Source organism: Palaemon carinicauda, chromosome 24 (assembly GCF_036898095.1).
Source record: "Palaemon carinicauda isolate YSFRI2023 chromosome 24, ASM3689809v2, whole genome shotgun sequence".
NCBI lineage: Eukaryota > Metazoa > Arthropoda > Malacostraca > Decapoda > Palaemonidae > Palaemon > Palaemon carinicauda.
This window is the reverse complement of record NC_090748.1, coordinates 5,009,486-5,144,485: the sequence shown is the minus strand read 5'-3', so window position 1 is coordinate 5,144,485 and position 135,000 is coordinate 5,009,486. Positions and strand designations below refer to the sequence as shown.

General features: G+C 41.0%; 2 protein-coding genes across 2 annotated transcripts; both read left to right on the top strand.

Annotated features, from left to right (window-relative positions):
- The first annotated feature begins 45,902 nt into the window (after positions 1-45,902).
- LOC137618054 (uncharacterized) lies at positions 45,903-66,467 on the top strand. Its single transcript, XM_068348003.1, has 6 exons — positions 45,903-46,160; positions 50,882-50,978; positions 56,568-56,736; positions 57,137-57,292; positions 58,526-58,734; positions 62,557-66,467. The coding sequence occupies exons 1-6, from the start codon at positions 46,003-46,005 to the stop codon at positions 62,977-62,979; spliced, it is 1,212 nt and encodes a 403-aa protein (XP_068204104.1). The 5' UTR covers positions 45,903-46,002; the 3' UTR covers positions 62,980-66,467.
- Positions 66,468-70,904: 4,437 nt separating this feature from the next.
- Positions 70,905-111,286, top strand: ND-B12 (NADH dehydrogenase [ubiquinone] 1 beta subcomplex subunit 3). The gene is made up of 3 exons (XM_068348002.1): positions 70,905-71,045; positions 84,728-84,852; positions 110,853-111,286. Exons 2-3 carry the CDS (start codon positions 84,728-84,730, stop codon positions 111,022-111,024), a joined length of 297 nt encoding a protein of 98 aa, XP_068204103.1. The 5' UTR covers positions 70,905-71,045; the 3' UTR covers positions 111,025-111,286.
- The last annotated feature ends 23,714 nt before the right edge of the window (positions 111,287-135,000 follow it).

Genomic DNA, 135,000 nt, shown 5'->3' with positions numbered 1-135,000 from the left:
GAAAAAATGAGAGAAGAGATTATTGAGTAAGACCAAGAAATGGTAAAGTATTATAATGCTATGGTGAGTAGCTCTATTAGGAGGACACTCCCATATCTAACCATTGTTCTCTAGTCTTGAGTCGTGCCATAGCCTCTGTAGTCTTCCACTGTCTTGGAGTAGAGTTCTCTTGCTTAAGGGTACACTTAGGCACACTACTCTATCAGTTTCCTTTCTTCACTGGGCTATTTTTCCTGTTGGAGCCTTTGGGCTTATAGCATCTTGCTTTTCCCGTTAGGGTTGTAGATTAGCTAATAATAATAATAATAATAATAATAATAATAATAATAATAATAATATAATAATATTGCTTTTTTATCTCTCGCTCTCTCCCGCACTGATAACAGAAAACCTGTTCAAGTTTGCCATCTCATGTTTCACATTGTTTAAATTTTTGTGACATTCTTGCTCTCAATTGTTTGTATATAAGCTCGTCATCTTCTTGAATAAACATCACTTATATTCACCTCGCCTCTCTGTCAGTTTCTAACAGCTCCGTAGTTATTATCATAATAGCTTGCTAAGCTGCAACCCTAGTCGAAAAAGCAGGATTCTATAAGTTCAAGAGCTTAACACTGAGGATAGCCCAGTGAGGAAAGGAAATAAGGAAAAAACTACAAGAGAAGTTTAAGAACAATAACATTAAAATAAATCTTTCATATATAAACTATGAAATGTTCAAAATAACAAGAGGAAGAGAAATAAGATTGAATATTATGCCTGAGTGTGCCCTCAAGCAAGAGAACTCTAACCCAAGACAGTGGAAGACCATGGTACAGATGCTATGGCACTACCCAAGACTAGAGAATAATGGTTTGATTTTGGAGTGTCCTCCTCCTAGAAGAGCTGCCTTGCTACAGTATCTTTAATAGAAAGGACATATCCTTGAAAGAATGAGGTCGGACTATAAGGAAAATAACAATATGTTTTGTTCCTTTCGAATCGAGGTAGATATGAAATGAGACAAAAGAGGTATGAAAAAAAAACTATCAAGAAATAAAAGGCTGAAGAAAAGATAAGAGAAAAATGGTGATAAAGAGACTAGATAATGTGAAGCTCAAAAACAGTTTGTTAGAGAGAAAATCTTTGCAAGATAAGAATGAAGTAAACGTATGGGAAAGGAAAAAATAGAATGTTAAGGGCAACAGGGAAAAATAGCCCAGTAAAGAAAGGAAACAAAGAAATAAATAAACTACAGGAGAAGTAATGAACAATTAGCATAAACTATTTTAAGAACAGTCGAACCATTAAAAAAATCTTTCATAAAAATTCAAAAAACAAAAGACAGAGAGATAAGATAGAATAAGATAGAATAGTGTGCCCGAGTGCACCCTCAAGCAAGAGAACTCTACCCCAAGACTGGAAAACCATGACACAGAGGCTATGGCACTTCCTAAGACTAGAGAACAATGGTTTGAATTAGGAGTGTCCTTCTCCTACCATAGTTAAAGCCTCTTCTACCCTAACCAAGAGGAAAGTAGCCACTGAACAATTTCAGTGTAGTAATTAACCTCTTGAGCGTAGAGGAATTGTTTTCAGATGTGTGAGGATAGCGAAGAATGTGGAAAGAATATGCCGTACTATTCGGTGTATGTGTAGGCAAACGATTTTAAGGTGTAACAAGAGAAATGATCCAATGTAGTACTGTCTAGCCACTCAAAGTACTCAATAGGTTATTAAAGCGGGAAATGCAATATAGAAAAGAAAATGGATAGAAAGTAATAAAACTGCATCAAACGTAAGAGATAGGTATGATGTTTACGATGTTATAAGCGATTAAGATAAAGATAGAATCTATAAATAAGCTCTTGTCGGAGAAGTCTTGCAAACGTAATGAAGCTGTATGAACGAAATCCGCGTAGAGTGAACATCTCAATTAATTTCTGTGGGAAAATAAGTTACGCAATAGAGCCATAGGACTAGGACAACGAAACGTAAACAAGCCGTACAGTGTGAATCGACCTAAGAGTCCATGGATGTTCTTCGGCTGCAGCAGGATCCACTCTATTTGGGTCACGGCTGCATTGTGAAGGATATGCAGCTCAAACTTCCAGGGAAACAAACTTCATCATGACGATGTAGGTCAGCTTCGTTCATTATGATCAGCATCACGCCAAAGAGCGGATAAGAAGCCTCGAGGAGTGTAGTGCTTCTAACCATCTAGCCAATAGTGCCAAATTTCATTACTATTTTAATGGGATTTTTATATAATTTTCCCAAAATTTGCTATATATTAACTTAGATTATTCAGATTTTGAACTGGAAACCCTATCTTAGGTAGTGCCATAGCCTCTGTACCATATTCTTCCACTGTCTTGGGTTAGAGTTCTCTTGCTTGAGGTACACTCGGGCACACTATTCTTATCTTATTTCTCTTCCTCTTGTTTTGTTAAAGTTTTTATAGTTTAAATAGGAGATATTTATCTTAACTTTGTTACTCTTCTTAAAATATTTTATCTTTCCTTTGTTACTCTTCTTAAAATATTTTATCTTTCCTTGTTGCCTTTCCTCACTGGGCTATTTTCCCTGTTGGAGCACCTGGGTTTATAATATCCTGCTTTTCCAACTATGATTGTAGCTTAGTAAGTAATAATAATAATAATAATAATAATAAATATAAATATAATAATAATACAACCCGTGAAAAGACAAAATTTTTACATATTAAATATTGATGTACAAATAAAAACATTGAAATCATTTGTAGCTCAAAGACGTAACTTCTGGATGTGTGTATGTGCATATCTATAATAACATCCAAAAAAAAAAAAAAACGCTAAATCTATCATTCTCTCGTTAAAAGGAGACAAGTTTGGTAAAAAAAAATAATAATAATAATAATAATCTAGTCAGTATGGCACAGCGCATCCAGCCATGGAAGTTGGGTCTAAGGAAAATGGTAAGAATCAACAGGACTAAAGTATGTGATGTCCTGATTAAACTTAAATTCCACCGGATAAAATTAATGGCTAAGGGAGAGGTAAATTCCACCAGATAAAATTAATGGAAAAAAGAGAGTAGAGAGCACATGAATCGAAACAAAAGACAGACGAAGAAAAGGGATAAGCAAATAGCAGAAGTCCAGCGAAACAAGGAAGAAATATAAAGGGTAAAGCCAGATGTTATGGAACTAAAAGGATGGAATTAACGCAACGAATCGAAAGAAAAATGAGAATAGGGATAACGGAAAGTGTTGTTAAAAGGATAAGATAAGATAGAGTTAAGAGAATAGGGATAAAAAGGAAAGATTTTGAAGAAGACGGGATTGGAAATGTGGATGAGAGAAAAGGAAATATAAAAATGGATGTTTGAAGGTGTCCGAGGCGAGGGAAAGTGACAACACCCTAGACAATAACCATATATAAATGCTCTCCATCATGCTAGGACCAAGGAGGGCCAGGCAATGGCTAATGATTAATTAGCATTTAGACCTACAGGCTTACAGCCGTTACAAGTAACTAATGAGCAGATCACCAGGCAAGGACGTTCCCAATATTATTATTATTATTATTATTATTTGCTAAGCTACAACCCTAGTTGGAAAAGCAAGATGCTATAAGCCCAGGGGCACCTACAGGGAAAATAGCTCAGTGAGGAAAGGAAACGAAGGAAAATAAAATATCTTAAGAAGATCAACAACATTTAAATAAATATCTCCTATATAAACTATAAAAACTTCAACAAAACAAGCGGAAGAGAATTTAGATAGAATAGTGTGCCCGAGTGTACCCTCAAGCAAGAGAACTCTAACCCAAGACAGTGAAAGACCATGGTAGAGAGGCTATGGCACTACCCAAAACTAGAGAACAATAGTTTGATTTTGGAGTGTCCTTCTCCTAGAAGAGCTGCTTACCGTAGCTAAAGAGTCTCTTCTACCCTTACCAAGAGGAAAGTAGCCACTGAACTATTTACAAAGTGCCAAAAATTGCAATAAGATGAAATTGATGAATATTACTAGAAGCGACGGAAAGAAATGGACAATACTTATAAGGTTTAAATGTTTTAAAGGCCGCTCATGAATGGCAGAGGCAAGGGACATTGACATTGCCCTAGCAAGCAGGACAATGCCCTAGAGACTGATCAGCGCCCAAGCCACCTCTCTACCCAAGCTACGACCTAGGAGGGCCAAGGAATGGCTGCTGATGACTCAGAAGATAGACCTATGAGTTCCCAGAAAACCCCCATCCTTAGCTCACAAGGACAGTAAGGTTGCAACGACCAAAGGAACTAACGAGTCTGAGCGGGACTCGAACCCCAACCAAGGACGATATCACCAGGCCACCACAACCCGTAATTATTATTATTATCATTATTATTATTAATATTACTTGCTAAGCTACGACCCTAGTTGGAAAAGCAGGATGCTGTAAACCCAGGGGCTCAAACAGGGAAAATAGCCCAGTGAGGAGAGGAAAACGTGAAAAATAAAATATTTTAAGAAGAGTAACATCATTAAAATAAATACCTCCTATATAAACTATAACAAAACAAAGCACAACAAAATGAGAGGAACAAGAGGTGACTGGATAACAGTTAGGTCTAAGATAGCGCAGCGTGGATAGGAGAGAACAAGAGGCAAGAGGCGCCGGTCATTCACAGGCTCACACGGTGATAAGGGACCAGGTGTAATGGGAGACAAGAGGTGATCATTAACTATGAGATCCCTGAAGTAGGCCTAGTTGTTTGAAGGGGCAACTAATCGCTGATAGTTAGTTGGAAGGGAATGAAGGTGTGTTAGAAGGGGTATGAAGTGGTTTAGTTCGAAAGAAATTAATTTGGGATTGAGAACTTCAAATGTGACTAAATAATGGTAAATTTTACAGGAAATGTCGTACAAAATGGTAACAGGAGATCAAGGATCTAGTAATAGGATACGAGAGAGAGAGAGAGAGAGAGAGAGAGAGAGAGAGAGAGAGCATACCTTTGAGGAGGAAATATTGGGTTACAAGATACAAGTATTAATCATGGAAGAATAGATTTACTAAAGAAAAAAAAGATAGAAAGAATTGTGATAATTAATGCATGATCAAACGATATTATTATTATTATTATTATTATTATTATTATTATTATTATTATTAGCCAAGCTACAACCCTAGTTGGAAAAGCAAGATGCTATAAGCCTAAGGGCTCCAATAGGGAAAATAACCCAATGAGGAAAGGAAATAAGGAGATAAATAAATGATGAGAACAAATTAACAATAAATCATTCTAAAAACAGTAACAACGTCAAAACAGATATGTCATATATAAACTATAAAAAGACTCACGTTAGCCTGGTTAACATAAAATATAAAAGACCGAGAAGTTTTATGGAAGAGAGAGAGAGAGAGAGAGAGAGAGAGAGAGAGAGAGAGAGAGAAAGAGAGAGAGAGAGAGAGAGAGGAGGAAGAGAATGATTTATAAGGGAAGATGAAATAAGCAAAGAAAGGTGTGAAATGATTGATGGATGATTAAGAGATGGGAGATAAGAGAAGATGAGAGGGAAGGACAGAAGAGAAAGATAAGAAAATTATTATTATTATTATTATTATTACTTGCTAAGCTACAACCTAAGTTGGAAAAGCAAGATGCTCTAAGCCCAAGGGCTCCAACAGGGGAAAAATAGCCCGGCGAGGAAAGGAAACAAAGAAATAAACTACAATGAATAAAAATGAAATATTTTAAGAACAGTAACATTAAATTAGATCTTTCAAATATATAGATTATAAAAACTTAGAAAAAAAGAGGAAGAGAAATATAGAAAAGGTAAAGGAGTTTGGGCAATGAGTGGCTGGTGAAGATCACAACAAATACAGATAAAATCATTGATAATCAAAGACAAACAAATTGGAAGGTGATAAAGAAGTCATTAACAGGTAAGAAATGGGAGGGAAAATTATCAACGACTAATTTGAAGTTGTTGGCGAGGCTCCGCACTTGAAGGAAAGAAGAAGAAATGTCAGTGAGAACTGAGAAGCAATCTGAGGAAACATGAGCGACTCCTCCCTTTTTACTGGTAGCCAGTCTTTGGATTTCTCTCCCTGCTTCCGTTTTCCTTTCTTATGACTTTTCATGTTTCAAAAGGATATTGTAATTTTCGATTGAGAGTGAATTTAACTCTTTCGGCTTCTCCATTATTATCATTATTATTATTATTATTATTATTATTACTATTATTATTATTATTTCCTAAGCTACAACTCTAGTTGGAAATGCAGGATGTTATCAAAGCCAATAGAATTCTATTGGCCTTGGATGCTATCAGCCCAGGGGCTCCAACGGCGAAAATAGCCCAGTGAGGAAAGGAAGCTAGGAAGAATTAAATATTTTAAGAACAGTTACAAAATTTAAATATATATCTCCTATTTAAACTAAAAAAAAACTTTAACAAAACAAGAGGAAGAGAAATAAGAGAGAAGGGTGTGCCAGAGTGTACCCTCAAACAAGAGAACTCTAATCCAAGACAGTGAAAAGGAACAAATATAAAGGGAATGAAAGAAAACACAAATTATCAAATAACTATAAAAGCATTCTGAGAGTGCAGACCTCCACCACGTCAGCTTATTTCTCGAAATCCGCTTGCCTTTCCCAGAATCACTTAAGACCGTAGGCGTATTTGAAGTCTGTGACAACCATGTGCGAACTTGGAGTTAAGGTTACGGTTAATTCGGTCAACCTTCTGCTCGAACTTGACCTTGACCTTTGACCTACGGCTTTCAAAATTGAATCATTTCCACGTCTCAACGTAACAATTAATCCCTGAAAGTTTCACTACTCTATGAGTAAAATTGTGGCCAGGAAGTTGTTCAATAATAATAATAATAATAAAGTTTATTGGACAAAACTATTTACAAACAAAGATTTACAAGAAAAAAAAAGACTCAGTCCAAGCCCATGTGGAGCAGGGCTCTTCGGGAAAAAATACAGCTAAAATAATATCATCAATTAAGTAAAAATAAAAAAATAAAGTAAATATGGTAATAGATATACAAAATGTATGCATACATATACATAAGTGTATATATATATATATATATATATATATATATATATATATATATATATATGTATACATATATATATATAATATATATATATATATATATATATATATATATATATATATATATATATATATATATATATATATATATATATAGATAGATAGATAGATAGATAGATAGATACATATAAATGAGATTCTTAACCTACAAAAACAAATGGAAATGTATATTTATATGATAAAGAAGGATGGTATATGCAAACTAAGGGTATATACATTAAAAAACTGTAGATATTAAGCAATAAATTCAGTAAAAGAATTAGTCAAACAGACACAGTGGCGAAAACATAACCTCCTTCTAACTTCGTTGGCGGAGGTAATAAAAGAGACACATGTAAACTTACATATTGTATTTTATTATAAAGGAAAGAGAGACCTTCGCTGACTGTGTAACCGAGTGCAATAGGATACAGCATGGAGAGAGAGAGAGAGAGAGAGAGAGAGAGAGAGAGAGAGAGAGAGAGAGAGAGAGAGAGAATGATTTCAAGTTCACAATAAACACTTCAAAGTAAGTAAATTAATGTAAGAATATGATAAAAAAAAAAATAAGATATCATTGTTTGAGAAAATTACAAGCAGATGTTAACGTAAAATTACGTTATGGAAATTAAATTGAAATTATTTTCCCTGCTGGGGCCCCTAGGCTTATAACATCCTGCTTTTCCAACTAGGGTTGTAGCTTAGCAAGTAATAATAATAATAATAATAATAATAATAATAATAATAATAATAATAATAATAATAATAATGCTGAAATTATTACAATTATTATTAGTTAAAATATTTATTAGGCCTATTACTGAAATTAAGATAATTATTATTGAAATTATTAAAATCACTATTATCATATATATATATATATATATATATATATATATATATATATATATATATATATATATATATATATATATAATTTTTATAATTATTGAAAGAGGAAGGTAATAATATCATATTCGTGTAAAAAGTTGTAGGCCGGAATAAAAAAAAAAAATGGACGGAGGAATATGTAAACTGAATGAACAAATACATATATATAAAAACATTATTTCATTGCAATACACATGGAGTAACAAAAAAAAATATATTTTTTTTATCAGAATTGTAAGTAAATATTTATTTTTCATTTAGAAAAGCGGGATGGTAACTGAGAAAATAAATGAGAATAATAAATGGAGGAAGAGATGGTAGGGGGAGAAGTGATGCGGGCTGGAAGAGAGAGAGAGAGAGAGAGAGAGAGAGAGAGAGAGAGAGAGAGAGAGAGAGAGAGAGAGAGAGAGAGGTGGAAGTTGGGGGAGACTGAGCTGAGTTATGGCGGGATGGAAAACAAAGCCAGCTAGCAGCATAAGACGGAAACAAGAAAATGAGAGGTAAAAGAGGCATTGATGGGGAAAAAACTATTTAAGATAATATACCGGTAATGGCAATGGCAGGGCATTTTCAAGGGATTACGCAGTAGAAAAGAAAGTAAAGTTACGTTCGGAATACAGTCGCCGGCTGGTCATATTCACAGAGGGCTGTAGAAAGTGGAAACACGAAGGTGAACGGAAAGTTACTAATGTAGAGGGATGGCAAGGGAGGAAGGGAAACACGGATAAAGAAATGTGGGAGAGAGCAAAGCATGCTGTGGGGTTGGTGAGGGTGAAGACCGCGGGCAGAAAAGACTCGGGAGGAGGGTAGAAGCAGCAACGGGGAGAGAGAGAGAGAGAGAGAGAGAGAGAGAGAGAGAGAGAGAGAGAGAGAGAGAGAGAGGGGATGGGGGAGAATGGGAGGGGGGTTGGCTAAAGTTGGGGGAGAAACGAAGACTGAGCCGCGATGAGTATTGCCGTAATAAAATCAAGTAATTATCATAGCGTCTTAAACGGGGCTACAATCCCATCAATATGACTTCGATGCAAAATAGCGACAAAACTCAAGTTTAGAATGTTTACCTGCGTTCTCACAGGTGAGCTTATGAAAGCGAACCGCTACAGCTTGCTTCCAATAAAGGATGTGAATTTGGAAAACGTTAATTTTCCTTCCAACGTATACATAAAAGGGCAAGCGACACGTTCGCGGGGTTCAGGGGCGTTCCAATAAAATGGAAATATCACTGCTTTTAAGACAGCATGTAAGACCAATGGAGTACTTGGCTTTGGTCCAGGAGAAAGCCATGAAATTTCGAACACCGTTAGCAAGTCATGTGCGTAAGGAATCGGTAATGAGATGTTGCCCCTGCTGAGATTGTTTTTCCGAATGCTATTGCAGTGAGATCCATCGGCTATGGAAAGCTTAGATCGTTTTCCAGATATAAATATATGTATAAAAAAGCTGACTTCCGGGTGGCTGCAGCTTTAATACTGCAACGTTCCTGTGAATGCGATTACCGGACATGCGGCCGACTATAAAAGGCAAAAATATTTATAAATGTATTTACTCACCCGGTAACGTACTGTACTATTTTGTGTACAGAAAATACAGTTCCCGATATAAACGAATTGTATATATAAATGACAACACTGGTGGGGAGGCTAAAATAGAAAATGATAAAGAGAAAATGTGATTCGAATATCAAGCTTTAGTTCAGCAACAGAATATCGGGGAGGCAACCGCTGACATTTAAACGATTACCTGTTAATAAGTTATACAAGAGTAGTAAGTTTCATTCATTCATTCATGTTTCACATTGTCGTTCCCGTTGCTAAAAATAGATTAGAATCTTGATGACACGAAGGTGCAACGCATGATCGCTTATTTCTAGTAAATGAAGGCGACGGATGACATCCGTATTGGATGCAACCATTAAAGCACGAGGAGAATGGAATTGCCGAGTTCTTTTGGATGAGTGGTATCATAATGATCATCCATTACGGGACAGGTGTTGTTAGACGAGCGGCTGTTCATATGATAGGCTTGGATGGGACAGGTATGGGTGGGGGGTGGGGGAACAGGGGCTCGGATGTACTGTGGGGGCTGCACCACACACGCTGCCACATCTTGTATTGATTTCCTCTCTGCTAGGGCGGTGCAGGGAACTCGGGCTTCGGGTAGGGGCTGCACTATGAATATATGATGACTCTGGACAGTGTGGGTGGTGTGGGTGTGCTGTGGGGCGTGTGGGTATTTAACATCATCATAAACACATCATCGTCACGTAAAAACTCAGGATGTTCTAGGTCATGCCATGGTGCCACATCTAACATGGAACGTAATTCAACACAATACTCAGGCAATCTTCTATACACACAAAAATTATCCCAACAATTAAAACAGAGTAAATGCCCTATCCCTTCAAAATACCGCTTATAGCTACGTTAATGGCGACGTCCATAACTTCATTTCATCCACCAGGGGCCCACCCTCCCACCCCATCCCACCCTCCTTTAACGCGGGTCTTCCTATCATCAGCTTCCTTAGATAAGGATATGCATCACGATGTCCGTGTGAACTACTTGTTGCACCAGCAATGCACTCACTCGCCTGATTGGTATTTTGGCAAATGTAAGGAAGGCGTGAGAGTGATGGGCGAATGTGTGTGCGTGTGTAAGCATGGACGTGTTACATTGTGTGTGTGCGTGGAGACGTGGCATCGCTGGCGCGGGTAAACGACTCTGCGCGAACGCCAAAACTTTTGAAGCGAAGGACTGCATGACATTCTTTTTTTCTTGTTTCACGCATCCATTGAACATCCTCAACAGTATCTTTCCCCGGTAGTGAGTCACCGAGCAATGTCTACGATCCTCCCCCACTCACAGTTAAAAGGATAGCCGATGCTGTATGACTTTACTTCGCGAAATTAAAACTCCGCATTCACACATTTCTCATTAAGGTTGACTACACGCTGGTTTGTAAAGAGATTCTCAACCTTATGGGAGAATTCCGGCCTCGCCCCGCTAATATTATAACAAACCAAAGGATGACTATTTGTAAGGCGCATTTATAGCTATATAATTCCACTATTATGCAATCAGTTGACAGAGGTTAGTGTGAAAGTAGTATAAATACTCAGAAAGTTACGTTAGAGCCGCAGGGAGGAAGGGTAAGTTAAATCTAGCTTTTCTCTTTGTTCGTCACATCTCAACGGAAAATTCTGTGACTAGCAAAGAAGCGTGACCTAATCCCTTTCCTAGGCAAACACGTGTTGTCCTGTGCATCCTTCACTTCCTGACTTGACCATTTTGACAGAATGGTCAACATGAAATCTCTAACATCACCCACACAGCAAACCTACGCCCACAAACACCGTCTTACCCCCCATCGCCCCACAGCCAAGAAGAGGTACCTCCGACCATGGCGCGCGCCCTTATTTGCCAAACAAGTCTAGAAATTTGTGTTTGAGGTCAGTCCAGGCCATGTGGGTTACGGCAAGGATTGGTGACCTTGGGACAAGTTTTGGCCAGGTGGTAAGACATGGGGGTGGTACAGGAGAGGAAGAGAGAAGAGAAGAGAAAGAGACAAAGGTGACGGGGGTTGGGGGATCCTATGACGTCACTATCATACCGTTATCTAAATACCTTTTATTGTCATTACGCATCACGCAGGGCCGAAATCTATCCATGCTTATAAATGTAAGCAAAATTTAATAAACATATTTAATGATCAGATTAGAAGCGAATATCGACTTTGGCAACTAGCCCTGCCGACAGACAAAGCTCGCTCAGAAAACATTGTGCACAGCATTGCCATCTCTGTTTTTTCCTTTCCTTTCTATTTTCCTTTCCTGGACATGCCAGGCGATAGTTAATTAATCTATGACACGTATCTAATATTCTATACCCGGGAGACTGAAAAGTTTAAGCTTAGAGAGTGAAATACCGCGTTGCATAATTCCACGACAGGAAAAACTCGCCGCTTCGCCTTGTACGTTTGTAGCCATTAGTGAACCCGGGGAGAGCCTGTTATTGTAACAAAGGCTGACAAGAATGTATTTATCTTTGTTCTGTCAAAATTAAGCATTCATTTCTTTTTTATCTTGTTATATTGGATGTTAATCATGTTTCACATGGATACATTAGAAATAATTACGTAATGCATATATATGTGTAGTTGCTTGTAAAATGAACTGATAGAAATATATTCCTGTCTCAAATTATACTGTCTATAAAACACGGGTGCGTTTCCGGCAACTTACACGTCGAGGAAAAAAAAGGATAATAGAGATCATTTTCAAATCATAATTGATTTAATACGTCTAATAACTTCTTTATGAGCTATATCGAAACCATGTTTGTATCAGGAGATTACTAATAATTCGACATTTCTCTCTGGGGAAATCATAGTAGATTCCTTTTGATCCAAGAATTTTTAATCTCTGCGGGACGATTTTAGCATTTTATACATTTCCTTTCATAGCCGGCGTACATTTCCTCCCCCCCCCCCCCTCCAGTCCCAACATACGCACGGTAGGATGAATGTGTAAGCTATACAAGCAGGCCTGCACATGATACGCAAATAGATGTGGCTAGTACCAGTTCTCCGGGCTTATGAGAATATTAACTTTCTGAACGGAAATTGTTTATTAATATGAAGAGAAAAATGTTAAAATATTCTTTCTTTACGTATGGTTCAAATGGGAGTTGAAATAGACGAATAGGTAGTGATGAATATATATATATATATATATATATATATATATATATATATATATATATATATATATATATATGTATATATATATATATATATATATATATATATATATATATATATATATATATATATATAAACAGACGCAAGGGGAAGGATATGTTTGAGGCTTTTGCGCTGCAGCGGACTAGTAATGGCTGATGATGATGATGATATATATATACATATATATATATATATATATATATATATATATATATATATATATATATATATATATGTGTGTGTGTGTGTGTGTGTGTGTGTGTATTTATCACATACAGTATCTAAAGATACAAGTGTCTACAAAAGTAGGAGAGAGAAAAAGTTATAAACACGTTCGCCCTCCTTACCTGAAAGACCGAGGTTGCTCGCATGTGGAGGGCGATTTTAACATCAGCTGCATTGATTGGTCTTAAATGTTACATGCAGACAGAAGAAGTGCAGTCTGCTTTTCCTTTTACTTTTTTTATATCATATTGATTAACATACTTTAGTTAAAAAAAAGCAATTGCATTTGTTTATGCAATCTGTAAACTACCGAGAAGTGATATTACAGCGATACTAGCTTTAAATGACGTCGTAGGCTATGGCCAGGGCGTTTGGTATTTGCCAAACGTACCCAAGGCACGGCTCGCTAGTCTCAGGGGCCCGCAGGGTGCATTGGATAACACCATCTCGACTCAATTTACTCTAACATTTTCTACATGAAATAGAATATATTAATCAAAATCGATATCCCATTTCAAAATGCTATGGTTTATCGAAGGAATAACAAGTGTTTTAATTAATATTGGCATTGTTATTTGCTCCTGAATGTTAAAACAAGTACAAATGATCGTTTAAATGTATATATTCCGAACGATAGGATACGAAAACGTGACCGTAACATTTCTTTGGTAAATTCACAGAAAATTGTTTATTGAATATTTCAAAGTTGCGAACAGTGCATTCCCTTTATATATATATATATATATATATATATATATATATATATATATATATATATATATATATATATATATATATATATATATATATATATATATATATATATATAATTCTGCGTAGTTTATGGAAATTGTAGGATTATTTCGCAAAAAAAGATTTATACTCGACTCAGCAATTAAAGGATGAACATTTCAGTCCCTGATATATATATATATATATATATATATATATATATATATATATATATATATATATATATATATATATATATATATTTATATATATATATATATATATATATAGAGAGAGAGAGAGAGAGAGAGAGAGAGAGAGAGAGAGAGAGAGAGAGAGAGAGTTGCTTCAACACATGGTTGTGACGGAAACCAAATTAGACAGACTGCAACATTCAAACTTTAAATACTGACGGTTCGTGGATGAAGCCTTTGTGCAGAAAATGTCTTTAGACATAGTTACTTTCCTACCTACACCTTCGCGGGTTCATCATCAGCTGTGCCCCAAACTTCGAGATTCACCTTTCACGTGCAATAGCAGCTTTAGTCCTACCTTTTTTTTTCAATACCTTCTTGCCACCTGTCCTTCCCTTTCTTGGTCTCCCTCTCCCCTTCTAACACCTGCTAATTTTACAAGGTCGAAATATCTTGAATATTTCCATTCAAACAAACCCCCTTTCCACGCTACTTATCTTCTGTAATCTTTTCATAGACTCATTATTCCATGTCTATTTTTACCCAGTATCTAATTTAATATTCTCATGTCTTCCTTATCGATTGCCCCTATCATTCAAATACATTTTTTACACCTTTATATATATTCAATATATTTCAAATAAGTCTAAGGTGATAGAGACAGATAAATATTATTTTCTAAGGGGGTGTGCTAACGGGTGCATAACATTACTTGACAGAAAGGAATCCACGTGGTAAGATTTTCATGAAGAATGTAAGACAGATGACAAAAAGGATTTGCAAGTGAATGATAGTCCATGTTTAAACAGGTAAAGGGGTTTTTGCATCAAGCAATTGCTTTAAACCAGTTTGTGAAAAGTTTGAAAATAAAGTGAAATTGCTCTTTGTTACACGCATGGACCTAAAGAACGCTCTGTTCATGATTTTGACGTTGGAAATATCTATTTTTGGGCTCGAGTCATGTCGTCCTGATGGAAGTTCCCTTCGGCAGCTTCCTACTGTATAATATTTCTGCGATTGATATTACAAGAGAATTACCGTCAGGTATCACGGGGTTCTAACCCCCGGAATGACTATCCTAAGATATCGTGTATAATCAGGGACGTATCCGAAGATAACCATAGATATCTGCACCCCCAATAGACTTTACCCAGTCTAATCAACTAAGGGGAAGGATAAGTGAGGAGCCGTTACATATCCTCTCACCTTACGGTGCCCTCGTACGTCTCTGGCGCTCCATTCCTTTGTTCGCAGCTTAGATCTACTGTTGGTGGAGGTGAAGCATATATTTGAATTTATAGACAGGAGAGTGACTGGTTTAGTGTAATATTTGCTCATAGATAAGGGGCGTAGTAAAGTTTACAGAGATGATAAGAGTGTCACGACTGATATGCCTTGGGCATGTGTTAAGGATGGGAGGGAGGGAGTGAGGAGGGCTTGGGAGGAACCTGTTCTACGGGGAGGATAGAGAGAGAGGCAGAGAATCAGATGGCAAGATAAGGTGAAGGATGATATGGAGAGAAGAGTTGGAGTGGTTGCATCAGGAAACCGACCTCTTAATGTAGGGATGACGATGGGAGAGAAGAAAGGGTGTCTCCTTAGATGATTTGGGAGGTCCAAGAATAGACATGGATGTGGGGGAAGGGTTGCTAGGTGATGAAATAAGCTTTAAAATTAGTTAAGAATGATTGGCCTTTATAGGTTGTACACAGCAGAACATATTTTTAAGAGAGCTTGATATCTTTATAAGAGGAGAAACTTGAGTGTGATGAGGAAGAGTAAAGTTGCAAGAGTAACTGGAAACTAGGAAGACGGATTAACGAATGTTGATATGGATTGTATGAGAATAGAAGTGGTTGACTCATATGAGTAGTAAATGTTATGAATGAAAATAGGATGGTGATCGTCAGACTGGAGTTTGAGTCCCGCCCAAACTCGTTAGTTCCTTTAGGGTCTGATACCTTACCCTCCTTGTGAGCTAAGGATGATGGTTTTGGGGGAGGTTATAGGTCTATTTGCTGAGTCATCAGCAACCATTGCCTGGCCCTCCTTGGTGCTTTGGGCGCTGATCATATGTATATATGGCCAGTCTTTAGGGCAATGTCCTGCTTGATAGGGCAATGTCACTGTCCCTTGCCTCTGTCATTCATAAGTGGCCTTTAAAACCTTCAAAAGTTAAAAGGGTAGTAGGGTGTGAATTGAAATGTAAGAAGATATTTAAATTGTTTATGGAAGCTTTCATATGAAGGATTTTTTTTAGGTAACTTTCTATTATGGAAGTGAATGGTAATGAAAAAAAAAGGCTGAAGAGACTGTTATGAATGACTTACATATTATATGTGTTTTGAGAAATAGAAAAGGAGAAATATGGAGTTATGTACAAAATACAAAAAGGCCAAAGTAGGGACAAAGATTAATCACACAATTTTGAGATGGTATGGTCCTGTGGAGAGATTGTAGTATGATAAACTGGTAAGAAGAATGTACGATATGAATTGCCATGTGAGCAAGAAAGAGAGGGTGACCTAGAAAGTGCTGGACAGGTGGACCGAAAATATAACTGGAAAGATATGGCAGACAGAGAGAGAGAGAGAGAGAGAGAGAGAGAGAGAGAGAGAGAGAGAGTATCATTGTGTGTGTTTAGGAGGTTCAATGTACTACACATGAACTTTCTGTATGAAATAGCTAATATGGAGGTTTTTTGCATAGATGAATCATTCACTATTAACCACCTGAAGTAGAAGGTATTATTACTTGCTAAGCTACAACCCTAGTTGGAAAAGCAGGATGCTATAAGCCCAGGGGTTCCAACAGGGAAAATAGCTCAGTGAGGAAAGGAAATAAGGAAATATATTGCAAGAGAAGTTTAAGAATAATAACATTGAAATATATCGTTCATAAATAAGCTATAAAAACTCCAGAATACCAAGAGGAAGAAAAATAAGATAGAATAGTGTGCCCGAGTGTACCCTCAAGCAAGAGAACTCTAGTCTAAGGCAGTGGACTTAAACATGTTATGGAAACTGCTATATAATAAAGAACAAGTATCTGGCTATATATACAGATATATTTCTTTCCCGTTACGCTGACCGCCAATGGGAAGAGGAATAGCCATACCCTGGTGAGAGGTGGTACTCAGAGAGGTACACTTGCAAACCACAATCTCCCACAAATTGCTTAACCAGCGGGTTGTAGGATAGGGAGAGAGGATTGGATGGGTTGAATCTGCGCGTATGTGTGTGCTTATCTATCTAAATCAGTGGTTCCCAAACTGGGGGGCGCGCCCCACTAGGGGGGCGTGAGGATGATAAAAGGGGGGCGTGAAGTCATCTGCTCGAAATTACTTGTTTAATAGAATAATGAAATCATTAAAAGAACAAATATCTGTCATCCATCTCACTAAATTTGACCAGAAATTATGCCTTAGTCTCATAAGTATTTCCAAATATATGCCATGTTTTCAAATTATCTATTCTTAAAATTGCAACTCAATTTTGCCAATTTGCTAATGTTCAAACTTTTTTTTCGCTCACTTTGAACCAAATGTTTAGCTTTTAGTTACTGGAATGAACTATTATTTGTTTGAGTGGCTTTCATTATTAAAATGTAATACAAACAGAAATCTGTTTTCCTGCTCAATGCTAAGTAATAAATGTAAGAATAATTTCATATAAAAAAAAGAGAGGAGTGGGGGTGTACGGGTCTACTGGAAGCGAAAAGGGGGCGTCAGGTAAGATAGTTTGGGAACCACTGATCTAAATACTTAGCCGTTATTTTTGACGGATCGTGTAAACTAGTAATGTATTGAAATGCAATGTATAGCCATATATTTCACACTGCTTAAGAACCCTAATCTAGAGCAATTAACTCAGTGTGATAGTCTCATATCAGCCTAGTCCCAGTGAAAGTAAGTAGACTGGAGGTCACTTTTTTAGAAGTTTCATGACAGATGACAACTTCTTGAGAATCGATACTGGACGTCTCGACTTCAGGCACACTAAACTCAATATCAATAGCTATTTGGGGCTCAATATTCGATATATATATATATATATATATATATATATATATATATATATATATATATATATATTCATAAATATTTATTTATATATATACATATATATATATATATATATATATATATATATATATATATATATTCATAAATATTTATTTATATATATACATATATATATATATATATATATATATATATATATATATATATATATATATATATCACGTGTACTTGTGATATATGTTCATATATATATATATATATATATATATATATATATATATATATATATGTGTGTGTGTGTGTGTGTGTGTATATGTATATATATATATATATATATATATATATATATATATATATATATTTATATATACATATATATATATATATATATATATATATATACATAACAACAATAACAACAAATACAGCCGTTTCTAGTCCACTACAGAATCAAGACCTCAAACATGTCAATTCGTGTCTGAGGGTTGGCTAGTTTTCATCACCACTGGTCAGTACGGCTTGGTGATGGTGGGATATTTTTAGTCTGATCGCTCAAAGCAAACCAACCTAGTATAAGTAGCCCTGAATAATACAGCTTTGCTGATCATGGTGGTACACAGTCTTTTCACCACGTTAAGGTATCCCCAGTCAGAAAGGAATATATACGTAAGAGTATGGACAACTGTATATTATTATTATTATTATTATTATTATTATTAGCCAAGCTACAATCCTAGTTGGAAAAGCAAGATGCTATAAGCCCAAGGGCTCCAATAGGGAAAAATAGCCCAGTGAGGAAAGGAAATAAGGAAATAAATAAATGATGGGAACAAATTAACAATAAATCATTCTAAAAACAGTAACAACGTCAAAAATAGATACGTCATATATAAACTATTAACAACGTCAAAAACAGATATGTCATACATAAACTATAAAAAGACTCATGTCAGCCTGATCAACATAAAAATATTTGCTCCAACTTTGAACTTTTGAAGTTCTACTGATTCAACTACCCGATTAGGAAGATCATTCCACTAGAAGGGACATTTGAATGAATTGCATTATAGTTATTTTGTAATTTACCGAAAAAGTAAAGAATATACATTCTTAGAGGCAGTAAGAACATGAATTCAAATTTATTAAAAAGCATTTATGTCAGGAAAAACAAGATATTCAAGGAGACGATATAAACTATAATTGACAGAAATTGGACACACCGGACCAAGAAAGACCAGAGAGGAAATCATTATTATTATTATTACTTGCTAAGCTACAACCCTAGATGGAAAAGAAGGATACTATAAGCCCAAGGGCTACAACAGGCAAAATAGTCCAGTGAGGAAAGGAAATAAACTACAAGAGATGTTCAAGAATAATAACATTGAAATAAATCTTTCATATATAAACTATAAAAACTTCAAATGAACAAGAGGAAAAGAAATAAGATAGAATAGTGTGCCCGAGTGTACACTCAAGCAAGAGAACTCTAACCCAAGACAGTGGAAGACCATAGAACAGAGGCTATGGCACTACCCAAGATTAGAGAACTATGGTTTGATTTTGGAGTGTCCATCTCCTACATAAAGGATGGCCATCACAGACTGTAAAGGTTTAAAGGCCGCTCGTGAATGGCAAAGGCAAGGGACAGTGACAATGCCATAAAGACTAACCATATATACATAAGTTCAGCTTTTAAGCACCTCTCCACCCAAGCTAAGACCAGGGAGGATCAGTCAATGGCTGCTGATGACCCAGTAGGTAGACCTCTAGGCTCCTCCGAACGCTAAATCCTTAACTCATAAGGATGGTGAGGTTGCAGACACTTCAAGAAACTATCGAGCTTGAGCGCGACTCGAACTTAAATCCAGCAGAACGCCTAACTCTTCTAGGAGAAGGACACTTCAAAATCAAACCATTGTTCTCTAGTCTTGGGTAGTGCCATAGCCTCTGTACCATGGTATTCCACTGTCTTGGGTTAGAATTCTCTTGCTTGAGTGTGCACTCTGGCACACTATTCTATCTAGTTTCTCTTCCTCTTGTTTTGTTAATTTTTTTATAGTTTATATAGGAAATGTTTATTCCAGTGTTTTTGCTGTTCTAAGAATATTTTATATTTCCTTGTTTCCTTTCCTCACTGGGCTATTTTTCCTGTTGGAGCCCCTGGGCTTATAGCATCGTGCTTTTCCAACTATGGTTGTAGCTTAGCATTTAATAATAATAATAATAATAATAATAATAATAATAATAAATAGCTTAACAAACATATAAGAAGAAATCTTAGTTTTAAATGACAATACAAACAATAAACTTGAAGTAAAATGAACCAGTTAACCCTCGTAAGAGCAAAGTATATTTCGCATTCAGCTTCGAGACACCATGTCTCCCCTTCAGTATTTCCCACACCGAGGAGGAGACGCAATGTCTCGAAACTGTTTGTCAAATTCGAGATGCGTTTCATATTAGCGGGAAGTTTATTCTGCGCGCCAAAAGTGGAGTTTATTCTGCGCGCCAAAACTGACAGACACATTCAACGGAACGTGTGTAAACAAAAGTACACTGGTGAATATGTCCTATTTCATGTTACGAGAGGGTAAAGGTTGACACTGAAGTGATAAAGGATAATAATAAAAATTTTGCGTGGTAAAGGGATAATGGTCTAGCGTTGAATGCTCAAAGATGATCCTAGTGTGATAAAGGTGACAACGGATAATTGCGGATTAGTGAATGATAAAGGATAACTTTGAAGAGTGAATACGAATGTTTTAGAGTAAGAAGTTTTAGAGGAGAATCAAGGAGTGCTTCTTGAGTGAAGGATAATCATGAAGCATTGAAAGATAACATGTATTCGAAAAGAGCAGAAGTATAAAGACGAATAATTGTGAATGGTAACAGGGACAAACTGTAGTAGTGATGATTCAAGGAAAATCACGGTTTGATAAAGGAATAATCATCGAAATAGCGATCGATAAACGATAATCTTGGATAGATATATGGCAACACTGTTTTAACTGCCTTCCCATATTCAAGCTTATTTTTCTTCTTCTTCTTCTTTTCATATCAATATTCTTCAGATATTCCGAGATACTACCGCTAGAGAGTTATGGGGTCCTCTGACTGGCCAGACAGTCCTACATTGGATCCTTCTCTCTGGTTACGGTTCACTTTCCCTTTGCCTACACATACACCGAATAGCCTGGCCTATTCATTACAGATTCTCTTCTGTCCTCATACACCTAACAACACTGAGATTACTAAAGAATTCTTCTTTCACCCAAGGGGTTAACTACTGCACTATGTTCAGTGGCTACTTTCCTCTTGGTTTACTGTTCATAAAATATTTTATTTTTCCTTGTTTCCTTTCCTCACTGGGCTATTTTCCCTGTTGGCGCCTCTGGGCTTATAGCATCCTGCTTTTCCAACTAGGGTTGTAGCTTAGCAAGTAATAATAATAATAATAATAATAATAATAATAAGGTAACTATGTTAAGCAGCTCTTCTAGGAGAAGGACACTCCAAAATAAAACCATTGTTCTCTGGTCTTGGGTAGTGCCAAAGCCTCTGTACCATGGTCTTCCACTGTCTTGGGTTAGAGTTCTCTTGCTTGAGGGTATACTCGGGCATACTAATCTATCTAATTTCTCTTCCTCTTGTTTTGTTCAAGTTTTTTATAGTTTATATAGGATATATTTATTCTAATGTCACGTTCTTAAAATATTTCATTTTTCCTTGTTTCCTTTCCTCACTGGGCTACTTTCCCTGTTGGAGGCCCTCTGGGCTTATAGCATCATGCTTTTCCAACTAGGGTTGTTGCTTAGCTAATGATAATAATAACTAATAATAATAATAATAATAATAATAATAGTAATAATAATAATAATATCAATCTTCTTCTTCTTCTCATATCAATCTTCTTTTTCTACTTTACATATCAATCTTGTTCTTCCTCTCATATCAATTTTCTTCTCATCTCAATCTCCTCGTCTTCCCATATCAATCTTCTTTTTTCTTCTCATATCAATCTTCTTTTTCTTCTTCTCATATTAATCTTCCTTTCCTTCTTCTCATATTAATCTTCTTCTTCTTCTTCTTCTTCTTCTTCTTCTTCTTTATATTAAACTTCTTTTTCTTTGGCCAGCTATGAATTATCATTAGTAGTCTTCGCATCGAGTCAGTTCTATCCCTTTTCTATTTAGGAATTATCATTATGTGAAAGATTGGAAGACATTTATGACGTTTACATTAATTTGCTTTATGAAACAAAATATATTTATGAAACAGAAAAATATGTTTAAACAACTAAGAAAGAGTGTTATTTTAAATTTCCATAGGCCTACCTAAGTTCCCTTGAAAATACTTGGAAACTCCAATGACTTTGAAACTTGATTCAGGCAGTCCGTTTTCATTAATAGTTCCTTTGATGGATTTAAACTTACTGCGCGTCGTATACCAAGCTGAAGCCTTTATCCATAATTACAAATCCTAAGACCAAGGTCTATCACATAGACCTTGACTAAGACCATAACGTCTTTGAGGTCATTGGCATTAGTCTATCAAAGTCCAAACTTTAAGCCTGGATAATTACGCTTGTTAAGATACAATATTCTACTTAGCAACGTTCCGCAAATTCATCATCATCATCATTATTATTATCATTATTGTTATTATTATTATTATTATTATTATTACTTGCTAAGCTACAACCTTAGTTGGAAAAACAGGATGCTATAAGCCCAAGGGCTCCAGCAGGGAAAATAGCCTAGTTAAGGAAATGAAATAAGCTAGAAGAGAATTTAAAGACAATAACAACATTAAAATAAATCTTTCATATATAAACTAAAAACTTCAAAATAACAAGAGGAAGAGAAACGAGACAGAATATATACTCTACTATTTTACGCGTCTATTTCATACAAGTTTGTTTTCTCGCTTGTGGAAAGGCCAGGAAATGTCTTATCGGAAAGATAACCGTCCACTCATTTCAGAACGTCACTATGAGAAACAACAACTTTGAAGTCAATGAGCTCACTTAACACGGGTACCGAAATAGCTTCCACTAAGGCCGGTATTTCCCTAAAACTGGGCTTTGAGACACCTGCTGATTCATTCCAGTGAAGCAAGTGAATAAACAGTTATTAAAATCAATCCCCAAGCCCCCCCCCCTCTCTCTCTCTCTCTCTCTCTCTCTCTCTCTCTCTCTCTCTCTCTGACACATTCATCTATCAATACCATTTATGAGAATCATTACAAAAAAGTACCGTAAAGAAAAACATTAGTAGGTACAGACTCTCTCTCTCTCTCTCTCTCTCTCTCTCTCTCTCTCTCTCTCTCTCTCTCTCTCGCTCTCTCTCTCACAACGACCCTTCCGTTGCAATGGGACACTTTCATCTATCAATATTCATCTATCAATACCATTTATGAGAATCATTACAGAAAAGTGCCGTAAAGAACATTAGTAGGTTCAGACTCTCTCTCTCTCTCTCTCTCTCTCTCTCTCTCTCTCTCTCTCTCTCTCTCTCTCTCTCTCTCTCAATGCATAATGATTTAAACTAAGGTACTAATTATTAGGTAAGCCAGCCTTAGTCGCTGTACGTCATGTACGAAGAATTGACGGTAAAACTTGCATTCCTCCGACGTGAGTGGCTCTCAAAATGTTAGAGTGGCTCTACAAAACAGCACACACGTCTATCAGCGGTTAAATATAACTCAGTTGGGCTTCGCTGTTCCACTTTTAAGTCAAGGCTCTCATTTCACTTTCTAAAACCCATTTATAGATAGCTATAAAATCATGTCTTTTACTGAAACAATGGATGTCAGTAACTTCATTTAGTAAACATAAGAAAGGAACTTTGACGAGATCTGGGCTGTTCCTTCACTTTTAACTTCGCTGAAATTGAAGTCTTGCCCGAGAGAGATAGACGTTAGGCAACACTCCATCGTGTAGCCTACAATTTTGATGGCAATGACATAATATAACTAGTAGCTTAGTACAAATGCAACGAGAGAGAGAGAGAGAGAGAGAGAGAGAGAGAGAGAGAGAGAGAGAGAGTTCTGTGCGCAAGTTTGCTATTTCATTGGACTTTTGATAATATCGTTAAACTGATCATTATGGGAATAGATTATTTCCAGATGAAAATAAAGGAAATATTTCTTGAGAAAAACAACCAAATAGACGCATATTTTACACATGGACACAGGAATTTCTGGTACACCTTGGTCTAAGGAAGTGCACCAAACTACACCCTTACTGCACGGCGAGTTTTTTGTGGTTAGCCCCATCCACCAACTCTGAAATCTCCCCCTACGCTATCTGTTTGGTTACTTGCCACGAAGCAAGGCTGTGAGAGGGTGCACTCATTTGAAGGGTGGTGCACCGGGAACTCAATCACTAATTACGTGTCAAAAGTATTCTTAAAGTTTTATTCCAGGGTTATAATAATAATAATAATAATAATAATTGTAATAATAATAATAGTTAAGTAAGACTAAATAAGAATGTTTTCATTATTTCAGAAGGGATATTTTGAGTTTTGTTAGAGAGAGAGAGAGAGAGAGAGAGAGAGAGAGAGAGAGAGAGAGAGAGAGTATTCATTATTTCAGCAAGGATAATTTGAGTTTTTGTTAGAGAGAGAGAGAGAGAGAGAGAGAGAGAGAGAGAGAGAGAGAGAGAGAGAGAGAGAGAGAGAGTATTCATTATTTCAGCAAGGATAATTTGAGTTTTTGTTAGAGAGAGAGAGAGAGAGAGAGAGAGAGAGAGAGAGAGAGAGAGAGAGAGTATTCATTATTTCAGCAAGGATAATTTGAGTTTTTGTTAGAGAGAGAGAGAGAGAGAGAGATTTGAATAGAAAATAACGTTCAACTTAACAACATAATGGCCATAAATTCTCATAATGAAAGAACTGAATAAAAAAAAAAAACCTGGTTTTGAAGATGATAAATTTTTCGGCAAAACGTAAAATGTAAAGCCGGCCATGAGCTCAGGCGAGAGTTGGTTGTGGGGTCGTGTTTTCCAGCCATTACTTACGCATAATTCATTACCGAATCCCAATTTAGTTCTTCTGCCCTTGTCATCATTTATGGCCAATGGCGTCAGGGATCTTCTGTGGTGCTGGTAGCTGGTTTCCTACTTTCCTTTGCTCTTGCCAAACTCTAGCTAGCAACAGCACTACTTCGTTGGGTGGGAATTTTCCGCAATGAGGAAATCGGACTGTTTGACTTCACACCATAGGCTTATGCCATCCTACTTTTCTATTAGAGTTCTAACTTAGCTAATACTACTACTACTACTACTAATAATAATAATAATGATAATAATAATAATAATAATAATAATAATAATAATAATAATAATAATAATAATAATATATCGGCCTAGAGGAGCTTTTGTTAACTCTAACTCATGAAGGGCTGCTATGAGCAGGAGTTCTCTCTCTCTCTCTCTCTCTCTCTCTCTCTCTCTCTCTCTCTCTCTCTCTCTCACTCTCTCTCTCTCTCCTCTCTCTTGCGATATACTATTACAAGCACGCATTTGATATTACTTTAAATATGTGTAAAACCACTGCTCTTTTCGAAATTATGATTTAAAATTGTTGCGTGTTAGTAAGAAATCACGTGAAATCCATTGTGTCCATCAAAGAAAAAGTTGAAGAAAAGAAAATCACGTAGAGCAGCTTATCAGATGAGTAAAATATCACGATCTGTTGTAAATTAATCTCTATAACAGTTAAGTACTTCGTGTTCAGCTGCACATTATCCTTTAAAATATTCTATTTCATGTACCGCGAAATGAGACCAACTTACTCGGGTAGTAGCCGTATTACTTGTGGTAGGTTGGCCAAGGCACCAGTCACCCGTTAAGATACTCCGCTAAAGAATTAATGAGTCCTTTGGCTGGCCAAACAGTTCTACATTAGATCCCTCTCTGGTTACGGCACATTTCGCTTTACCTACATATACACCTATTCTTTCCACATTCTCCTTGGACATCTTACGCCTGGTAACACTGGGATTACTTCTCTTGTAGTTTTTTTTTTCGTTGTTTCTTTTCCTCACTGGGGTATTTTTTAGAGACCTTTGGCTTATAGCATCCTGCTTTACCAACCTGAATTTTAGCGTAGCTAATAATGATAATAATAATAATGATAATAATATGTTAGGGACTGAGTCTTCATATTTCTTAAATTTCTTAAATGACACAATTCATAAAAGTGGTATGCAAATAATGCTACTCTTTTTTTTCCGTTTCTTTTTTCTTTTGCATCAATTCCAACTCCTGGCATTAGACTTATGGTTGCTGGATCTATTGATGTAAATATAATTAAACTTAGTACACCGTGCAAAACTTGAGGTATGACTGTAAGAAAGTCAAGGACATTGGCTTCTAATTATATATATATCAGCATCTTCTCCTACGCCTGTTGACGCAAAGGGCCTCAGTTAGATTTTGCAAGTCGTCTTTCTCTTGAGCTTTTACATCAATAATTCTCCCTTCATCATCTCCTACTTCACGTTTCATAGTCCTCAGCCATGTAGGCCTGGGTCTTCCAACTCTTCTAATACCTTGTGGAGCCCAATTGAAAGTTTGGTGAACTAATATCTCTTGGGGAGTGCGAAGAGCATGCCCAAACCGTCTCCATCTACCTCTCACCAATTCATCTAAATTTCTAGGAGTTATTTCTTTTTTATTACAAATTTACCATAGACAAACACAAGTCTGTTTCTTCTTCAATTGCATTCACAAAAAATAGCTTGTTAAGAAAGCATTATAAAATTTTCAGCGACTAGTCTATCCTGAATCAATGATTTAATTCTTCCACTCTACCATGTTTCGAGTTAGGTTTTCCTGTCAGGTCTCCACCTGCTGACCCTCATCTTAATTTGCCGTGTAGAAACTTGCCATACATTACATTCCTTATCCCTGACATGAGTATTAATGTCTGGCACCGTCGTTCAGTTAGTTCTTAATTCATGTTGCATAAGAATTTCCTTAATTCAAATAATCCATTGCATTCAGATCTTCCCACCCTGTACGTAGTACTAGGTATGCAGTTAATTCTAGCATTCATGCATTTTCCATCCCAAGATGCAGTACTAGACCGTGTTCTAAACCAATAACCAATAATAATAAGAATATGGAAGTGACGAATATGGGGGAAAGGAAGAGTACCCCTGGATACAATCCAGTTTATAGCCCGAAGGCAGGTACTCGGGATGGGAAAGATTAAGGAAATAGGGAGAAAGAGAAGTACAGGAGAAGAATTAAAGAGGGGCAGACCCTCTCGCGATATTAGGCAATTAGTATACCGTATTAGGTAAGAAGCTATTTTTTGTGTTTATGTCGCATTCTAAAAGTTTTAGAATTGTGGAAGGATCCTAAACGATTTTCTAAAACACCACGGGAAACAAACATATGTAATATCCCGGTCTTAGCTATCTTTAAAACATGGCTAATATGACTTTACCATCAATATATTTAATTAGGCTTTGACAATGAATGACAATTGATCTAATTGGATCACAACAACACCAGTTGCGATCACTTCTTTTCATAAGTTCTTAGTGATGGCCCTGTAACAGTTCTCCCTTGGTTCCAGGTATTAAATGCGCCGGTATTCTTGTTTAAAGTCTTTAAGTATCATTACCAAGTTTCTATTTTTCTCTCCATTTGATTTCAATTGTTATTTGAATCATTCTATTCCGCCGGTTGCCTTAGAGGCTTAGATTATCCAGTTTTCAGGATCCCGTTCCCATCGGACTAGGTCTATACCTACTGTAGACCGAGCCGTTCCCTAACCGGGTATTCCGCCAACGTATTGGGTATCTCGAGGTGTTAAGTTTCTCTCAGCTTAGCCAATCCAACCTTGTTCACATGTCATTGACTGAATTTGTTTGGTTTTTCTTTGTTAGCTTAAATTATCTGCCAAAGATATATTCAATTGACATCAAAATTATGAATGAAAGCAACGAAGGAAAGATAAAAACAACTTGTAACTACACACACACACACACACACACACACACACATATATATATATATATATATATATATATATATATATATATATATATATATATATATATATAAGAAAGAAAGCATGGGATGGAAAGCTTTGGTAAACAAAATTAAACTATGCAATATAACAAGCCACTTTCTCTAAAAAGAAAATGGTCCAACCAGTATTAACTTATGCATCAGAAACTTGTAACCTTGCTAAAGCCTTAGAACATAAGTTAGTTACAACTCAAAGAGTATGGAAAAAAATAATGATGGGAATAACAGTAAGAGACAGAAAAAGAGAAACAAGGATACAAGAGCAAACTAAAGTGGAGGAAATTCTAACAATATGTTAGAAAAAGAAATGGACATGGACAGGACATATAATGAGAATGACAAACAATCATCAGCGTCTCCTACGCCTATTGTCGCAAAGGGCCTCAGTTAGATTTCGCCAGTCGTCTTTATCTTGAGCTTCTAAATCAATACCTCTCCATTCATCTCCTACTTCACCTTCATAGTCCTCAGTCATGTAGGCCTGTGTCTTCCAACTCTTCTTGTACCTTGTGGAGCCCAGTAAAATGTTTGGTGAATTAATGTCTGTGGGGAGAGCGAAGATCATGCCAAAACCATCTCCATCTACCCGTCATCATGATCTCATCCACATATGGCACTTAAGTTATCTTTCTTATAATTTCATCTCTAATCCTGTCCTGCCATTTAACACCCAATATTCTCTGAGAGCTTTGTTCTCAATTCTACAAAATCTGTTTGACAGCAAATTATTAAGTGTATGAAGATTAAACTGTTAAATACATTTAATGTCAATATTATTGGATATAAGAATCATGTTAAAAATATTTTCACAAATCAGTATGTTTCTAACTTAAAAACATATTTAGAAAAATAATAAAATAAAAATTTAATTTTATCATATATTAGATGTTACAATGTATATACAAAAATGTAAAATATAATTTAAGGAAATATTTCTTTATAAAAGGAAAGAAAATGTATGTTAAGAAAATGTAATTGTATTTTCATAATAAAAGATAAAAAAACAAAATCTGTTGGACATTGTTTCATTGTCATACCACGACTCATGTCCATACAGTAACACCGATCTCACTAAACGGATATATAGCCTGATTTTTATGTTATATCAGGCGATTTGATTTCCAAATTTTACTTAACCTAGCCATTGTCTGATTTGCTTTTTTCAATCTTAGTAGGTTGGCCAGGGCACCAGCCGCCCGTTGAGATACTACCGCTAGAGAGTTATGGGGTCCATTGACTGGCCAGACAGTACTACTTTGGATCCTTCTCTCTGGTTACGGTTCATTTTCCCTTTTGCCTACACACACCGAATAGTCTGGCATATTCTTTACATATTCTCTGCTGTCCTCATACACCTGACAACACTTAAGATTACCAAACAATTCTTCACCCAAGGGGTTACTGCTCTGTAATTTTTCAGTGGCAACTTTCCTCTTTATAAGGGTAGAAGAGACTCTTTAGCTGTGGTAAGCAGCTCTTCTAGGAGAAGGACACTCCAAAATCAAACCATTGTTCTCTAGTCTTGGGTAGTTCCATAACCTCTGTACCATGGTCTTCCACTGCCTTGGGTTAGAGTTCTCTTGCTTGAGGGTACACTCGGGCACACTATTCTATCTTATTTCTCTTCATCTTGTTTTGTTAAAGTGTTTATAGTTTGTATAGGAGATATTTATTTTAATGTTGTTACTCTTCTTAAAAATTTAATTTTCCTTTTTTTTTCCTTTCCTCACTGAGCTATTTTCCCTGTTGGAGCCCCTGGGCTTATAGCATTGTGCTTTTCCAGCTAGGGTTGTAGCTTAGCAGTTAATAATAATAATAATAATAATTCTAAAGACCATGTATTAGAGGTCATAGTTTACCAAATGGTTCCACCTCATTAATCTTTTTCCTTCCAATGATATTTCATCTTCCATTGCATATTCCGTTCTCATCATCTCTGTCTTTCTTCTATTTATCTAGAGCCCAACCTCCTGTGATATTAAGTGGATTCTGGTAAGCAAGCTTCCCAAGTCCTGTGGCGTTATCAGCATACTCTAGGTCCGCTAATTTCCTGTTACCAATCCAGTCAAATACTTTTCCACCATCTCCAACTATTCTATGCATTACAAAATCCATGAGGAAGATAAACAACATAGGTGACAACACATTCGCTTGGAGTACTCCACTGCTCATTGGAAATTCATTTGATAGGACTCCATTAACCTTAACTTTACACTTGCTATGTTTATGAACATGCAAGTGTCTTCTATAACTTTAAAACGCACATTGTATAGAAACAAATTTGTCGAGAGAGAGAGAGAGAGAGAGAGAGAGAGAGAGAGAGAGAGAGATCTTATCGTAATCAAAATAAAAGCTTTTATCGAATTACGAGTGATTAGCGAGAGGCTCAGATATGAATAATCAATTATGACAATTTAATGAAGGCCAATATGTTGGCAACACGAGATTTATTCAAACGAATTTCCTGGTTGATATGAAATAGCCTTCCATAAACACGCAGTTTAGACGCAATCTTTTCATTGGCCTGAAATTATTATTATTGTCATTATTAGCTAAGCTATAACCCTAGTTGAAAAAGAAGGATGCTATAACCCCAATGGTTCCAGCCGGGAAAAATAGCCCAGTGAGGAAAGGAATTATTACATGGATGTAGAGCTTGGTGCGAGTAAGACTAATATAATTCCACCAGATCTCTGTATTTTGGAAACATTTCCAAAAATGTTATTTAAAGGAATTCCTTTTTGTATATATAGACTTTATATACAAATACTGAAGTGAAATTTGATCAATCCATTTACTGTGAAACTGAAAAGGATAACAAAATTCCCTTTCATTTACCCCTGAAACGGCATGATTGCATACCGATGCGGTGAGCTCTGGGACATTTCTCTCTCTATTTTTTTTTCTATTTCGTTACTGTACAAAATACTCTTTGAAAATCTAGCCACTAATGTTTTAAAGTGAAATTAATCAGAGAACGCCCGGAGAAATCTGTGACACTGTCAAAACTATTTGCGGGACTTCAGAGAGAAAATAAAAAAGGTTGCAAATGAAAAAAGAGAACTTAATTTTGCTTTGTGCAAACGCCACGCGGCTCTTTCATTGAGGCTTGGCTGTTGCGGGTTCAATGTTCCTCATGCAGGCGCTGTTGACAGTTGACTGGAGCATAGACACACCACACCAGTCCTCTCTCTCTCTCTCTCTCTCTCTCTCTCTCTCTCTCTCTCTCTCTCTCTCTCTCTCTCTCTCTCTTCCAGCCTCATGTATGTACTCCCTAACCTACCTCCTCCCATACGCACACACCAGATACACATCCCAGCAACGCCATTCGTAATTCTAAACCCGCTAAACTACGTTACTGTTCACGTGTTTATGTGGATAATATATCATTCAAAGACGTTTCCATTGACTAATACGTGTTTTCATGCTTATAGATAACTGCTCATCGTAAAAATAAGCATCTCTATGATTCAATTAAGTACAACCATTACAGAGTTGTCTTATTTGTTTTCTTTTTTTTAAAGTTCATATCGTTATATATGAAATATTTATTTTGTAACTGTTCTTAAAAATACTTTATTCTAATAGTTCATTACTCCTAAAGTTTATTTATTCCCTTGTTTCCTTTCCACATTGGACTATTTTTCCCTGTTGGAGCCCTTTGGCTTATAGCATCCTGCTTTTCCAACGAGGGTTATAGCTTATATAATAATAATAATGATAATAATAATAATAATAATAATAATAATAATAATAATAATATGCGCGTTATAAGCAATATAGAGACTACTGTTTTTCACATAGCGCAGCCAGTCATCATAATTCTAGCAGGTTATTTATACCATTTTCAGCTGCGTCCGCTGCTGCCTACACCGTGCGGTAAGACTCGGCCTGCCAATTCTAACATTTTAGCCAATTCAGACGTCGTTGCAAGGTCGCCTAATATGCGCACCGGATAATTGAATCAATCGACTTGCATTGCGAGGTAAACATCTACTGATCAATTACATAATGAGCTTGCCTTTACCAAATTTATACCCTCTGTGCCTAGAATTTACTGTTGATGTGTGAACAATGGAATAAACAAGAGAGATATGCATTATAAGCGGGGTTTTAACGATTCGGAAGGGAAAGAAAGACATTGCCATTAATTGGTTCTCAATGGTGAGAAAGATAGGGACCGTGTGACCCCTACCTACTCCGTGCACTGGGATTATGTAAGCATTCTTTGTTGCTTAAGATAAACGAACCCGGTTGAGAGTGGCTGTGGGGAAGAGTAATCTCTAGGAACTAGATTCTAGGTGTTATATGAATTTAATAGGTAGCTGGGTCTAGTGCAATACGTCTATTTCTATAACAAATTCACAGTGTCAGTTTAAACACGAGACTTTAACCCTGAACTGACAGATTGTTTGTAGAGAATGTAAAGGTAATTTGGGTTTACCCAGAACGGATTATATGGATACCAAGAATTTTCTTCGTCTCTTTGTGGTTGAGTTGTTCATTAATCAACACCTATTACTTATTAACAATCGTATTGAAAACCTGATATAGCGAGGATAAGTTAGTCGTACGTCAGGAAATCATGGTAAAATGAAAACCCGTTAAACTCGAAAAGCTAACACAAGCTCATCCAGCCTGGATGGTGAAATAGAATACGTTGTTCACAACGTACATGCTGCTACATAGAACATGACATTACTACAGAGAGAGAGAGAGAGAGAGAGAGAGAGAGAGAGAGAGAGAGAGAGATCACTATGAGTCTACAGATTTACCTGTCTTACTCATTGAGACAATTTGAATGTGGGTTGACGTGGTATCTCATGGCTAAACTTATCGTAGACAATTAATTACTATACTCTAATTTCTATTGAAATAATATCTAATGGCATAATACTGCGTGGTTGGTAACACCAATTATAAATTCGCTAACAATGGACATTTACTGTTCTTAAAATATTTTATATCAATAGTCCATTACTTCTCATGTAGTTTATTTGTTTCCTTATTTCCTTTCCTCACTGGGCTATTTCACCCAGTGGGGCCCTTGAGCTTATAGCATCCTACTTTTCCAATTAGGGTTGTAGCTTAGATAATAATGACGATTAATAATAATGTGTAAAGCCCCATCTGGTAATATAAGACGTGCCACGTACATAAGCCCCAAACAGAGAGACACACACTCGGACTGCATCATTTCACCCTTCTCCTATCTCCTAATTCTTCTCCTATCTCCTAATTCTTCTCCTATCTTCTAATTCTTCTCCTTCGCCTTGTGTTCGATGAGATGCCTTCCCTTGCAGTGTATTTCCCCTCTTTCCTTTGTTTGTTCCCCTATTCCCTTCCAATATAGAAAATAAATCTGCGTTCTTTCGGTCTTTCTCTCTTATGAAGTGCTTCAGTCATCTCCCACGTGACTCTCTCTCTCTCTCTCTCTCTCTCTCTCTCTCTCTCTCTCTCTCTCTCTCTCTCTAATGATTTATCTGTCAATGCCGCTACAAGCGTAGAGTGCAGCCAGACATGCGTACATGCATTTACAGGGCAAGCGTGTTGACATATCTCGGCACACACATATGAGCGTGCATGTGAATAAGTATATGGCGCTTGCGTGCAGTGCAAGATACAGCCCATTAAAAGCATATTGGTAATTCTCTCTCTCTCTCTCTCTCTCTCTCTCTCTCTCTCTCTCTCTCTCTCTCTCTCTCTCTCTCTGAAGTTAAGTCTAACATAATCATGTCTCCCTTATTCCCGGCGCTTTTGAGAGAAAGATGCTAGCGATTAGGATAATGCGTGGAATCCTGTTGAGAGTTTTGTCTCGATGCAAACTTGAATATATTACAGCTTAAACTCTCTCTCTCTCTCTCTCTCTCTCTCTCTCTCTCTCTCTGCGTGTGGGGGTCATATAAATACCCTTTCTGAGTGGGGATACCTTAATGTGGTGAAAGGGTTTACGTATCGACATGATCAGCAAAGCTGTACTAGTCCGAGCCACCAATACTGGGTTGGTTTGCTGTGAGTGATCAGACAAAAATCTCCCACCATCACCAATCCACAGTGGCCAGCGTAGTGATGAAAACTGGCCAAACCCCGGACACGAATTGACACATATGAGGCCTTTGTCCAGCAGTAGATTAGAATGCATTTGTTGTTGTTGTTGCTGTCGTTGTTGTTGTTGTACCTAAATTAAGATAAAACACTTTTAACGATACTGTACTCTGTTTTTTTTATTTCTTGACACAGTAAATAGGATTTTTATGAGAATTAAGAAATATTTCAATGTATTTAAAACTTTATCAAGATAATTTTCTGAACCTTTATAACATAATCTATCATAATCAATTTAATAAATCTTGGGTTTGACAAATATATCACGCAGATATATTAAATAATAAATTAAAGTGTATTAATATTACAATACCAACAAATCAACTGAAATAAAAGCTACGCTACCAGACCACAACTTCGACCACCTAAACAATTGTTTAACACAGTATCGTAAGTATTAGACGATACAAGGTCGAACAGCTGCTCTGTAAATGTTGAACATTAATCGATGTAATAATTTTTTAAGTTTTTATAGTTTATTTCATGATCTATTTTAATGTTGCTACTATTCTTAATATATTCTATTTTAATTGTTCATTACTTTTCTTGTAATTTATTTATTTCCTTGTTTCTTTTCCTCACTGGGATACTTTTGCCAGTTGGAGCCCATGGGGTAATAATAATAATAATAATAATAATAATAATAATAATAATATACAGAAAAGATAGAAAAAGTTTACTGATGTGTTGGTGAGTAACTGAGTTAGAGAGTTAGCTATAGATTAAGGAAATCGTTATTTGGTTGAAGCGAAATTTAGGATAAATAGGCCTAGTAAAGAAAAATTGTGGAAATGGTAAATATTATATAGAAAATTGATTCGCATTAAAAAAAAGGGAATTAGGAAGAGTATATAACAAGAATTGAAAGAAAAGTTCTCTAAAATTAATGATAATGAGATAGAACGAGTAAACGTTGAGCACATTACAATGGAGCCATGATATTTTCAAATTTGACACTTGAATCGGAGTATATTATTATATTTAAGTACTAAAACTGTATATATTTATCTTTTCCCTTAAATCGATCAAGCAATAATTTGTACATTATAAATCAAAGATTGTTTTAATCTGTCAGTTTCAGTGGAAATATGCATAGACTCATGCTTATTTTCAACATTATTAATAAAAAAATAAGTGGTCCTTCATACAATAATTATATAATGCTAATGACTTTTCATGGAAAGCTAGCATACACGTGAAAAAAACTAGAAACAAGAGAAAGGCAACAAATAAAGATTAATGAAAAGGCAAGAAATGTTAAAAAAAAAATGCAATGCAATGGGGCACTAAGTCTATGCGCTTGCCTATTGGGTTCCCGATAGATTTGAGACTGCTAGAAATAACCTCTTTATTTTCTATAGTTCTTCAAAAAACTCCTTACTACTTGTTCATTTGGGCACTTGGAAAAGTGGTATGGTTGTTGAATCACGTGTGGTAGGTCGTGGATGGCTCCCGACCTGCTGTAAATGATGGATGTCCACATGCACATGGAGAGCGTTGGGCTTTTAACGGCACGCCCTTTTGTTGCCAACTGCTCTATATTGGATATTATTATTATTATTATTATTATTATTATCAGCTCAACTACAACCTTGGAAAAGCAGGATGCTATAAGCCCAGGGGACTCAACAGGGAAAAATACCTTAGAGTGGAAAGGAAATAAAGAAATAAACTGTATGAGAAATAATGAACAATTAAAATCAAATATTTTCAGAACAGCAGCAACATTAGGCCATGTATCCGTCTTGGGATAAAGGCATGTGGTGTGTGTGTGTGTGTGTGTGTGTGTGTGTGTGTAAGAGCTCTCTCCGTGTTTCCTGAAAGAATAATAGGGTTTTGATTAAGCCTAAATATTTAAACGATTTTTTAGTATAAAACTGAAGTCTATATCAATCATTTCTGGGGTTTAATTCTATGTAGTAAATCAAATTTGAGGTGTTTTACTTAAAGAATATATTTGCTGATGCATTAGTATTTCCCGCATCGTTTCCCCTTAGCTCAAAAAAAAAAAAAAATTAACTTGATATCTGTGTTCAGTGTGTGCGTACGTGCACGCGCGCATGTGTGAGCGAGTATATGTGCGTGTGCGCGCGCGCGCATGTATTGGCTTAACTGTAAAAGGCGAAGTGAGCATTTCGCCCACAGCAAACAATCTGTGGGTCGCTCTTTCCAGATATAACTGTTTCGTAGCTATATTAAAACCGCCACAGAATAGATGTTGAAGTGTTAATCATTTTAAGTAGAATCCACCAGGTAGGATTCATCATCAACGTTCAGAACAATGTGATGAAGCAGGCGGAAGCAGCCACGTCTCGCCACCACTCACTTCTCCCTCCTTCGCATTCTCCCTCTCCCCCCTCAATCTCCCTCTCCCCCTCTATCTCCCTCTGCCCCCTCTATCTCCCTCCCCCTTTCTCCCGCCATCCCGGGGGACCCCAACGAGCAACGGCGGCTCGGGGTGGAACAAAAGATGAGTGATGGTCATGGCATAGAGCTTTCCTTTTATTTAATGAATTCAGCGCAAAATAGAGACGAATTTTGAACAAAAATCGGTTAAACGAATACATGAAGAGTAATAGTAACCGCAACATGTATTCGTTGTGTTTATCGCAAACTGTGGAAAATTACTGTGAATATCAAGTTGATAAATTTGATTCATTATGAAATCACAGCCCGGACTTTGAAATTGTAAAAGTCTCGGAAAAGCACATTTATAAAAATTCTGTATCATTCTTTGATGTGTGAACTGCATTTGTATTCGTATCTGTGTACACATGTAAAACACACACACGCACACATATACAATATATATATATATATATATATATATATATGTGTGTGTGTGTGTGAGAGAGAGAGAGAGAGAGAGAGAGAGAGAGAGAGAGAGAGAGTTTACTGTACATGACTTAAGTCGTTTATTTTGATTTTTGATTGATTTTTAGCCTGGAAATCACTTATCAAAAAAGTGAACTTGCAATGGTTAATCTCTCTCTCTCTCTCTCTCTCTCTCTCTCTCTCTCTCTCTCTCTCTCTCTCTCTCTCTACTTAAGTGTAGATTTAGAATAACGGATTATTGAAAATATTAACCCTTTATATTGAGATATTTTAGAACCAAGATTTCAGAAGTAATTTCAGAGATTTATCGTTATTGAACTTAAATGGATTATGAAAATCCTGCTCATTGTTTAATTACCATTAAAGGTTTTAAAGGCCTCTCATGAATGGCAGAAGCAAGAAACAGTGACATTATCCGATCGTGCAGAACAATGCCCTAGAGACTGACCATATATGCATATGATCAGCGCCCAAGCCCCCTCTCCAACCAAGCTAGGACCGAGGAAAGCCAGGCAATTGCTGCTGATGACTCAGCAGATAGACCTATAGACTCCATCGAACCCCTCATCCTTAGCTCACAAGGATGGTGAGGTTGCAGTGACCAAAGAAATTAACGAGTTTGAGTGGGACTCGAACCCCAGTGTGGCGTTGACAAGTCAGGGACGTTACCACATCGGTCACCACAAAAGAAAAAAAGAATCCATGAAATTGTGGAATCAAATTTAAACTCTACTATAGTACCTTGAAGAAGTTCATGCAGCAAATTGCAAATTCAATATGTATTGGTAACAATGCTCTCGATTACCATTCCTCTAAAGGTTTTTATTTTCAAGGTTAAATTAATCTATTCAATTACTTCTTCAACACGCATCTGTGGTTAAGTTAAGGTGTCAGTACTACCGTTAGAGAGTTATCGGGTCCTTTCACCGGCCAAACAGTACTACATTAGATCCCCTTCTCTGGTTACGACTCATTTTCCCTTTACCTACACCGAATAGTCTGGCCTATTCTTTCCGCATTCTCCTATGTCCACCTTCATATGGGAACACCAAGATTACCAAACAATTCTTCTTCGCTCAATGGGTTAATTATTGCACTGTAATTGTTCAGTGGCTACTTTCCTCTTGATAGGGGTAGAAGAGACTTTAGTTGGTAAGCAGCTCTTCTTGGAGAAGGAGACTCCTAAGTCAAACCTTTGTTCTCTAGTCTTGGGTAGTGCCAATAGCCTCTGTACCATGGTCTTCTACTACCGTGGGGTAGAGTTCTCTTGCTTGAGGGTACACTCGGGCACACTATTCTATCTTATTTCTCTTCCTTGTTAAAGTTATTTTATATAGTTTATTAAGGAAATGTTTTTTTAAAGTTGTTACTGTTCTTAAAATATTTTTATTTTTCCTTGTTTCCTTTCCTCACTGGGCTATATTCCCTGTTGGAGCCCCTGAGCCTATAGCATCCTGCTTTTCCAACTAGGGTTGTAGCTTAGCAAGTAATAATAATAATAATAATAATAATAATCCATATACAACATCCTTTATTGCAAATAAAAATAAAAAACTTCGATTTCTTAGCTTTTTTACTCATATGAGTAATCTAATTCACTTTTTATGTTCTACATAACATATTATTCAAATGCGTTTTCAAACCACAAAAAAAAAAAAAAAATCTTAGTCTTGATTATATTACATTGTAAATGGCTGTAAGTGCATGTTGAAATATAAATAAATTTCTCCATTTTTGCTGAGAATCAATACTTAACATTATACGTGAAGTGGAGGTAGTACTAAGTGGATAGGAGAAGCCCGCCAAGGCTGGCTCCACTAAATCTATCTTTTGGAATACAGAGCCAAACAGGCTGTCTATATTATTATTATTATTATTATTATTATTATTATTATTATTAACTAAGCTACAACCTTAGTTTGAAAAGCAAGATGCTATAAGCTCAAGGGCTCCAACAGGGTAAAATAGCCCAGTGCGGGAAATAAATAAACTACATAAGTAATGAACTATCATGATAACACATTGTAATAAGAGTAACAACATTAAAATAGATCTTTCATAAATAAACTATAAAATAAGACTTATGTCAGCCTGTTCAACATCGAAACATTCGCTGCAAGTTTGAACTTTTGAAGTTCCACCGATTCAACTACCTGACTAGGAAGATCATTCCACAACTTGGTCACAGCTGGAATAAAACTTCTAGAATACTGTGAGGTATTGAGCCTCATGATGGAGAAGGCATAACTATTAGAATCAACTGCTTGCTTAGTATTGCGAACAGAAGAGTGCTGCCCAGGAAAATATGAATGAAGAGGATGGTCATTATTATAAAAAAAAATCTTATGCAACATCCACAAAGATCTAACTGAACGTCGGTGCCAGAGATTAATATCTAGATCAGGAATAAGAAACTATTGATGTTTGGCTTTAATCCAATGTTAGGCCTATTCACTGCATGCCCAGTATTACGAACAGAAGGGTGCGGTCACAGAAAATATGAATGGAGATGTTCAGAATTATATATATATATATATATATATATATATATATATATATATATATATATATATATATATATATATATATATATCTTATGCAACATCCACAAAGATCTAACTGAACGTCGGTGCCAGAGATTAATATCTAGATCACGAATAGGAAACTATTGGTGTTTGGCTTTAATCCAAGGATAGGTCTAACGGAAATTGATTGTCTCCTCTCTCAAAGATTCCACGGTGATGATGCTAATTATAATTAACGTTTTTAACGTTAGTGTTATTTCTAAGTTGTGAAAGAAGCTAGCTTTCTTCATTATTTCCCATTTGGGTATTAGATATAGTCTGTATTTGTGTATAGATTTATTTAAAGTAAGTTTCAGTAATTCTGTATGAATTACTTACTTGATGCATGGCAGTTCTGTATGCTGTGCCTTTCATTTTGTTTCATGTTTTTATGTTGACCAGGCTGACATGAGTCTTTTTATAGTTTATGTATGACATATCTGTTTTTGACGTTGTTAATAGTTTATATAGGACATATCTGTTTTGACGTTGTTACTGTTTTAGAATGATTTATTGTTAATTTATTCTCATCATTTATTTATTTCCTTATTTCTTTTCCTCACTGGGCTATTTTCCCTATTTTGGACCCTTGGGCTTATAGTACCTTGCTTTTCCAACTAGGGTCGAGCTTGGCTAATAATAATAATAATAATAATAATAATAATAATTAGTCTGCTTTCAATTTTTTTTCTATTTTCTGATTCATTTGCTTTAATTTCATTACCGTTCTGATAAATTGAGCTTTTGGGCGAAATTTTATTTTATATATTTTCAATATTATTTCTCTATGTTTGCTGTTTTTGTTATTTCAAATTCAAGAAGGTTAGATACTGTCACGGGCTCTTGCCGATAAAAAAGTGGAAATTCCAGTTAAGTGTTTAGTTAACATTACGTAATATTTTATAGCAATGATAACTACAGTGAATGTATGTGTTAACCACTTCGTTATTCAATCAGTGGACTAAAATAATAATATAGAGGGTACACTCGGGCACACTATTCTAATTTATCTTCCTCTTGTTTTGTTAAAGTTTTTATAGTTTATATAGGAAATATTTATTTTAATGTTGTTACTGTTCTTAAATTATTTTATTTTTCCTTGTTTCCTTTCCTCACTGGGCTATTTTCCCTGTTGGGGCCCCTGGGCTTATAGCATTCTGCTTTTCCAACTAGGGTTGTAGCTTAGCTTGTAATAATAATAATAATAATAATAATAATAATAATAATAATAATAATGGCAGCTTCTTGTTTTGGCTACACTCCTCATATCAGAGACCTCTTTCAACTCATTGGCAAATAGTTTAGTGGGAGGGATCGCCTCAAAATTCAAGCCATAAAATACATTTGTGACAGATCTTTGATTTTAAACCTGTCATCAGCTTTAGATCGCCTACCCAGGGGAGAAGGGATTACATCTCTGAAATGCCAACTATTCAGTGACAGATCTTCGCTGGATTATTCTGGGTGCGTCAGCCAATGTTACAGGCAGCAGAGGTGCCATCAAACACGTGTTGGTATCACAGGGGAGCTATGAATGAACAGGTAGCAGTGTGTTTACAAGGTTGCATACCTTAAATCGTTGGCCGGTGTGTATGTAGGTTTGTGTACGCGTAAGCGGTTGCATGGAATTTCTTGTCTGCTGTCCACACGTGAACAAAAGACGCTTGCCCGGCCGTAGTTTAGAAACTCTGGTTTAAGTCAACTTGCTGGTCACATATTCATATGTTCAGGGTGTCACTTTTCTGTTGAACTATGAATATTTGCGATAATGAATCTAGATATAGTGAGAGAGAGATGCTGATTTTAATATTTTATTATTTAAGCAGTGTTTTAAGTTGCATTAACTTTATCCTGCAGAAGTGAAAAAAAAAATGTTGATTATGAAACCGAGTTGATAATATTCCAGCGGTGGTGGATGGTTTGGATTAAGCCGGCCTTATGCCAACACATGCCACAGCCCAGAGTGTGGTTAAGTTGAACGTGACTATAACGTGAACCTCTTGACACAGGCTAAGCAACCGGAACGTGATGTTCAATAACTTGGTCATATGGCCAAAATTTATCAAACATCTTATGCTTAGTAAGCCAAGTTTCATTTACTTCCTGCATGACAACTTTAAAACATGCTGATACCATCCAAAACATTTTTCAACATTATATTAACTATTCGCCTCAAGTACTCCAGTTGAGATCGCTAGAGAGTTATTGGGTCCTTTGACTGACCAGACAGTAGTAGGCTACATTGGATGCCTCTCTCTGGTTACGGCTCATTCTGTCTTTGCCTACACACACCCAATAGTCTGGCATATTCTTCACAGATTCTCCTCTGTCCTTTTAAACCTGACAACAATGAGATTACCAAACAATTCTTCACTCAAGAAGTTATCTACTTCACTGTAATTGTTCAGTGGCTACTTTCCTCTTGGTAAAGGTAGAATACATTCTGATAAGCAGCTCTTCTAGGAGAAGGACACTCCGAAATCAAACCATTGTTCTCTAATCTTAGGTAGCGCCATAGCCTCTGTACCATGGCTTCCACTAACTTGGATTAGAGTTCTCGTCCTCTAGGATATACTCGGGCACGCTGTTCTATCTTACTCATCTTCCTCTTTTTTTAAGTTTTTATAATCTATATAAGAAAGATCTAATTCAATCTTGTTACTGTTCTTAAAATGTCTTATTTTGATTGTATTGCTTCTCTTGTAGTGTATTCAATTCCTTGTTTCCTTTCCGCACTGGCCTATTTTCCCCTGTTGGAGGTCCAGGGCTTATAGCATCTTGCTTTTCCAACTAGGGTGGTAGCTTAGTTTCTATTAATAATATTAATAATAAAGTCCCTAAATATAGGTGTCATTTAATCTAACCCTTGCCATTTACCGTGGGAACTGGATGTCGGGTAGAACTACATAACCACAAATTGACAAACTGGAATGACAGGTCAGTGGTTCTGAAATCACTCCAAGAATGATATTCGATCGACCGCGTGTCCAGAGTCATTAGTCTCTAAAGAATTCATCTCGCTGAAACTTTTCCGTTTTCTTCTTTAAATTGCTCAAATGTCTGAGCTGGTCCATGTGAAATGTCGATTGAGTGGGACCCCAAAGGAATTTCCATAGCCATCGAGTCCATCTGATGTGTCGATTTACTTTTCTCCGTTGAGGAAACAAGTCACGGCTTACGATTCGTAAATGTCACGAAGTTATTGGGGCCACGGTCTAGGTATACTATATACCTAGACCGTGGTTGGGGGTATACAATTATTATTACTTGATAAGCTACAATCCTAGTTGGAAAAAAACAGGATGCTATAAGCCCAGGTGCACCAAACAGGGAAAATAGCCCTTTGAGAAAAAGAAAAAAGGAAATATCTTAAGAACAGTAACATTAAGATAAATATTTCACAAATAAATCAAACCCTGTTGTAAATTTCCAATCAGTTTTCTCTCTAGTAAAAATTCATTCGATTACAGAATAAAAACTAAATAAAAGCATTAGGTTATTAGATAAAACGATTACAAAGGAAGGCTCCAAACAAAAAAATGATGTGAAACACATTCCCACTAAAAAATGGCAACAATTGTAAACCCAGAGTTCTGTTCCAATGAAGTAAAGAAATGGCTATTTCGCAACTTTTCTTCCTTTCACCCTAAATATTGCTTGATTTTGTTTGCTTGTTGCGTAGACTGAGGAATAAGACGGGTGAACTTAGTCTGGCTCGGCCAACTAGAGAGCAAGAAAATAGAATGACGTTATTCGTGAACATATTTAAGCGGGCGATGATAACGCCTCCAACAGCCCCTTTGTTTGGCGGAGAAATATCTTATTTTTTTCGGTTTAAAATAAGCTAGTAAACAAATATGGTCGCATATAATCATCTTTAAATAATAAATGGAGAAAAGTAAATGTATTTTTGTTATCATGAAAACTATCTGCAGGACTATCTGTCCGAGAATAAGCTGCCTTCGATTTTTTAACACCTCTAAGACGTTGTCTATATATATATATATATATATATATATATATATATATATATATATATATATATATATATATATATATATATATATATATATATGTATATATATGTGTGGGGCAAAGGAAATGTAAATTAGGAAGGCAGAACAATGTCCATGTGGCTTTTGGAAGTGACCGACTTCCATACTATAGGTACTGATGGAGGGGGGGGGTCAATTGTAATTGTTGATGGTAGGGTAAGAAAAGAAGATCTCAAGTTAGTAAACTGTGTGTAATAGATTGGTTAGTGACTTGACTTGGTTAAGGTTTGTGGACAACAAAGCCCCGCCTACAGAAGTCTGCCGAGAACAGGCTTTCTTCGAACTGTTCGACGAACGTGTTCGACAACCAAATACCCCGTTCACACGTTCGAACATCACTTCAGATACTTGTTTGTCGAACCACGTCCGACGAACCTTTAGACCACGTAAACCCACCTTAAGATAAAAGAGCATTAACCTCGGCTGACATTCTGATAAGTATCACGTGTTGGACAAACAGATTTGCTCAATTTCGTATTTGGGGAGTAGCAGTCATGGCTGCTTACTTGATGAAATGTCATTATTCTTAGCAGCGAATCTATTATCAACAACAATTACCAATACAAACAATGCGATGGAAAGGATTTCACGCGAATTCAAGTAGTCATTATTGAGAAAATACTTCGTTCCCAGTCAATATTCTCTTATCGGTCTAGAGATTATGTTAGCTGACACCAAGCGCAGATCTCGAAGTACAATGCTAATGCTTATCACAATATTTTGTCGGGTGCCCCTAAGGTAGATATTAAAATGATAAGGAAAGCATTGTAGAACAGGAGAAAATTCATCAATGTAATGATTTTTCATAGTAGATTCTATTATACAAATACAGTAACACATACATATGCTATTTATGCGAGTTGTGTGTTTAACACTAGTTAAAATGTGGGGCTTGGCTGCGAAGGATATATTAAAATGCCCTTCCAGAGAAGAAAGATTGTACCACTGGTAATAAAAAACGTTGAAATTTATAGCGAAAACAACTTGGCAAGGAAGATGACTCGTTAAGCCGAGTTTTACTGGTAATCGATTAAGGGCTAAGGTATGGTTGGAACTATATTTCTGGTCACACTCTCTCTCTCTCTCTCTCTCTCTCTATATATATATATATAGTTATCCGTATTCGTTGGTTAAACTCAAGGTATCATTGTAAATCCAACTACTATTATTACTTGCCAAGCTACAAGTCACAATCTGCGGGTCTGGTATCAGTCAATTATTCATCTTATAATGGATTGGATTAGATAGATACATATAGATTCAGGCCGTATGGTCGGTGTTACGATCAAGGAGACCCTGTAGATCCTACACCCCTGTTGCAATATGAAGTAAAAGTTAAGTGTTTTGACAGGTAGATAGAATGTGCATCATATGTATATAATATATATATATATATATATATATATATATATATATATATATATATATATATATATATATATATATAATTTTCAGCATAAGGCTGCTTATCCTAAAAAATATGTCCTATAGAAATATTAGGAAAATGGAAACCAACAATAGAATACTTTAAGCTATAAAAAACTGAAAGCGATGGACTGTAAAAACAAAGTCAAATGACATTTCTTCCGTCAAAGTGAAACCTTTGGAGAGAGAGAGAGAGAGAGAGAGAGAGAGAGAGAGAGAGAGAGAGAGAGAGAGAGAGAGAGAGAGAGAGAGAGTCAACAAGGCAAATGGGGGGGAGGGGGAGTGAGAGCGTCAATGCGGCCTCTTCCCCTACACCTCTGCCAAACGTTGTAATATCTGCCACAAATGTTCCTCTGCCTGTCCTTGAAGAAACGTTTGGCCTGCTTGCTGAGGCTGTAGCGTGGGAGGAGGGGCGGATCCCACATGGCTAAACCAATCTATTAACCTCAAAAGAAAATATTCAGTTGTATTAATGGACGGCGCCTTTGTTCTTTGTCCTCCGCGGGTGAGAGGAAATTCATGGACTCACAATGTTGTCTCGAATGGCTCAAGTTATTAATGTATATACATTGCATACATATAGTAAGAGGTGATCATAGATGTTGAGCAATGTTCCCCCTGCAATCTATCACTCCACATGCACGTTGAGAGACCGCCTTAACACGGGCAAAAATTTTTACCACAGATGTGCCTCAGCCTGGTGTGGCCCGGGACCGTCATTGGCTGGTGGTGAGAACAGCCGCTCTACCATTGGCTTAGGAAAAGGAAAGATGAGCTCCCATTGGCCGACTCTCGAACTGAGGTGACGCGTCGGCCAATCGGAAGATCGGCGTCCCCGGACTTCAGTATTACCACATCTGAACTGCTGAAATGATTAGAAATTATTGACTAAATCGTTAATTGAAATCGATTTAGGTCATTATAACTATTTTAGATGACGTAGTTAAAGTAAGCAAAGGATAGTATTAAACGTTGCGGCGAATTTCTAAAAGTGTTTTTAGAATATAAAATCTAAACTTGTTCTAAGAATCTGGTAGTATTGCTTGTGCCGGACTGGAGCGAAGGTCTGTGCTGTGACTGTTATTGAGAGTTTCCACGATGGCCGCCGCCACCGCGCTCAAAGATCCCAGGAATTTCTTTAAACAGGGCACAGCAGCGCAATTTACCTTCGTCATAGGCCTGTATGAAGAAGCGGTGAAGCTGAAAGCGGAGCAGAAGAACAAGAAGCCCGAAGAATTTCTGAAACTGGACAAATGGTAAGGCTGTGAAAAAAAAGTGGCGAGAACAGTGAAGTGGTGGAGTATGTCATTGAACCTTTATACTTTGTGACTAAACGTCACACGTTGTTTCTCTTTCTGCCAAACCATGTGTGCCGTTCGGAGTGCCGTCGGTGTGACCTGCTGCTCCTGCAGTTATATTAAATAATTAAAAGGTGAAGGGGAAAATCTCCCTTAAAATGCCTCGAATGCATCACAGCAAGACGCCCAAGCGAGACTTGGCAACGCCGCTGTTTCAATCCTCACGAAATTTCATTTATTTTATTATCTCTAACAATTCTTGTGTTGTTGATTATGTTATTGTTGACTGCAATGGATAGCTTGAGATATTTTTATCTTATTCTTTACAATTTTTAGACCATAGGACGTCACCAACATGCTGTATGTAGTGCACGCGTCCTCCCATGGTGTTGCCGGATGGGGGATCAGGATCGGTAGGGGGCCCTAGGGGTTAGTCCAAGGGGATTTGGGAAGGGGGGGGGGCGAACTTGAGGCTAAGCTAGAAATTTCCATTAAGGTCATGTGATGGTTAATAAATATATCTTTATTTTTCGTTTATTAAATACCTCGCACATGCCGCCATTTAATTTCAGTATGATTAGCTTGGCTTGTAAATTTTCGAGAAAATTTCTTTAACATTATGATTTATATTTAAGATACGCCTTTAAACTTTTATCATAAGGCAAGATTTTCATTAGTTTGCTGTCATTGTTAATTTAAAGTTTTTGAGTTTCGATAGAGAATTTTGTTTTGTCAGCCAACTGATTCATCTTATTCAAGTATTGTTTTTAATATTTCATGTTTAAGAAACATGTTTAATTGTTTGAAATATTATTTAATATCTGATTTTGATATCTTGATAGATTTATTATACTGTATATATAATGAAAGTTTTATTTATCTAATTTTAATATCAATTATTTTGGGCCATCTCCGTAAGGAATAAAATTTTAACTTGCTAATCTGTTAAATCTTCACCTTTTAATAATAATACATGCCTCAGTAAGATGACTGAACGACTCTTTGTTACGATAAATAACACTATTATAATAAGTAAATCGTGAAACTTGCTTCATAATGAAAATTTTCCCCGTGAATAAAATGTGTGGAAAGCAATAAGAAAGTTTATTCATGTCGCAAGTAACTACATTTTTATATAGTAATTAATTGGCTTTGTCGTTTATACAAGATATGAGCACAATGTTCATATGCCTACACTCATCGTTATGCAGTTACCTTATGTACATTACTGGTTGTTCATGTTGTGATTTTATGTGCACGATCACAAATTTCATATATTGGGTTCGCATTCATAAATCTTTTGACATTATCATTAAGACTTTAAGTACGAAAGGTATCTTATGACAACTCATATTATCAATGAAGTCACTTTTTTGGATATTGTGTTATTTTGTTTTCTAGTTAATTAGACTTTATAGAGTATGAATTAAAAAGGGATTTCCTACCTCACATCATTTCAAATATAAACATGTGAATAGCACTAGAGACATAGCACAGCCTTATCTCCGGTTTATGTATGATAGCGGCCTCCTGTATGTTATATTATGGTGTTGGGGGGGGGCGCAGGGGCATTACCCCCCCCCCCCCCCACCCTGCTAGGCAAGTGGGTAAGGACACGACTTGTAGGATAGTTTAGGGCCGGGGAGTTTAGGTTAGGTGTCCATTTTTAATCCACACGGGAGGAACTGGCCGCCCTATCTCACACCTGCTTGAATGCCAAACTAGTCACTTTCCTGCTTACAAACTAAACACAATCTGCTTCTTTTCCATTGTAACATTTGATTGCTCGGTACAGCTTGTCATCTATATCATACATATGTTATTCTACAAAGTTAACATCTGATTCTATCATAAGGTTTTCAAGGTCCATGTATGCTACACATAACATTCCCTGTACGCATAAGCTACTTTCAACATGATTGTGATCCACGTACCCACTTTGTGTAGACCCACACCGTTATAACCCTTGTCTTTCTCCTTGTCACCTGCCTTTCTTTACCCTATATATTTTTATCACAGCATAGTTTCCATTGTGAGAATGATTAATATTATAATTACAGTACGACCTAGGCTATAACCCTAGTTGAAAAAGCAAGATGCTATAAGCCCAAGGGTTCCAACAGGAAAAAATAGCAGCAAAGAAATATATATATATATATATATATATATATATATATATATATGTATATATATATATATATGTATATGAAATAAATGTTAAGTGGAGGTAGTTAGTCTTTATTTAGTGGTATGAAAAGAAAAGACAGGAGAGCTTAATGTAGTGGTAGATTTATTGCTGCCAGTCTATGAATTCACCCAAAGACTTTTAGATTTTAAGGTAGTGTGGCAAGGAAACTTATTCCTCAAGTGAATGTGTACTTTGAATTTTTCCTTTTCAATTACTTTTGAATTAAATTAGGATGATGCAGTTACATTTAAAGCCCGTTAGTTGAACATTTTTAATAATTTTAAGCCTACATGGCTGAGGACTACCGGTATGAAGTGCAAAGGGATGAGTATTGAATTAAAAGCTCAAGATAGAGATGACTGGCGAAATCTATCCGAGGCCCTTTGCGTCAATAGACGTAGGAGGAGATGATGATGTTTAAATTGCGTCCTTTGTACTGAATTTGTGGCGTATTAGTGATGATATTTCATTTACTGTATACAAGAATGCTGGAAGATTTATATGAATAGATAGTAACATTCATCCATATAGCATACACAAATCAATCCAGTTACAGTACTGTAATACGGATTGGTTTCGTACGACATACCTAGTGGATGTACCGGGAGTGATTCTGACTACTAAATCACTGTTACACTTTGGAGAAAATGTAACTAGAAATTTAATGGAAAGATGAGTAATGCTGCCAATGACATTGAACTCCTAGGTAGACATAGTTATTAGGCTATGATTGATGTCAGGATTGAGCTGCGATAATGTAGTAAGTGAAAAATAAACACAAATGGAAGCTTTTATCATTTTACGTGAATCGTAGGATGTCCAAAAGTCTGTCATTAGAAAGCGTATGTCGGAGTACTAGCCAAAACAAACTTGTTACCAAGTTTTTTTTTGAGATAGTACAACCATGAAGATAACATTTATGTAGGACAAAACCTAAAACTAACAGCCGATGCCATACTGTAAACATGTTCCTGTGTAGTTGTTTACCTGCCAATGTTGCCGTTCCTTCCCTGAACTACGAGCATTCGAACACGTTACTGAAGTTAATTTGCCCATTCTGCTTTTTGCTGTTGTCTTTTAGATTTTTGCTATGTGGATGTTAGCTAATGTATAGTGAGATGAGGGAAATATTAATAATACCATGAATTAATTGATCCTTTGTATAAGGTTAAAGCTGAAAGAATTTTAACCACAGTATCGTACGCTGATATCCTCCGCGTATTCACCAGCTGTTCCTTGCGAGACATTAATTTACCGTACACATTGAATGGGGTAAGTGCCATTAATAGCATACCTAATGAGTATTGATGTTCAGATCTGTGTTTTGCAGTTATTTGTCGCCGTAGGATTTTTTTTACTATATATATTATAAATTAATTTTTTTTATTTCTATGTACTATACAGTATTTCGAGAATTTCATATACAGTATTTCTATTTAGTATTGGGTGTGCGTTCGTATAGGCATGACGTTTGTCCACAATTTGTGTAACCAAACTTAGTCTTGGAACTAACCACACATTGGCTTAATCTACACCATTTGGTGCTATTATTGTGGAATATTGTTTATATTAGCTATGCAATATGTACACTGCGAGGTAAAAGAATTTTCATTGAGTAATTGAGGCATACAACTACATTTTCTTGAGGCTTAAAGCAGTTGGTTATATTGACAGGTTTTTATTTTGGTATTGAATATATAATTGTATGTGTACAGAATACTATTGTTGCCAAACATTTCTTGACTAAATTCACGTTGGTTAAGGAATATACAGTATACTACCTTGTAGAATTGATGCGTAGCTGTATAATGAAATGTTAGATGAAAAGATTAGATTGAGAAATTAATCTACATTATAATTATTCATCAAAAGTGGAGGTTGCAAGTTTTCAGGGTTTTATGCAAATTGGCTTTGCTATTTACTTAGTACCTACTGTACTGCGTGCGTAGTGTGTATAATTGCCATTAATGTATTTGATGATGTTGACTATTATACTTTTATTGTTGTGAAAGAATGAAATTCTCTTGACATTGCCCTTCTTGATTAAGTGAAGATGTTCTTCAGGTGGTCAGCATTACTGTGTTTTTATCACTAGTATAGGAAGTCTGAAAAATAAGTGCAGTACAACTTGAATGTACAGTATTTAGTTGTATTTTTAGGTAGGTGGAAACTAAACTTGTTTACCAGTATATATTACACAGCATTCTTCAAACGCATATTTGCATCAATCATAATTCTTTTTACTCGGTTGCTTTATAGAATATCTTACATATTGGCCGTTTGGCATATGAATCACCTTTCTGTATTTCATATGCTGACCTGTTTACATTTGATTTTTCAATGTTTACGATATTTTATTGGTAACTATATTTTTTTTTCTTAGGATTAAGGTAATTTTAAAGAAATAATCTTACATTTGATTCCTGACTATTTTTCTATGAACGTACTTAAGTTTTTGTCTTAATATTTTTTCCCCATTTTCTCATTGAAGGTACCAAACAGAACTTCCAAAAAGGATAAAGGCAAGAGGGAAGGATGCTCATTTAACTCATGAAGAACTTTGTCTCTGTATGAAATGGAAACTTTCTGTAAGTAGTTTTTTCTTTTATCAATTTTAATATACCGTACTGTACATTAGTTATTAATCGGGACTAAAAAGAGTGTTGACATTTGGATATGGCGATAGTTCAGATATACCGAGTACAGGTCATATTGGTGACACTAACAATTGTGTCCTAGAAGTTTATGTTGGTGTATAGGCATTACATACATAAGGGTCTCGGCAGCGTCCCTTCGGACACTTAATACATTCACAATTGTCTTATGCTTTCAACTTCCTTTCTTTCATCTTGCTGTCCAACCTCTTTAACTTCACCTTCCTATTGCTTCTAAAGGTTCCTTCCTCTGATGCACCGTGTCGCCTAATGGCTTCCCAGTGCCAGGTCTTACAGCCAAAATTTTTAAATCCAATTCATTCCAAAATATTCCTTGTAAATAAGATTAATCCATAATAAAAATGCTTGTAACTAAAATGAACCATTAAGGGAGCGGACAATTTGTTCCTATACACAGACAAACCATCGTTCTTATGGGTAGGTACTGTACTGTAGGTCTTTAATGGAAGCTGAAAGGGCCATTGAATCTTTTATTAGGTAAGTGCGGTAGTTATCGGGAGGTAGGTGAGGGTGACACCTGACGGTATCATGCATTTGTTTTTTTGTTAGCAAACCCTTTTGCTTAATACAGTAACAGAATTGTATAGAAAGGTGAGCATGTTGTAGAGGGATAATTGCTTCTTCAAATGGCACAAAAACCACATGTCACAGTTTACTTGACTTGTGGAAGGTGGAACTATGTGGTTCTCCTCGTGGAGAGTGAGACTGTATGCAGCACCCCTTTTAAAGGGATTGTGCTGTCGATCAGGGTGACTATAAACTTATTTTGTATAGTACCAGTTTGTTTGGAATTTCCCTTCTTCTGGAGGGGATTTTCCATTGTGACCCGAGTTTTTGGACTTTTCTTTCGGAAGGGTTTACGGTAGTCTGCCTAACTGGTACCTTCGGATTAGTCAAGTAGATCCGAGTACAGGGGCCTTGGGAATGGTGGGCTTTTTGGTCCCCTTTCCCATTTTCTGTAATAAGAAGAAGATTGTTCCTTGCCCTTAACATGCTGATTATTTTGAAGCTCGCAGCCAACTGGTACCTTTGTGGTCTGTTGGCATTTTAGAGCCTGTTGGGAGGGATAAGATATTGTAGGCTGAGAATTTTTTTCTCAATGATTGATGTTTGCACTGGTATAGGTGAATGGTCCAGCCTGGGTGGGATACCCACTCCTTAGACAATGGAAGGAGAGGCGTCCAGTATGACTTCATCGTCTCGAGGTGAGTTGTTGCTCATGGGGTCAAGAACCGATGTTTAAAGGATCCTGTCTGTTAAGGTGCTTCCTCCTCTGTGGCAAGGGGAAGAAGTGCGTCTTATTCCAGTTGTTCTTTAACTTATTCTAACACTGATGCTTTGTAGTCGAAGAAGTTCAGGAAATGTATTGACAAATTATCTCTCCTCGTACATGAGCGAGAGGGGGGGGGGCAGCGACGACATTTTCCCCTCAATATCCTTCTAGTGGTTGGCCTTTGGTAAAGAGTTTCCACCTTTTTACAATACTGGGAACAATCACTGGTCTCTCAATAGTTTGTGGGGCCAAGGAAGACATTCTTACGAGTACTTAAAAACAGAAGCCTTGTATCTGTCTTCATGTTCGTGAATAGTGAACCAGTGATCGGTGTCTGCATTCGGACGAGTGGTGACTCCCTCACATGCTAGCTATCTAGAATAAAATTCCCATACACTTGAACGCTAGAGGATACGATTACTGATCAGGTTTATTTTTTTTCTTCCATGCTCTCTAAGGAATACTCTCAACTCTTACATGAGTACAGTACTGGAATGTTCTGTATGTTTTTGCGAATCATCATCTAGTGACTGGCATTCACATGACAACCCTGCGCACTGCTTGGTACCGCTCTCCCAGTAATGCTCTTTCAGTTAGTAAGAGAGTGAGAGGGAAGTTTTGTATCTGATGTGGATTGTGGTAGCTGTGACTTGATTTGCCTTTTGGTTACATCCCCTCTTTCATTCTTGGGCCAGGGAATTATATTCAAATTGCAAGAGAATTCCTTCAAGCACCATGCTGTGTTTTATGCTTTTGAGGACTAGGCGGAGAAACTGTTCGCACCTTGGTCATTAGATAGTGTTATGGATTAGCTCACGGCGTAGAATAAAATTGCTGATGTCCCGATCCATTGTTTTCACATTTGCAAAACTTTTCTTGGATTTGTTCTGAAATTCAGGTGGGAGGAATGATCCTCAAAAGTTGAGTGGGTTAGGCAGCTTAGGTGCCCATGGCTCCTGTAGGTTCTTAACTATGTGCAAGATTCAGGATAACCGTTTTCTGTTTTGAACCGGACCGTTGTGGTCTGTCTTTTGCTGCCACTGCAAGTGTTCAGAATCATCTGAAATACTCACTTCTGTCTAGATGATGTAGGAGCCTTTGCTTTTCCCTTTTGATACAGGCTCCTAGTTGATTTTGAAGAGGCTTTGCTTAATCCAATTTTCAGCAAGTATCTCTAGCAACTTCTGAAAATGACAGAACCTTCTATGCTTTTTTACCTCTTTCCAGGCTCATTTCGGTCCAAGAAGTGGATTAGGAGGGAGGAGGGAGAAGAATTGGCATTGGCAGTTTTCTTATGACAGTAGGGGTTTGCTGCATGTATCATTTACTCTCCATTCTCTATCCAGATCCCATCTCTGGACATGGTAAAACGGTGGAACAATCGAGGCTCCTGTTAACTCTTTACGAGTTGTCACTCCATGAGCCAAAGTCCATTCTCTTCTCTGTTGAACGGGTACTATAAGGCCATGTTCAGTTGGAATTATAGTTTCGTGCTTGGCCTTAAAAGAGTTTGATCACTCCAAGGACGTGCATGCAAGCCTTTAGATATTACAAGCTGCCTCTTTTGTTCCTCAGGTGTTCACGTGTATCCACCTGAGTGGTGAATTTGGGCTGCATGAAATACATCTTTGAAGTCTTTCCAGGGCGGATCAAAAGTGCTACTTGATTTCTTTTCATTTGAAAAGTTGGATCACTCTCCCTAGCAAAAAATTAATATGGTACAGTACTTTGGTATGCCATTTAATTGGGAATTTCATTTCACATGTGTTTGGATGCGAAAAATTAAGTCCAACTTCATCAGTGGTAGACTACTCAATATCCAACCCTCAACAGTTTTCTATCAACTAATTAACTAGGCTAAGAATGCAATAAATTCCTTCGTTTAGATATCAACTCAATTAGAATTCCCTAATCTTTATCAAGAATTCCTACATCCTTGTGTTCTTGATATGTAGGATGCTTACAAGCAGTGATTAATTTGCACTACAGTTTGTTTCCCTATTACTTGAACTACCATTTAATTTGTTTTCTCACATTATGCATTCTTGCTGCATCCGTGTGTACTTTTGATGTGTAGGCCGTCTAGGTAAACCACTCTTCATGTATATGCGCTATCAAACTAATGAACAGTACTGATAAAGTATAAGGAAATGTCACTAGGAACCAAGCCTAGAAATAATGGAGATAAAATATCTTTTGAGTTAATTTTGATGCCTTTTTAAAGCATAATTTTGTGATATTTCAGTAGGTGCACTCCAAATGTTGATTGAATAGACTTTAATCTGTTCAAGTATGGTCTTTTAGCGGTGATTTTCCTCACCACTGGTGATCATAAGGACATGATCACCATATTTCAGGGGTATTTACTTACCAGTGGTGAGCCCCCTCCCACAAATCCAAAAATATTGCTTTACACACACACAAAGGCTACTTAAACCAAATTATTATTATTACTAGCTAACCTACAACCCCTGTTTGAAAGACATGATGGTACAAGCACAAAGGCTCCAACGGGGAAAAATAACCCAGTAAGGAAAGGAAACAAGGAAATAAACTACAAGCGTAGTAATAACCATCAAAAAATATTTTAGGATCATTATCAACATTAAATTTGATCTCATAAACTAAAAAAAAATCATAAAAGCAAGGAGAAACAAGATAGAATTGCGTGCCTGAGTGTACCCTCAAGCAAGAGAACTTTAACCCAAGACTGAAAGACCATGGTACAGAGAATTGCACTACCAAGGACTAGGGAACAAGGGTTTGCTTTTGGAGTGTCCTCCTATGAGGGCTTTTTACCATAGCTAAAGTAAATTCTACCCACTGAACAATTACATTGCAGTGTTTAACCTCTTGAGCAAAGAAGAATTGTTTGGTAATCTCAATGTTGTCAGGTGTATGAGGACATAGGAGAATGTGAAAAGAATAGGCCAAACTATTTGGTGTGTGTGTGTAGACATAGAGAAAATGAGCTGTAACCATACAGAGGGATCCAATGTAGTACTGTCTGGCCAGTCAAAGGATCCAATAACTCTAGCGGAGTATCTCAACGGGTGGCTATTGCCCTGACCAACCTACTACTTACACAAATGTGCACATATGAGAAAGACTGGCTAACATTTCTAGATTCTCTTTTTTGGGTAAATTTTATTCCATTGGCCAAATGATAACAGGAAATGGAAAATGTATAAGCTAGTAGACAAAGAAATGGTAACATACTTACAGAAACATACAGCAAACTTTATTTTACAAAATCTGTAGTTTTAAAAGATAGGTACAGTAATCTATTCCTCAGAAAAATTGAGACATTGGGAGAATCATATGGGGTATGAATATACTGTAAATAGCTTTCTCTTTAATGTTTTTAAGAAAAAGCAAATAGATAGGTACCCAGGTCAGAAAAATGTTGCGTGCAGCACTAGACGCACTCACATTAGTACTATACTGTATATATATAAAGGTTGTTTTAGTAATAAGATAAATTTTTATTAAACTATTTGTAAAGGGAAATATAGTCCTCCAAGACAAAAAGACAATATACTGTACTCTGAATTTTTGAAAATTCCAAACCTGAGTCTGTCAGCTGTTCCCTTTAAAATTAGAAGTTAGTAACTTCCTAAAAGATCTACATTTACAAGAGACAGCACATTATAGGTTTGAAAATAAGAAAGGGCCTGAGGTGTGACTGGGCAGTTGAGATAAGATCAGGTACTTGATACTACTACTATGCTCTGGAGGATTAGGAACTAGTGCAAGGACTGATCTTTGATGCCTCCCCCCCACCCTGTTCTGTGTGTGTGTGTGTGTTTTCACGCGCGCTTGAATAATTGTTCGAGAAACAGGAACAAAGCCATTACAGCCTTGTACGAGTACTATATTTTCTACTTTATAAAAATTCATTCTATATCCACATCATGTATGTATCAAGAACAATTGCTTTGTTTTGATTGGCAATAGATCCTGTTGTCTGCAGTGTCCGGTTAGCTTGAATGAGCTTTTTGAACTCAACGTAACCAGACATCTTGAACAGATGCAGTTATGTTTGGCTAGACAATAGGTTAATTTATGTATGCGTATCAATAGAATTAAATTTTTAGTAATTTTGACCAGCCTAGCCACCAAGATTTGCAAGGAAGGTGGTGTGAAAAACTTTCGTTTATAGACATCTGCACTTTATAATTTCATTGATTTATTAATGAAAGCTCAGGAAATTTATCTCTTTCTTTCAGCGTGGCAAGTTTTCTCCAAGACTAAAAGACCTCATTCAGATGAACACCCCTCGCTTGTGTATGACAGAGACGAAAAAAGCCTTCAGAGCACTGATGAAAAAAGATGACCTGGCCTCTGCCATCCAAGCTCTTTGTAATTTGAAGGGTGTTGGACCAGCCATGGCATCAAGTAAGCTCATCAACTGTTTCTTTGGTTTACTTTTGTAAGGATGATTAGTTTAAGGATGGCTACCTGTTGAGGTTGTTAGATTTATTTGTCTCGATGTTTTTTTTTTTTTTTTTTTTTTTTTAATGAAGCAAAATGGCAATATACATCATAATATTTGTTTTCAAATCTGTGGTGTAAAAGGATTACTTGAAACATGTAGAAAAACTACTCTCAAATCGGTGTTGGTTTCTCAAGAGTGAAGTTCATGGCAGTATTTTATTTTAATTAAAATGTTACTTTAATGATTTTATTGATCCATGAAGTGATTTGTAGAACTAATGATTTTTCCATAATTAGAGAATTAGCTGTGAACTTTCTTTGTAAGACCCTTTTTTAATAAGTTCCATTCTTTGCCGTACAGCGATTCTCACAGCCGGCAGTCCAGAACAGTGTGGCTTCATGGCTGACGAGTGCCTGTTGGCCATCCCAGAAATTGAAGGCATTGACTACACTACAAAAGAACTTTTGAATTTTGTGGAACAGCTGAAAATGGCAGCTAATAGATTAAACAAAGAAGGTACAGTGTTTGATTTTATGATTGTATTGGAGTGTATAGTAGACTGCTGTATATGACTTGAATTTTAGAACCTTTCCATTTTTTTGCTAGTCAATATAGATTGATATAGCTAGTTGTATCACTTTCTCTCTCATTCTATATTGATAGTAACGGGATGTTGAGGAAGGAGAAGACTAATTGGTAAGGTACCTCTGATAGTGGTTTTAACACGCCCCAGTTACTATACCGACACCCTATAAGGGTGAGCGAGCTGGGTATATTCCTGGCATTCCATGCAACTTTTTCCCTGGTATATCTAGCAGTATTTATACCTTAGAAATGGTGCTATAAAGAGCATTTCACTAGGCAACAGGTCCCTTGCCCAGAAATAGATTTTTCCTTCGTCAAAATCCCTTTTAGATGATAGATATTTATCTCCAAACCCTCAAGAATATGCTGTCTGGAGTTTTGTGAATTTTTATTCATCAGGATTTTTTTGCTGTCCATTAAATGTACAGTCAAGCCTTTTTCCAAAACAAATGTTATATTGGTGTGATAGTTTTTTTTATCACATAATGGAAAGGATGATACTATGTCATATCTTGGTGAAAAGGATTTTCGAATTGTGTAACCCTTGTCTAGTAATTAATCTGAAGTCAGTTCAAGCTCTTAATAACTTCTTGCAATTTTGTTTATCATCTTTTGTATGTGGAATGTTATAATTTGCATTGTGTGCCGTCTTTTTGTGTTGTGAAAGACACCCAGAAAGACAGACCAGGTATAGTGAACTACCTAAATACCTTACTGTACAAATGAGTAATGGCATTCTACTATTATCCCAGCTTTCTTCGATTTACTCGTTTTATTTGAGATTGAACATACCCTTGTCCCATAAAATGTCATTATGACTTTAATAAACTTAAATTTTTTATATGGTTGCTTTGTATATTTTTCATTATTTTAATGAATTAATTTGCCCTAAAGTTGACAAAAGTTTCCATTGGATCTATTAATTCAAAGACATTTCATAAGAGGACATGAATTGATTTTTCTCTTAAGCTGAAAATGGTTGTTAGTACATATACAGTACTGCAGTAATTTAAAGCATTGCATATGGGGTCATGATATCTACATTTTACATGCAATTTTAAGAATACCGCCCCGGGTAGTTTTTATTTTGTTAGGGTTCAATATCGCATACTCGGTAATTAGTGTTGAAATGTTATCGATTCATTTTGTAATTCTGGCTTTTAGGTAGTGGAGAGTGGAACCCTCATAAGGTGGAAATGGCCCTTTGGGCACATTTTGTGGTATCTGACTGCAAGAAAGATCTTCTGGATGACATGCCTGCTGGTGTGGCTCCTGATTCCACCACCACCACTCCAACCGGTCCATTAGGGCAGGCGCAGCAACCTACTGAAAATGGTGACACGGAAACAAATGTACAACAAAAAGAGAAAAATGTAAGTAATTCGTTGCATGATACATCACATTCTGATCATCCCAATGAAAGTGAATTACAGATATTTTAGATTTTCGTATATTATAAACTGATATGATAGTAAATGCATGTTGTTACTTACGAATGATGACTGCAACTCAATATTTATGAAAGTTGGTACATAACCATAATATATTTTGAAATCTGCCCCACTGGAGTTATAAATGATAAGGAAGTTTTACGTCATGTGCTTTTGGTTTTGTTCAAATCTTTTGTCTTGCCTTTAATTAAATTTAGGATAAGTTTTTCAATAGTGTTAGAAAAACCAGCTGACTGAATACACTGGAAGTTAGGCTATTCATGGATCTGAGCTGGAGACCTAAGTTAATCTGGTAGGATTTTGAACTTTTTTGACTTGAGAACACATCTCCACCATGTGTAGGGGGCATGCTGTATCTTATCGTCATTAAGGTTTACTCTATGGTTGCCAGTGAAGGGTTAAAGAATAATGAAAGCCATGGCAAGGAGCACAAGTTGGGATCGACTCTGGTCAAGTATGTCTTCGTACTGATTGAAGATGTCTGTAAATTATCAATGGAAGATGTTAAAGTAAAATTAAGAAAATGAGTACACTAAACCAACCATGAAATATAGACGGGATAATTAAGATTACGCGAGTGTGCAAGAGGAACATCTAAGTAGGGTTCATAACAAATAGATGTGAATTATTTTTTTGTTTTTCATCCAGGAGACTCCTATTTTCGCTCTCCTTCGTTATGATCCCATGGAGTGAGGGGATTGGCACCAAAAATTCATTTTCAGTTTAGAGGTCATCAAGTTGGCACTTGCAATTAATAGCCTTCTATTTTCAGAGAGAAGATCCATGTGAATGATAGGTTTTAGTTTTTTTGCTAGGCCGCAGACTCATTGCTCTTGAAGGTAGCCTAAAACCTTCACTGTAGATAAGAAATGTATATTAATTAGCTGTGGGGGGGGAAGTACTAGGAGAGAATGTATTTGAAGGCAAATAGCTACAAAATGAAAAGGCATATGTGGTATATTGGGCGAGGCATATTCTACCAATGGAGAACTGAGGTATGATGCAAAGGAAACTAAACTACAAGAATGATCTATGTACAATTTTGAAGCTAAGAATTTTTACAAAGCTCCAGAAAACTTCTTTAAAGATTAACGACTTAAGATCGTTTGGAAGGTTATAGACCCTTAGATTAAGTGGCATTTACACTGCAATTACTGTCTTGTGCAGTAGAATACCATGCAAGAATTCCTTTTATCAAGTTCAAATTTTCATCGTTACATGAAAGTGGTGTAAATGTTAAAGTATGTTGGATCCAAACCCAATTTATGAAGCAAAATAGGGCCAATTAACAAATACGATAACCAGATAAAAGGTAGCCACAATTCATGCTGTCTTATTAAGGCATGTGCTAAAGGCACGATTAGGGAAGAGACTAAATCTTCGCAGCACACTACCTGTCGGAGGTTATGCATATGTCTCTTGAGACCTTTTTCTCAGGGCTGGTTGTAGCCATCCAACAAGTAGTCTACAGTAGTCCTCATTCAGTTCACATCTGAATCCTGACAGTGAATGTGTATGAATGTTATACATGTATTTTCTTTTCCCACTTTACTCCTATTAAGGACACAGTCTTTCACCTAGCCAAGAAGCAGCATACCAGGTTAGTCTACAGAATTATAGGGAATGATTTAGGTAACTGTCTAGCCCTCGAGACGAATGAGGAAGTTAGACTGGGCGAACCTGTTACTTTGATTAACCTTAAGGGATGCCACCTTATATTTCCAAGGATTCCATGCTGAGGTAACCTTTGCAGAGCTACATCTAATTCTTGCTTCCTTCTTAAAAGGACTGAGAACAGATACTGAGAAAGTGGGTTAGTCTGAGAGGTTTTTATCACAGTCATCTCAGGTAGGGTTTCCCCACTTCTGAAAGAGAGTTCTTTTAGGTTTGTTTACTGCCTACCTCACCCCACAAACCCTATGGCTGGGGGTTCAAGAATGATGAATTGGACCATGTGGGAGAATGGTCCTCAAACTCCCATTAGCCTCCCATGCAATTTTTTTTTTTTTCCAACCGGTGAGGCATTGCTATTGCTTAACTTAGTTTAAAGGAATTTTGTTTTTGTAGCTAGGAAATATACAAATTACTAGAATTTGTGATTTTTCCATGGCCTCTAGCGCTTCACACAGGTCTGTCCTATTACGTCCATATCTCCTTTTTTGACTGAACAATTGAGTCTCGTACCACAGCAAGGAAAATTGCCATGTGGTTGACCCTATAGGCTATGTGTGTACTGCTAATGTTCCTCATGGAGTGCACTGTGGGTGTGTACTTTTAAATGTTTTTCAGCCTGGCCTTTAGTTGCTCAAAGATTTTGTCCTTCAGCTAGACACTTTTTTTGCAGCTTCCTTCCATCTTGAAGTCCATCCAAATTTTAACACTGATCTGTTTCCTCCTGATGTACAATGGCACTGAGTTATCTTTCTTAGCCTTCTGACAATGTCAAGTTTTAAGTAGTTGGAGTTGAAGGATAGTAGAGAGAAATGTGCCACATAGCCTCACAATATCTTTTATTTTAAAGATATCGCAAAGTTAGTTTGTTAATGGTTTACCCAGCAGATGCACTCTAGAATGAGAGAGGGGGAAATTGAGGTGATTGTGTATGAGTGTGTCTTTTGGAACATTGAAAAGTGAAATGCAAGGTACACTAGGCATTAAAGGGCCTTTGTAGTGTGCTTTCAGTTCTTATCTGCCTCTTTTTAGTTATATGTGCCTCTGTTCCAGCTTCCTATCTTTGACCTTGCTTTTTTCTTATTATTGAAAAGTTTAACACACACTTAGTAGAAATTATCAACTCTTAAAGGGCATTGTCTTTATTATTTATTATACCTTGTTTGATATTCTGTACAGTATTACAACTTAATAGAAATTTAATGATTTAAGTAAGTTGAAAGGTACACATTTAATGTTTTAAGACAAAATTGCTGCCAATTACTTTCATGACAGTTCAACAGCAAATTCTCTCTGACTATTCTTATTGACATTCATCTAATTTATGGTAGTTTAGTGTATTTTAGGTCCTGAGAAATGTTTGTCCACAATTTGTTAAATGAAAAAAGCCATTATTCATTAAACTAAAAACTGTCACAGTTTTGATTTTATCACAAATGCAGAAAGCTCTGAAATAATTTCACATTAAAAGCTACCATATTTTTTAATTGTATACATTAAATACTCTCTGGTTGGTAGAACAATTTTCTATAAGCCCATTTGTTATTTAGAAAAAGGAATGATTTATATAAAAATGGGTTTCATGTATTATCTATTTTGAACTTGATTAGAATTTTTTTTTTTTTTTAATATTTAATGTATCTTAATGTCTTTAAAGATATCTCGTTAGCAGGTTTCTTAGTTCGACCGTATCGACCTTAGTTGGTACTTCGATGCATCCACTTCTAGTGAATAGATTTTATTAATTTTTTTTAACAATTATTATTATAAAGGTTGCATACAGAAAATCCCTTTTATAGATATGTACTACCTGTACCATTGGTTACTATGGATAAGTTACCATTTTTTTCTATCATGCATAGATCTAACACATGACTATCATGAATCATCATTTTGTTGAATGTTGTATAAGCCTTTGCAGATAATGACAGGTAATTTTCAGAAGCAAGTAATGTCTAGCTATTCAGCGAGTTGTCTTTTGTAAGTTTTGAATTGTTCTCTGTAGTAGATAGTAATTTCAAAGAACTTAGGCCATTAGAACTTGATAATTGATTATTTCATTCTTTCTTTCAGGGTGGCCCTGTACCTGAGGAGAGCAATGATTCAATGGATTCTGCCTTTGCTAATAAAGAAAATCTTACTGCCAATACAAATGGCACTTCAGATGCTGAGAACAGTAGAGCCTCTATTATTTCAAACTGTGAGGATACAAATGATTCGATGGCAGTATCAGAAGCCCCAAGTGAAGCTCTCTCGGAAGCCCCGAGCGAGCCTGTCTCCGAGGTTCCGAGTGAGTCTGTTTCTGAAGTCCCCAGCGAGCCTGCGCCAGACACCCCAGATACCACTAGCCAAACAGCAGATAGATCACAAGATGCTTCACCTACCAAACCAAGTGCTCCAACAGTTGAGAAAGTTGCCACCTCAGTTGTGTCCTCCAACCCCACAGCAGACAGCACCGATGAGCCAGCGCAGAAGAAAGTCAAAGTGGATGAATAGTGTAACAAGGTGGCTGGCCAATTGTAGCAGCACCTTGTGGTGGCTTGCTAAGAATGCTACTGCCTATGTGTGTGTGTGTGTGGAGAGACTTACTCATTGCCCCTCTACGCTACCCATAACGGGTCCAGAAGCAGAAATTGTAGTGTCTTTGGGGGAATGTAACACTGTTGTGATGGATATATATGTCGCCCAGTAGCAGTGCCCCAACAAATCTTTATTCCCCACCTTCGCTCACTCTTGTTTAATGTACATTCCAAGAGGCTTTTATCATGGAGAGATATTTTGTTTGTGCATTTCTATTTTGCAGCTCAAGATAAAAAAATCATCATTTTCCTTATCCTCAGAAGAATCTTCTGTATCTTTGGATGGACTCTGTTCCCCATCCCTGATGCATCCATTAATAAGGGCCCATCCAGATTCATTTTGTTTAATTTTATTCAATTTTTGCATAAATATTTTTTATAAGTATTTTAGCCAGTTTTACCATTTTAGAATTTTGTGCAAATTTAACCTCTTGCACTCCGTGATCTCCATACTACTGAAGAAGCCCTTCCATAACCCTCACCCATCATATTCTAGCATTTTATTTCCACATGGATATCATTTATTTATGTTCCAAAATTCCACCTTGTGTTAGCCTGGGCTTTGAAAAAACTTTCTCTCTCTCTCTCTCTCTCTCTCTCTCTCTCTCTCTCTCTCTCTCTCTCTCTCTCTCTCTCTCTCTCTCTCTCTCTCTCTCTCTCTCTCTCTCTCTCTCTCTCTCTCTCGATGGTGAACAAGACTACCAATCAGTGGCCCTTAGTTCTTATTTTACATTGCATTTTGTTTTTGTGGGTTTATGACCTGAAGTCTGGTTGACTTATTACAGTAACGAGGTGTCACAACAGTGTTGCATACTTATCTGAGACCCACTGTCAAGTCGCCAGTGGTTGCATTGGCTGTTATCAATAGTCACCCTAAATATAATCATCATCATCAAAGATTGTGGGCTGTTCCAGGATTGGAATGAAGGAATTGCAAGAATCTATTGTAATAAGTGGGTACTGGTGCACTAGGTACTAATTCATGCCCTTCTTGTATTCTTGTATTATTAAACTGCATGATAGATTGTATAATTTAGAACATTACTTTGCCACAGCTGTTTAAAGAATAAGGTATGATTAAAGCAAAGGGTCATGATTTTTCCTATTTTGTTCTCACTTTTTATATATGTCTTGATTAGGTGTTTTTGGAATTACTATGTCAAGTTTGCTCCTGTGTTAACTAGAAGCTAGACTTCATTTGATTGATCATTATCTGGTGACAAAGTTTTGGACAACAGTGAAACTGCTGGGTGTTAAACTTACTATGGTGATAGAGAAATTAGATCCTATTTTATTACTGGAGGTTACCAGGGGAACCAGCAGGGAAAAAAAGCCCTTCTTTTCATTTGATCTAACTTATTGTGGTAAAGAATCCTTGGCAGTTAATATTAACCTTGTTAACTTGTTGAGATGTTATTCCAAGGAAAGTTTAGCCTACTCAAGTGCATCAGAGTGCTGTAGCGCTTGAAAGTCCATGAATGGGTGTAAAATTCACTGCAGTAAGACTTTGAGCTGTCTGATTGGCAGATGAATACCTCAGTATTTGTTCATGTCCCTGTGCCAGACACATGTTCTATACATATTGATGCGCATTACATAGTTGCTGTCATGATGCGAGTGAATATACGAAAATGGGGAATGTATGGTAACGTATGCACACATCTCACACACAGTTGCAGAATGTGAGGAATATATCCTCATTAGCATGCATGCCCCAGTACATGCAAACATGTCATCACACACTAATGGTGATGTGCATCAAGTGCTCTAACTACCTCCACCATGCTCCATCATTTTTTTCTTTTCAAATCACAAGGTAAATTTATCCTTGATTACGAAATGTTATGAACTTCAACAAATAGGATATGAAGGTTGACATATAAAATAATGCTTTTCAATTATTGTAGTTCTTTCCATCTGGTTGAGGTAGTTATTGATTTTATTAGTAAGCCCAGGAGCTTACAGATCATAATTTGCTGCAGGATTTTTAGCCATGATTACAGGCAACTGAGATACATAGTTTGTTGAATTTAGGTACGAGGGAAAAATTCACCGTTTCATCATTCACTTATTGATAGAGGGTCTTGAGCAAATCAAATTGGGTCGCTACTTGTGCAGTTGTCTGACATGGGTGACATCCTGCTAAGGATTTTTGAGCAGTTGATGCCATGCATTCCATAGTATCCCAACTCTTCTCCCATCATTCATATTTTCAGTAACTTAAAAGCATTCTGCCATGGAATTGTCAGGAGTTGAATATTGTCCACCTAATTCTGTCTGATTGCTAGACTTTATCCATGATTTTTTTTATATGTTAGATTTCAGATAATCAATTCTTTACCTTTTAAATTGTAGAACATTATAAAAGAGGAGTTTGATAAGATATTGAAATAATGACCAGCTTTATTTCTTAAATATATTCATTGGCTAATTACAACCCACTGTTGGGTAAATTTTTTATGAGGTTGAAAGAAATTATGCATTTTTTTCTGTGACATTTTTCAAAAAGGCTTGAGATTTTTATCCTCAGTTGGAAGAATCAGGTTTTACACAATTCGGTGTACGGTATAGATGTGTATCATGAAAACTATAACCCATTATTACCATTAGCGTACTTTTTTTTTTTTTTCTTTTAGTTGAAAGGTTGTATCTGGAAGAATGGCTACTGACGTTTCTAGGAAATACATGGGTGGTCTTGTTTTATGCTCTGTATTGTTTTATGTATTATAATGACGAACTTCAGCTGAGATGAAAGAATTGCAAACCTAAAGGTTTTGTGATTAATGTATATAACTTTTTGAGTTTTAAGGTAAAGGAAAAGCAACTCCCGAGTTCCATGGCGCTAAACTGACGCCACCCTCCACACCCCATTCTCCCACAACAATGTCCTGCCTTGTATAGTCCCATGAAAAATGCTTATTTTTCTATTATATAAAAAGATGAAAATAGGTGACAGCAGCAGCAGCAACAAAGAAAGGTCATCTTCACAACCCGAGCTGTCTCCCCACAACACCATCCTTGCTGCCCTCTCCACATACTGCTCCCACCTTAACCCTTAATTGCTGGGAGATCAACAACACCACGGGTGCAGAGATGATCATCGGCGTCATCATTATAAGTAGTTGTAGGTGTCATTATTATTATTATCATTATTATTATTTAATCTGTAGAATTTGCACACATTACCTGAGCTCGCGGATCAGGGGTGACTGGGAACGCCGCCCATGTCTCATTTCAAAGAATTATTAATGAACAATGAAAATATTATTAATGAATTTCTGAAAATACTGGAGTGAATACTGAACAGATATGGCCTTACACAACAGGAACATTTGGTGTTTTAGTATATTCTATTTCAGTTTGAATGTGATAGAATTAGTTCAAATAAAGGATTCACACCAGGAATGCTTCTGTAATTTTATTTTCCAGAAACCCAAGTACAGTTTACTACATGTATTCATATGGAGTCTATACCGTATATCATCTTTATTCACAAATATTGTTCCCCCTCTGAGCACAATTCTATTGAAGTAAATTATCTTTTCAACGAAATCGCCGTATGGATCCATTTGAGAGTTTAACCTGACACTATTTGAAAGTGTCATAATTTTATTGTTGATGTTTACAACGATGCTAACAAATGTAGAAGTAGTTTTAGCTTGTTTACTCAGAGAACTTAAGAGGAATTTTTTCTTGATACATTGTTACCTGTATTAATGTTTAATGGTGGGTTGGTTTCCAATTAGCTAATGCTGATAATGTGGTACCTGCTACATCCAAGCAGATAAGGCATCCACCAACAGTATTGGGTTTACAGTTACAAATTTGGCAGCGAGAAAAGTCTTAGGTTAAATTGATCTGTAGGAAATGGTCCTGATCATGACTGGAAGGTAGTGTAGTATTTGAGGACAACTGGTTAAATCGCTCCAGTTCAGACTTTATATAGAGAGTCGGCCTACCTTTTAGTGCAATATTACATTCTTAGTTATTAGGACTTGATCAAATTCATTGCTGCCTCCAAAACAGGACCTTCAAGTTCAAAGTTTTCAAATGCTTTTGAGATATCCATATTCTTGTTTTCCAATTTCATTGTTTAATTTATAGTTATAACACCAGTAGCTCTTCCAATGGGGGTGTATTTCTGTTGTCAAGATTTGGAAAACTTACAAGTAGATTTTTGGCCTAGGGGGAGAATAATTTCCATAGAAAAAGTGTGATCTATAGTGAATATTTGTTATAGGTGAAAAGATAGTCGTATGTATGGCTGGTGTGAGGAATTGCCGATCGGGGAAACATTGTTACCAGACCATAATTAATGGATGGTAATAACACCAAAGTGCAAAAACAAAGCTATTGATCTGGCAAGAAAATAATACCGTATGTAGCTTAGCCCCATGTTCTCTAATCCCTTAATTGTCTTTGATCAGTCACCAAAGTTGAAAACATGTCTAGTCGCAGGCATAATTCAACTTGAGGGGCAGATGTAAGTTTGTTTTAGTGCAGTTATAACATCGCCATGGTGAGCAGCAAGATTAAAACTAATATCAAGAAAGTGTTTCACTTTAATGGGAACACTTGTAACGATTTAACAAAAACTACATTATGGTTAGCATTCAGACTTTTAGACCTTTTTTTACCATCATTTTAAAGATGGTACGGTTGTTTATGACCGTGTACATACAGTGACCGTTTATGAGTGGCAAGACAAAAACATAACCTGTGAATGTATGCACACAATTGCAGACCATGAGGAATATCAAGATAAAATCTTCACATAAAAATGTTATCCCTTGTCATATCACGGCCACATATTCCCAGTAGGCTACTTTGCGGATTATGATCAAATATATTCCATTAAAGTCTATATCGCAGACACCTTGTAGTATCTGGTTTCTGTGAGTGTGTAAGTTTTATACAATATTCAGAATTTTTTTTTGAAGATAATTATTTTTTGGCCTAAAATTCATTAAAAGTACATACTCTTGTAACAATGGCGATCTCCCTTCATGTGCGAGCACAAAATTTTGACATAAGCAGTTCCATCTTTGGGTACCAAATTATAATAGATTAACCATTTTTTACCACTTAATCTCAACTTCTAGATATATAAATTGCAATAGCAAAAGTATACTTGGTAATGTGTACGGCAATAAATAACAACAAAAATGGGTTTGCTATGGACAGCCTAATTTAATACCAAGAGCTATTTTGCCTACATTTCAAATTTAGTATCAGGAACCAATTACTGTAGGTTTATGGATATATTAATGCGTTATACTTTTTTATGGAAAGGCAAACTTTTGCATAAGTACATAAAGTATTAGAAAAAGGTCAATAATTGGCTTATTTCTAAACTTCCATATGCTGTTAAAATTGGCAGTGAATAAAATGTGAAAGACATTTTTGCTAAAAGCTACATACTTTCATGTGATTAAAGAAATGATAGTTCATGTAATGATTGTCTGGAAAAAAAGAAAAGAAAATCTTTTTCCTTAATCAGCCGATTTGGAAAGCACAATACGATACTATGTGAAAACATTCATTTCCAACTTGACCATGGAAAATTTGAAAATCTTATGAATGTTTGAAATATAACTGAAAACCGTTTAAGAAATAAAGGTGTTAAAACCATCTTTAATTCAATGAAATGCAAAAGTAATTTTGTAACCATCTGTATGAGTTGATGTTTATGTAAGGCATCAAACTACAGTACTATTTTTTTGTATGTTGACGTATTGGCCCGATGGAGGATGATAGCCTAATCAGGAAGAGCCAAAGTGTTAGATTTGTTCAAAAGTATGGTTGATTAAAAAAAAAAAAAAAAAAAAAAACTTAACCACTTGTATGTGTAGTACTGTATTTATAAAGGCCTACTGATGGGGTGAAATAAAACTGTGTTCTTGTATAGTAACGTATGTTATTCACAATCTTGATTTTCAATGTAGTTTTCAGATTATACCTTATTTACATCTACAGTATTGTATTCTGTGTGCTGACTTATTTGCTGTAGCCAATACGAAAAATTGTAATGAACCAGTAGGTATAATTACATGTTCAGAGAGAATAATATTAGCATATTTAACTATACCTATTACAATGATAAAGCATAAAGACACAAGTTCAAAGCACCAGTGCATAGTATACAAAAGATGTTTATTACAATGAATAAGAGGTCATCATCATCATCTCCGCCTATTGAGGCAAAAGGCCTTTTGAATAAATGCTTCTCCATTCATTATATACTACTACGTTTCATAGTCCTCAGCCACATATGCTTGGGTTTTCCAACTCTGCGCCTTGTGGAGCAAAGTTGAGAGTTTGGTGAACTAAAAGCTCTCTTGGGGGAGTGTTAAGAATTAAAAGTAATTATGTAAAACTGGAACGAACTATTATTGCAGGTGCAACTGGAAAACAAGGAACGAATATTCACTTGCCAATCGGGGAGAAAAGGAAGAAACTACAATTAAAGAGTTGGTATTATGAATCTAGTAGATCTGGACATTTAAATCTACCGTAGAAGTATCAATAAGACTTAGGTTAAACATTCAACAATCTACTGTGAAACCACGTAGATACGGAAATACAGGCTGCTGTATCAGACCACTATACTGTATGGGCCTGAATCAAACATACTTCTAATTAAGTTCTATTACTTTTTTTTTTTTTTTACGGGTTTATTTCTCGCCCTCCACCAGACACTAAAGGTCTGTTCAGGCGGGCCTTGGTGTGTGAAAAAATAATTTCTTTCCAGTTAATATTTTGCTCTGTATCGTTATCAGTTATTTCGCTAGCATTTGTATTCAGGCTTAATAGTTTTCAGGTTACTATTATAACACTTTCTAAAAAGATAAGTCTTATTCACTATCTACACGCTTATAAATAATCGCATACATTTATTTATAAGAAAGTCATGAATTTTGCCTTCTAGCCTACATCAAAAATCAAACCTTACTTTATTGTTTATTTCATACAACGGATATTGTATCCTTATATCATTATTAATTTTATTAATAGGTTTGATCAAAAATAAAAAGGATCAATGGAAGTGAAAACATGGATATTGTTTGAATATGAGGTAATGATAAGCCTGATGTGGAAGGAACACTTTATTCATGCCATTTACTTTTTTTTTTATCATTGTATATCTTATTTACAGGCTAAGGCAATAACTTTATTGTCTCTGACTTACAACATAGCATTTGGAACAACAGCTCCAGTAATCTTGCAATATATTTTAGATTCGGTTTTATCTTTCTTTTTTTAGTATTATGTCTTTTCTCCACATTAAATATAACATTTCTTTCCTAAATATATTTTTCTATTAATAAAAACAGTTATACTATTTTTTTTTAGGTTTCATCCTGGTTCCTTATTGCTCACTCCGCAAAATAAGTTTGCGGGCCCTCTATCACTTTATAGATAGGTGCAAAGCTTCTAAGCTTATTCTTATTATTGTTATTAAGTTTATATCACCTGTGCCTTAAATAAATTAATACCGTAATGAGATTCTCAATCTTTCAGATCAGATTCACGTTGAGGATTCGCCTTTGCAACGGCGCCTCTGTGTCTGTTAGTTTTGTGTGTGCCTTATTATCATTAGTTTTTCTCTTTTTATCCACATTTTTTGTATTACACTTTTCTTACTTTCAAAATTTTATTCACAAAAAAGGAATTTTCCTACTGTTTGTGCCCCATCTTCTTCGTATACTTGTTGGAGCTCAATTGCTTTTATTCTTATATCACTGAACTGTGGACAATATAACATGAAGTGGTTAACATTTTCTTCTGCACCACAGAATACAAAGTTCATATTCCCATCTTGGTGTCTGTTTTTTAATATTATTTTTATATCTCTGATCTCCTACAAATAATAATAAGATTTAAGATTCCTACAAATAATAATAAGAAGAAGAACAGCGAAGATCAGCTGGTAAAGGTAAACCCACCATCTTCTAAACCTACCATCTTCTATTTACGTTAACGGTAAGATTTTTGTTTTCATTTTAGACAAAGGTGGCTCTGAGTCTGACTATTAAATTGGTATTTTTATTGTTAAAAGCTTCTCAAATCGTATATTTTCCTGAACATTAGAGAGGTTAACATGGTAGGTTAATATATCCACCTAAACATTACTTGCTGGACACATATCGACGCCGGATTTCTTAATTACCAACAATTTCTAATCTCTTTTGCCTTTCTGGTATATTGATAAGTGTTTTGAACGATTTTAATGTCAGGAACTCGAATTTTTAAAATAATGACGACTGAAAAATGAGAAAATATGATACCCCATATTTCACTGGGGGTATCAAATAGGGATACGACCTAACTTGTAAAAAAGTATATAGATTATTTTTTTTTTAACTAAAAATCAAAATCAAGTGGTGTAATTTTGTAAATTGTTAAATTAGATGGGTTATGTTTATTGAAAAATGCTATTGAATGTAATCATACTGTAAATATAGTTTGTAAAACAGATGTAATTTAACTTTTTAATGAAAAGATAGAAAAAAAAATTGCAAGACCTTTTTGGGGATGTTTGTAGCAAGGGTAAAATGGTAGAATAGTAGGGTAGTTTGTAGCGCTACGGCCAAGCGTCCTAATTTGCTTATTATTGCTCCGACTGTTATCTTGTATAGAATAAAAACGTTTGGAAATGGTCTATGGATCTTAAATATGTTGTGTAAGGGGGGGGGGCGCAGCCTCCCTGGGTAAGGACACGGCTTTTAGCATAAGGTTAGGTGGGTTTTTTATGTTGGCTTCTCCAGCCAAAATTGTTTTTAGGTCGTCGGCCACAATTCAGAATATTCCCGTTTTCTACGGGATCTGGCCGTCACCCTACAAAGGCTCCGAATAGTACAATAAACGTTTTTGGAGAAAATAAGGCGATACGCATAATTGGTTGGGTCACCAGGCCTGCCATTTGCATAGAAAATGAGAATCCTTGGTATGTCATATTTTATTTTATCTGCGTGTATGTTGGTTAATGAACTGATGCTAATGGTATTATTGTAGTTAATTACAGGGTAATGTAACCTAGGGAAAAAACTACTTTTTTTCTATAGAAAAAGTTGCATTCTCTTTGAAAATGACACTTGTTCCTGTCGGAAATGAATAGTTTCAGAAATATATGCATCTATATCCACCGATAATGGGGGACCCCCAGTGGGAACTCAGGATTTTGGGTGGGGAAAACATACTGTGGAAACGGTATATAATGGTAAAACAAGCCTTTTCTTCCCTATACATTACTTTCTTGGATGTATAATAAACCGATATCACATTATTTACTATAGAAAAACATATTTTCTGTTTGAAATGATACCCTATAATACAGTAAAACTTTACCATGCACACTATTCTATCTAATTTCTCTTCTTGTTTTGTTAAAGTTTTTATAGTTAAATAGAAAATATTTGTTTTGATGATGTTGCTGTTCTTAAAATGTTGTATTTTTCCATATTTCCTTTCCTCACTGGGCTATTTTCCCTGTTGGGGCCCTTGGGCTATAGCATTCTGCTTTTCCATCTAGGGTTGTAGCTTAGCACGTAATAATAATAATAATAATAATAATAATAATAATGATAATAATAATTGTTCATTAACTGGTCTTTGCTCCACCGTGGCTCGTTATGCCCACAATTAAAAGTTATTTTATTGCTCTCCTGTACTGGCAAGCTGTTCGTGCTGCGCTATGCCTGTTAGCTGAGTGGTCGAGTGGTGAATGTAGTTCATCGGGACAGGGTAAGCTAATGAATACAGTAGTGTAATGAGCGGTCATAGGGGGCGTAGCCCCCGTTAGGTAAAAAAGTAAGGATGCGGCTCCTAAGTTAGGTTAGGTGGTGTTATTGTGTCTGTTTACCTTGTAAAATATGTCTTCATATTTTGTCCCAACGAACTACAGTACAAAGGTTTTGGTCGAATACCATATCTGAAAAACTATGGGTTTTGCGCTAGGTATCACCATCAATAATGTTCAAAGCAATTTAGAATATTAAGTGTACCAATCTTTTGTGTTGTTTATGTTAACTAGTTTAATCAAAATCCAGAGAGTTATGGGGTCTTTTGACTGGCCAGACAGTACTACATTGGATCCTCCTCTCTGGTTACGGTTCATTTTCCCTTTGCCTACATACACACTGAATAGTCTGGCATATTCTTTACATATTCTCCTCTATCCTCATACACCTGACAACACAGATTACCAAACAATTCTTCATCACCCAAGGGGTTACTGCACTGTAATTGTTCAGTGCCACTTTCCTCTTGGTAAGGGTAGAAGAGACTCTTTAGCTATGGTAAGCAGCTCTTCTAGGAGAAGGACACTCCAAAATCAAACCACTGTTCTCTAGTCTTGGGTAGTGCCATAGCCTCTGTACCATGGCCTTTCACTGTCTTGGGTTAGAGTTCTCTTGCTTGAGGGTACACTCGAGCACACTCTCCTATCTTATTTCTCTTCCTCTTGTTTTGTTAAATTTTTATAGTTTATATAGGAGATATTTATTGTTGTTACTCTTCTTAGAATATTTTATTTTCCTTTTTTCTTTTCCGCACCGAGCTATTTTCCCTGTTGGAGCCCCTGGGCTTATAGCATACTGCTTTTCCAACTAGGGTTGTAGCTTAGTAAGTAATAATAATAATAATAATAATAATAAAACATGGTCCAAACACTGGAGATTTTGTTTGCCAGGCCTTCCGGACGCATAGAAAATGTGATTTTCAATCCCATTTTTTATGGTGTCGTTCTTAGTCTTGTTCATGTGTACTTTATTGAGCATCTTTACCTATTTGTTGGTACACTGATTTAAGAATATTTGATAATTTATTGATCTTTATTCCGCTGTATAGTAAAGTAGCTTGATTCACTTGCAATTTAACATTATCTCATTGTTCCTATGTTCTGGCCAGCGTAATATCTTTCATTATGCGTTTTACCCCCGTGAGATAGTATATATAAGAGTTAATTTGTTTTAACTTTGATTTAGTTCTAACAGATATACTGTACTGTACTTTATGTTCAAAATTCAATCTTGCCTGTCATAAGATGATAAAACACAACTATAAAATACTGAAAATCATTTCTATAGTAATACTTGAAAATATTGTATAATTGAGTAAAACTATTGATATACAAACTTACCAAAGAGGTGTGTTCAAAGGGTTGAGTTGTTGTTTTGCTCTCCAGCATCTGTTCAAACATTAGGCTTTCCTTCCATTTCCCATTATCAGTCTAAATAAATCAAACACATGTTTCTACCCTTATCTATCATTAGCATGATGAAATAAAATGAGAGCTTTAATTACATTGCATATTCTGATATTGAAAACAAATAAAAGGTGTAGGATATTAAATGTGGGGCCCTTTATTTTGTATGAACTTGTAACTCGTGACCTAAGCACCAGCTGTCAGTTTTTTTCTCAACTGTTTGGAGGGTGCTAAGATGACAAAAGGGAAAAATGGAATATTTTATTTTAATCCGTAACTTTGTGATTTTTTATTAGTATTTGGGTTTCCAAATAGTATGTTTTCAAAGGTTATTTGATTGTGCAAGTTCCAATGTCGTAACTAATATTGTACTATTCTTTAATAAAACTGTAGCAAGTTGGGTAAGATTATATTGGGTTGTGTGTAGGTAGTTGGTGCACAGAATTTTTATTTGCCAAAATACTCGCCAACTCCGCTTATGTGCATAAATCAGTACTTGCTGCTTCATTCCGGGCAAGAAAAACATGCTGGCAGACAAACTGAGTAGAAGGAATCAGATAGTCGGCTCCTAGTGGTCTTTGAATCTTCAGATAGCCATTGGTTCGCCGAAAATAGACCTGTTCACAATGTCCCTCAACCAGAAGCTTCCGGTGTACTGCTTGCCAGTACCAGGTCCCCAGGCCTTTTGGCAAGATGCCATCTAACACCAGTGGGACAATCTGGATGTGTATGCATTCCCCCCTTCTGTCTAGTAAGGAGTCTAATAAACAAAGTACAATAAGGGCATCAGTAAATCTTTCGATGACCATCGTAGCTCCGATGTGGACACATGCAGAATAGTTTCCAGACTTCTACATCTGCTCACAGAGTTGCCGATAGAGCTCCCTCCACTTCCAGATCTACTCGGACAACCACATGCAACGATTTACCACAAGGTGGTAGTTTTGCTAAGTCTTGAGAGGCTTTTCTCAAGCAACGGCGAAAAGGGTGTCTGAATACTTCTGGTAGTCATCTTACGCTGTCTATCAGGCATAGTTGTCATGTATGGGGTATCACTCCTCTCGACGCCTCTATCCCAGTGTTAGAGAAGTTCTTGTTATACCTTCGGGAGAAAAAACTTTGCACAATCTCGGTGGTGAAAGGTTACTAGTCAGCCGTAAGCCTCGCCTTTAGACTGAAAGGAGTTAACAATTCCTCCTCGACAGAATTGTCCCTCCTCATACGTAGTTTTGAGCGTACCTGCCCGAAGCCAGAAGTCAGACCACCTTGGAATGTAGTTTGTGTCCTATGATCCCTGAAGAGAGCACCTTATGAACTCTAAATCTGTCTGTAGCAGATCCTAGATTCGGGCACTTCCGGATTGAGAGTCTTTGTTCTGTAACCGATGACCCAGTTACTGTTCCCTGCGAGGGCTCTTAGGAGTTATCTGAAATGAGTCGTGGGAGCTTGTCCATACATCAACAAACCGTTTGTGAGTACGTGCAGGGTCAGGAGAGTTGTTACTAAGAATATAATCTCATCTATCAGGTCTTGAATCCTGACTCTCCTTCTCAAGGTTGTAGACCCAGGGCTCATGATGTTAGGGACATTGGCATTCCCTAGCATTTAAAAAGAACTACTCTGTGGTGTAGGTATGTACTTCAAGTGGTTATTTGAAAGTGACAGACGACCTTCACAGCTCACTACCTGCAAGATATAACCCACTGGAACCTGGATACCTTCTCCATTGGTCCTGTGGTGGTTGTACAACATGTAGTTTTAGATACCTTAGCTCCCTTGCAGGGCAAGTAGCAGTTGTTGAAGACATTCGTTACCTGGGAGTTAGTCTGGGATGAATGATTATATGACTGGCCTTTTTGTTCTTCCTCTTCCCCTCTCATGGTGTACAGTACCTACGGAATTCTGCTAGATGACCTCCGCCATCTACAGGTAAAAGCCATATCCCTTGTGTAACCTCATACAGTATATGAAATATATTTATGTCCACACCCTCCATGCAAGTGGGATTTGGGCAATGTCTTAAGTTAAGTTAGCAGAGTTTTTTACTCCAAGGATCTTTACCTAGTCAAGTAACAATACTTAGTTCTGTATTAGTTAGAAGGTTGGCCAGGGCACCAGCTAACCATTGAGATATTACTGCTAGAGAGTTATTGGGTCCTTTTGACTGGCCAGACAGTACTACACTGAATCCCTCTCTCTGGTTACGGCTCATTCTGTCTTTGCCTACACATACAATGAATGGTCTGGCATTTTCTTTCCACATTTTCCTATGTCCTCATACACCTGACAGTGCTAAGATTACCAAATAATTCTTCACTCAAGGGGTTATCTACTGCAATGTAATTATTCAGTGGCTACTTTCCTCTTGGTAAGGGTAGAAGAGAGACTTTAGCTATGGTAAGCAGCTCTTCTAGGACACTCCAAAATCAAACCATTGTTCTCTGGTCTTGGGTGCCGTATCCTCTGTACCACGGCCTTCCACTCTCTTGTATTAGAGTTCTTTTGCTCTAGGGTACTCTTGGGCACGCTCTTCTATCCTATTTATTATCCTCTTGTTGTTTTTAAGTTTTTATAGTTTATTTATGAAAGATCTAATTTAATGTTGTTACTGTTCTTAAAATATTTTCTTTTGATTGTATTACTTCTCTTATAGTGTATTCATTTCCTTCTTTTCTTTCCGCACTGGGCTATTTTTTGCTGATGGAGCCCTTGTGCTTATAGCATCTTGCTTTTCCAACTAGGGTTGTAGCTTAGCTTTTAATAATATTAATACTAATAATACATCACACAAAACTGTCCTGGCTGTTAGCTCTCACACATGTTCGAGAGTTAGCGAGGTGTTAGGGTGCCTCTACAGTATTAAGCTCGTGCAAAGCACAGAATCACTCCCCGGGTCATGATGCCAGCCAGTTGGTTAGGACCTCCACCCTCCTAAGGGTAAGTCTTCACAGTAAAGAGCATGAAGGTTTGTTTTAGGTGTTGGAACAAATAACAAATTTGAAAGTAATTTGTATTTTTCCTAACTACAGTATACAAAAATTTAGCTCTTTACTCATATTTGTTACAAAAAGTCCTGCCTGCAATAAAAAGTGATGTCATTTCTCCGGTGTGTGCGTGTGAGAGCAGGGTGGTTGGTCTACTCCTGCTAACCAGCGGTGGGCAGTTATACTTTGCTAAAAAGTTTTATGGCTAATTTTCAGTTTTCACTGAAATATATCCGCTGTAAAGAGCTCAAGATTTGTATAATTACGAAAAATAAAAATTACTTTAAAATTTGTAATTTTTTACATAATTTATTTATCTTTTAAAATATAATTGTTCCAACACGGAGTACTTACCTCGAACTACTTTCTTAGGAGTATCTGGGATCTCCTTCCATCCGACCAGAGTTTTGTGTAGTTTACCCTATTCCCATTTTCTATGAGGGGTAACCTCAGGCGTAGGGATACGCGCCCTGAGGCCAACCCCGGGTCAGAGAGCATGCTTGCTCAGGTCTCGACCTTCAGTAAGTTCTCTGGTTGCGTCGTGATGCGCTCTCCTTATCCCAGTGTGACCCTTTGTGTCCCCGACTTCCCTTTGTGTGTCACGTGGTACCTTTGTGCTTTAGCTTATTCTTTCCCTCTGCGTTCATGTGTCTCGTGGTGCGTTCCTAGTGTGTGATGGAGCATCCCCGCCGTTGTCCTGGGCCTATGGCCGGTAAATCGTGTGGTGCTTTCCTGTCGAAACCTGAAGTAGACCCGCACTCCTTGTGTTCGTGGTGTAGGGGCAGTGTACGTTCCCCTACGGCCACGTGTCCGGAGTGCGTGCGTTACGGCACCAAAAAGAAGAGGTCACCGAAGAAGCCGAACGTCTCTTCTCCACTTGCTTCACCGGGCGTGTCGTCAGACCGAGCCTCCCTACCAACTTCCCCTACCCAGAGTAGGGGACGGGTAAGTCCGTTGCGGGGAAGAGGCCTGTGGCCCTTCCCCAGGAGTCAGAGTTGCAGGATAATGGGGTTGGGGCGTTATCCCAGGCAAGTGAGGGGCCTGAGGGAGGGTCGGGAGTGTGTGCGGGGGACGAAGCCCTGGTGCAAACAGGGCCTGTCTCCTCAGATGACCCCATGTGGGGTAAAACTATTCCTACATCTTCTCCCGCCTCTTGGGCGTGCTTTTCAGGTGCTTCTGCAGCCGAGGGTGCCGCTAAGAGGGAGGACTCGCCGCCGTCGGACTCCCATGCATGGGTACCGCCGAAGACCCCGTTGAGGATGGAAGAAGACTTTGGAAACTGGTCCCCCAGCGAAGAACGCCCGCGCTCCCCTCCAGCGTCTTCAGCTACACTTCCTTACGTCATCTTACAGCCTCCGCCTTCCATCGAGCGTCGAGTGGACCCCCCAACGACGCATCGCGAGTCGGGCCCGCCGGCGAGGTCCTACAGATCGTCGGGATCTTCGGCCGAAGTCCTTTTTTGCTCCTCGGAGGACGAGGCCCGGAGGAAACTCCATAGACGTCGCGAGAGGTCCCGCAGGAGAGACTCCCGTTCTCGCTCCCTCTCCAGGTCCCGCCACGTGGGTAGACGGTCCCGATCCCCCAGAAGAAAATATAAGAGAAGTGGCTCCCTGGTAGAAGACTGGGTGGTGATCCCACGCAGCAAGCTCATCGAGATGTCGGCAGTGCCGGGCTTCTCAAGTTGGCACCCTAGGACTCGTTCGCCGGAGAGATACACATCCTACAGCAGATACGACCGACGGAGGGAGTCGTCGCTTCAGGTCCCAGCGGACAGGCATAAGCCCGCGAGGGTTCCGGCTTCATCCGCCCAGTGGAGAGAGTCGCCCCCTCATTCTGGCAGCCTCGTCCCGACCCCCAAGTTATCCTCGAGTCGGCAGGATCGTGAGAAGCGACTCCCCTCGTCGAGTAGACCCTCGGATGACGGGACCTCCGCGAGGAAGGATAGACCTAGGACGGAGGCCCCCGTCTCGACGACGGTGCCCGCCCTACGTCCAGAGCCACAGCAGTTGGAGCGGATCAAGTCGCCTCCTTCCCCCCGTACGGAGGGACCCCGTCTCAAGCTGTTGGGCGTCCTACGGAGGAGCTGGACGACCATGCAGAGGGTTTGGCAGTGGAGGTGTCAGCCTACAGGAGGGTGATAGGGCTCATCAGGAGACACCATAGGTTGGACGAGCCCGAGCCTTCTTCCGAGGAGTACTGGCAATCGATTCTCAGCAGGCTAGTGGATGCCCCCGTCCAGCAGAGACCCTCTCTAGCTCTCCCGCTAGCCAGGGACGTTAGGTTAGGTAGGGCCCACGTGACTAAAATCGTGGCCAACCATGCCGAAGCCCCCAAGACCCAGAGTTCCTCCAAGCTGCTTCAAGGCCTGAAGTCGCAGAGTAAGTTCTACCTGCCGGAAGGACATCATGCAGGTACTTGTACGGTGGAGCCGGCAGTCGCCGTTTTAGGCCAAGGAGCAGCGGAAGAAAGGGCCTCTACAGCACCAGTCTGTTTCTCTCCGTCAGAAGCGACCATGATGGAGGAGATAGCTAAGGACCTCGTAAACGTGTCTTCTTTGCTAGACTGGTGGGCTTCCACGCTAGTAGGCGTCCAGTCCTCCTCCGACCTTACTATCCCAGAGAACCAGGCCTTACTGAAGGAGTTGATTAGCTCTGGAGGTAAGGCCCTGAAGTTCTTGTCATAGACCCCCTCCAGCGAGAAGACCCACCCACAGAAGAACCACCTCCGACGTTCACCGCCCTCCTCGGGCTTCGCCTAGCCAGCCCAGGAGAGACGTCCCTACTACGGCCTGGTCGCAGCCACCGCAGGCCTCCAGTAGGGGAACAGCCCCGCCTCAGTCTTCGTTTAGGCCTGCCTACGCAGCGGCCAGAAGAGGGCGCTCAGGCCGCACCTCTAGAAGAAGATAGGGAGAGAGGCCCCCTACTCCTGCCGAAGCCTCAGGTGGGGGGATGCCTCAGACATTCTTGGCAAGCTTGGAAGGACCACGGGGCGGACCCGTGGACCGTAGCAGTCTTGAAAGAGGGGTACAGGTTACCCTTCCTAGCAGACCCCCCACCCCTAATGCCAGATCATCAGGCAGAGTGGTTGGCTCCCAAAGACCCCTTGAGAAGGGCAGCCCTGCAAGAGGAGGTCTCAGCGATGTTGGCGAAAGGGGCGGTAGAGCCAGTCAAGGATCCAGGCCCGGGGTTCTACAGCAGGCTGTTCCTGGTGGAGAAAGCCACAGGGGGTTGGAGACCGGTCATAGACCTCTCAGCCCTCAATAAGTTTGTGTACAAGACCGACTTCAAGATGGAGACCCCGAAGTCGGTCCTAGCGTCCTTGAGGGAAGGGGACTTCATGATGTCCATAGACCTCGAGGATGCATAATTCCAGATTCCAGTACACCCCTCCAGCAGGAAATACCTAAGGGGGAAATGGGGTTCCCAGACGTTGCAGTTCAAGACCCTCTGCTTCGGGTTGTCAAAGGCACCTCAGGTCTTCACGAGAGTCTTCACAACGGTCTCAGCCTGGGCACACGAACAGGGTATCCCCCTGATTTGGTACCTGGACGACTGGTTGTTACTTTCAGCCTCAGGGGAAGTACTGAGGGAGTAAGGCGCGAAGCTCCTGCGGTTCTGCAACATCCTGGGTATCATCATCAACCTGGAGAAGTCCCAATTGATACCCTCCACCAGGATGACCTACTTCGGAATGATCCTAGACTCCCGGTTGGCGAGAGCCTTCCCTTCTGAGGAGAGACTAGGCAACTTAGACCAGATTCTCCGTCCCTTCCTGTCGAGCCAGCCCAGGAGAGCGAAGGACTGGCAGAGACTGATAGGCCACCTAGTGTCATTGGAGAAACTGGTCCCCCTGGGGAGACTCAAACTCAGGGGTGTCCAGTGGAATCTGAAAGAGCTCTGGAACCAGAGAGACTCCCCCCACAAAGTGATTCCAGTTTCCCCGGAGACGAAAGGAACCCTGGAGTGGTGGCGCCTCAGATCGAACACCCTCAAGGGGATGCCCTTCGCAGCCGACCCTCCGAAGATGCTCCTGTTCACAGACGCATCCAAGGGGGGGTGGGGTGCCCATCTCCTCGGAAGATCAGCAAGAGGAAGTTGGACGGACGAGGAGAAAACCCAACACATAAACGTTCTAGAAATGAGGGCAGTGCGAAGGGCATGCCTGGAGTTCGCCCATCTTCTCCGGGGGAACACAGTAGCACTGATGTGCGATAACGCCACGGTGGTGGCCTACATAAAGAAGCGGGGAGGACTAAAATCGAAGGAGTTGTGTGTCCTCACGTTGGAATTTCTGGAATGGGCCGAAGGAGAGCAGATCAGAATTTCAGCAAGGTTCATTCCAGGGAAGAGGAACGTCCTGGCTGACCGTCTCAGCAGGATGGGACAAATAGTAGGGTCCGAATGGTCTCTACACCCGGAAGTGGCCAAAGCCATCATTCAGAAATGGGGATCGCCAGAGATGGATCTCTTCGCAACGAGGCTGAACGCACAGCTCCCCGTGTTTATTTCTCCTGTGCCAGACCCGGAATCGGCGTTCGAGGACTCCTTCCAATACCCTTGGGACAGCCTCGACGTGTACGCCTTCCTTCCCTTCGGGATGCTCAGACAGGTCCTCAACAGAGTACGGAGGGCGGACAACTTGTGGATGACTTTGGTAGTGCCCTGGTGGCCAGAGAGAGAATGGTTCGTGGATCTAAAGGACCTGGCGTGCCTTCCACCTTGGCCCCTTCCGGACAGACCAGACCTTCTCCGGCAGCCCCACTTTCAAAGGTTCCACGAGAACCCTCGGTCCCTCCGTCTTCACGCGTGGAGGTTATCAAGCGTCTCCTGAGGAAGGAAGGCTATTCGTCAGGAACGGCAGCGAGGATGTCAGGCTATCTGAGACGATCATCGGCAGCGGTCTACCAAGCAAAGTGGGCCACTTTTATTAAATGGTACGTCTCAAAGAACATCAAACCACTGAGGGCCTCTATCCCAGAGATAGTGGACTTCCTGGTCTATCTCAGGGAGATGGTTAACATGTCCATCCCGGCCATCAAAGGGGTCCGGGCTGTGCTGGGCCAAGTCTTCCTCCTGAAGGGCATCGGCCTGGGTGCCTCTAGACACATCTCAATGCTCATCAAAAGCTTCGAGCAGTCGTGCCCCCCTCAAGCCGTTAAGGTACCACAGTGGGACGTGGCCAGAGTCCGGAAGATGTTGTCAGAACTGCCCTTCGAACCCCCTAAAAGACATAGTGGACAAGGACCTCACCCTCAAAACAGTTTTTCTGCTGGCGTTGACCTCAGCAAAACGAGTAGGGGAGATTCATGGACTGTCTTACGAGGTCTCACACTCGAATGGTTGGCGAGAAGCTACCTTCAGGTTCGTGCCATCCTTCGTAGCAAAGACCCAGAATCCAGCCTTGTGGGATCCCTGGTTTGAGGGCTTCTCAGTGCCAGCAATCCCTCGGTCGGACAACCTGAGGGACTTGCGGCTGTGCCCGGTCAGGGCAATAAGGAAATACTTGGAGAGGACAGCCAGACTTCAACCCGGGATCAAGAGTCTCTTTGTTTCCACAGGCCCAGTGAAGAAGCCAGTCTCGAAAAACACTGTCTCCTTCTAGTTGCGGCAGGTGATTATCAGAGCCTACAGTAGCGCAGGAATTCCGCTGCCGGGCAAACCCAGCCCCCACGACAATAGGGGCCTAAGTACGTCGTTGGCATTCGAGAAGAATATGGCAGTGGGCCAGATCCTGAGAGCAGGCACCTGGGCTAACCAATCAACCTTCACAGCTCACTACTTGAAGGACTATTCGAGGAGGTCCCTGGACGGGTTCTCGATAGGTACCGTCATTTCCGCGCTCCAAACGATTTAAAGGTATAGCCTCAGTGATAACCGCGGGTAGTAAGTCCAAGAGACACAGGTTCGTTTTTTAACCCCCTTGTTCTTCCTTCCCCTGTTTCCGCTCAAAAATTGACTCCGATAGCCCCCTGAGTCGGCTACAAGATACACTGTCATTGGAATGACATGTCTCTGGGGATTTCTTGCAGAGGTGAGTTACTTAGACACTAACATAAGGTTTTTGTGTAGTTTTACCTTTTTTCTCATGTTTTATTGGGGTCAACAGAACCTAGCCTCCTATATAGGTTCCTTGGTTATGCTTCAGCACGGTCTCTAGGTCTGGAAAGCCACTCCCACCTCCTAAAGTATAAGTCTCCTAAGAAAGTAGTTTGAGGTAAGTACTCCATGTTGGAACAAATCACAAATTTTAAGTAATTTGTATTTTTCCTAACAGTACTTACCTCGAACTACTTTCGGGTAATGGCCCACCCTTCCTTCCCCGAGTGCCTTACTGGACTTCTTAGAAACCTTAGCTGCCAAGAACTTACTGGAGGTTGAGACCTGAGCAAGCATGCTCTCTGACCCGGGGTTAGCCTCAGGGCGGGTACCCCTCCGCCTGAGGTTACCCCTCATAGAAAACAGGAATAGGGTAAACTACACAAAACTCTGGTCGGATGGGAGGAGATCCCAGATACTCCTAAGAAAGTAGTTCGAGGTAAGTACTGTTAGGAAAAATACAAATTACTTAAAATTTGTGATATTTGTTCGCTTGAAATATAAATTTGTTCGCCCACAGTTAACATAAGTATATGGTATTCTCATTTGTTTCTTCATTCTACTAATGCCAAAAAGTTATTTTATTTTGAAGAAATTTAACATCAGCCACATATTTTATTTTCTACCTTTTTAAATAAATGTACCCTGGACGTTATGATACAGTAATGCATTCAAACCTCATTGAGACACAAATAAGTAGATTAATGAATGATATCTAACATCTCTAAAGGAGACTTGTTTAGCTTTAATATATTTAGCCTTGTAAGTAAAGGAGTACCTAACGGACTGAAGTGTGTATACATAATAGGTATGTGCCAAATTTAAATGCCATTTTCTTGGGATGGTATTGTAGAAACTACAATTAGTTAGTTCCTCATATACTGACCAAATATTCCATTTTCCATGTTATTTGTGGGACAGGTACTGTTTTGAGTGAAAAAAAGCCCCCCCAGATTTTTGTGTACCTGTCGGATACCTTACACCACGTATATATACACACTCTCTCTCTCTCTCTCTCTCTCTCTCTCTCTCTCTCTCTCTCTCTCTCTCTCTCTCTCTCTCTCTCTCTCTCTCTCTCTCTCTCTCCACACAGTATGTATGATAGAAAGTGCATTATTATTTGAAAAAGTTTATCACCTTATTACCAAAAACATTGTTGTATACTGTACATGCACTATTGCAGGTAAAACTTTTGCAATAAATTATGTGAAGTCCAAAGATTTTTTTATAGACGTTGGAGCCACCAATCTTTGAGTTGGTAATATGAATTGTCACGGAATGTAGTGAAAATGTCTATTTCTGTTGAATAATACATGTACTGCAATAACTACAAGTTCCAACTAGATGACAGTAACTTATACATGAAATTTTCCTGAACAGATGGGTGGTGGCGAGGCTCCTTACAAAGTTCCAGACTGGAGAAGTTATAAAGTAGAAAATGCTCCTGAATTGGTAAATGTCCAACGTGCTTTGGCATCTCATGGCTTGAAAGATCCGTGGCTCAGGTAAGGATTTCTTTCATTTGTAGATAAATTGATTGTTCCTACATGTATACAAATCCTCGTCCTTTAATAGAAGTAAAGTATGTGTTCAGTGTAGTTGGAACATGGCTGTTAAAATTCAACGCGTTGATGGTAGTTATTGGTGGGTGGCAGGGAGCATGTTGAGTAGCCAATTTGTTTTCAGCCATTAGATAGTAAATTTGTACTTCCGTTATAATCTTATGCTTTTTATTTTAGGTAAATTAATAGGCAAATTTTTGTTTAAAAAAAGATATTAAGAAATAAGTGAGGTTTTGCAGTTCTTTCCCAATAATTGTAACCGGTGGCAGTTGTCTGTGCATCCTGTCGATATCCACATTCTTCCACCTGTTAGACAGCATTTTTGTTTGTTATTTATTCTCACGAGTATGGTCTGGTGATGATAACATAATCCTGAGGAAGTTATTTAATTCCGAGGACATCGTTGTTCTCCATCAGAGGAGGAGTATCTGCTGACGGCGAGTGTGAATGGGAGGGTTGCTGCCCTTCTTTCTGTCAGGATCTTCCTGTCCCAGGAAAGGTGCTTAGAAGACTCTATTCCAGTTTTTCTTCTGCCTCAGCTTTACCCTTCTTCAAGAACATTGTAGATGGCATCATCAAAGAAGCCCAGGTAAACTGATTGATGGGAGTTATGTTCCGTTTCTTTCCCCATGGGAGAGTTTTGTACCAGGAACACATTGCTGGTTGGGGTGGGGGAGGCTCCAGCCTTTTTTTTTTTTCCCCCTTCCTGGGCTGGTCTGAAGGCAGTCCCTAAGAGACTCCTCATGCATCAAGACTCCATGCTAAAGGTAGCCATGCCTACTGTTTTGGAACGTACTACCTTCTACACGCACCTGAAATACACACTCACAGGCCCTTACTTGTACAATAGGTGTGTGCCTCCAATAGATTTCCACACTCATGGTCTTGAGATTCCTTACTGCTATGCATAGAGGCTCTTGTAAATATATTTATGCACTGCCTTTCTCACATATGTATGCAAGTACAGGTACCATAGGAGTACAGTAAACACCTCCAAATTTCACTTGTAACAGAATTTCATGTTTCTAACTTCTACTTGCACAAGCTCTACTTATGGTCTTTTACGTACGGTACTGCCTTTCTCACGTATGCCTGTATGATCTACTACGTCCGCTATCAACCGTGCCCACGAATTCCACGTACACAAACTTTGAAGCCCACGATCATCCACACACAATCCTCTAAACACATGATCATACATGAGCACGATCATGATGCTTAAAGGGTACAAGCATCATGTTCCAGATTACCTCCGATGTCAATGTTTGATCAGTCTTGGTCTGATAGGTCACCATGTGATGGGTCTTCTCTCCTGGGAACGTGTCTTCTTCACCCAGCTGGTCTCGCAAGCGACTTGAGTGCTTACTCCATCATCATAAATAGGGTGCTGGTTCTATTCCTTTTTCCTTCATGGCATTTTTTTATTCTTCCAAATAGCAACAGAAGACATCTTCGTTGGAGACCGTGACTTCTACCTTTTCTCTTCCTGTGGGGAAGAGATAGTTTATCACCCAGAACGTTCCACACTTGGAAGGGACCTCTATAAGTTTTTGCCTTGTTCACGAGGTGACTTGGTACATACCAAGAATGTTTCCATCCCCTAGTATGTGTTGATACAAGTACTCAGACTTCTGCTACCTATGCTCTGCTTCTTATAAAAAACTGGTACACTTTGGAATGTAGGGCCCTGTCCTCTTTCCCCTTCCAGGACATCTCTCTTTTGGGGGAGAGGGAAATGATGCATTCTGAATGTTGTCCCTATAGGAACAAACATCAGTATGCACTATATTTGCACCTGTATTTGGCTATATCAGAAATGCAATGCTCCTGTCCCAGCGTTTCAACTTTACCAAAGAAGGATATGTCGTCTAAGATGTCTGATCAACGTAGCTGCATGCTATTGATCTCTCTCCGTGTAAACAAGTTAGGTATGTACTAAGAGATGCGGCATGTACAAAGATCATACCCGCTTTGAGCGGTACACACCAAGTTTATACTCAGATCTGAGTTGTATGTTATACAAGTGTTCCTGTTCCTATTACCAGCACACTGTCATGTATGAAACAGAGCTTTTGGACCCTTTATTGTCCTTTTTCTGACAGTTCCTGTGAGACAAGATTAGAACCGATCTGAAGCTCTTGGATCCTTGATTGTCCTTTTTCTGACAATTCCCGTGAGACAACGAGATTAGAACCAATTTAAAGACTAACGATCAAGACACATTGCGTATGTGCTATCATTGGGAAGACTCCTCACCGAACAGGCCTTCATGCAATGTGCCTATGTGCTGATCAATTACGCTCTCTTATGTCCTCCCTTCCAGAACTGAAGCAAGTAGTGGTTCTTCAACTGCAACGATTTTCCTGAGCTGTTGAGCCTTCAGATATGACACCAGATGCTCCTAAAAGAAATAACTACCTATGAAGACCAATCATTTCAAGTCTTACAATAATTTGTTTGACCTCACCACACGCACTCGTGGAATGGTCTGTGTCATATATCACCCTTCGGCTCAACACGGGGAGATAGGTCAGTACGAGATATAATGCACCTTCCAACATCAGTATACACGGCCTTTGATAGCAGATTTTCTTGTCTGTTTTAAAAGGGTATCAATTTCTCTTGAGCCAGGTCTTTAGTCTGAAGGGTTTAAATCTTTCCCCTTCATCGGAGTTTCCATACTCATGAGGAGCTTTTAGAAGTTTGGTCCTCCAAGAAACTTGCATCACTTTCGTGGGATGTCACCCAAGTTCTCCAGTCCCTCAAGAACTTTTAAGGCAAGCATCAGATAGAGAACACTCTCAAAGACTGTCTTCCTCCTTGCATTAACCTCAGAGTAGCATATACATGATTTTTACTACATATCATATGGATGCGGCCTGTTAGACCACAGCTTCAAAACCAAGAATACCATATCATTCTTACTTTAAGACAAGATTAGGAGAGTGTATCCTCCTTCAGCTGAATAAGAACCAGCTCAAGTTCACTTGGACGAATTCAGAGGGATTGGTTCTACACTAGCCTTCTAAATAAACCTGTCAGTAAGTTTATGTTGAAGGCTGGAAATGCCAGACACCCTTCTTGACCCACTATCCATGGTAGTATACTGACAAGTCTGAATACCTTCTCACTGGGACCTGTGGTAAATGCTCAGCAGGTGTAGCAAGCTTAGCTCCTTCATTGGACAAGAAGCATCTCGTTTAATATAGAGGTAGTGACATAAGTCTGGGATAAGAGATAAGAAGGTCTGGCCTTTTTTTTCTCTTTTCTTTTTTTTTCTTGGGATGCAGCCTTCATTCCATTGTTTGCTGGATTGCATATTGATGTAGGTAAGCTTGTGTACTGAGCAATTTTACTACGTGATACTAGAAGTACTTCTACCATCCTCCTTATGAGGGGAAGGATGGACAAGAATGTGAACAACCCCTTTACTTATTTGACCAAACAACCCCTTTACTTATTTGACCACATTTTTCAGACATACCCATTTAAGGTAGAGGTTCTAAAGTGATGGGAGGTGGACTGATGCCAACTTTCCCACCTTCTCAGGTCAAATTGCTCAAACGTGAGAGTTTAAATCATCCAGCTTGGTTATGCGGACTTCATTAGTATAAGTTTCCTATTGAAGGATGAGGATTTGTATATGTGCGGAACAAATTACAAAATTTTTAAAGTGATTTGTATTTTACCTAATCATACAAATTTGAGTTCTGTAAGTTTTACCCCTCCACATAGTGGCTACTCGGTATGCTGGCAAAGGGTTAGAGCTTACCCGCTAGTAACTACCGACGCCTTGTTAAATTTAGCTGAAACCACACTTTTAAAGGACTGGTTTCTATAGTAAGAAAATTACAAATTATTTAAAATTGTTAAATGTTATACATTTGTAGATAATTTGAATTTCATGTCCAAAACTTAGTTAAAGATTGTTGCCATCTGTTTGTAGAGTTAATAGGGTGAGTTTATCAGATTGTACCTTATACCAGTGATTCCCAACCAGTCTTAAACTGGAGTAGCGACCCTTATTGTAATAATAAATCGAACCATTTCATGTTGCAGTTACACGTACTTGCAAAATGTATGAGGGTTTTTGTTATTATATTTCAGTTTCTATTTGATATCACAATGAATTTCAATACATTTTAAACGAAAATGAAGAAAAGTTATGAAAGAAAGAAAAGTTTATTAGCATATCCTTTTACACAAAAATTAAGTTTTCCTTCTGTTAGCAATAACATTTTAACACTTTGCTGGTAAATTTAACCGATTCACAAAATTAATACAATGAATTAAATAAAAAGTGGGGTTATGTAATAAATAAATAATACACTTTGGGAATGAGCACTGACCATACAAATGAAAAAAATTACAAAAACTTGGGTGGAATTGCCCTTGTTTAGGTGTTTTATGTTCACTCCTCTTTTGTTACTGTGTCCAGTAGAATCTTTCCTTGTCCCCTTATAGTAAATCAGTTACATTAATTAGAATGAAATAAAAATATTTTTGCATGGTCCTCTGGCAACCCTCAGAAATACCCCTGCGACCCTAATTTTGGTTGCAACCCTGGTGTTGGTGACCACTGCAGTATACTATACTGTACAGCAATAATGGTCGTAATCTTTATAAATTAAATACTGTACGGTATTGAGGTTTTCATGTGTTGTTTTATGTCAAAAGCTTAAAGTATTTGTTCCTACAGGAATACAAACCCTCCGTATTTCATAGGAGTATGACTTTAGCAAATACTGCCTTCCTCTCATTATCTCTTTCATACCTTCACTTGCTCTCCCATGACGTTCCTTTCCTACTCTCTTGAATCGCCAAGAGCTCTAGCCCTTGCAGAAGTGAAAATGATGTTGGAGGAGAATGCGTTAGAAGTCTTCTGAGGCAGTTCTACAGTTGGCTGTTCCTGGTGAAGTAGACCAGAAGATGGAGATCAGTCAACAAACTCTCTCCTCTGAGCAGGTTTGTTCTACAAACTTCGTTCAAGATGGAGATGGAAAATATGGTATGTGCAGTCATCAGGAAAGAAGATTTCCTGCTTTGAGTAGACCTCAAGGACACATACTGTATCTTCAAATACCTATCCAATGGTCTAACAGAAAGTACCTCTCCTTCGTCCTTGAAGTTGTGTACCAGTTCAAAGACCTGTGCTTCGGACTGTCTACCACTCTCCAGGTCTTTAGACTAGGGTTTACACTCATCTCATCTAAGATTCACTCGAACAGGAGTACATTAGTCTTCTGAGGTATTTCAACGATTACCTGATTCTGTCATCCTTGAGGAGGAGGTTGCTCCAGGATCAAGGCAGATTACTTCTTTTCATAGCAATCAGGGGATTGAAATAGATTTTAAGATGTCATGTTTCATGCCATAAACAAAGGTTAGAGTACCTGGGTATGTGTGCCGATTCATGTATGGCAGCAGTGACAGTCACATCAATGGACTCAGGAAGATAGCACAAATGTTCCATACTGTTCAACAGCTTTCATTATGGTAGTGGCAACATCTAATGAAATATCTTTTGTCCTTGGAGAAACACTTTCTCCACGAACACGTCCACCAGCGATTATTACAGTGGTGTCTGAAGTGTCATTGCTCAGCAGCCACCGATCCTCTTACCTTCCGTTTTCCGTCTAATAAAAAGTGCTGGACGATCTGGCATGAGGGCTGAACAACAAAAACCTCACCAAGGGAGTTCCACTTTACTGTTCACAAACACTAAAATGAATAGCGGGCTGCATCTGGGTATAGCACGCAGACTCTACTATCAGATTACGGCATCCTTCCCGCCAACTCAACTAAATAAGTTATGGACACCACCTTGTTTTAGTTCTGGGCAGGGGATCCAACAAGCCTAGGTTCAGTTCCTTCCAGATTTCGAGTCTTCAGGAGGTAACTAATAATCCTGAGCTTTTGTGTGCTATGAGGGCCCTACAGTGCTATCTCAAACCAACTCAAAGAGCTTGCCCGCAGATCAGACATCTGTTTATCTCAGGCATGGTCAGGCAAGTCATTGATAGAGGCATCAATCAATCCCCTTTACGTCAACAAAGCTTTCGACCCAGACCTCATGACATCAGGGACCTCATATGTACAGTACGTCCCTGGCATTCAAGAACCTCTCTGTGATCCACAGGTTCTTGGATACATTTTTGATAGGGCTTGTGGTGGCTGCACAGCAAGTGGTTTAGCTGCCTTAGCTTCTCACAGGGCTATTAGCAGTTGTTCGAGGACAGTAGTTACGGTGTTAGTCTAGGATGAATGAAAAAGGAATGACTGGCTTTTTCTTTTCATCATCTTCCTATCTCTTTGGGCATGGTATCAGAAGAGACTGTCAGCTAGAACTCCAACGACTGCAGGTAAGCCCCTCTGTAGCAGTTAGCTAGAACAATTTTTATGTATATATTCAAGTCACTTGACCATCTTGTTTCTTCCATTACTAACAAAAAGTTGCTGTAGACGGGGTCTAGCTGATCTGGTGCATTTATGGTAAGCTCTCAATGCTCATACAGGAGAGAGTAACAGCTGATCAGGATTTCTGATTAGTTCTCAGAGACAAAAAACTTAAAACAACAGAAACTCTGATTGTTCCAACACAAATACTTACCTCGAACTACTTGCTTAGGAGTTACCTGTAATCTCCTCTCTACCGACCAGAGTTTTGTGTAGTATACCCTATACCCGTTATCTATGAAGGGCTAACCCGGGAGTGAGAGAACGTGCCCCGAGGGTAGCCTTTGAGCTAGGTCGAGGTCCGCTTGGGTCCCGTGAGCCAGTAAGTTCTCTGGTCGCGACGTGATACCATACTCTCACGTCGCTCTCGTCTCTCTCGACCCTTTGTGTCCGCCTCGAGTGTCCCTCGTGGTTACCGCGTGGTAGCTTTGTGCTTATCCCTTGTGTTCTTGCGTGTTCACTACCCTTCCTTGTGCTTCTCAAGTGTATCCTTTTGATTCCCTTCGTTCCTGTGTCTTGTGGTTGTGTGTTATGGAGCAGATCCGCCGTTGTCCTGGGCCTAGAGCCGGAAAGTCATGTGGAGCGTTCCTTTCCAAGCCCGAAGTAGACCCTCACTCCCTTTGCTCTTCCTGTAGGGGCAGGATGTGCTCGCCATCGGACACGTGCATTGAGTGTGTTAGTTGGAGTGAGATACAGTGGGTGCGATACGGCACTAAGAAAAAGAAGTTGTCGAAACGTTCGCCCAGGAAATCTAGCATCTCTTTGCCGCTACCGTCGCCCAGCTGGTTCGGCCCTCGGACTTTAAGGAACGGTTCCCTCCGTCGGGTCAGCCCACAGGATCTGCATCCTCGTCCCCCAGAGAGAATGCACGAATGGTAGTCCTCGCCGGCACGGCAATGCCAGTTCTGACCCCCGAACCTGGTGCGGAGGTTTCCGCCGGGGAAGACCGGTACCACCGCAGGGGAGTGCCTGTTGTTCCAGAACCAAAGCGCCCGGTGGAAGTGCCCGGTGACCCGGCTCCTCGGGATCAGGCCGAAGGTTCTGCTGACGGTAGGGAAGGTTCCCCGACCGAGGACTCTGCCTATCAGAAAGTTATAGGCCTGATTAGAAGGCATCATAGAATTGAAGAGCCGGTTACAACCGATAAGGACTACTTGAGGTCCAGCCTGACCCGCTTGATGCAGGCCCCCGTCCAACAGAAAACCTCCCTGGCCCTACCTGTGGCCCGAGATCTCGTCCTGGGACGGGCTCACGTCGATAGAGTTGTGGCAGGCAATGCCGAAGCTCCCAAAACGCAGAGCTCTTCGAAGATGCTCCAAGGGCTCAAGACACAGAGCAGGGTTTATGTGCCAGAGGGACAACGACCGGGAGCCTGCAAGGTGGAGCCTGCCCTCGACGTTCTGGGACACGGTGCCTCGGAGGACAGAGCCTCTTCAGCCCCGATTTGTTTTTCGCAATCGGAGGCTGCGATGATGGAGGAGATGTCGAAAGACTTAGTTCATGTCTCCTCTTGGTTGGACTGGTGGGCTTCCACACTGGTAGATGTTCAAGCCACATATGACTTGACGGACCCGGAACAGCAAAGCCTCCTGAGGGAGCTTATCATCTCCGGGGGCAAGACCCTGAAGTTCCTCACGTATCAGTCCCTTGCCCTTTCAGCGAATTGTGTTCTTCGCAAAAGGGACACCATTCTGGCGAAGCTTTCCCGGAAGGTCCAAGACAGGGAGGCGAGGGCCATGAGGAGCCTTCCTGTGTGGGGTGACTCCTTGTTCCCCTTGAAAGAGCTAGAGGAGATCATGGAAAAGGTGGCTAAAGGAAAAGAAGTGAACGCTCCCAGGCCTCAACTGGTAAGGAGGCCCCCCCTACAAGAGGTCAACCTTAGACGGTCCCTCTACTTCTCAGGCCCCGCCTAACCTGACGAGGAGAGAAGCCCCTTCTTCCTCGTGGGCCTTAGCGCCTCAGCCCCCCCGTAGAGGAGCTCCAGCAGCGTCGGCCTCGTTTAGAACAGGGTATTCTGCCTCCAGGAGAGGCCGTTCAGGCCGCTCCTCCAGGAGGAGGTAGAGTGGGAGGCCCCCTACTCCTGCCCAAGCCTCAGGTTGGGGGATGCCTCAGACTACATTGGCAAGCATGGAAGGCTCACAGAGCAGAGCCCTGGACAGTATCTGTACTGAAGGAGGGGTACAGATTACCGTTCTTGACAGAACCCCCCCCCCCCTTTAATAACGGCCAGCCTGTCGGAGTGGTTGGCACCTAAGGACCCGTTGAAGAGGGTGGCTCTTCAAGAAGAGGTGTCCACGATGTTGGAAAAGGGCGCCATGGAGGAGATCCTGCACCCAGGGCCAGGTTTCTACAGCCGCCTGTTCCTGGTAGAAAAGGCGACGGGGGTGGAGACCGGTGATAGACCTGTCAGTTCTCAAGAAGTTTGTGCGAAATACAGATTTCAAAATGGACACTCCGAAGTCAGTCTTGCTGTCCTTGAGGGAGAAAGACTACATGATGCCCATAGACCTCAAGGACGCATACTTCCAAATCCCGGTCTATCCCTCAAGTCGGAAGTTTCTCCGGGTGAAATGGGGTACCCAGATCCTGCAATTCAAGACCCTCTGCTTTGGGTTGTCGACAGCTCCCCAGGTATTCACGAGAGTCGTCACGACAGTCTTGGCGTGGGCTCACGAGCGGGGCATTCGCCTCATCTGGTACCTGGACGACTGGTTGCTTCTTTCCTCCTCGGAGGACGTTTTGAAGGAGCAGGGTATAAAAATTCTCCAGTTTTGTAAGGGTCTGGGTATCATGATCAACCCAGAAAAATCAAACCTATCTCCCTCCACAAGAATGACCTATTTGGGGATGACACTGGATTCCCTACTATGAAAGCTTTCCCGTCGGAGGAGAGGATAAGCAATCTTATGAAGATCCTTCTTCCTTTCCTGTCGGGGCAACCCAGGAGGGCGAAGGACTGGCAAAGGCTAATAAGTCATCTGGTGTCGTTGGAGAAACTGGTTCCCCAGGGGAGACTCAGACTCAGAGCTGTCCAATGGAACCTGAAGAGCTTCTTGAACCAAGTGGACTCGCCCCAGAAATTAATCCCAGTCCTACCAAACACAATACCCTCCCTGGAATGGTGGCATTGCCGGTCGAGCTCGCTCAAGGGGATGCCCTTCGCGACCTACCCTCCCGAATTGCTCCTATTCACAGACGCCTCCAACCAGGGATGGGGAGCCCATCTCCTCAACGGGACGGCGAGAGGAACCTGGATGGACAGGGAGAAAGGCCTACACATCAATGTCCTAGAGTTGAAGGCAGTTCAGAAAGCTTGCTTGCACTTCATCGATCTACTAAGGGGAAACACTGTGGCGTTGATGTGCGACAACGCCACAGTGGTAGCGTACATAAAGAAGCAGGGAGGCTTAAAATCAAGGGAGTTGTGCGATCTCGCCCTAAAGATCCTAGATTGGGCGGAAGCGAACCAGATAGTGTTATTGGCAAGGTTCATCCCCGGGAAAAAGAACGTCCTAGCCGACGGTCTCAGCAGGATGGGTCAGATAGTAGGAACAGAATGGTCCCTCCTCCCAGAAGTAGCCAGGCTCATCATTCAACGTTGGGGTTCCCCGGTGATGGACCTCTTTGCAACCAAGCTGAACGCATAACTTCCCGTGTATTGTTCTCCTGTCCCAGACCCAAAGGCAGCCTTGGAGGATGCCTTTCAGCACTAGTGGGACAACCTAGACGTGTACGCTTTTCCCCCCTTCACGTTGATCAGGCAAGTGCTCAACAGAGTAAGGGCTGCCCGGAACTTAAGGATGACTTTGGTAGCGCCCTGGTGGCCGGAGAGAGAGTGGTTCGCAGACCTAAAATACCTGACGAGCCATCCTCCATGGCCACTCCCGGACAGGTCAGATCTTCTACAACAGCCACACTTTCTCAGGTTCCACGACAACTCACAGTCTCTACGCCTTCACGCCTGGAGACTATCGAGCGACTCCTGAAGAAGGAAGGATATTCGTCAGGAACGGCTAAGAGGATGTCGCGATACCTGAGAAGGTCGTCGGCAGCGGTCTACCAAGCGAAGTGGGCCTCTTTCACGAAGTGGTGCGCTTCGAAGCGCATAAAACCCCTCAAAGCCTCGGTCCCAGATATCGCAGACTTTCTAGTATATCTCAGGGACGAGATAGGGATGTCAATCCCAGTTATAAAAGGAGTACGAGCAGCCTTGGGTCAAGTCTTCCTTCTGAAGGGCATCGACCTGGGTTCCTCTAGACACATCTCTATGCTTGTCAGGAGTTTTGAACAGTCCTGCCCCCCTCAAACTGTTAGGGTGCCTCAGTGGGACTTAGCTAGGGTCCTGAAGATGTTAAGTAGCCCCCCCTTCGAACCAATGAAAGATGTTGTAGACAGGGATCTCACTCTCAAGACAGTCTTTTTGTTGGCCTTGGCCTCTGCGAAAAGGGTAGGTGAGATCCATGGGCTGTCTTATGACGTCTCTCATTCGAAGGGGTGGAAAGAGATCTCTTTTAAGTTCGTCCCTTCGTTCGTGGCGAAAACCCAGAACCCAGCAGTCTGGGATCCTAAATTCAAGGGGTTCTCTCTGCCAGCTATTCCTAGGACTGGGAATCCTGAGGATTTGAGGTTATGCCCTGTCCGTGCCATTAAAAAATACCTTGAGAGGACTGCACATCTCCGGCCAGGCATCAAGAGCCTTTTCGTTTCCACAGGTGTTACAAAGAAGCAGGTATCGAAGAATACCATTTCCTTTTGGTTGAGACAAGTTATTGCCAGGGCCTACAAGGAGGAGGGACTGGCCTTGCCAGGTACTCCCAAGCCCCATGACATCAGAGGTCTGAGCACTTCCTTAGCCTTTGAGAAGAACATGGCAGTGGGCCAGATCCTTCGAGCGGGCACCTGGTTGAACCAGTTGACCTTTACTGCCCATTACCTCAAGGATTACTCAAGAAGGTCCTTAGACGGGTTCTCCATTGGGATAGTCATCTCCGCGCTCCAAGTGATTTAACGGTGAAGCCCCAGGCACAATCGTGGATAGCAAAACCAGGAGACACAGGTTCGTTCCTTTTCACCATAATCCCCGTTTCATATCCCTATCGGAGATAACCACACTTATGTAACCATTGAAGAACACGTCTCTGCAACTGCATTACTGGACTCAGCATCAGAAGAATTTTTCAAAGGGTGAGTACTTAGACACTAACGTGAGCTCTTTGTGTAGTTTACCCTACCGTCCGTTTTCCCAGTTTGTTTTTGTTTTAGAACCTAGTTCATATCTAGGCTTCTTGGCGTCTGCTTGCTGGGTCTGAAGGTCAGGAAGTCACTCCCACCTCCTAAAGTGTAAGTCTCCTAAGAAAGTAGTTCGAGGTAAGTATTCGTGTTGGAACAAATCAAAAATTTTAAGTAATTTTTATTTTTCCTAACATACTTACCGAGAACTACTTTCGGGTAATGGCCTTCTCTTCCTTCCCCGAGTGCCTTTCTGCCCTTGCAGGGACTTTTTGCAGCATCCGAGGAACTTACTGACTCACGGGACCCAAGCGGACCTCGACCTAGCTCAAAGGCTACCCTCGGGGCACGTTCTCTCACTCCCGGGTTAGCCCTCCATAGAAAACGGGTATAGGGTATACTACACAAAACTCTGGTGGGTAGAGAGGAGATTACAGGTAACTCCTAAGAAAGTAGTTCTCGGTAAGTATGTTAGGAAAAATAAAAATTACTTAAAATTTTTGATATTGCTAGAAGATGGATTTTGGGGTTTGATGACAAACTCAGGGACTTTCCTTCACCCCTTGAATGGGTGATGTTGAGAGGGATGCTGTGAAGTTTACTAACTTGTTTGACTGAGGCCATAGCAATTGGAACCACTGTCTTTAGGGTCAGATCCCTATCTGATGCTGGTTTCAAAGGCTCACAAGGTGCCCTCTTTAGGGAACACAAGACCTTGATCACGTTCAAAGATGGCGGGCTCACCTCAACTGGATGCAAGGACTGCTCTAAGCTCCCTATGAGCATAGAAAGATCCTCCTCCAAAGGAATGTCTACACGGTTACCTCTAAAGACTAGTCTCAAGGCTGAGTGATATCCTTTCACTGCAGAAATGGAGTAGAATATCTCTTTATGGAGTTGAAGCAAAAAAGGAACAGTGCAGGCATCGAGACCATCGCATGGATGCTGGAACATATACTCAAATGGTGCTGCTGGATCCGGGACCGATGAGCAGAATACTGTAATTTTTTATTGTATGATGTGGCAAAGATGGCAATTTTCTGGGATCCTCACAAAGTCAGGATCTTTGTTGCTATATAAGAGCATAGAGACCATTCTGAGCCAACTATCCATCTCTTCTAGCACATCTTGTCTGCCAACATGATTTTCTTCCATATAATGAATGAGGCTGTTAGAGCAATTGAGTGTTCTGTTCACTTGAGGATCCTGACTACTAGGTGGCACAATTGATGGGACATAATTCTTTCCTGTTTGCAAATGGAGGCCACTATGGAGGTGTTGTCGCTCATGAACACCACCAAGTGGCCTTTGAGAAGTGGGGCAAAAGTGCGGTAGGGACAGCCATGACGTCCCTAATTCTAAAATGTTGATGAGGTTTTGACGGTCCTAGTGTGACTGCACTACTAACATCTGATGGGTTACCCAGCCTCCTTTAAGGCATTTGTGAACAGATGTAACTAGAGAATTGACTTCAGTTGCCATTGAAGAGATCATAACTTCAGTCCTCCTGGAACTGTTTCAGAGAAGAGAGATGACTTAGGAGCTTCTGCCAAGAGTGGGTTGGCAGATTTGGATGCTGATGAAAGGTTTGGGCATTTGATGAGGTCGTAAGATCCTTACTTCCGATGATAATACTCGTCCCTGAATGGTGTCGATCTCTATCACTAGGTAGATGAGTCTGGGAGGGAGTGACGACGTACGACTATTCTCGTTTTATCAGGACCTCCAGATCCTGCCAAAAGTCGAGAAGCCTGTTCTGGAGGGCGAGAAGATTCTCTTTGTAATCTGCAACTATCAGCCAGTCGTCCAGGTAGCGAAGCAAGCCGATTTCTTTGGCGTGAGCCCAGGATGACGCAAAGCCGAACACCTTTGTGAAAACCTGTGGGGCTGAAGCAAAAGACCTTCCTGTCGACTACTACCCTCAAGTACTTTCAAGATGCTGGATTCTCCAGAATCTGTATGCAAGCATCCTTGAGTTCCAACATCACCAGGAAGTCCCTTGGTCTTATTGCATAGATGACTTTGGACGAAGTCACCATTTTGAATGCCATCCATTGAATAAATACGTTCAAGGCAGAGTCGACTGAGGAAACTGCAAGACCTGTCAATGACTTCCTGAAGGGCATCCTTTTATTATTATTATTATTATTATTATTATTATTATTATTATTATTATTATTATTATTATTACTTGCTAAGCACAACCCTAGTTGGAAAAGCAAGATGCTATAAGTCCAGGGCCCCCAACAGGGAAAATAGCCCAGCGAGGAATGGAAACAAGGAAAAATAAAATATTTTAAGAACAGTGACATTAAAATAAATATTTTCTATATAACCTATAAAAACTTAACAAACAAGAGGAAGAGAAACAAGACGAATAGTGTGCCCGAGTGTACCCTCAAGCAAGAGAACAGTGGAAGATCATGGTACAGAGGCTATGGCACTACCCAGCATTAGAGAACAATGGTTTGATTTTGGAGTGTCCTTCTAGAAGAGCTGCTTACCATAGCTAAAGAGTCTGGATATGCTGGTTAACTACTGCACTGTAATTGTCAGTGGCTACTTTCCTCTTGGTAAAGGTACCAAGAGGAAAGTAGCCACTGACAATTACAGTGCAGTAGTTAACCAGCATATCCTTGGCTTGTTCCTGTAAGGCAAGGTGTTCTGCTATTCCCCGGGGACAAGATGATTCGGAGGGGGAAGCTGATGAACGGAAGGGGGTATTCTAATCACAAGACCCTCACCATCCAGTCTTCTGCTCTGTTAAACCACCACCACCTCAAATTCCTTTGTAGGCCTCCCACGACTGGAGGTAGAGTGGGGGAATGTCCACCATAGTGCATGCATCTACCCCTTCCCTTGCCTTTTCCTTGGTTATGTCCTTGGAACTGGTGAGGGACAAGGAAAGATTCCCGAGGATTGGTTGGGGCCGAGCGCCTCCTCTCCCCTTAGGTGGTACAGGCCTATTTTCTGGTCGTGATTGTCCCGATATTGAAGATTGTGGGGTACGAAACGACATCACCCTCTACATCAAGGAATCTTGGGCGCCTTTCTTCCATTCCTCCTTGGTGTCTTCCAGGGGAAATAATGAAGGTGTTGTAAAAAAGGCATTCTTCAGGTCCAGCGTCTTCCCTGCTGATTAGTTTATGAATATTGGAGGTCACAGCCTCCCGGCACTTGAGCACCCATTTAGCCCAGTGGTTGGCTGCATGGTGCATCACATATTCTACCCCTTGACACCTGTCTGCATGATGTTCTTTAGTGTCTGCTTCTTTTCTGCGTCAGTCAAGTCCGAGGTGTCAGCGAGGTAACTGACAGTGCCAGACCACTGGTCTATTCAGGAAGTTGCCTGGAGGTTGTTTATGGCCGTGACTTTCATTGCTGTTGCTTCTGCTTGTGAGAAGGAGACTAGGACTGAAGAAAGTCTTTCCAACAAACAGCTAGGATGGTGACCACAATCTTTGGGTCTAGTAGAAGATGAGAAGGAGCGGCCCCTGTGGTTCTATATTATTTCTTCTGCTTAAGTGGAGGAACTGGGATGAACCGAGAAGACTTATTAGCCTTCAAGGAATTGTTCTCTCTAGCAACCTGTTCCTGGACTTTACCTAGCCACGTCCTTAGCTAAAGTGGAGCATGGTATCTCCAGGTGGAGTTTAGCATTAAGAGGGAGCACAGCACAGGATGTTTATAGCAGTGGTCCTTCCTTTGGGAGGAGACCCTAGTCTGTCACCCAGGTTGTTGACAGTGCGTATGTTGCAGGTGGACTTGGCCATCCTTCTGATGCAGACGTTCTAGATACAGCTGGCTAAGGGGGATCGCTGTCTGCCTCTGCAGAATCAAACAAACCATTATCCACTGAATCCAGATCTAAAAAGGGAAGAGGGTTATCTCCAATGGGCCTGGGGGGGGGGGGGGGGGCAGCTGTTGTAGGAGACTCCCCAGCCTGACAAGCAATTCATACCACTTGGAATTCTACGTAAGGGTCTGCCAAAAGAACTTTCCTCTTTCTGGATGTATGACCTTTTTAATTTTCAGCAATGCACCAGCAGAAAATGGAGAAAAGGGTCTACAGTGCAGGTTTCCAAGTCTGACGAAGTCGATTGGAATAAGACCGTAGGAATCCATGAAGGAGATAACTTTGGTGACATCCCCTGTGAGTTTTAAGTCTCATGTCTCCTCTAGGGGTACTAACAGGAACCCTCCTATTCCTACACCTGGGGAGCACCAGGAGAACAGGGAGACACTTATTTTTTGGTCAATGGTTAATGATGTTTTGGTCAATGGTTAATGATGTTTCAGTGAACAAACTGGACTTTGGGGAATAACCAGGATAGTAGGTTATTCTGGAGTAAGGTTTGATGATCTTCGTGATATAACTGAAGACGCAGGATTTGAAGGAGCTTTCCTCTTAGCAACCCTAGCTGAAGAAGAACTCGACTTACTGTGTATTTAATTACTTTCCTCTTTTGTCGGAGAAGGTTTAGATGCGAGAGAATATTTCTCAAGAGAGAAAGAATGATGCAGAGTGCCTAGCAGAAAATGATGGAGAATCCCTCTTGGAATGCAAAGATGAATGCTTTGGTATATCAGACAGAGTTGGTTATGAATGTCTGGAAAGTAAAGGGAACCTCTAGAAGGAGGCAAAGGCAAAACACGACTAAAACTCTTGGGAGATGGCTGATTCAATCTTGGAGAAGAAACTTATTTGGAATGAGTGAGATGCATAATAAGGTTGCAATGGCAACAAGCGACAATCTGTGAGGGTGACGAGCAACAATTTCGTGAGGGCGATGGTATGGATTTGTGAGCTTTACTAGAGCGATGGCTAGACAAAGAGCTTGGACATGATGACCTACGAGCCTTCTTAGGCCTAACTGAAGATACTGATGAGAATGAGGAGGAAAACTTCCCTGAAGTTTGCAAAGAGTGAAGATAATGGGGAGGACAGTGGTCCTTACACCCGCCATGATGGGGTTTCTATTTCTGCAATGCAGACGTATGCAGAGAATTTGCGAATCTAGGTAACAACAGGAGATGAAGGACACTTAGGATGAAAATGCTTGGGGTGTATGTGGTTATCCTGCAGAGAGGACAAAGCATGAGGAGATTGTCTCGCAACCCGGGGAACATGTCCCAAAGAGCTAGAACGCTTGCAAGGAACAGAAGAACAACGAGGAGACATTATCTATGCAGGGGATACTGGTTTCCCTTACTAATATCTGTGGGAACCATCAATACCTATTTGTTCCGTAACCGAAATACAAACCACGCTATTTACAAAGGGTTTACTTTTAGCGCAGCTGAAATGACGAGCCAATAGTTTTTAACGAGGGTTAATTACCCCCGCGCTAGTTAGCGGGGGGGTGGGGAAGGGTAGCTTGCTACCCCTCCCCCCTCCACACACCGGTGACTTGCTTCACTTCACTTTTGGCTCGGCGGTGATCAGACGTGTCTGTTCATCACCTTCGTGACAGCCTTTAATTTTCTTCTTTTTCTTTTCAGCTTGTGTGATTGGTTGGAAGTTGACCTTCAGTTATTTTCTTTTATTTAATATGCGGACATGCCCTGGAGTTGCCGGCCGTCCTTGTGGGACTTTCATGTCGGACGTGATTACGGATCCTCACACCCTCTGCCCTCAATGTCGGGGCCGACGGTGCGACCAGGATAACATGTGCCGTGAGTGCAGGGAGTGGTCTGCCTCCCAGTGGGAGAGGTTTGGCCGTCGGCGTAAGAAGAAGTCCAAGAGAGACCGTTCTCCTCCGTGGTTAGCCTTGAAGGAGGAAGGTTCTCGGGACTCTTCTTCCGCCGCCCAAACCTCCTCCGAAGCTCCCCCTCGTCCGCCTCCTAAGGAGAGTCGTCCGAGTGGGAGCGCAGGCCCTTGTTCTGTTTCCCTACCTTCGGTGGGGGGAGAGGGCGTCGCCTCCCATAGCGAGGCGGTTCCCCCTCCTCCTCCGGGGGAGGTTATTGATAATAATACTTTATCCAGTGATGATCTGTTGCAGATTTGGTCGTCCCTGGGGCTTAAGGGCTTGCCCTCCAGGGTCGCTCTTATTGACCTTGTCTCGTTGGGGGCCGCTGTTAAACAGTCGCCGGTGGTAGCGGAGGTAGACCCTCTGTCTATTGTCGACGTCGTGGTGACAGAGGCCTCCGACGTGGCTGGGCCTTCCGACGCAGGTGCTGTTGCTGGTGATGGTGCTCTAGGCTCTCCTCCTCCTTCCGTGCATCCTTCGAAGGGGGAAGTGAGTCCTTCGGTCTCGACTGCTGCCCAGCTTCCTTCTGAGGGAAGTGTTTTGAAGGAGACTCCCCTTCGGAGGACTGATGGTCCCGACGATCTCCCCCGAGGTCGCCTCCGCCGTAAGGCTCACCGCCCTCTACGCCACAAGGGCCTCCCTTCCCCTTACAGGGGGACTAAGAGGCGCCTTTTTGGGTCTTCGTCCTCCGGGGGGGACTCTCCTCGTCAGCCTCAACCGTCTGCTCCGCCCTCCTTGAACCTCTCTGCGGACCGCTCTCCATCTCCTGCCGGATCTTCGCCTTCTGGAGAACTCGTCACCCGACGGGCAACGGTCCCTTCGGGGCTAAGGGATTCTTCCCTTACGCGAGCAGGGCCAGCGCACAAGCGCTCTCCTGCTCGCCAGCGATCTCCTGCTCGTCGACGATCTCCTGCTCGCCGACGCTCACCTGCTCGTCGGCTCTCTCCTGAGGTTCGCCCCCCTCGCCAGCGCTCTCCTGCTCGTCAGCTCTCTTCCGAGCGTCAGCGCTCATTTGAGGACCATCGCCCTGCGGTCTCTGACCACCCTTTAGTTCCTGCTGAACTCCCTGCTCACCATCCACCTGGTCCTGTGGCTACGCAACATCGTGCTGCGCGTGTGTCAGAAACACATGTTCGCCAACGCGCCAGCGATCTTCCCGTTCCTGCTCGTGAACCTATCCTCTCACAGGACACGCGTCGACCTTCTGCTCGCCAGCGATCACCAGCTCGCCAGCGATCACCAGTTCGCCAGCGATCACCTTCACATGCTGCCCGCCATCGCACGAACCTGTATGATCGCCCGCTTACGCATGCTGCTCCTCATCGCAATACCCTGAACGATCGCCCTCCTGCGGATGCTGATCACCATCGCACAACCCTGCACGATCGCCCGCTTACGCATGCTGCTCGCCATCGCACAACCCTGCACGATCGCCCGCTTACGCATGCTGCTCCTCATCGCAATACCCTGAACGATCGCCCTCCTGCGGATGCTGATCACCATCGCACCCTTTCACGCGATCATTCACCTGCGCATGCTGCTCACCATCGCACAACCCTGCACGATCGCCCGCTTACGCATGCTGCTCCTCATCGCACAACCCTGAACGATCGCCTTCCTGCGGATGCTGATCACCATCGCACCCTTTCACGCGATCATTCACCTGCGCATGCTGCTCGCCATCGCACAACCCTGAACGATCGCCCGCTTACGCATGCTGCTCCTCATCGCGCAACCCTGAACGACCGCCCTCTTGCGCACAATCATTCACCTTCACATGCTGCTCGCCATCGCTTACCATCACGTGATCATTATCGCCAGCGATCTTCTTCACCTACGCGGCAGCACGATCCCTCGCCGTCGCGCCATCGCTTGCGTTCGTCGCCTCGGACACGTGTTCATTTACCTGCCCACCCTCACGCCCACTCGCCTGCGCGCCCGCGCGATCGCTCGCCTGCGCGACCGCTCGCTTGCGCGACCGCTCGCTTGCGCGCCCGCGCGACCGCTCGCCTGTGCGCCCGCGCGATCACCCGCGCAACCATTCGCCTTTGCGCGACCGTTCACCCTCGCGCGACCGTTCACCCTCGCGCGACCATAGTTCGCGGCGAATTCCACAGCCGGTGGTAGCAGCAGGGACGCGTGCTCCTAGACGGCACTCGGGATCACCTCCATCCAAGCACAGGTTGGTATTGCAGGACGAGGACAGGTCATTACAGCATTCTTCCCCACCTTCTTTTCAGGCAGGTACCGTCGTGTCCACTCCAAAGGATCGCCCGATCCCTTTCACCTTAGCGAGGATTTCGGACTCTGTGTCCTTTGAGCAGCAGACTTGGTTTGGTCCGCTGGCACGGGCATTAGTGAGGGTTATGAAACCAGCACTCGCCGGCCAGGGTAACAAACCAGCGGCTGTCTCTCCTACGCTGAAGAGAAAGAGAGGAGTGGACTTCGTGGTGACTTCCCCCAGGGCGAAGTTGGTTCCCAAGAGGTCGGTCTCGAGGGTCCCCTCTCCTGCACGAGTACTCTCTCCTTCTCCCGTGGACGAGGCCTTTCCGTCCTCAGGTGAGTCCAGTGGACCGGTAGTCTTCCCCCCGGCACCAGGGGGGGAGACTTCGCTTCAGGCAGGAGAATCGTCTCGTGAGGAAGGGGCCCCTCGAACCTCGTTGTTGGGATCCTGTATCCCTCCTAGGAGGGAGCCCAAGGATTCCAAGACCATCCCTAAATCCTCTGCAAGGATTCGACAGGAACCCATGACTACCCAGGGGAATGTCCACGTATCACCCCAGGAAGAGATTCCTGGGGCAGGAGACTTAGCTGCCAGCCCGCAGGGAGGAGAACAGCAAGAGTCCGAACATGCCTTCTGGCAGGTCCTAAGCCTGATAAGGCAACTTAACAGTCTTACGGATCCAGTCATCCCCCCCCGTGAAGGCAAAGACACAATTCTGGATGAAGTGTTCGACGTTCGGAAGGCCCCTAAGACCAGTGCAGCCCTGCCCTGGTCTCGGGGGCTGAAGAGTGCCAGAGCTAGGGCCAATGCTCAGCTCGCACTTCTTGCCTCCTCCAGTCGTTCCACTGCCGGGAACAAACTCATCCCTCCTCCTCGCCTTCAGCAGAGGAGGTATTTCGAGATCCTGGGTGAGCACAACCTCGCTCTTCCGCTCCATCACTCTGTGGAGGAGCTGGCGAAGGGAGTTCCCTTGGAGAAACTCTCTGCCCGGCAGGTGTCGTTCTCGGCGGCAGAGATCCTTAACCACGAGAAGGTCGCTAAGTGTGCCATGCAGGCCACTTCGTGGCTGGACTTCTGGTTAGGATCTCTGGGCATCCTATTGCAATCTGAGGACTTGTCCAAGGAGACCAATAGGAAGGCCCTAGAGACCTTCTTGCTCTCGGGCACCCGCTCCATCGAGTTCTTGGCGCACCAGGTTACCACCCTGTGGGCCAACTCGGTGTTGAAGCGTCGCGATGCTGTGTCCGAGAGATTCCATCCGAAGGTCCCCGCCGTAGATGTGTGTAGGCTCCGACATGCCTCCCTCCTGGGGGAGAGCCTGTTTGAGCCTCAAGACTTGGAGCGAACGGCTGAGAGGTGGAGGAAATCCAGCACGGACTCCCTCCTCCACAGGGCCCTTACAACTCGGCCCTATAAGCCTCCAGCCCCGCCACAACAGCAGCAACAGCCTCGTAAGGCTCCAAAACAGGCACCGGCAGCTAAGAAAGTGGTGTCTAAGCCCCAGCCCTTTCCAGCCAAGGTCAAGAGGGGTGGTAAGTCCTCCAGGGGAGGCAAGACTTCTAGGGGTGGCGGCCGCGGCCGCAAGCCCTAGGGGTGGCAGTCCCCCTGCGTGTCCACCTGTGGGGGGATGCCTTCAGCGTTGCGTCCGCAGGTGGCAACATCTCGGGGCCGATGCTTGGACGATCTCGGTGATCGGCCAAGGTTATCGCGTCCCGTTCACGTCATCTCAACCTCCCCTGACAGCGAATCCAGTGTCGTTGAGCTCCTATGCCATGGGATCGGCAAAGGGGCTGGCCCTTCAGGCCGAAGTCAAGACCATGTTCGAGAAGGGTGCTCTCCAGGAGGTCGTGGACGGCTCTCCAGGCTTCTTCAGTCGACTCTTTCTTGTAAAGAAGGCTACTGGAGACTGGAGACCCGTCATCGATCTCTCGGCTCTGAACAGGTTTGTCAAACAAACCCGGTTCAGCATGGAGACAGCAGACACAGTCAGACTTGCGGTGAGACCACAAGACTTCATGTGTACACTGGATCTAAAGGATGCGTACTTCCAGATCCCAATCCATCCGTCTTCCAGGAAGTACCTGAGATTCTGCCTAGACAACAAGATCTACCAGTTCAAGGTGCTGTGTTTCGGTCTCTCCACAGCTCCTCAGGTGTTCACCAGAGTGTTCACCCTGATTTCGACTTGGGCGCACAGGAACGGCATTCGTCTCCTTCGTTACCTAGACGATTGTCTGATCCTAGCAGACTCGGAGTCGACCCTTCTTCGACACCGAGACAGGCTTCTAGATCTTTGCCAGGATCTGGGGATCGTGGTAAACCTCGAGAAGTCCTCTCTGCAGCCGTCCCAACGACTGGTTTATCTAGGCATGCTAATAGACACCAATCTCCACAAAGCCTTTCCATCAGACGACCGGATAGCAAGGCTGAGGAGGGTGGCGGAACCTTTCCTCAGGCGAAAAGAACTCCCCGCCCAATCGTGGTTGCGTCTCTTGGGCCACCTATCCTCCCTGGCCCGTCTGGTTCCAAACAGCCGCCTCAGGATGAGATCCCTTCAATGGCGGCTCAAGTCCCGGTGGAATCAAGGATCCGATTCCCTGGACACTCTGATCCCAATGGGGTCTCTGGAACAGACGGACTTGCGGTGGTGGCTGGCCGACGAGAACCTGCGAAAGGGAGTGAGTCTTCTCGTCCTTCCCCCGGAATTGACTCTGTTTTCGGACGCGTCAAAAGAAGGGTGGGGGGCGCACGTTCTGAACCAGAGGGCCTCAGGCCTTTGGTCAGAATCAGAAAAGTGCCTACACATCAACCTGCTAGAATTGAAGGCCGTCTTTCTGGCCCTTCAACAGTTCCAACGGTTCCTGGCGGGTCACTCCGTGGTGGTGATGAGCGACAACACCACGGTAGTGGCTTATATCAACAAGCAGGGAGGCACTTTTTCGCAACAGCTATCCCATCTTGCAGTAGAGACTCTGAGGTGGACCGAAACCCACTCGATAACACTATCAGCTCGCTTCATTCCTGGCAAGAGGAATGTGCTCGCCGACAGTCTGAGCAGGGCTTCGCAGATAGTGAGTACCGAGTGGTCTTTGGATCCTCAGATAGCCAACAAAGTCCTGACTTTGTGGGGTTCCCCGACGGTGGACTTGTTCGCGACAGCCTTGAACTTCAAGCTGCCCCTGTACTGCTCACCAGTCCCGGACCCCAAGGCACTCTGGCAAGATGCTTTCCAGCAACGGTGGGACAACATCGACGTGTACGCCTTCCCACCATTCTGTCTGATGAGAAGGGTGCTCAACAGGACCAGACTATCGGTCAACTGTTCCATGACTCTAGTAGCTCCGCTATGGCATCACGCGGAATGGTTTCCGGACCTTCTGCAACTCCTGACGGAACTCCCAAGGGAGCTTCCTCCACGACACGAGCTTCTCAGACAACCCCACTCCGGTGTCCCTCACAGGGCCGTAGCCTCGCTTCGGCTTCACGCCTGGAGACTATCCAGCGTCTCCTCGCGGAGAGAGGCTTTTCGCAACAGGTTGCGGAGAGAATGTCTCGGCACCTGCGAAGGTCCTCTGAGGGAGTCTACCAAGCGAAGTGGAGAGTCTTTTGTGGTTGGTGTCGTGGAAGGGGTATCTCTCCACTCGATGCCACTATTCCAGCAATAGCGGACTTCCTTGTGTATCTGCGAAAAGAAATGCGCCTTTCTGTCTCGGCAGTGAAAGGCTATCGCTCAGCCTTAAGCTTGGCCTTCAGATTGAAGGGCGTGGATATTTCTTCATCGCTAGAACTCTCTTTACTCATACGTAGCTATGAGCTTACCTGCCCCCAGTCGGAAGTGAGACCCCCTCCTTGGAACGTGGTTCGAGTTCTCAGGTCTCTCAAGAGACCTCCCTTCGAGCCATTACGCCAGGCCTCCGATCGCCACCTGTCTTGGAAGACGGCTTTCCTACTCGCCTTGGCCTCGGCCAAGCGAGTTAGTGAACTTCATGGTCTCTCGTACGACATCGCCCATTCAAGGGGATGGGGGGAGGTAACGTTCAGGTTCGTCCCTGAGTTTGTGGCCAAGACTCAGAATCCTGGAGTGCCGGATCCTCGGTTCGACTCTTTCAGGATCGCGAGTCTCCGTTCTGTAACAAACGACCCAGACCAGCTGCTACTATGCCCAGTGAGGTGTCTGAGGTACTACTTGAAGAGAACAGCTGCAGTCCGTCCTCATGTGCGAGCTTTGTTTGTGAGCACAGGCAGGACAAAGAGGAGGGTCACAAGAAACACCATCTCTGCTTGGATTCGAAGGGTTATCCACCATGCCCTGAATCCTGACCCTCCTCCGTCACGTCGCCCTCGGGCCCACGATGTCAGGGGTATTGCTACATCCCTGGCCTTCAAGAGAAACTTCTCTGTGACGCAGGTACTTCAAGCGGGGGTCTGGAAGCGTCAAACGACCTTCACAGCCCACTACCTGCAAGACGTGACCCACAGGAGCCTCGATACGTTCTCTATCGGCCCTGTGGTGGCTGCACAACAGCTGGTCTAACCTCAGGCTCCTTTTTGGACAAGTAGCAGTAGGTTGAGGGCGTTGTTACCCGGTCTTAGTCTGTGTGAATGAAAGAGTATGTCTGACCCTTACTTCTTTCTTCATTCTCCCCTCCCTTGGGGAAGCAGCATCCTGGTCCTCGCATAGCTGACCTCGACCTCTGCAGGTAACCCATGCTTCTTTGTGCTCCTAGTATTAAGCTTAATACTGTTGCGTCTCCCATACCCTGACGAGGTGGTATGGGGAACGTCCTATCCTAGAATTCCTATCTGAAGGTCTCAAGGTCAACTTCATAGGACGAGTCACACTCTCCTCCTCACACTACTTATGTAGGCCACTCGTTCCTAGCGATGCTAGGAACCTGTGAGGTACAGGGGCTCCCTCTCTCTAGTGCTGCTCACTAAGGGATCGAGCCCCCGGGCAAGCCGAAGTCAGTAAGGCTGGGGACTTTCCACCCTTCCTAAGGGGTAAGTCACCCTTTGTAAATAGCGTGGTTTGTATTTCGGTTACGGAACAAATGACAAATTCGAAGATAATTTGTATTTTTCCTAACCATACAAACCTTAGCTATTTACACATATGTGCCCGCCATCCCTGACCCCCAAGTCAAGTCCTACCTCTAAGTGAAGTGAAGCAAGTCACCGGTGTGTGGAGGGGGGAGGGGTAGCAAGCTACCCTTCCCCACCCCCCGCTAACTAGCGCGGGGGTAATTAACCCTCGTTAAAAACTATTGGCTCGTCATTTCAGCTGCGCTAAAAGTAAACCCTTTGTAAATAGCTAAGGTTTGTATGGTTAGGAAAAATACAAATTATCTTCGAATTTGTCATTTTACTGCCCAATCAGACTGCCGTCAGTGGTTGTCCTCTGACAGCAAGCCTTCGTTGCTCAACAACGACCACACGATATTCAAAGCATCAGTTTTCTGTATGAAGGACTCCCTGAGCAGGAGCTGGCTTTTCTCGTTTGGGCTTCTTACTCCTGCCGAACTTCACTAACTGGGAGTATGAAAACTCGCAATATTAATCATAAGGAGAGGCCTCATCATGCACACATGGTCTCTGCAAACCCGTCATAATGAAATGAGGATCAACTTCCAAGACTACTTAAAGTGCTGTAAGACTTCGGCGGCACTCTTGGACATGTCTGCACAATTAGCATGATCACAAACCCACATGAACATGCTGGAATGAGAAAAAGCAAAAGAATTGGTAATTCTGCCACAATTCCAGGATGAAGAGGTGGATGACTGCATTTTTTGATGGCTGAAGTCATGTCAGTTGTTATCACTGGCGGCTGGGCCAGTGAACTACCAGCCGGTATGTTAACACCTCGATAAAGATTTTAATTGCCTTTTTCAGTTTTCACTGTTTTCTATGTTCTATAGTGAAGGACGATGGTTTGTATTATCGTGGAGGAACAACTGAAATTTATATTTTGCGAAATGTTGACAACTGGCTATTTTTGAGTAGGAAGCCATGTGAACCACAGGTGAATGCAGAAATATTTTTTATTTTTAATGGAAATTTATTAAATAAATGAGCAAGACCACAAATTTTTAGGAAAATTTCTCTAAATTTTATAGCACTGTCAGTTAAAACAAATAAGAAGTGATAATGAATTATAGGTAAATAAATTTTAATACTTTTTAAATAAAACAAACCTTTTAAAGGGTATGAATAAGTTTCTCCTGTGTCATGGGCCAGGAATTACATAGGTTCTCAAAAATACAATATGACATTCTGATTTTCAGGAATGAGGTTTGGAGGTTTGACCGAAAAGAGTTTGGAACCCATGGTCAGCGTTTCAGGTTGGTGCTTTTTAGAGGATTCAAGTGGGGACTGGTAGCAGCTTTGGCAACTGTAGCAATTGAACGTGCACTCGGTGGAGTGGCTCATGGTCATGGTCATGAAGGACATCATTGAAGATAGTTCTCAATTAACAGTTGTCTCCTTTTGTAAATAGGGTTTTTGAAAACACTACAACTTTAATATATTAAGAATAAATATTGGTACAGTAAAACATTAAATCTTGTTTTGAATGCCTTGTGTAGAATGTATAATTTTGGAAAGTAATAGTTTTAATGCTCTATCATTTAATTGAAGCTATTATCCAGTGTCTAACAATTGTGACAGGAGGATAGATAATTATATTCTCTTGGCAATAAATTGATTTTTATTCTAGGAATTTTCTTCTTATTTCCCTTAGATGACAAATGCAGATTATCTGGTTGTTTTTTTCAAAAGTAGGACGGGGCTTGGAATCATTATTTTGTAGTCTACAACAAAAAGAATACACAAATACAGCTATCAAGTCATATTGGGTAAAACCAACTGTGCTAATTCAACCTTGAGCTCTGCCCTGTGGCATGGTTACAATTCCAGGAAAGCTCAGCAGTGGTGAACTATTCTCTAACACTATTTTCTTTATGGCTTAAAGTAAGATGAAGTCTCCCCTTGATAACTCAAGTTTAAATAAAAGGCAGGTCATGAACTGGATCTAGTCCAGGGGGGCCTGGATCCGCAAGAAACAGAATCCTGGGGCAACAATTGATTATCAAAGTCGGGTGGCAAAAATCCAGAGGCCATTATCATGATAACTGGACACTGCAGTCAGAAACAGGGTTTTTTACATTAGAAAATCTTGAAAGGTCTTGGCTGGAACTGTTGGAAACAACTTTTAAGTTTCTAAGCAAGCAAAAACTGGTTACAAGCTCAGAATCCCCAACTCTCTGAGGGGTGAATATCATCATTATTATTATTATCATTACCAGCTAAGCTACAACCCTAGTTAGAAAAGCAAGAGGCTATAAGCCCAAGGGCTCCAACAAGGAAAAAGAGGTGGTTAAGAAATGATGTGCTAGAGGTTGACAGAAGAGTGCACAACCAATTCTGGAATCAAAATAAGAGTTGTTCCCAAACTAACAAACCTTCCGTTATTTATGTGGATTATATTTCAGTGTAGTAAGAAGGTAGCCATTAGACTTTAATTGCGAGATGGCAACCCTGCCTAACCGCTTCAATGGGTAGGCTTGGGGGTACCCAGCTTCCTCTATATATACTCTCACATTAGTGAGAGACGCCACTTTTTCTTTTGGCTCGGTAGAGATCAGACGTGTCCTCTCCCGGACTGTCATTGTGTCATTGGACTTTTGATTTTGCTTTCTCTTTTTCAGGTGTGCGTGTTCTCTACGATCGCCTTCATGTGAACATGTCCAGGGTGCCGCGCAAGGTAGTTTTATGTCTTCGGTGGAGACAGACCTGTACTGTCTGTGTCCTTCATGCAGAGGGCATTGCTGTGAGCAGAGTCTGCCCAGCCTAGAGTGTAGGGAGTGGCCTGCCTCCCTATGGGAGAAATTTGGGCGGCACAAGAAGGTGAAGCGCAATCTTTCTCCCTCAGGGACGAGGAAAGCGCGTTCTTCTTCTTCACGCACCACCAAATTTCTCTTCAAAGTTCCTTCTCACTCGCGCTCTTCCGAGGGACGATCGAGTAAGAGTGCAGACCGCCTAACTCCCAGGCAACCCCAGGGTACTGTGGGGGTTGTTGCTTCCCCTAGAGGAGTAACTTCACCTCCAGCCGCTGGCGAGCCATTCTCCCTTTCAGATTTGTTGTAGGTGTGGTCGTCCTTACGGATTTTGGGACCCCCTTTTGAAGGAGCTGCTGCGCCTTCTTCAGCGTAGTGCCAGGAAGGAATCTTCTCCAGAGCCGCTAGCATCTCATGCTCTGGAACTATGCGAGGTCCATCTTTCGCCTTCTCCAGGCCCTTCCACGCGTGGTTGAGGTGATTGCCTCTCCAACGGCCCCCTGCTGACGACAAACCCTCTCTCCATCCTGGGACCTCATCGTCCCCTAACCTTCAATCCTTTGTTTCTCCCTATAGGAACACGCAGGTTGCAGGTGTAGATCTTCCGAGGAATCACCTCGCCCTTCTAGACACTTCCCGTTTGTCGTTAGCAACGATCGGAAGATCTAACGGATTGTAGGTCTCCGAACGCTCTTCTTCTAGAAGGCACTCACGCTCTAGAACCTCGTGCTCACGAGACCGCAGGTCTCAATGCTCTCCTCGGAGGCGTTCATTTTCACAAGGACGAGTCTTGCAATCGCATTCTACACGATCATGAGCAAATTCTAGATCTAGGTCCAAATGTTTGCGTTCTAAATCTCTGAGATCTAGATTGCGAAAATGGCGCTCACGTTCATGAGGACGACGCCCCCGTTCACGATAGCAAGGGTAACGTCACGGGAACGGCGTTCACGTTTGCTAGGCCGACGCTCATGTTCACGACATAGGCATTTGCAATGTTCACGCGGTTCTAGAACGAGAGGTAGACAATCTCGTTCACGATAGCGAACGCGTCAAGGTATAGATTATTCCTCGTCTAGAGGTAGAGGTAGGCGCACGCGCAGTCTATCAGCACGTTGCCCCTCAGCCAGACCTTCTATACGACCTCAGACTGGACCTGATAATGAGAATGACCATTCCTCAGACAGGTGTCGAGCTAAACCTCCAGTGCCTTTCATCGCCTGAGGAGTCTTAGCTGAAAGCATTCTCCTACGCGACGCTTGGAAACGCATCCTGCTGTGACATGTTCTCCAACAAGAGTACTGTAGTCCCTACTCGGATGGTGCTACTCTGAGGCAGCAGGAAGGCGTTAGGCCTTCCTCTTCCAGTGTGGCTCCTAGAGCTCCAGTTGCGAGCACTTCTGCTCGTGAATCGTGTCCATTGACGTGTGAAACTCGTGATTTCGCGAGCTAATTGGCAGTTTCCGCGAGCAATTCATGAGCAGATGTGTAGGACCCGTGAGCAAGTGCGGTACTGTACTAACACCTTCGCCTTGACCCTCAGCTTCTTTTACCTCCAACGGAAGGCCGACACCCTTTCCAGAGGGTTTCAAGGAGCCTCCTAATAGGTTCGCTAATGTACCTATTAGTCCGGACCTTCCTCTACCTCAGAGGTTATCACCTCCATCAACTGGAGCTCCTTTTAGAGTTCCCCCAAACGGACACTCTTCTACGGAATTCCAAGGTTAACCTAGAGGATCAGAACTTCCTCCATGGGTGAATACTGTACGTTCATCTCCACCCTGGTGAAGTCTCTGAACATGGCACCTCCACCGCCACAACCTCCGACTGTTCCAGTCAAGGCAACCCTTAGGATCCCTGTGGAACCCTCATAGAGTTCGTCAACTGGGAGTCAGGACCCTAGAAGGAGGTTGACAACAGACAAAGTACCCACATCACCTCCACCCCGATCGCGTGCTGAAGGTCCTAATCCATCTGACTCTTATATGGCAAACTTTCCCTTTACGCCAGTGAAGGTAAAGGTGGTCATCACTAAGAGACAAAAAAAGAGGATGAGAGGCGTAACACCATCTCACGCCAACACCATCCGCCCTAGGATGAGTAAGGACATAGGCTCGCCCAGGGAGATTACGATCCATCCCTTCAACCCTCAAGACATTGAGGTAATACCTCCGTACTAACGTCTGGCTTCTGTATTTCCTCCAGAGGAGGAGCCTTCAGCTCCTACTGCCAAGGCTTTGTCAAGTGCCTTGGAAACCATGCAGGTTCCCCCTCCTAATACCTAGGAGGAACATTTTGTGTGTAGGGAATCAAAGGACACTAAGACGAAACCCAAGAACGCTGGGGCACAGGAAGCTCGAATGGCTTAGGCACAGAGACGGTCCCTTGTGGCTGGTCCTCCCAGTGATTCAGTTGACGACCCTGACTACCCCAGACTCTGGATGTGAGTCTGGAGGTGGACGAATCCAAAGTTGGCCAGTCCGAACTATCACTCCAGGCAAGGGAGACGTGAGTCGGAGCATACCTTTTGGCAGGTCCTTGCCTATATGAGGGCCATCAACAGACTCTCTACTCCTGGTTCCACCATCCAGGAAGGGAAGGATATGGTTCTCGAAGAGGTATTCGTGACCAAGAAGCCTTCCAGGTCCAGTGCAGCTCTGTCCTGGTCCAAGGGTTTGACAGCCGCCAGGTTCCTCCTCTCGGTCCCTTCCACTTCCTTTTATTCTACAAAGGAAGTATTACGAGATCGAAGGGAAACCCCATTCCACCATGTCCCTCGACCCTTCGGTATAGTACCTAACGAGAGGTGTCCTGACTCAAACCCTCTCCTCTCTGAAGGCCTCCCTCTCGGCAGTTGAGGTGCTGAACATAGAGAGAGGCGCTAAGTACACCATGCAGTCTGCTTCGTGGTCGATATATGGTTAGGATCCTTAGGCTTCAATCATGGTTCGCTCCAACGATCTTTCAAAGGAGTTGGCTAGGAAGACTTTGGAGTCTTCCCTGTTGTCAGGTACAAGGAATCATGAGTTTTTATCGCACCACGCCTTCACCCTGTGGGCGAATGGCATTCTCAAGAGAAGGGATACCGTTATAGCTAAGTTCCACAAGCAGGTGCCGAGGTGGAGGTCTCCCGGTTGAGGAATTCCACCATTGAGGGTTCATCTCTCTTCATTCTAAAAGATAGAGAGCCATGGTGAGTGATGGAGGAAATCGTTGAACGATTCTCTCCTCCATAGGGTCATGACATCATGGCCCTATGGTAGACGTTTCCAGTTTTTCCAGACTCGGCAAGCACCTTCCTTTTCTCACCCGTCAACTTCTAGGTCCTCTCAACCTTCTAATGTGTCTAAGCTAGGATGGGTCCAAGTCCTTCAGAGGAAAAAAGGGAGGAAAGGGTGGTGGCCGAGGTGGTCACCCACAGTAGGAATAACATTCCTCCTCACCTACCACTTGTGGGAGGATGCCTACAGTGCTGCTGGCAGAGGTGACAGCTCCATAGAGCAGAACCCTGGACGATCTTGGTGATCGCCCTAGGGTAGGTTATTGTGTCCCATTCATTCAATCTCTCCCTCCTCTGACTCGGGATCCAGTGCATCTAAGCTTCTATGCAAAGGGATCCACAAAGGAGCTGGCCCTCTGGCCCGAAGTCCAGACCATGCTGCAGAAGGGCGCTCTCCAAGAGATCACGGATGGGTCTCCAGGCTTCTACAGTAGAATTTTTCTAGTAAAAAAGATAACTTTAGACCAGTCACTGATCTCCCCTTTGAATAAGTTTGTTCAACAGACTTGGTTCAGAATGAAGATGGCAGACATGGTCACCCAAGCGGTTCGTCCAAAGGACTTCATGTGAACACTGGATCTGAAGGACGCACACTTCCAGATCCCAATCCATTCATCTTCAAGGAAGTAGCTAAGATTCATACACAAGGAAAAAACATACCAATTCAAGGTTCTATGCTTCGGTCTCGCGACAGCTCCTCAGATATTCACCAGTGTTCTTGGGCTTACAGGAATGGCATCTTTTTTCTCGGATGTCTGGACAACTGGCTGAACCTAGCACTCTGAGACGACCCTTCTTCATCACCGGGACATGCTTTTGTTTTGTCAGGACCTTGGGGTTCTGATAAATCATGAGAAGTCATTACTGCAACCTTCACAAAGACTGGTATACCTCGGTATGATCATAGACACTGTCCAAGAGAAAGTCTTCCCATCAGAAGAAAGAATACACAGACTGGACTGAAGGAAGTGGCCACACCCTTCCTCAGAAAAGTTCTTCCAGCATCTCATTGGTTGAATCTGTTAGGCCATTTGACTGTTGTTCCAAACCGTAGCCTCAGGATAAGATCCTTGCAGTGGCAGCTGAATGCTGTGTGGAACCAACACTCCGATCTACAGGACACCCGAGTTCCTCTAACTCAGGATCAGGTGAAGGATTTGAGCTGGTGGATGGTAGACGAACACCTTCGACAGGGCCAGAATCTTCTCGTTCCTCCTCCGGATTTGATGCTCTTCATGGATGCATCAAAAGAAGGGTGGGGGGGCTCACCTGCTGCACCATACGATCTCCGGCCTTTGGTCAGAGTCAGAAAGGTACCAGCCAATAAATCTTCTAGAGATGAGAGCAGCCTACCTAGCTCTTCATCAGTTCCAACAGTTACTGGCAGGTCACTCTGTGGTGTTAATGAGCGACACCACCACAGTAGTGGCTTACTTAAACAAACAGGGTGGTACCTTTTCGCAGCCTCTATGCCATCTTGCAGTAAAGATCCTCAGATGGTCAGAAGAACATTTGGTGTCTATCAGGTCGATTCATTCCAGGCAAGAGGAATGTGCTCGCAGACAATCTGAGCAGAGTAACTCAGATAGTAGGCTCCGAATGGTCTTTGAATCGTCAGATAGCCAAGAAAGTCCTGACTTTGTGGGGTTCCCCGACTGTAGACCTGTTCGCAACATCTTTGGACAGCAAGCTTTCGCTGTACAGTTCTCCAGTCCTGAACCCTCAGGCTCTATGGCAAGATGCATTCCAAGAACGGTGGGACAGTATCGATGTGTACGCCTTTCCTCCGTTTTATCTGATGAGAAGACTGCTCAACAAGACCAGAGCATCCAAAGAGATTATGATGACCTTTGTAGCTCCTCTATGGCATCATGCAGTGTTTTCCAGACCTTGTACAACTTCTAGTAGATCTAACGAGAGAATTTCCTCCACGACCAGATCTACTCAAACAACCACATGCGAATATCTTCCACAAGACCGTGCAGTCGCTTTGACTTTACACGTGGAGACTATCCAGCGTCTCCTCTATCAGACGGGCTTTTCACGACAAGTTGCGGAGTGAATGTCCAGCTACTTGCGTAGGTCCTCAGCCTCGGTCTACCAGGCAAAATGTAGAGTATTCTGTGGTTGGTGTTGTGGAAGGAATATCTCTCCACTCGATGCCACTAGTCCAGTAAGAGCGGAGTTCCTTGTATACCTTCTGGAGGAAAAGCTGCTTTCAGTCTTGGCAATGAAAGGCTATCACTCAGCCTTAAGTCTAGCCTTTAAGCTGAAAAGAGTGGATATTTCCTCTTCGTTGGAGCTTTCTTTACACTTACAGAGTTATGAGCTTACTTGCCCCAACCTTAAAAGGACCTCCCTGCGAACCATTATGCCATGCAACTGACAGAAATCTCACTTTGAAGACAGCGTTCCTGGTCGCTTAACCTCGGCAAAGTGAATCAGTGAACTACATGGCCTCTTGTATGACATCGCACATTCAAGGGGATTGGGGGAAGTGACACTATATGGGTCTCAAGTTAGTGCAGTAATTAAAGCTATTGTGTAGGCAGAGGTCAAAACCAGGAAGAAGTCTCCCAGAAACTTGGGAGTCCTCCTATTGCTCGACCCCCTCTAGTCTAAGTCAACTAGAGTGCAAGAAAAGCTGGTGAAGTGGAGGGAGTACTGATTGTTATGGTTGTCATGACCCCAGTGGCAACAGTACATGATGACGATGACTCAATGGTCTCCCGTGTCCCCAACTGGAGCTTCAGGAATTTAACCTTGGTGATTAAATCATCCACATGTAATCTGAGGGTCTCAATATGCTGTTTGAGGTTACTCTTGGTCTTACATTCTTTGGCAGATGACGATGCTATGTCATCTAAAGGGGTGCACTAACTGGGTTTGGGGCACCAATTATGTTTAAGTTATTGGGCTATGGTCGGGTAGAGCACACTGACTTATTATTGGGTTAATGACCCTGATCCCCTGACTAACTGGCCCAGGGAGTACTATGATAAATGGGCACCAACCCTTATTTTGATTCTAGGCAAAGGTACCCAACAAGCAACATGTAGCTCAGGTGAGTTAGTTTTTTCAGTTTCAGAGCACTGAATTACAAAGTTCTCGGGGTAAAATTATGGAAAAAAAAAAAAATTTGTAGTGTATAACAATAAAAACTAGCATCCCTTTAATTATCAATAAAAAAAACTCTCTTACCAGTGTTGATTTTGGGCCATTTAGTAAGCTTGCACTTTAGCTGTCATCTATTTAGTGGTATATTAATAAAGCTCTTATGGTCAAAACTGTCATTTTCTGTAAATAAATAAGTAATGAAACAAAATTTATTACTTCAATATTACACCCATGAACATTACCATGGGTGATTGACTGCCCTTAAAGGAGGGACACTGCCGAGGACCATGTGATGAAGACCCTTGGTTCTCCAAAGAGTGCAGAGTGATCTCGAGACGTTACCTGTTCCGGAGCCTTGTCAAAACGATGCCTAGAAAGGGCCTGCCAGGAGGCTTGATCCCTACTCGAAGGATCACTGGAAACAGACAGGTTCCACCCCGAGGAGAACCCTCATGACTTAGACCAGTCTCAGTAGTTGGAAGATCTCAGTGGCTGTCAGCATCTAGTCGCAATGGTAGATGTGGTATCTGTCTTCAATAGGAACTGCTGACCAATGGTTGGAATCTCTGGAAAAGCTTGACTCCGGGTTTTGTGAAATCGAAGCGAATGGGCTCCTGTCACGTGGTGTTCTATAGTGAGGGGTCTTCCATGTGTCAGTTTTCAGAAGTTTGGTGTACTAACGCAAGGAGACAGAGCACTTTCTGACTCAGTGAAGAAGTGTAAGGAATTTGAGGACCCTTTGCACTTGGAGAATATAAGCGTGGAGATCTGTTGCCTTCTGAATGCTTGCATCGTGATTGTGTGAGTGGAAAATGTTCTCATGGAGACTGCGGGTCACTCGGAGGAGCAAGAAAACTGATACAAGATCTCGTCTCCTTTTCAGGCATATTTCTTTTGGGGCAATAATTGTCATTAGCTTCACCCAGGTGTTGTGGGAATGTCCAGGCCCAGCAGGGGAACAAGGGTGATGGTCACCATCCTGACCAGCAGTGCTTCTGTGGTTTCTCTCGATACCAAACACTGGCAGCATGAGCGTAAGTTCCCGTACCCTGTGTGGAAACAACTTCCTAGTGAGGGTTGGGTTTTTGTACAGTGCTGCTTCTCTCATGCAACCATGCAGAGATCGGTTGATATCTTGCAAGAATTGGACCGATCAGTCTTGTACTTTGGTGACTTTCCTTCTCTTCAGGGCAGAAGGTATCATTTGTAAAGGCTCGGCAACAGATGAGAACAGGAACAGGTGAGGAGATAGGGGAAGGGAAATGTGTATGGTTTGGTTCCCACTTATCTTGTTTCGCTGATGGGGAGGATTTCAGGACAGGCTGTGACCTCTCTGCAGCAAGGGAAGAAATAGGATCCTCTGCTGCAGCAGGCAAGAACTCGTCGAAGGGCACCGCACCACGTCGCTCCTGTGCAGGTGGTACAGCCAATGGGGAGGATGCAGCAAGAGAAGACTTCTGGGTCCTAGCAGCAGCTAACACCTCTAGAAGTTTCTCAGCCAATGGGGAACTGTCGATACCTAGGGAAGGCCATAACTTACCACGGTCCAGATCCTTGTAAGGGTTGTCACCAGTCAGTCAGCACAACAATAGGAGTACTTCAGAGAGAGGTAAGGGATTATTATCTTTGCTGGGGGAAGGTGATACTGCTCCTTCAAAGCACTTCCCAAGTGCAGGGCAAAGTCTACCTTCCCCTTATGTATTTCTCTTGAAGAACCCAAAGGAGATACAGCAGGCTTCAAGCCAAAAGCAGGAGTTATAGAGCAGCATTAGCTAGGGCATTGCCAAGTTAGATATTGACGATCTCTCTTCGAGAACTCCATCTATTGAAGAGGAGGCCACACCCTTCACTCATCACTGAGGAAAGCCTATGAACAGTCATGCCCTTTGCAGAATGCACACAGTTGATGGGGATTCAACTCCGGGTTACTGAGGCACCAGTTGCAGTTATGGCCAGACTTACCAGGAAAATGCTGTATTTCTGCCTGTGAAGTCACCATCAAGTACAAACAACACAAACAGTCTGAAAAGTTAAAAGTTAAGTAGGAACAACTAGGAATTATTTTGTGGTTGAGGCGGGCATTGTACTCAGGTTTTGTATAGTTAAGAAAGATACAAATTACCTTAAAATTTTTGCCTTTGTACACAAATACAAACCATTGTCTTTTAATAGGAGACTCATCCTTAGGAGGTGGAAGTTCAAACAATACTGTATAATCAAACTGACAACAATAGTTAATTAACCCACAAAATGTCAATATACTTTGGTCCTGCAGAGGAGCAAAAGTCATGACTCCTTTTTTTCTGACAGGTGCACGTACTATAAGTGCCATTTTCATTATGAGTGGAGTTTGTGGGACAAACATGCTTAGAGGAGAGAGACCGATGACTGGTCTCCATTCTCCAGTCAATTTCTTCATAAGGAACAGCTCACTGTAGGATCCAGGAGACCCATCTTGGACAACTTCTAGAATGTTCTTCTCCATCATCGCTTTCACCTTTGCCAAAAGCACCAGAACTTCAGTGATCTTAAAGGATAGATAAAAATCATCAAAGTACGGGGAAGATGAAATCTGATGAAAGGAAGCTGGAACTGTATCAGTCTCGTACGACCTTCACCATCCAACTTTCTGCACTGTGTTCCTACTGAAAAGGCATCACACTACAGTACTTGCAGCAGCTGGAGGAGGGGATTGCCAACTTCTGCGTCCCCTTCCTCCCTTCTTCCCTATACTGTCCTTCCTGGCACGGCAAGGTTGGGGGCGAAAGGAAGGGTCATTGTCCCTGCCTTTCTTTAATGGAGAAGGGGTTAGAGTTGCAGATGGAGATTTGGATGCCACCGTTGGCTTCTTTAGAGGTGACTTAACAGATTAAATCAAAGAAGCCCCCAGAGCAGTTGTTCTTGAAAGGCAAAGGCCCTTAAAACCTTGTGTTCAATGGATTAGGGAGTTGTGGCAGGATGCAATAGTATAAAAGCAAACACCACATTCTTGAAACACCTACAGACAATGGTCTCTACAGCAAAAACTTTCCCATACATTAATCTTGTACTGTACTCTGGACAAAAGGGGCATTTAAAGAAAATATAACCTATAAACTATATTTTCTTGAAAACTAAAACTAGTCACCAACCAAAACACTAATAACTCATAACTAAAACAAAATCAAAATAAAGATATACTGTATATGTATACATGCATGTATAGATAAGGACATGAACACCGATGTCTACACAAAGCAGACAGTCTTTCACGGCCCACTGCCACAGATCCTTGCCAACCCGACAGAATTGCCTTAATTGATTGGTGTCATAGACATTCTAATTATCACCATCATCATCAAAAAAGCATTCCAAATCAGTTCTGTATACTGTACAGCACCAGTCATCAGCTTCCTGGTCTATATTTTAAAGAATAATCCAATCCATGCCTTTATACAGTTCAAATCATCATTTTATTTCAATCACACCATTCACAGCAGGAAAAAGTGGGTAGAGCAGTTTTCAACAAGATGGGAGAAAGAAAAGGACAAATTAGGGTTCTGCAAATATAAATAGAAAAATACTTAAGGACACTCCTTGCTAACTAACCTATTACATTATAATCAAAATAAATAAAGAGAATCTGATTCCATCATTCACAACCACACAAATATAAAAGAATAAATAAACACAATACTGTACTTCGAATAATTATCATAAATATAATTATAGTAACTCACCTTTTTGAGTTCATCTATGATGACATTGATGTCCTCTGGTAGGAAAAGACTTTAGCACTCCTTAGGGCGAGTGCTTCCTCCTGTCCGACCCAACATGGAAAGCTACTGCCTCCCTTCTCTTCAGGACTCGATAAGTGAAATACGAAACAGCTCCGGTCCAGTGGGCAATCCAGGATGTTGCTTGAAGACTTTCCATGTAAGTGGCTTCCATGGCAGCAGACTCTGAGACTGAGAACAAGGTGCATTCATACTTGAGTCTCTCCACTGGGGTTCCTGCGATTAGTGCTGCTACTGCTGGATTGTTCAGAAGAGGTGAAGTCTAGGTTTCTTAAAGCACATAAAACTTGTGTTTTTAAGAGAAGGCTTGAGGCAGGATCTTGTTTAAGTGACTCAAACAATAGGAATTCTTCATACCATTGATCAGAGAATTTACCCTCGTGCCCATTGAACAAGAACCGATTACAGAAACTCCAGGTCAGGTCTTGACCTTTGAGAGGCACCAAAGAGGCCATCAGTAACTGTCAACCTGCACCTGATGGGTTCTGTGGAAGCCTCCAAGAAGCTGTTTAACTTAAGAATGAGTGAGAGGACCTTGATGAAATCAGACTGTCTTCGGATTCTCCATCTATGTTGGCATCAGACCTTAGTTGGGTGTTGTAGGGTCAATAACCTCCCGAAACTTCTCCCCTCACAAGGGGAAGGATCATACATGAACTAATGAAGGTTTACTCTTCCATTTGGAATACTCATGGACCAGTCCGATAACAGTACTGAACCATGCGGTACTTCTCAATGGAAGAGGGAACTGATGAACGTTGCTTGGACTCCCCTTTAGGAGAAGTTGCTCCCCGCTCCCTTCCCACTCAAGCCAAAGAAGCATGAGGTGCTTAGTCTCTAAGGGGTAGGTAGGAGAGCATGGCATCTCATGGCATCTAAGTGCCTATCCCTGGCAGAAGGAAGACTCCGATGGACATCAATCAACCATGGTGATGACTTGTGATACTCCAACAATAGCCAAGAGCACCCTCGAGGTATCACCTCTTTTGAAATCCTGTTGCAACTACGGTAGGAAGGTCACTGAAAAGAGATCGGTCATGTCCCAAAAGATTAATCCCTTAATGTAGACTGGTACTGAAGTTTTGGAAAGTCTTGGTGGCTGGCAGGCTATAGACATGATGGAAGGTCCCAATGCTGTGACTTGTTCATGGGCAGGAACAGGTGACTGAGGGTCAGAGCCATGGGAAAAACTTTGATCTGAATTTCTGGAAGACAAAACACGAAGGGTTTTGTTACATGGTGTTCTCACGCAAAAAAAACCCAGCACTCTGGGATTGGTCACATTGTGATTGAGGATGTAGAAACCAAGCACATGAAAACCGGGAATATAGAGTGAGCATGTGAAAACCTGAAGCGTGGAGACTGAGCACATGTAAACCGGGAGCATAGAGACCAAGCATGTGAAAACCGGTAGTGTGGAGACAGAATGTGAAGACCAATCGTGTGAAAACTGGTAGTGTGGAGACAGAATGTGAAAACCAATCATGTGAAAACCAGGTACATGGAGAATGACCATGATGGGAACGAACACACTGAGATGGTGGATGATGGGGGAGAACTCTAATCTACCTCCTTCCTGTGCATGCATGAGGAAGGATTTTGTCGCTTGACTGAGCCAGATGCATCTGAAGTATTTCCTCCACCTCTAACAGATTTCTTTGGGGCAGAAGACTTCGTAGTAATCATTGATGTGCCACTAAAGCACTCAGGAGATGGAGAGAAAGAAGAGCTGTGGCCAACATCGTGACCAGCAGTGCTTGTGTGAGACTGAGTCCTGGGTAGCAGGAGTGTAAGGTTCTTTACCTCTCATACGTTGACACATTCCTGGGCTGGGTTGAATTTCACTACAGCGCTACTTCTCCCACATGAATACGGGAGATATCGGTCAATGTCTCGAGAGATTAGGTCCAAAAGGTCTTCCTGTGCTATGGTGATCTCTTCTTTTTTGGGGAAGCAGGCATTACATCCAGACTCAGCAACAGGCAAGGTAAAAGACACAGGAACTGGTGAGGTAATGAAAGCTATCCTGTATGCTTCGGCTACCACTTACCATGCTCCACTGACATCGAGGATTTCTAGTCTGGCAGAGACACAGCTGCAGCAGGCAAACAAATAAAATCTACCACTGCAGCAGGCAAACAAATAAAACCTACCACTATAGCAGGCAAGGAATCATCGAGGGGCACCACATTACGTTGCTTCTCTGCAGGTGGTACAGTACAGCCGAAAAGTAGGGTACAGCAAGGGAAGATTTCTGGTTCCCAGTAGTAGCTATCACTTCCAGAAGTTTCTCAGCAGACAGGGCACCATTGATACTTTAAGAAAGGCCACAACTTTCTGAGGTTGAAGTCAGTGTGAGGGTCGTTATCATGCAGTACAGTGATGAGAGTACTAGAGAGTGGTGGGGGAGCACCGTATTACCTTCACTGAGGGATGCCAATACTTCTTTCTCCTACGAAGCACTCCCCGAGGGCTGGGCAGGGTCTCCCTTCTGCTTATGAATTCCACTGGAAGACCTGGTCCCTGAAGAACTAGGAGGAGACAAAGTAGTCTTTGAACCCAGAGATGATGACAAGTAGGTGCTATTGAGCTTCTATGGCTTCACCTTTGGAATTGCTAAGTCAGATGCTGATGAATCTTCCTTAGGCTTCTTTTCAAACTTCACCCACAAAGAGGAGACTACACTCGTTACGGTATGATGAGTGTGAACAATCATGCCCCCTCAAGGGTTTACCAGGGCAAAGCTACATGTCTGCCCATGGAGTCACCATTAAAACCAAACACAAACACTCAGAGAAGAGAAAAGTTCATGGATACACAGAAATACGTCAGTACTGGACTGCTGTCAAAGTCAAGTCGAGGTTGCTCCACCTGGCGGGTGGCAGGGCTAGCCTCCACCTGCCAGGCAGTTATATTTACCCGAGTAAAATTTCAAACGGCCATTCCAGCTTTGCTGTAGTAACACACCTATTAAGGGTACCACCTCGCTTGGGTCAAGGGGTAATAGAATAATGGACTGTGTTCTTGTAAGAACAAATACTTGACAGCATTTCATGCATGTTCCTGAGATGAAAGTGTTGGTAGTTATTTCTCTTCACATGGAGCAACTAATTTATTCATTGTCACGGCTCAAGGTAAGAAAAAAAGATTACTTGAAAATTAATTTTTCAATCTTTATTGTTCAGTGTGAAGCAGGTCTTAGAAAGACTTCCAGTTATTCATTGTTATTAAGGGCTTTTGCCTGAAGCACACAAAAGAGAAAAGGAAAAATTATGAGGTTATTCATATATAAAATATAAATGTATTTGAATTAAACAATTGACTGTATGTTATAATCTGCAAGAAAAGTATTTGAAAAGAAAATCAAAGGAATTCCACGACAGGAGAGTTAACCTTCAAACTTTTGCCTTTTTCTCTTGTGAACTTTGTTTTCCCCGATCCTGAGGACACAAAAATAAATGTCAGTTCTTTTGCATGCTCATACCACAAAATGTGACCACCTGTCACCATCTAAAGCCTATGGCATATATGAAATGAACTTTTCAATTATATTAGTACGGTATAAAAAAACTTAAAAAATCATTATTTATATACAAAATCTTAGAAAATCTTTAATGAATCAGTAATTAACAGCAACAATAATTAGTATATGCTGTACCTGTATTCTAAAATAAGGGAAAATTAAATATCAAATAAAAAAGCTATGTAGAACACACAATACCGCTTTCCCATAATCCTAACCATAATGAACACAGCTGATGTGCATCTTGTAAAATGGTCAGGTCATATAAATTTGGTCTCGGGTGTCAATGTGACAAACATAAACTCCTTTATGTCTTTCCAATACATCCATTTATCAAGATTTTTTAATTTCAACTACAAAACATCAACACTTGTGTAAAATCCTTTGGTTGGAAATATCAACTACTAAGATTGTGTTAAAGCATCACATCGATAAAGCTATAGTTACTCTATTAATACGTTCAGTGCTTCTCACATAATAAATAACTTATTACTTAACCTTTGCATAAAAAACTGCCTATACCACATAACACTTGCTACACTTCCTGAGGTACTGAACATATTGATGACAAAATTCCATATGAAGAAAATATAGGCATCCTACTGCTTTAGATTGATAGGATTCGAGTAAGAATTTAGTAATATGCTAAGATTGGAATGTTGTCATTTTGTGGGTAAAACTGGTACAGTATATGAAATATTTACTTGAAGATTACACAATACTGAATACTTTAAAATTATTGTACCAGATGTATATGTCTCAAATGTAAAGACAAGATAATTTTACAAGGGAGATTATTAATTATTCTGACTTTCCACACATTCTATCTCAATCTAAGCTGTATGAGAATTTCTCTTGCAATGAACCATTAGGAATTCTCATGAAGGCATTTTCAAGAATGTCTATATTCTTTCATTTTCTTTGCATCTTCACAAATATTCTGAACACATTCAAAACACTATGGCAATACTTTTATATACAAAACCAGTTATCATAAAACCATAATCCAACTCGTTCTTTTTCCCCCTCTTACATTTAATACAGAGGAAGCATTGCAACTCTATATCTAAATAGATTAACCAACCACCCTATTCAACCGACACATTCTTCATCATTAATCACAAAGACAGGATGAAAAGTGATGATTATATCAACTGAAGAGTTCCACATACAAAAATCCTATTAAAACAGGAAAGAAAAGTCTTGGAAAGCAAGGGTTTGAGATTCAATTCTTTTCTGTAGTAACCACATAAGAAATTTTTTTTTACCTTCATGCTTACTAAGATCTGCTACAGAAGCTATGCATTTCTGCCTTTGTATCATGATAAAAATATTTTAAGTAAATGGAAAATTTAAGTAGCTGAACATGAACAAAACATTTAAAGTGGATAGATCAAATTACATATTTTAAATAAGTGAAATACTTTTTTTTTTTATAATATTTTATAATGTTACAATGAAGTTTTGCTAAAACAAAATAAAAGCTAATGGAGAAGTCTGGCAAATTCATGTTGTACAGTATTCTCAAGTCTACACCTAGTGACTGCTGCTTTACCTAAATAGTAAAAGAATTGAGACTATACCAAATTGTATAATAAGAAAACTTTGCAAGATAAAAGTAGGATTGCTGGAATTATGAAACTAGCCAAGACAACCCCAGCTATTTTTAAAAATTAAAACGTTAAATGTTTTGGACACTTCCTTTCCCTCAATACATAAATGCTATGGTTAGAATTGGACTAAAATTATGGGATATATAAACTGACTACACATAAAAGAATTTATATAATCAGGTTTAAATTCTCAAACATGACAGCAAACACAATAATGTTATATATTGCACAATAAAGTTTAGTGTAATTTGAAACGTAGAAAGAATTTGCTGTATATGATATAAAAATTAATCTAATTTCTCATTGCACAAACCAGATGAAGTCAAGTTGTTCAAATAAACTAGTGCATTAAAGGGAGGGTCCATTTCTTGTGTGTTCACATCTCTGATACCTAAGTACCTGTACTGTAGATTGTAAAATTATTCAAAATTTGTTTAAACCCCTTGGATATTTATGTACGGCTAAATTTTTGTTGTACCACCTAAAAACATCATAGTGTTTTTTCATGACTGGATACTTCCAAGTTTTTTTAGTCTAAAAGGGACTGGTGGGCAAATAGTAGAATGAAAGCTATGCCCTGAATCACATCAGAATGAATATTTTGACAATACTACACACATTTTCCATCATGCCTCTGAAATTTCTTTGAATCTAATTACATATGGCAGCATGTGATGATGATATCACTTGCATAGCTTTTATAGCTGAGATGGGCAAAAACATGACAATTTTTATCCATAATAACTTTAGGTTGATAAAATCAAAACTGGTCAGTACAGTACTGAAAATACATATTTTTTTTGCAGTAGACTCTGCACCTGTTTCTCAATTTCCAATCAAAATTATGAAGCTTTTTTTGGACATTTTCAGACATTAAAAATTATGGAATCTACGCAAATTCATTAAAAAACTTATTTAACATATTTTCATTTAAATGAATTGAAGATATTGTTAACATGCACAAACTTCTAGAAACAATAGTAGCTTGAGATAAAGCTAATCAAAATAAGTATTCTCTATTGGGAGTGTAAACAGCATAACCCTGCCAGGCTGAATTCTCAAAAGTTAAGTTCATAAACCATAAATTGGTCAAACTAGTTCATTCATATATCTTATACAGGAAAATTTATGAAGGTATATTTTGTATGTTTGAATTTTCTAAACCTTGCATTTTCATTTCAGTAAAATGATATTTTAATTATAAAATAAATTTTTGAATATACTTACCCGGTGAATATATAATAGCTTGCAACTCTGTTGCTCGACAGACACATACATAAAAAACTCGCGAGCGATCGCTATGCAGGTTGCGGGTGTGCCCACCAGCCCCAACTGTCGGCCAGATACCACTCTCGATGTAAACAAAGACTCAATTTCTTCTCATCCCACTGCGTCTCTATTGGGGAGGAAGGGAGGGTCGTTTAATTTATATATTCACCGGGTAAGTATATTCAAAAATTTATTTTATAATTAAAATATCATTTTTAAATATTTAACTTAGCCGGTGAATATATAATAGCTGATTCACACCCAAGGAGGTGGGTAGAGACCAGAGTTAATTATGTTTACAGCGTATAAGCTAAGAGTTTTTTCATTTTGGCAGTTATCAATATAACAAAACCAAAATAAATAGGTACCTGGTGAGGAAGTTGACTTAGACGATTACTCTGCCTTGTAAGTCTGTCTTCCTCACGGAGCCCAGCGATCCTCTTAGGATGCTGACAGACTCCCAGGAGCTGAAGTATCAAGGGCTGCAACCCATACAACAGGACCTCATCAAACCCCTAATCTGGGCGCTCTCAAGAAATGACTTTGACCACCCGCCAAATCAATCAGGATGCGAAAGGCTTCTTAGCCTTCCGAACAACCCATAAAACAATATTAAAAACATTTCAAGAGACAGATTAAAAGGATACTGGAATTAGGGAAGTGTAGTGGTAGAACCCTCACCCACTACTGCACTCGCTGCAACGAATGGACCCAGTGTGTAGCAGTCCTCGTAAAGAGTCTGGACATCTTTTAAGTAAAATGACGCGAACACTGACTTGTTTCTCCAAGAAGTCGCGTCCATAATACTTTGCAGAGATTTATTTTGCTTGAAGGCCACGGAGGTTGCTATATCTCTAACTTCGTGCGTCTTAACCTTAAGCAAACATCGGTCTTTCTCATTCAAGTGAGAATGAGCTTCTCGTATTAAAAAAAATCTGATAAAATATGACAAAGAATTCTTTGACATAGGCAATGAAGGTCTCTTAACTGAGCACCATAATGCCTCAGATTTCCCTCGTAATGACTTAGTACGAGTTAAATCGAACTTAAGAGCTCTAACTGGACACAGTACTCTTTCCAGTTCGTTGCCTACGATCTCTGATAAGCAAGGAATATCAAAAGATTTAGGCCAAGGACGAGAAGGCAGTTCATTTTTGGCCAGGAAACCAAGTTGAAGTGAACAAGTGGCTTTTTTCTGTAGAAAAGCCGATGTTCTTACTGAAGGCATGAAGTTCACTGACCCTTTTAGCCGAAGCCAAGCACACTAGGAAAAGTGTCTTGAGGGTGAGATCCTTCAGGGAGGCTGAATGTAATGGCTCAAACCTGTCTGACATGAGGAACCTTAGGACCACGTCTAAGTTCCATCCAGGAGTTGCCAAACGACGTTCCTTAGAGGTCTCAACAGACTTAAGGAGATCTTGGAGATCTTTATTGTTGGAAAGATCTAAGCCTCTATGTCGAAAGACAGAAGCCAACATGCTCCTGTAGCCCTTAATCGTGGGAGCTGAAAGGGAGCGAACCTTTCTCAGATGTAAAAGAAAATCTGCGATTTGGGCTACAGAGGTACTGGACGAGGACACAGATGCTGACTTGCACCAATCTCGAAAGACTTCCCACTTCGACTGGTATACTCTAATGGTAGAAGCTCTCCTAGCTCTTACAATCGCACTGACTGCCTCCTTCGAAAAACCTCTAGCTCTTGAGTGTCTTTCGATAGTGTGAAGGAAGTCAGACGAAGAGCGGGGAGGCTTTGATGGACATTCTTTACGTGGGGCTGACGTAACAGATCTACCCTTAGAGGAAGACTTCTTGGAAAGTCTACCAGCCATTGAAGTACCTCGGTGAACCACTCTCTCGCGGGACAGAGGGTAGCAACCAACGTCAACCTTGTCCCTCCGTGAGAGGCGAACTTCTGCAGTACCTTGTTGACTATCTTGAATGGTGGGAATGCATATAAGTCCATAAAAGACCAATCCAGTAGAAACGCGTCTATGTAAATTGCTTCTGTATCTAGGACTGGAGAGCAAAAGATTGGTAACCTTTTGGTCAACGAGGAGGCAAAGAGGTCTATGGTTGGTTGACCCCAAGAAGCCCAAAGACTCTTGCCCACGTCCTTGTGGAGGGTCCATTCCGTGGGTATCACCTGACCCCTCCGACTGAGACAGTCTGCCAAGACGTTCAAGTCCCCCTGGATGAATCTCGTCAACAGGGAGATGCCTTGAATTCTAGACCATAAGAGAAGGTCCCTTGCGATCTCGAGCAGCGTGAAGGAGTGTGTGCCTCCTTGCTTGGAGATGTACGCCAAAGTTGTGGTGTTGTCTGAGTTGACCTCTACCACTTAGAGTCGAAGACGCTTCCTAATATCATCAAGGCCAAGTGGATTGCTAATAGCTCCTTGCCGTTGATGTGCATGCTCTTCTGACTTGAGGTCCACAGACCCGCGCATTCCCGACCTTCCAGGGTCGCACCCAACCCAAACCCGACGCGTCTGAGGACAACACGTGGTTTGGGTTCTTGACTGCTAGGGATAGTCCCTCTCTCAGACTGATATTGCTGTCCCACCATTTCAGGCATGCCTTTATTGGTTCGGAGACTGGGAATGATACCGTCTCTAATGTCTTGTCCTAGTTCCAGTGAGAGGCTAGATGGAACCGGAGAGGCAGAAGGGGTAGTCTCCCTAGTGAGACAAACTGCTCCAGGGATGAGAGAGTCCCTACGAGACTGTTCCAACTTCTGACTGAATAAACATTTTCTTTTCAGCATTAGTTGGACTTCGAGCAGGGCTTGACTGCGAATCTCCATCCCCAAAAATAGAATAATCTGGGATGGGATCAGTTGGGACTTTTAGGTTGACCACAAGTCCCAACTCCCTGGCCAGACTCAACGTCCAATGTAGATCCTGCAGACAGCGAAGGCTGGACGATGCTCTGAGAAGCCAGTCGTCCAAGTACAGGGAGGTTCGGATCCCCGATAGCTCGAAACTGGTACCCCACATTCCTGTAAATAAACCTCAGAAACGGTTGGGAATCTGGGTGTATAGGAATGTGGAAGTATGCCTCCTGAAGGTCGAGAGAGACCATCCAGTCGCCTTCTATAAATGCTGTCAAGACAGCCTGGTAGACTTCATCGTGAATTTTGTCTTGACAATGAACACATTGAGCGCACTTGCCTCTTACGTACTCCTGCAGTGAACATGGCTGCCAAATCATGGAGCCATCCCTGAGGGACTTATTCCTGCAGAGAACGTGGCTGTCAGATCATTGGAGCCATCTCTGAAAGCCTTGTTTATGCATGACATAATTGTACAGCAAAACTTCAAAGGCTCGAAAACAGCTGTGAAGTTGACCTGTAAAATCTTGGAGCGTCTCATGGCCAGGCGCCAGGGAGAGTCTATGAGGTTTGAGAAGTCTATCTGGGCAGAGGCAGGAACTCCCAAGCCGAGAACTTCTCTCGTGTCATATCAGACTCTCGCTCTATAAGCCAGTTTTAAAAGAAGGGAAAGCAAAGGGTGTATCCCCCAAACTCCTCCTGGTGATAAACCAGTCGCCTAGCAAACGTAAAGCTCTCTAGGAGAGCGAGAGAGCACTAGCTTATACAACAACGGCTTCGAAGTAGCTAGGCCTAGTGTAAGCTCTGACGTTTAGGCGAACGAAGAGCAGCAGTTACAAAAAGATCCGGACAAAGATCCTTAAAAATCAGCATGATTTATTTAAAGTCCATAGAGGGCTAAGCAGCTTTAGGCTCCTCTCCGTCTGACAGAGTCCTCAAGGGAATATCAGTAGGGGGGGAACAGCAACTTCCTCATCTGAAGGAACCTTGTCCGATAATAGCTGAGTCTCAAGCAAGGGAGAGACCTACCGTGGTGGCAATGCTTAACAAGCAGAGTCCACACGCACTGGTGCATTAGTAGCGGACCAGGACGCAACGTCATGTAACTGCTTGACAGTCTGTGAACTGTCAACAACAGCAGGTGTGAGAGACCAGGACGCAACGTCATGTAACTGCTTGACAGTCTGTGAACTGTCAACAACAACAGATGCGTGAGGACGCATAACGTCCACTCGAGACTGCTTTGACCGCCTAGACTGAGCAGTCAAAACAACTCTAGAATGCGGAGGTTGCCGCTCAGCGTCAAAACAAGTCAACTCCGATTGTTAGCGAACGTCCTGAACGTCAACAGGAGCATCAGCAAGTGGCCTAACGTCCAAATGTGGCTGAAAATCCACACGAGACCGCATCGAGTGTGGTACTAAACAACCTGACTGACGTGACTTAGCTACGCCAACGTCAACAGGACGCACAAAGGAACGTTAGGGTGGCTGAAAGCCAGGATCTCGATGAGATAAACGGCTAGGCTCAACGGACTTATCGGCAGAATAGTCTTCCATAAGGGAGGCAAGCTTATTCTGCCTATCTTGCCGTACAACCCATTTAGGATCAACGAAAATGGTTGCGGTAAGAGACGAGGGTAACGTCTGTGACCGCAAAACCTTGCCAACAAAAAGACTCTCGGAGTCTGTGTTACGCTTTTGTTAGGCGGCGAGCAGTCTTCCGATGACTGCATAGGGTCAGAGCTGTCCTAATGGCTACAACCAGGACGCTGGACCTGTCCTGAAAGGACTGACTTTCGCTTAAGGGCCTCGAAACCTTGTTTCAGGTTTCTTATGCGAAAAGCCTTCGGATGACGAGGAGAAAAATGTCTCTCTCGCCTTATGGTAGGGGAGATCTTGGTAAGATACACCCGATACCATAGAAGGAACGTCTGTTCGCTGATCAAGGCCTCTCGAACCCATAAGTCGTACGGCATTACTTCTCCCCTGGGCTTGGGAGCTTGCAAGAGGTCCCGGACTAGGTGAACGACAGGCACGAACAGACGAACCCTCGGTCGCAACACTGATAACACTTTGCGCAATATCACTTTATCACTACGATTTTCTGTTTTGCACTTATTTCACTGAAATCAAAACTTTTACTGATTTCTACCTGAAGCACGCAATTCTACTCTCATCAAAAGGTAGTAATAGCGAAATCAGTCGTATAATGCAAGCACATTAATACCAGCAAAAAACAGTAAACATCTTTTAAGATAAAAAATTCAGTGGCTGGGGAAGAGACTAAACACTAGTTCATTCAAACTACGTTTTCAATCTCTCACCGTACATTGCCTGGGGACGAGAATAAAAAACTAAAAACGTTTTATCCTTTCTCCCCGTACAGAGACTAGGGGCGAGAGTAACTCGAGAACAACATTACCCGCTTGAACGGAACGTTTTCTCTCCTCTCTCTCCCTCCGTCTCTATCTCTCTCTCTCTCTCTCTCTTGATTTCGCACCTAAGAGAAGAGCCCAATTACGTTTCGTCAAAAAAACATGTTATTTGACCAAAGGAAAAAACTGAAAGGTTTTTCAATTAAAAAGTTCCTTTAAAATAGAATTTAAAACCTTTAAGCTTTGAAAGAAGAATGAACAAAACGTCAGAATTGATTTACTTTTTCTGCAAAGTGAAACCGTGATACTCTCTCTCTCTATTGTAACGATAGAGCGCAAACTGCGTAGCATAAATAAACTAAACGTTAGTTCATCTCTGAAACAGTACGAAAACTATTCAAAGAAAATCTTTCATAAAATATCTATTAAAAAATATTCATTTAAAAAGTTTTAAATCATTAGCTCTTTAAAAGCTATTTACGATTGAAAGGGCTCAACGTTGTTTAACTTCGGTTTCCAAGTTAGGACCGCCTACTCTCAGGAATGGTCGCATATAAACAAATCATTAAAATTTATTTTTATGTTTATTATAAATGGAAAGTTAATCGAAGAGGCCTAATAAAGGCGGTGAGAAATAAAATATATAGAGGAAAATCTATAATTAATTTATAACGTGATAAGATAATTGCTAAAAGCCTAAACACACTTCCGTCTAAGGGAAGGGTCGGCCATTTAAAAGTCAAAGTAAGTCCATACTCTCTTTGTCATCAAAAATTAAATCTATCCAAAAACGAGTTCAAGATTTAAGATGAAG

Excerpts from the sequence above, each read along its gene's own strand:
- LOC137618054 (XM_068348003.1), top strand. The coding sequence starts at position 46,003 with ATGGCCGCCGCCACCGCGCTCAAAGATCCCAGGAATTTCTTTAAACAG. Across the intron at positions 56,737-57,136 it reads TGGACCAGCCATGGCATCAA|CGATTCTCACAGCCGGCAGT; the intron begins GTAAGCTCATCA and ends TTTGCCGTACAG. Across the intron at positions 58,735-62,556 it reads TACAACAAAAAGAGAAAAAT|GGTGGCCCTGTACCTGAGGA; the intron begins GTAAGTAATTCG and ends TCTTTCTTTCAG.
- ND-B12 (XM_068348002.1), top strand. The coding sequence starts at position 84,728 with ATGGGTGGTGGCGAGGCTCCTTACAAAGTTCCAGACTGGAGAAGTTAT. Across the intron at positions 84,853-110,852 it reads TTGAAAGATCCGTGGCTCAG|GAATGAGGTTTGGAGGTTTG; the intron begins GTAAGGATTTCT and ends TCTGATTTTCAG.